The following is a 144,179-nucleotide window of genomic DNA, read 5'->3' as shown; positions in this document are numbered from 1 at the left end:
AATAATAGGAGCCCACGACGTTGTTGTCAAGATTAAATAAGACTCAGGTACACAATAAAAGTCGACTCCCGATCATATCTACATAGCTATCTTCATACGCACACTCTATACACGTGAGCTGCCGCAAGCATCCGTGTCAGAAAGGTTTATGTAAGTCACAATTTCATTGCTATTTCTGAGCGTTGGTTGGCTTGGCTTTTGTTTTCTTTTTTAATGACTAAAGAAAATGTGTCTAGAGCTCACTTCTCAGTGAACAATTACAGCAGAGGCCATTTACGTGCCTCCTCCCTGGTTTCATTTATTTGTGACTTATTTTCCTAACAGCCACTACGTCCCCATAACACAGGAAGTTTTGTTCATGGCTCACTTCTGGGAGACTTGACAGTTGCTGGTTAAATATTTAGATATTTCTCTTTAAATAAAGGAGCAAAAAATGAGGCCTCTTACGCTGCTGAAATGTGGTCCTACCCCTCAAAGTCACATTTAAATGTCAAGGTTGTATTTGGCTTTCAGTGTTTTTAGAAAGGCCATAGTGATTTTATACTCACGTTTTTTTCAAAGTCAGTAGAGAGGGTACTTACCAGTTCATAACTTTCATATACAATTTCACAGCTTTGACCATTCACTGTCAGATTCAAGTAAAACCATTTGGTGTACTATTATGAAAGTAGAAGTTAAATTCTTCACCAACCAGGGAATGTAAATTGGTGCAGCCACTATGGAAAACAGTATGGAGGTTCCTCAAAAAACTGAAAATAGAATTACCATATGATCCAGCAATCCCACTCCTGGGCATATATCTGGACAAAAACTATAATTTAAAAAGATACATGCACCCCTATATTCATAGTAGCACTATTCACAATAGCCAAGACATGGAAACAACCAAATGTCCATCAACAGATGAATGGATGAAGAAGATGTGGTATATATGTATAATGGAATACTACTCAGCCATAAAAAGAATGAAAAAATGCCATTTGCAGGAACATGGATAACCTAGGGATTATCATACTAAGTGAAGTAAGTTAGAAAGAGAAAGACAAATACTATATGATATCACTTACATGTGGAATCTAAAATATGACACAAATGAACTTACCTACAAAACAGAAACAGACTCACAGACATAGAGAACAGACTTGTGGTTGCCAAGGGGGAGGGGGAAGAGGGAGGGCTAGATTGAGAGTTTGGCATTAGCTGATGCAAACTCTTACATATAGGATGGATAAACCACAAAGTCCTACTGTATAGCACAGGGAACAATATTCAGTACCCTGTAATAAACCATAATGGAAAAGAATATGAAAAAGTATATATGTATAACTGAGTCACTTTGCTATACAGCAGAAACTAACACACCATTGTAAATCAACTATACTTAAAATAAATTAAAACAAATAAGTTCTTCACCAACTGAAGGGAACGCAACTAAAATCCAAGCAACCTTCCAGTGGAGAACTGCTTTATCTGAAGAAGCAAAGTGTCAAATCGACAATCGGAAATGCTCAAGAAAGTAAGAGGGCCAACGTTCATAGATCTGACACCAAAGTGGCAACTTGAAAATGGTCACTGGCCCATACTTCTCCGTCAACGAAGGTGGGGTGCTAGGATGATGTGTTACATCCTGAGTATGTCCCTTTTTGAGAAGGAAGACACGTAAAGTCTTTGAAAATTTAGAGAGACTCAGAGCCTACTTTCCCAGTCTCGTTATTTGTCTGCTAGACCCGACAGTCTGAAGCAAGGAAAACAGAATCAGAGAAGGGACCGGGGATCTCAGGCTGGGTTTCTGACACCCCCTTCGTCCCCTGATGCACAGAAGATAACACACGTCAATCCCCAACAGGTAACATTTCATTATCAACAGCACCATTTTGAAAGACTGCGTTATCAAGCTATTTCCACACCTCACTGAAGGCTCAAAGCAACTTTGCTTGTCGATCACTTGACAGTTAATTCCTTACAAAAAGAAAACTCTTTACAACAGCAAGAAACAGCCTGAGACTGACTGGTTTCCCAGTGTGAGCTGTAAGCCACTTCAGGAAGAAGGATGATAAAGCTTCTACTGGCTGTCACTTCTCAAATCTACCTGAATATGGACATTTTCGAAGCTGAAAAGCAGTGCCAGTTTCCTCCTTCATGTTCTTTTATTGCAAGAAATAGATAATCTTAGATATAAAAACACATTGTCATCTTTTTCCACAGGATTTAATACAACCATTTCACTTTGGGGAAAAAAGTCATAGGACACAAATATATTTCTTCACCTGAATTACATTATACTTTAAAAAACTGTTTCTCAGCGCTGCTGCATGGCAAAATGTCTCTGTCTGCTCCTCGTTTGTGAAAGTTATTCTGTGAGCAAAAAGCCTGCCTCAAAACGTGACTTCCTGTGTCTTCTTAAAAGTAGACCAGTTTTCAGCTGGTCCATGGTTACTCATTTTATTCAACAAATATTATTGAGCGTCCCCTATGTGACGGCCCTGTGCCGCGCTTAGAGAAAGGAATGTCACCATCCCTGCCCTCCAAAAGCTGACAGGGCTGTGGAGCTGTGATCGAGGGAAGGGGCAGTGAGGATTTACGGTGCGGAGGCCAGTTCTGCCTGGTAACGTTTTAAGAGAATTCTGCCAATACAGGTGTGAGCTGAGTCCTAACAAATGAGTGACCTCTCTGTTCATTTGTTGATCCATCTCCCCAGGACAGTGTGGTGTTGGAGGAACTGAATAGTGAACCTAGAAACAGACTCACGCAAATACGACCAATTTTTCACAAAGGTGAGAAATGATTCAATGGAAGATGGATGACGTTTTCAACAAATGGTGCTGCCGACTAGACATCCATAGGCCAAAAAGAAAAACAAAAAACCCAGACCTTTAGCACAAACTTCACACCTTCTACAAAAGCTAATTCAAATAGACCATAAACCAAAACGAAAAACAAAACTTTAGACTTTTTAGAAGAAAACATAAGAGAAAATCTTTGTGATCTTGATTTTGGCCAAGAGTTTTCAGGACGTCAGAGAAGATAAGATTGTTAAATTGGACTTCATCGCAGTTAGAAACTTTTGCTCTGTGAAAACGCTGTTCAGAGAATAAAAAGACAAGCTACCTATTTGAAAATCACGTATCTGATAAAGGGGACTTGTATCTAGAATATATCAAGAACTCCCCAAAATCAGCCGTAAGAAAACAAACATCCCAATGTTTTTTAAAGTCCAAAAGCTTAAACAGACACACTTTACCAAAAAGTAGTATAGGTGACAGACAAGCACATGAACAGGTGTTCATCGTTAGTCCTTAGGCAAATGCAAATTAAAATGCCAGTGAGGTACCACTGCCCCCCTATTAGAACAGCTAAAATTAAAAATCTGACAACAGCAAGTGCTGGTGAGGATGCAGAGAAACGAGAACTCCTAAACTTTTCTTATAAAGGTAAACCTAAACTTACCATATGACCACTCAAAGGTTTTTATGCAAATGTTCATTCCAAGTTTTATTCATAATAATCAAAAATTGGAAACAACCCAAATGCCCATCATCGGATGACTAGATAAACCAACTGCAAGTATATCCATACAATGGGTCACCACCAGCAATAAAAAGGAACAAACCCCTGATTCCTGCAATAACATGGAGGATCTCAAAAGCAGTAGGTTAATGAGAAAAGTCAGATACTGAAGACTGCACACTGTCTGATTCCCTTCATATAAAGTTCTAGAAAAGGGAAAACCCTAGTAACAAAAGAAAGAACCGCAGTTACCAGGGGCCAGAGGTAAGAAGGAGATTGACTGCAGAAGGGCACGAAAGAATTTTGTTGGGTGATGGAAATGTTCTATATCATCATTGTAATGGCGGTCACAGGACTGTATCCATTTGTCAAAACTCATCAAATTGTACACTGACTCTATTTTCCACTAATGTTATCATACGTAAATTATACCTCAATAAAGCTGATTTTTAAAAAATCAATGGGAGCTAAAAATCTGTACATGAAGCCAAGAAACTTTGGGAAAAGCATAACAGTGGGAGGATTCTAGGAAATATCAAAATATACCATAAGGTTATCATAGTTTTCGAAGTGTGCTGCGGACACAGCAACAAATGGATCAGTGGACATAAAATAGAGTCCCAAACCAGAGCAACGTACATATTCAGTAAATAATTTAGGCAGCAATTTAAATTAGAGGGGAAAAAATGGACTATTGCACAAGTGGAGCTGAAATCTGGATTCCGTTCAGAAAATCGCATTAGCCCTGTCATTCACACGTTCTCAAAGTTACAGTCTTAATTGGTTAACCGATCATTCACTTCATTACCCTCTTAAATGCTTAGGGGATCATTTAGCCCATTATGGTAGGGTCATAAACTGTAAATGAATTCTCCCGCACACCCAAACTGGTTGTAGTCACTTCTGCCTTCTAATGGAGGGTGGCATTTTTCATCCTCAGTGGAAAAGTAAATATCTAAATTGTTCCCTTCCACCTACACAGGCGAAGGAGAGAGAAACTGCAGAGTCCCTGCTGGCTCTTCTGAGATGATAAAGGGTGTATGCCAAAGTAGATGATAGCAGAGTCACTTAACGTTCCTTAGATGTGGAGGAGATGAACTGCTAAAATGAAGAAGGAGAATTTTGCAGAGTCCCTTCAAGGTACAGAGGATCCTGCAACACAAGAGGAGGACAAGTCTTGGGAAGGAGGAACCCAGGGAGGAGTTCCTGGTGGTGGTCTAGCCGTAGGACTTCCAAAGGCAAGGAGGGCCAGCAGCGCGTACTCCGTGTTAAGCTGCTGGTGTCCTGCTGGTGTCCTATCGAACCTCTCACACCTGAATGTCTTGGGTGCGTGTCTTGGGGAGACAGCAGTATGGAGGAGACGCTTTTCTTCCCTGTTCTTACATTTCCTCTCCTCAGGCAGGACATTTCCTAGCATAACACTCAGCCTCTCACTGGAAAGACCCTCAGTGACTCTTCCGTCATTTGTTGGAAAGAGTCAGCAAACCAGCATCACTCAGCCCCTGGCGTTTAGATCTGGGACACACCGCTTGGTCTGTTCCTTCTTAACCACTGGTTTTACGGGCCTGTGTCTGACTCTATGGCTTCTATTAGGAGACATGACTGTGCCCTGGGGGCTCATCCTCTGTCCCTTTCTTCTGATCATCAGTTATTGCAGGATTCAGGCAAGGAAGGGAGAGTGCGGTGTATTGAGCCCCTTAACCCCAACAAGGGTTTCTGAGTAAAGGAAAAGCCCCAAGTCATTCAAATGAACAGTCAACCGACGGCATGCTCCTTGTGGGAACATTCCAGAACCAGAGCTGAGGAAATATTCCTACTCTTCGATTGTCTGACTCTTGTTCTAACTCCTTCACTTTGTCACCAAGGTCCAGGTTGACCCGTTTCAGAGGCTTCTCTCTCAGTAACTGGACTTCGGAATTTCCAGGGCAGCATCTGGAGCTGCGCAAAGAGATTCCAGCAGAGTTGGCCAGAGCTGGAGCCCGGCAGACAGGGTGACGGCTGAGGGGAGCAAGCAGAAAGTGTCTTTCTCTGAGACTCCCCCCAAAACCTGTGCTGCTTTGGCTCTGAAGGGCAGAAGTTTCTTCGTTTCGGTTTTGTTTGTTTGGGGGGGGGGGCTGGTTTGAGGGTGTTTCTTGTTTCTTGGTTTTGTTTGGCCAGAAGAAAAAGAGATGAGTTACTTTTGACCAAAAAAGTCAGTCAGTCCTGGAGGATGGCTGGCCCCAGCCCAAGCAAAGATTATGGGAAACACTCCATCCGAAGCAGGCGCAAAACCTTTCCCAGTGACTTGAGCCAACACCAATTACTTACCCCTCACTTTGGCACTCTGCCCTTAACTAGCGCACGGCTTGGAATCATGGAATCCTCAGGTCATTGCGCCCACTCACCTCTACCTACCCTCCCCATCTCACACACAAGAAACAGACTTGAAAGGCGACATCTCTGACCCACTTGGTGAGCAGTGGCACAACACAGACCCGAACTCCCAAGTCCCAAGTTTGTGTCCTCCCCAGGGCTCGAGATTTTTTTCATGGCCCCAGGCAGGCAGCATCTCCCCTGAAGAAGGATGAGTGTTTTGCGGTGTTTTGCAGGGAGAAGAGGAGAGGACCCACATTTCAAAAGAGACTCCTACGTTCCCAGCCCTGATCTCAGGCTGTTCTAGAGCAGACAACTGTGGGCTTGTCTTCCCAGCCCATGACAACCCTCTTTGCTGGAGGGCATTGGTCTGGGCTGAACTGTGTGCCACAAAAATTCATATGTGATATTCTAAACCCCAGCACCTCAGAGTGTGACCGCGTTCAGACATAGGGTCCTTAAAGAGGTAATCAAGAATGAGGCCACCAGGGTGGGCCCTAATCCAATGTGATTGGTGCCATTATAAGAAGAGGACATTAGCACACAGATCCTCCACAGGGGAAAGACCACTTGAGGACACGGTGAGAAGACCCCCATGGGCAAGCCAAGGAGAGAGGAGAAACACCTGCCAACACCTTGATCTCAGACTTCCAGCCTCCAGGACTGTGAGGAAATCAACTTCTGTGGTTTAAGCTTCCTGCCCCACCCTTCCTGGTCTGCGGTACTTTGTTATGGCAGCCATGCCCCATCCTCCCCATGCTGCTAGGCCAGGCCCTGCCTCCCTCAGCCACAGAGACGCCCCCTGATGAGAGGCAGAGCAAAGCAAGGCACAGGGAGCGGCAATGGAGCGGAACTTTGTCCTGGAGACTTTGTGGGGAAGACACTCCCGCTGCCGAGACCCCAGCATAGCCCCGGTCCGGCCCTCCCGCTGGCCCCTACACTTAACCTTTCAGTGAATTCCAGGAGAGACCCCAATGCCCTTCCAACACCCAGCTCCCTTTCTTGGTTAAATTTGTCTGAAGTGGGTTTTGTTCCTTGCAACCCAAAGAACTTCAAGACATTTATATATGTTATCTCATGCAGTTTAATTTCTCCTCTAGGTGATCTTCTCCCCATCTGACAGACAAGGGAGCTGAGATTTAATGCCATTAGTAGCTAGCCCAAGGTCCCAGGTGCTGGATTCGTACTCATGCTCTTTCCATTCTCCACACGGCCCTTGTTGGTATATCTCTTCGGTTGTCTGCCTACAATACTCAGCGAGAAGCCAGGTATATAGTAGGTGCTCAATAAAAGCATGTTAAGTCAAATCGAACACATGGACTGGGTCCCATTTGTAGACCAGAACATAGATGAATACACAGCATGTTCAAACCATTGGAGCCAAAGGGAAATAAAACTAGTGTCAGAAATTAACTCATCTTTCTGCCCTTCTTTATTCAGACCTAACGGGGTCAGAGATCTTAACATAGGCTCTCAGTGGAATTCCTTGGTTCACTCAATACCAACAAGACATCGTTCTGGCCCCATGGACTTCATGAGTCCTCTCTAACTTTTGCCATATGTGTGATATTTATTTAACCTATGGACCAGGGGAGTTGCTTCACCAGAAGAACTTCATATTCTCTAGAAAGAAAGATCTGAACCCAGAGTCTCTCTTCCTTCCTCCCCTTCCCCCATCTGTCTTACAGCAAAAGAATATAAACCACCCTTTGTTCGAGACAGTAAACTTGCCTTACTCCAGGCTCAGGAAGTTACAGGAGTCAAGAAGCTAGGAAAAAAAGGTGAAGAAAGGCCTCAGCTGGCAAAAGGTTTCTGGGTATTTTTTTCTTCTTTATATAAATAAAATTACTTTTCCCCTCGAGCTTTGGAAAGCCCCCAAAATAAATCCAAGATCGCTTTCTTAGCTGTCATTAAACTTCCCAGGCTGGGCAAGACTCAAGAGTTTGCTGGCAGAGAGAACGATGGCTGATAGGTCCTCATCATCTTGCATTTCAGCATGGTGTCCTGAAGTCTGGGTGGGGACCCCGGCCTCCTACCACAGCCTCGCAGAGCAATGAAGGGGCATTATTCGCTGACAATTTACAGACCTGAGGTGAGAGGCTGAGCATGGGGGTCTTTTTCACCCTCCATGCAACAGTCTGTGTGTACAGAGCCCTGCAGATATGCTGCATCTCCTTGTCTCCCCAAAACAGGATTACCAGCTGAAGAAAGACACAGCATAAAGGCAATCGAAATGCTAAGCAGACACTCATTGCTGACGTTCGTGTTTCTCTCATACATGAGTGATAGTTGACTCTGTCTTGGAGGTGAAAGCAAAGGGGAGACCCCATGGATCTTCCAGTCTCAGTGGGGAAAAAATCACACAAACTTGTTGGTGAGACCTTACAATGTTTATGGGGAGTTTTCACCTAAGCCTCTCAACCGCTCTGTGAGGTGTCATTTAAGCCTTTCAACCACCCCATTTCACAGAGGAAAACACTGAGGCTCAGAAGATGGCTGCTCCCTGATGGGAAAGAGCAGGACAGAAACAAAAGCGCCACCTTGTGACTTCAGACCCAACATTCTTTCCCTGACGTTAGGCCCAGCCCATGAGCCAACCAGCAGCATGGGGCCCACCAGTCCCTAACACTGAACCTAACTGAGCCCTGATTCATGCCCCAATTTTTTTCCCCCAAAATGAAAATATCTATACTGGGGTTTTTTTCCTAATTATAAAACACACACTAGTTAAAAAAAAATTTTTTTTTGAACAATATAGATGTTCTGTACCAACCAAGCCTCCCTCTCCCCATAACAAATCCCTAAAGACAGCCAGTTATCTTTGTAGAGACACATAGGTGTAACCAGCATGCTGACCATTTCCCATGTTGACTGGCTGGGAGCCAGACCAGGTCACCCTGCTCTGACACCCAGACTGCCAGGACTCCACATGCTGTCTCTCCAGTCCCCCAGGGGGCTCACATGCAGCCACCCACCCCTTCCCTGCCCATAGTCTTTAGTCTCCAGCACTTGGCTCCCCCAGCTGGGGGCCAGCGGAACCCCCAGGGCTTCTGGAAGGAGCCTTGCTGCCCATAGGTTGATGGCACAGGTATAAGATCTAATTCTTCTCTAACCACCCAGACTCCCTGGTGTGGCCATTCTGCTACTACCCTCTCTTCTCCCCTCTTTCTCAGTCCAGAAAGTCTGATAGAATTGTGAGCCCTGGAGGTGGTAAAGAAGGGGAAGGAAGGGTTTCTAACAGATTTCCTCCAACGCTGTCTCTTAAGAGGTAACGAGGTATAAGTGAGTCTTTCTCTCACTTGCGTGAACAGCCTTGAGGAAACAATATTCCAGGATGATTTCTGCGGCTCCTAAAAGTACCAATTCAACTCACAGTGTCTGTCTGTCTGTCTTTGTCTCTTGCTATCTCTTCTTTTCTCCCACACTCCTTCTCTTCAAGTTGTCTAATCCCAAATTCTTAGATCACTAACCATCACTTCTCCTTAAGAAATGATTCTCTCTATGTAAATTGGTGCTGCCACTATGGAGAACAGTATGGAGGTTCCTCAAAACACTAAAAATAGAGTTACCATGTGATCCTGCAATCTCGCTCCTGGGCATATATTCAGAGAAAACGAATTGGAAAAGATACATGCACCACAATGTTCGTAGCAGCACTATTCACAATAGCCAAAACATGGAAACAACCTAAATGTCCATCGACAGATGAATGGATTAAGAATATGTGGTGTGTGTGTGTGTGTGTGTGTGTGTGTGTGTGTACACACACACACACATACATACATACAGTGGAATACTATTCAGCCATAAAAAAGAATGAAATAATACCATTTGCAGTAACACAGATGGACCTAGAGATTATCATACTAAGCGAAGTAAGTCAGACAAAGACAAATATCATATGATATCACTTATATGTGGAAACTAAACAAATGATACAAATGAACTCATTTACAAAACAGAAACCCAGACACAGAAAACAAACTTATGGTTACCAAAGGGGAAGGGGTGGGGAGGGATAAATTAGGAGTTTGCAGATATGAACTACTACATATAAAACGGACAAACAACAAGGTCCTACTGTGTAGCACAGGGAACTATATTCAATATCTTGTAATAAATTATAATGGAAAAAATAGTTAAAAGTATATATATGTGTATATATATCTGAATCACTTTGTTGTACACCAGAAACTAACACAGCATTGTAAATGAAGTATGCTTCAATTAAAAAAAAAAAATGTTTCCCCTTAAACACTTTATGCTGGGGTCTGGGAAGCTCAAAACAGAGACATAACCTTTAACCTCTCAGCCCCCAAGTGGAGCTTTTGAATATCTCTTCGCGAACTTAACATTTAAGAGAATAAACCCATATCAATCTGTCCCTCCCATTATGATTTGCCAGCAATTGAAAAACTGAAGTCGTCAAACAAAAATAGAAACTTGATATTTGAAGGTCACCACAAAAGTTAGCTATTTACTCCAAACGAACGCCTTTTTCCAGCCTCTATTTCCTGCAGGCAGGAGACCGTCTCTATGTGCACATGAGATTAATGACTCTAGGATGCATTCGTGTTTCATTGTTTATGGCCTAAAATAGGACACTGCCTCATATTTTTCAGGTACTACAAGTCTTTCTCTATAAATAGCAAATAAAATAAAGGTCAGTTTTACTAATAGGGCCCCCCATCTTCCACTCCATCATCATACAGCTTAAGAGAGTCGGGGAAATGTGCTGGGATGTTTAATTGGTCAGCATTATATACCATACTTAAGTTAGCTGGGAGAACTTTAAAAAATTGCAACCGAGATACCTACAACAAAGAAAGTTCTTTTCAAAACCTAGCACTTGTCCGTCTCTGCTCTAGTAAAATGAGTGGACTCTTGTTGGTCAGCTCCAGCATGTGGCCAGAACTAGCCTTTGCTTTCTCCCTTACTTAACTCAGATGGACTCCTACCACGCTGAGTTCCAGTTTGGGGACCTCTCCATGGATGGAAACTATGTTAGCTTTACAATGCACATTCCAGATAACTCAGAATTGTTGTCTTTACAATTTTGCATTTACCCCTTTCCTTCTAACCCAAGACCTCTTCCTCCTACGTGGGTGGGAATAAAGTTATTTTCTTTAGGAAGCTGAGAATTACCGTGCAGGTCCTGCAGGCCGCATCGCTGGCAGGCTAGGGGTGCCAAGGTCTCCCGTGGGTGGGTAGGAGGGCCTCAGCTTCCCCTCTCTGTGTCCGGTACTGTTTACTCCTCCATTTGGTGAGCACAAAATGAGCACCTACTATGCGCTCAACATCTCCCCGAGGCAGGGGAGGAGGAAAGAGACAGAGTGTGTGCGGCCCATGGGGCCTCTCCAGCACGAGGGGATGCAGTATCTCGCAGAACACCGTGTGAGTGGTGCCCGCCCACCAGCGTGGGGCATCCTGGGGACAAGGAACAGAGGGCAGGAAGGCTCTAGACCCCTTCATGTTTGGTGGATAGCATTTCGCCCTTTGCTTTTCCCTCTTATGGGTGAGTGACAGGTACGTGGGAGGCATGCAGTTTCCAGCTGTAGGCTTGTCCCTTGTCCTCAGGCCGCAAATTTCCATTCATGCTCCCTACTGGTCCCTTTGGGGCCCTCACCCAACTGGAGCTGGAATGCCCAGGATTCTTCGTTAAAATATTTTCCCCAGACTTCCCTTGTAACAGCTGTTGTTATCTCTGACAGCAGGCTGGCCTCTGTCTCTCTCAGGCTGGACAGGATCAGGCCCAAATCGCTCTCCAGCTTCAGAGTAGCCTCCTGGCTGATGGGAGCCGGAGGGAGGGTGAAGGGGCCAGGGAGCGAACTCCCCGCCCCCCGGGATCACACAGCAAGGGGTGCTGCCTCTGCGAGCCGCGTGCTCCCTCTGCCTTTGGTGTGTGATCATCCAGGAGGTGGCCAGGCTGCCTGATTCGCCTGTAGCTTTCTATTAGCTTCTGCCTGGAAGTGCCCATTCAGGGACCACAACTTCCAAATTACCCAACACTTGTTGATTGGCTCGGAAAAATCCATCTTCTGGAGAATGTCAAAAATTAGAAACCGTTTTAGTTGACGTAATAGAAAAATTTTAAATAGCATTTTGGAAAGAAAAGAATATGTCCCTATACAGTAAATGGCTTTATAACTTACCCCATCTAATCCTTACATTTGTCCAGTTCAAGGGTCAGATTCATTCATCATCTCTATTTTTTTGTAAAGTCATTACAAATAAGAAAACTGAACCATGAAATGGTTAAGTGACATGCTCAGGGTTGTGCATCTGGGTGGGAACCAAAACCCACATCTCCTCTTCCATTCTTATCGTGTGTTCATTCCACAGGTGAATCACAAACGGAGCCCAGAGCTAGCAGATCTCAGCCCTCAGACCTACCGCTGCATCACACACTCCAGGTTCATTCACTATATGTGCACAAAGATTTCACTAGAAGATGTTCAATACCACATTGTTTATAATACAAAACGTCTGGAAACAAACTTCTACCTAATGCCAGGAGTTTGGTTAAATGAACTATTCAATACTGTGAACTATTATACAGTCATTAAAACAATGTTGTAAAAGTATGTTTGTTAACATGGAAAACTTCATAATTAATAATAATAATTACTGCAGCTGTCATTTTCATAATTATACGTATAAATAAATGCACAGGAAATACTGTGGAAGGATCCACACTAAAATACTAATAGTGTTTAGATTTACAGATGGTTTTATTGTCTTTATTTCAGTTACCTGTATTTTCTAATTTTTCTACAATAAAAGTACATTTCTGGATTACTTTTCAATGATCTGAATGCTTGTGTTTTGCCCCCCACCCCAAATTCATATGTTGAAATGTTAACTCCCAGTGTGATATTATTAGGAGGTGAGGCCTATTGGGTCATGAAGGTGGAGCCCTCATAAATGAGATTAGTGCCCTTATAAAAGAGACCCCAGAGAGTTCTCTGACCCTCTCGCCACCACATGAGGAAACAAGAAAACAGCTGTCTGCAACCTGGAAGAGGGTTCTTCCCAGAACCCAGTGGTACTGCCCCCCGGCTCTTAGACTTCCAGCCTCCAGAACTGTGAGAAATAAATTTCTGTTGCTTATAAGCCACTCAGTCTGTGGTATTTTGTTATAGTAGCCCGAAGTAAGACATAATTTTAAACTTTTAAGATTATTCCATCAGGAAAACTCATCTGGCTAAAAAACAAACATGTGCTTACACCTGAGGTAAGTATATTTAACACTATAAAAGGACTGCAGCCTTTTCCATTTATTTTATCTTATCATTAACTTGCAATATATGGCAAACTCAGTTTATTTCTTTGAGGATAACAATAAGTATATTTCATAAGCTTACTGATGTCCACTTTGAGTGAATTTCTTTACAAAAAACAAGATTAATCATAACCACAAACTGTTTTCATGTTTATTGTGTTGGGATTTTTTTTCCCCCAGAAACCTGCTCAAAGGTAAATCATAATTACTCTAGTCTTGACTGGATAAAGTCACAAATCTGCTGACTGGGGCCAACGAAAACTGTGTTCCCTCAGCGACAATCAAGACCTCCAAGCCTTTTCCATTCATTTCTGTTTGATTCCCTGTCAAGTCTCCCTGAATGACTGTTCAAACCCTCCCATGTTTCTCCATTTTTCTATTCCACTCCCACCTGATTAAGTCTCAACAGATGACCCGGAATCTTCATCACTTGAGCCTAGCGGTTTTCAAACTCTTTTAGCCGAGGGGATCTTTGTTCCAAAGCCTTCTTACCATGCAGCGCAAAAGATGGGGTGATGTACACACAGGCTAGCCTGGGAAGGTTTACATCTGTCATCCTGGCCTGACCTTTAATTACTATATCTCCCCCTTTTACCCTCTGATGTGTCTTGGTTTGGACAATAAATGTTATAGTTTCACTAACAATGAGAAAATCTTGAAGATGGAAGCTGTTCTGGTTGGGGACTGTTCTCTGCCCTTTTATCTGCATCTTGGCCCATGCTAACCCTTCATTTAATGGCAAAAATTATTTCTTTTTCCTGTGAGACTTCTGACTCTGTCACTTCTTCATCACTGGAAGATCATCTAGTGATTCTCAGACCCGTAGTGTGTATATATTTTAAATCTGTTTTTAACTGCCCATCCCCAAATAGTTCAATTCAAATCCTCATTTCAGAGCTAGAGAAAATAAATGTGAATAAGATCTATCCTTACAGAGGTAAAACAAACACAGGGCTGGAATCAAAGTCTCCTCATTCACAGATCATTTCACCCCACGCTGGTTCTCTTCGGAGCCACGTCAGGACGAGATTCTCCCAGGTTTCCCTTCAGAGTGAAGATACAGACAACAGCGGTTGCCTTGGAAACTCTGCCTGGTGAGCTGGTATCACGGGATTTCACTCGCCCTACCCTGTGGCTGACATCCAACCCTGACTAATTTAAGTTCTGGTTGGTTATGTCTTTGCTAAGGGGACACAGTGATGGGACCGGGGGAGAGAACAGGGGGACAAGCAAAAGTGAAACGACTACAGAAGGAGGTGTATTTTTTTCACTGAAAGCAACTCAAGTAGTGACAAAAGAAATCACTAATGTATTTTAATAATTAAGATTCTCAATCAAACATTGGTGACCAGAGATGCTGTTAAGTGCTCACACACCCATGTGTGAATCCTATTCAGGATTCTGTGAGCTGATTCAAGAATATCTTCAAGACGCGCCAGCTGCCAGCCACCTACGACTGTCGATGCCCATCAGATTACAGACGCTTGGTAAGATTCTCTACCAGCTATTGATAGAGATAGCTGATAGCTATCAGTTTCCGATTTCAAATCAAGGCTTAATTAAAACAACAAAACTTCTGATTGCTTTTACTGGATTAATTAAAGGAGGAGACATATAGACCATTCTAGTTCAGCCTCCTCATTATACAGTTGAGGAAACCGAGGCTGGGAGATAGGAAGCCGAGGACGCGAATTGCTCTGCTAGTTAGAGCACAGCGGGACCCACACCCTAAGGCACCAGGCTTCCTAGTCTGGTCCGACCTCGCAGCATTGTTTGTTTGCCTCAGCTATATTCTGTTGAGCAAAATAATTTAATAACGAGTATAAAAGAAACAATCTTCTGCTTCGGTGAATAGAAGTCTGATTCAAAATGGAATTGTCTGAATTTATTTAAGATGTTGGGAAATGTTTTAATATGAATAAAATGCTTTTGATGCCTCATCCTATAAAGAAATAATAGTGTCCCTTAATGTTTCCAAATGAATAAATGGTACTGATAGAGGCGAGGATTCCTGGGAAGTCTTGTGAGTCAGACACATGGGCCAGGTGATCAGAAATGTGCTTCCTTGGGAAGGCTGACACCCCTCTTGGCAATTCCAAAGGGAGCTGGCAAACACAGCATTAAGGTCTCAGAAGCACTGGGGGAGGGGACCTAGTAATGAACCTGAGTCATGGAAACATAAGAAATGACTGAAAGAGAAAACATCATTAACTTCCCAGTGTAAAATGTAAATCTCTTGGGGGAAAGCTTGTGGGAGTGTAGGTGTGGACAATTTCAGAATGAATGGGCGTAACCCAAGCCCTTGGCACTGGTCGGGGGCTGGCGGGGAGAAGCCTTGCCCGTTACTTTAATTAAGGAGCTTGGTTACGAGAGCTGAGACGGATGGACTCCAGGTTGAGGCTCAGGGGCCTACTTCTGGGAAGCGGCTTCTGCAGCAACTCCGACTGCCGCTGTGGATGTGATCAGGCTGGACGCGATGAGTATTTATGTGGTGAAATGCGACCCCTTGTGGTCTGATTAAGAAAAAAAAAAACCTCAAAGGCCAGAGAGTAATACTAACCTACTTTACAAGTGTCAAATGAGGCGCTGAAAAAGTGACTATGGTGTTCAGAGACATTAATAATCGTGACCAAACAGATGAGCCTACGAAAGGGGCGTTTATTCCCTGTCCTCTAAGCAGCGCATCTCAAATGTCAACGTGCACGTGGATTACCGGGGGTCTTGTTGAATTCGGGTTCTGGTTCACAGCGGGCCTGGCGGGGTCTGGGAAGCGATGCCCGTGCTGGGAGTGGCCAGGGGCTCGCGGGAAGGCCCCTTCCCTCTGGGTGAGCCAGGGCTGCTCCAACAGGAGCCCTGCACTGTGGACCACAGGCGCCCGGGAGAGCATCCCCAGGGGTTACAACTCTTTCCCACTCCCAGACACTAAGGAACCCAAATAACCACTTTTCTTTTGCCTCTTCAAGCTTAAGGGCCTCTCTCCCCAAGCTCTGAGACATCCTTTACTACCCGCAAAAAAAAGAGTGTCTTGAGAAGGCAAAGCCCCTGACACCTTCCTACCCTATCAAGTACCTTCTCATGAGAGGAAGCAACAATTTCAGGTTACCATAGGGTGGATTTCCACGTTATTAAGAGCTGTGGTTTTCTCTCATGGCTTTCCTGATAGCTAAAAGCAGCAAGATATTTCCAATGCCATTTATTTCCAAACCTCCTCTTGCATATTTGAATGTGGCTTAAATGTCTATCTGCTTAGCTTCTGTCCCACACTGACTGCACACGTGAGGCCCGTTTGCATCTTGCTTCAAGTGGCAGAGTTGCATCCACACCCCACCCCCAATTCCAAGAATTCATTGTATTTGGTTAGGAAAAAAAATGATACAAAGTATTTTTAACTGGATGTGGGAGGAGAAAGATGGAATACATAAGACAGTGGAGTGATCACAGGTGGGTAATTACACACGTAAATGAGTTCAACTTGGTATTTTTCCTTTGAATTCCTATTTACATTGGCTAACAATGAATTTTCTAACCCCACACCACCACTGCATTTTGGGGCAGTTTCGTTTTAGTCTTATATGTCACTTCTGAAATATTAAAAGCAATTCAGAATGCTTGGGTATAAAATTTTTTCTCAGCTTAGACATTTTTCACATTTTTCCGTTTATCATCATAACTGTACAAAGTAGACAAGGGATTAAAATTCTTCTCTTATTTAACAAGTATTAATTATCTCCAGCACACAAGGTCTCGTAACACATTGGGCCATGGGGAAAAAAAAAATCCTAGTCTTGCAGGAAAGTTTCCCACAAAATTATTATATGAAATCATACGAGGCAAGAAGAACATCCTGAAGTGATTCAGGAATGGTGAGGTGGGAGAAGTTACTTCTGACTGAGAAATCAGCAAGGGCTTCCTGGAAGAAGTGGCATTCAAGCAGGACCCCGAAGGACAGTAAGAACTCTCTATATATAGAAAAAGGGCAGGGGTGAGACACAAGCGTGTTCTGGTTGACAAAAGCTTAGAGTGCCAGATAGGAAAAGTGGGCGATACAGCTGGGAAGCCATCTGGGGCCAGATCAGGAGAACTGGAGTCTCAGATTAAGAGAACTGTATTCCGTGTGCTATGATGTAACACCGAACGTGAGAAGATTCATTTGACAATGGTGAGTTCATTGGATCAGGGGGTAGGAATTAAAGCATGAAGACCAACTAAGCAATAATTCAGGCAAGAAATAATGAAGCCTGAATAAGGATAAATGGTAACGGAGAAATGGGCAGGGAGGGGAAGAAGAGGCTTTGGGAAAGAAGAGAGGGCACCTGACAGTTGACTGGAGGTGGGGCAAGGAATGGCGAAGAGGCTGTGTGACTCTAGGGTTTTGCGACCAGGGCACAAGGAGGAGGACAATGTCACTGAGAACTCAGGAGGCATGGGAAGGGGACAGGGGTGTGCAGGGCCTTGAGAAGAAACGGTCAGTTCCCATCAGAGCAAACATGCTGCATGCATCTGGAGGGCATGGGGCTAGGGTGGTGGAGGGATTCGGGTCATTGGGAATTCAGAGCAGGGCCTGGGGAGACAGTTCAGGGCTGTAGGAGTTAGAGACCCAGCACTGGCCACTGAGGTCATGGCAGGGTGGGAAGTATCCAAGAGAGCCTAGAGAGAGAAACAAAGGCAAGGGCAGAAGCAAAAGGAGGCAACAGGAAGGAGAGCGGACGGAAAGGGCAGCAAGGAGGAGGGCAGGTCAGATGCCACTAAGGACGGAGCACGAGAGCATTTGTTTTTTGGTCTGACAAAAACTTTCACACAGGGACTTCCCTGGGGGCTCAGTAGTTAAGAATCCGCCTGCCAATGCAGGGGACAAGGGTTCGAGCCCTGGTCCGGGAAGATCCCACATGCCGCAGAGCAACTAAGCCCGTGCACCACAACTACTGAGCCTGCACTCTAGAGCCCGTGAGCCACAACCACTGAGCCCACGCGCCACAACTACTGAAGCCCGTATGCCTAGAGCCCGTGCTCCGCAACAAGAGAAGCCACCGCAATGAGATGCCTGAACACCACAACGAAGAGTAGCCCCTGCTCGATGCAACTAGAGAAAGCCCGCATGCAGCAACAAAGACCCAATGCAGCCAAAAATAAATAAATAAATAAATTTATTAAAAAAACTTTCACACACACACAACAATAAAGATATAATGAAGCCTGATAGCCATGCAACCATGACCAGTGATCAAGCCATGCCCATGCGATCCCTCCCTCTTGCTGTATAGTTACTTTACTGAAACGTTTTACAGCAAATCCCAGGCCTCATGGCATCTTGCCCCTGCATATTTCGTCATGTGTCACTGACAAATACGGACAACTGAGAAGAGAATTTTAAAGGGGAGGACAATTTTAAATTGTTGGAAGTTTTAGGGCTTTCAGAGACAGTAGCACTTTGAAGGAGCTCCTTGGTGGCTTTCAAAAGAGTGGATTCAGTAATGCCCAGGGTGGAATACCACACGGGGTGGAGTGGGTACAGTTACAAGTAGGATAGCAGGGTCACAGGCAGGATGTTTGTCACCAAGAAGAGACCTGGGCATGCTTGCAGGGTGAGATTCGAGAAACCAGAGTGGACGGAGGCTGACAATGTGAGAAAATAGGTACGTGATGCAGCAATATTCATGCAGTCCATTGAACAATAAATGAGCATTTACCACGTGGCTGCATTCCTCGCAGCACAAGCCAAAAGACAGATAAAATCACTGCCCTCATGGAGATAACACTCCAATAGAGAGACAGACATTAAACACACAAACATAAAATATGATGTTCGGTGTGATAAGTGCAGTAACATCAATGACACACAGAAGGTGGCTGCAAGGGAGACGTAAGATACATGGAAAGGTGAGAGCCTGAAACAGGCCAGCCAGCACCTCTGGGCAGAGCAGGGGAGAGGCCGGGAGATACGACAGCCAGAGAATCTCAACGTAGGGACAAAGGAAGGGAAGGCAACTCACATCAAGGGGGCTCAATCAGCTTCAATTATAAGAAAAAAACAAGGGAGAAGCTCATGACTTCTAAACCCTCTGGACACTAAATTGCTAATACTACAGTAACGGATATAGCTTCCCTTTATGTGTTTTACTGCTAGGAAGCAAGGAAGCACCACAAATGCACCCAGTGTAAAGAAGCAGCAGCATTGCACAGGAGGAAAGCCCAGGCTCCGTTCACCAGCCGAGCAGGACTTCAGGCACTTTATTTAACTTCTCTGAGCCTCAGTTTCTGCATCTATAAAATGGGAATAAGGATTTCTATGAAAGACGGTTTCGTGAGAATGGGGTGAGACAAGCTAGGTGGAGCTCCGAGCACAGCCCTTGGTACACAGTAAATGATCACTAAATGCTGCCTAAGAACAGAAAGGTGACCCCCGGGGGAGGCAACTGTGACAGTGAAAAGCAGCTGTCTGTCCCCTTCAGGGAAAACTCTTTGATGGCTTCATAAGATTTCTCTTCAAAATGGTCACACACTCTTGTATTTGCTTTGGAAAGTGTTACTCAATGGAACATACATCCCACTTTTGTAAAATTTCTATGATTCTCAAGAAGCCTCCGAAATTACAAGCCTGCAGCTGAGACACAAAGGTGACGGCGTTAAGAGAACTAAATTATCCTCAAGTCTTCGAACAGCTCCTGGATTCTCATTTCCTTCCTTTATTTCTGGTTTCCTTTCAGCTTACATGAGTTGTAAGGTCGAAAGGGCCCTTGAGAAATTACCTTGTCCCCCTCTCCGCCTTAAAATTAAATAGAGGATCTAAAAACCACGGTGGTCATTGTTTAGGGGAAAAAAGTTATCGAGTTAATTAAATTTTGTCAAGCGCGCAGAGGTCAAGAGGGGGCTGATTTGAATGAAATGAGGCCAGTTCTCTTTGAAATCACATTTGGGCCAATAAAACTCCAGACTCCAGAACATCCCTTCCTCAGATCCCCTCACTTCACACTCTCTGCCTCTCAGATTATCATCACAAGATTTTTAGGCAAGTGTAAACATTCCAAAGAGACTACAGTTATATAGACTGGCCTTGACTGCACTCGGACCATCGTGATCAGAGGCCTGGATAACAAAACACCCTACAGACGGAACCCAGCTCTCATTAAGCAAAATTAACCATCAGTACCCAGAACATGTCTGGGTTGAAGAGTAAATTATCTTCCCTCAGTTCAAAAGTGATGGCAAACGAACTTTCTTTCCATGTTCCCAGGCAAGCAACTGCCCAGTAATTTATCTTATTCAGGAAGAACAAAAAAATGTGTGCAACATTGACTACATAAAATCTTAAGCCATTTGCTTTCAGGTATCTTACTTTTTCCTCAGAAGAGGTCAAGACGGTGACTACTGAATCACTGAGGTCTAAAGATACAGCATTTCATGTTAGATTTATTTAATAAAAAGATCTTAGGACTTGGTCTTCTGGGTGTTGAATAGAGAAGTCATTTTCTCTTCTCAAGCTTCAAGTCAAACAGTATAGAGGGAGGTTCAAAATATACAGTAATGTGCTGGGAAACCAGCTCTTTGGGGGGAAGAAATCCTGATTTTTTTAGCACTTGCAAAGTTCTCTGGTGTAAATATTCCTAATCGTGGCCAATTTGAAGCTACCAAGGATTGAACAACTGGCTCACAAATTCCTGAAATTTTAACCATTGGCTCTCAGCTCCTGCGCACCCTGGCGTCAGACAAAGAGGCGACTGGTTGAAGATTTCTTTCATGTCTCCTCTCTTATTTGACAAGTAAACTCAATTGTTAAGCCACTAAACAGTGTGAATTTCATACCATAGGATCACTTTTAAACAGGTTTTAAAGTAGATATTTCATCCTAGGTAGTCATTAAAAATCAGGTTATAAAGGAATGTTTAATGATGCAGAAATGTTTAAAGTATTTTTATTAAAAACAATATGATAAGAACAATTCCAAATGTGCAAATAAAACAAGGATATACTCCAAAAAGTGAATAATTATTCTAGTTGTGAGATTGTGTGTGGGTTTTATTTTGTTCTTTGTACTATTGTTCTACTTTTCAAATTTTCTACAATGTTCATGTATTTGTAATTAGAGAAAGAACTAAATCCAGTGTGTGTATATATATATATATATATATATATATACATATATATATATACACACACATATATATATATCTTAATATGGTGTTTCAGATTTTTTTCTTTTACATCCATACAATCTTATGGGTAGACTGGCTAGAAGACTAAACCAGATCCACCCTATTTAAACAAGGCTAAATCTTTGTCACTTGTTTTTGGATGCTTTACAGCTTTCAAAGTACCATCATAAGCATTGTCTAATTTATCTGATGCAAGGGAAGCAGGTTATTATACTTCATTTTACAGAAGAGGAAAGAGGCTCAAAATGACTAAATGATTTGCCCAAGGTCACATGGCTAATAAAGCAATTAAAGGGGGGACTCTAGCCCAGGATTTCTGCTACCCCTGAGATTTCCCTCAAAATCTCATCACGTTGCTCATCAGGGGCTCTTCTCTCAAGAAGTTCCTACTGAACACCCAGACCCATCTCTGCAAGGAGGCACTCTCCTGGTTTTGCCCATTTTAAATTCCGGAAGCCTGACTAGAATCACCAGGGAGGACGCACTCCATTCAGGTATCAATCCTACACAAGCAACCCCCAGAGCAAGCGCTTCAGCTTGGAAGTTTATGAACATAACAGGATAGCTTGCTGAGAACAGCAGAACCCACACTCTGGGATGAAAACCATGTACAATGTTCGACACACATGCATTTACAACGATCTGTAAATGTCATGTAACAGATCCTGATACTAGCCTCCATAGCTTCTCCCTAAAGGACTGGGTGGTACCCTTTCACAGAGATGGCTGAAGAAACAAATTCTGGGTAGATCCTATCTGAAGCCTCTTTGGTGAGTCCTGTGCAATTTGCACTGGAATGTCCATGTCTAGCTTCAGGACGCTTACTCCTGCTCATGGGCAGTGCTTTGCCAGGGCTTAGTAACCAGAAACAACAGCGCACAGCATTATTCAGTGATAAGGCATAGAAACAACTCATTCCTCAGGTCGTAGGTTTTAGTATGTGGCTATATAAGGCAAGTTTAAAAAAAAAAAAATAGCATTCTGATGAGACATCATGCAAAGCCAGAAAAGCCAGGCCACCAGACTTCAGGGAACAGGTGGCCTCAGGAGAGGCTGGCCCGGAGTGTGGGAAAGGCCCGTCTCCTCCTAAGTGCCACAGAGCAGCACACAGGGAGGATGAAGCAGTCTCACGTGGACCCCTCGAGTAAGCAGTGTGGGAGCCTCAGAGCTCTCTCTCCCATGGTGATAGCAAGGCCATCCCTTCAGTGACATCACGGCAGAAGCCAGATACGGACTGTGCCTTACAAGGAGATATATATTTTATAAATATATATTATATATATAAATATATATATTTCCTGGGATTTGCTTTTAGATGCTTCAGCAAAGACCCTGTGATACGAATGTGTGTGAGCTCTCCACCTGCACCCCAGGGACGGGTAGTTAACTTCATCTGAAGGACCCCAACTGGAGATAAAATTCCAGGGGTGGCGAATTTGCAGGGAAACACTAATGAAAGGCCCACACTTGGAGAAGCCACAAAGGCACTTGGGCTGTTTATTTCCCAAACCACCACAGAGGCTTGGTTAGCACTGTGGATATTAGAAATTACTCTTCTTTGGTGAAATGAGTAGTTTTCAAGATGTATGGATTAGCTAGAAATTCTGCCCCAGAATGAACAGGGTAAAAGGAATTAGGGAGCCAAACTGCCTACCTCTTTGGAATGGCCCTGAAAGTGACTGTTGGAGAATTCTGTTACCCGTGCAAGCAGAAAGTTAGCTGAATCTCGCTGTTAAAATACTCTCCCATCTGTTCTAAATGAACATCCATGCAAGTGCCACCGAAGCACCTAAAAGGACAGGCCCCTGGGACTTCCTCAAGCTTACTGAGGCAGGATGACTGTTTTGTTGCCAGCAGGTGTTGAGAAGAGACCTGGACGGCTCCCTAATTTCAAATTATTAGAGGCTGCTGACAGATACATCAAAAAAGAACTCAATAATTGTGAATGATCAATGATCGAGTCAATCTGACTTGGGAACTTTTATATGACAACTTTAAGTCTCCTCAGACATAATCAGGGCAGTTCTCAAACATGCTGAGTACTAACATTATGCGGCCTCGTGTCCACTCGAAAGCAGAGACGGCCTGGGGAAACGTGGGGTTACCTTGACGGTCCTAAGCTGGACCCTCACACTGCCATGCCCAGTATATGTGTAGAGTTCATGACACCAGGATTTCTGAGCTCAGGTAAATAACTGTTTTGGAAAAATCAACTGTAAAGCACTTTGTTTTAATCTTTATTTTCTCCCTCATTATAAAAACAACATGTGCTTACTCGACGTCTTACATTATAGAAAACTGGAAAACTGGAAACTTCCCCAGAACCCCACCCTCAGAAATGATTACTACTCTTTTTGGTAAATATTCTGCCAGGTTTTTTTGGCATATAGTAGTAAATAAACAGGGTCAAGTGGAATTCTACCGCCACTAGAATACGTGCTATTCTGCTCTCGTGCAAGGTTTTGAATAGTTCTGACAAATAACTGACCAGTTTCTCCACAGAGCTGTACGCATTAGTTTTCAGAGGAGATTCAACCACACAATGGGTGGGAAAACTTCTAAGATTTTCTTACCACTCAATATTAAATATTGTTCAAAGTATTAAAGGTGAAATAAAGTTTTTAAAAAATAAGAAATAAAGAATAACGAATTTGGTACTGAGGAGAAAACCGTTCAGAAAATTATGGCGGTTTATCAAAATAAAAACTACTAAATTTCACTTCCAGGAAGTATCACGACTTTAAAATTGGAATTTAGGAAACAATCATCTTTTTACCATCAAATACAGCTGGAAAAGTAATTCTACAATTCTTCTCATTTGATCAGTTGATCAGTTCAAGAGAATGTAAAGTACATGACCATTTTGAATTCTTTCAGTTCTAAGTGAAGTAAGTTATAACGAGAATTGCTACATATGAAACAACTGTCCATCAGCGAAGGACTCCAGAATGGGAGACTTGGAACAGATTTCAGCTTTTGCAGCTGGTAAAGGGCAATTTTGATTCAACCTCCCAAAGCTTTGTTTGCAATGCTGTCAAAACATCTTCCATCTATTGAATTGAAATAAGAATATAAAAAAAAATACATGATTAAAATCATACATGGTTAAATATGATTAAAATATTCATCATTAATACAATTTCTGAATATGTTATGCATTATACACAGATAGTAAGTATTTAACAGAATTCCATTTAAATAAGACATAAGTTTATTAACAGTAGTTCTCAACCTCTAATCTGTAGCTTTTTTATACATTCATCACTATCTTGCCTATCTGTGAGAGGATGTTAACATTCAAAAACAAGGCTATTTTTACCATGAAATAATGATTTAAGAAGATATATTTCTATTTTAATAGTTTTAGAATATATACTACTTTGATTTTAGTATGAAATGTCTTCTTTATTATTTTTTTGATATAGCTTTAGCTTAATTTGTAGTTTGGCTCCCCCCAAAATCAACTTTACTAACAACTGAAATAAATAAGTAAGAATAAAATAAAATAAGCACTCTCTTCCCATGAAAGTGCTAAGGTCAAAACAGAAAACACATTAAGGATTATTCGCGGAGGAGCACTTGATCACTGACTGGAAGTTGTTCATACAAAGATACAAAAAGTGCAGAACAAGATTACCTGCTTCAGAGATTTTTCTATTTCAACTCGGCTTTCAAGATTAAAAAGCTCTTTATCTTCTGACACAATTTGCTTTTCAGAGGACCCTAAAACATAACTGAAGTATAATAACAGTACAGAGTTAAAACGTGAAAAGGGAGTAAATATAAAATTTACATGAATAATATTAAGGGAATTCCCTGGTGGTCCAATGGTTAGGGCTCTGCGCTTCCACTGTAGGGGACACAGGTTCGATCCCTGGTCGGGGAACTATGATCCCACATGCAGGGCAGCGCAGCCATAAGTAAGTAAGTAAATAAATAAATACAAAAAATAATGATATTAAAACTTGAATATGTATATCAAACTATATATTAGTACCAAGTAAACACATAAAACAACTACTTTTGTTAATAGCAACCTACATAGGAAGCTGAACTACATGAAATCATGTTTTTCTCCATAACAGCTTTGTCCGAGAGCCCTACGTATTTCCCAATATTATAAGTATTTTGTTATTGGAAATCAGCTTGCTCTGTAGTAAGTTGGGTGGCAAAACATTACCACTCATGGTTCAAAATTCTATTTTAAAGTTTTACAAGATCCTGAAGAAGCCACTGCTTTATATCACTTTTTTTTTTTTTTTAATGTAACTTCTCAGGAACGTGTGCATTTTCAAGTTTGACTTTTAGTATATAATTTGTGTAGTCAACTCTTGATTACCTAGATTTGGGCAACTTCAACAGTTATCCTGTAACTTATGTTTTGCTCCACTCTCTGGGGTGATGAGATGCTGTGGTTTAGAAAATACAAAGAACAGAAAAATTGGCCTGGTAATGGAAGGAAAAGAGGCCCAGCTTTGGTAACAAATAAATCTAAACAGTAGGGAAGGAGGTGCTGGTATTTCTCAAAGAAAGAAACTTGACTCTTTTGCGTTTCTTTAGTAGAAGTCTTTCCTTACATGTTAACGACTTCAATATGTCCCTTCTTTTGTCAAATAAGAACAGTCTTCTCTTGGAAACCCAAGATTAAATTGATTAAATTTCTGAAAAATGACATGGGAGGCAAAATTGCAGAAGGCAATTAATATCCTGTTTAGAAAAGAAAAATGAGATGGGGGGAAAAAATTAAACGGTATTGAGTAATTTATAACACTGTAAATAAACATTACAGAGGACATCCACTTCTAAAACAAACCAGGTTCCTCGTCATTAAAATTCTGCCCCAAGAGGTATTCAACTGCTCAGGAAAAAACAGCTTCAATACTATGACCCTCTATGGAGAAATCTTCCACACATTTTCTCTTATACAGATATGCATCACTTTTAAAGTTTTGTACCCACCATACTGAAGAGTTCATGTTGTTTATACCTGTACTCTCCCCCACATAATTTTCACAAATCTTAGTAGAGCTCTCATGGAGATTAAGGGAGCAGTTGTTTGGGCCTGGGTCTTCTATTTAAAACCAAAACAGATCGGATCCCTCTCTAGGCAGGCCTGCCTGCTTTACATCAATGAGCAGTGCTTGCTATACTATTCTCTTGTGTAAGGAATATAAAAAGTTTGCAGATTTTATCATTTTGACCTAAACCTGTCTAGTTTCAAAGGAGGTGGCAAAACTGCAGTCATCAAAGAATAATTAAATGAAAAATTATAACTATAAGAAGAAGAATACTGTTTTAAATTCTTTAAAGAGAAACTCTAAGAAATTCAACCGGAGTGACGAAATACCTCGAGTGATGAAAGTGTAGGCATTTTTTTTTTCTTCTTAAATTGTTCTTCTTTCCTGATACTTAAGGTTTCCTAGGCATCTTTAAAATCTTAAGGGTTACATCTTTTCCAGGATAAGTGAAAATACACTGGGGTCAACTGATTAATTGTTTCCTGTTTTAAAAAGGCTAGTGAATTAGAGGGCCATTAAGATATCTGTCATCAGACCCTAATTCACCTGGTCTCCTCACGCTTTTTAGAAGTCTTGAAAAATGAAGGTACTTCCTTGCATCTCTCAAAACAAGCAGACAATTATCTACCACCCTCAAGGAAATAGTTGGACTTTGTATTTCTACTTTTCCAGAACACCAAAGGGACTTTCTTTCCTGACCATTTCTGTCCTATTTCTTTATGATATTCTAGGAGACTAAAAACTAGAGGGAAAAATAAAATGGACAAAATATATTGATCCACACAATGGCTTTTAAAAAAAATCCTATTAAACTAAATTCGATTGTTAAGAAAAACAACATATTTTTACTCTGAAAAATGTTCTCAGTGTTTTCTCCTACAATTTAGAATGACAGATTTTTCCAATAGCAAATAAATCGGGTCCAAACAAAAAATCACTAGCAGGGCTTCCCTGGTGGTGCAGTGGTTGAGAGTCCGCCTGCCGATGCAGGGGACACGGGTTCGTGACCCGGTCCGGGAAGATCCCACATGCCGCGGAGCAGCTGGGCCCGGGAGCCATGGCCGCTGAGCCTGCGCGTCCGGAGCCTGTGCTCCGCAACGGGGGAGGCCACAATAGTGAGAGGCCCGCGTACCGCAAAAAAAAAAAAAAAAAAAAAAATCACTAGCTTTATTGTCAGAAGTTACTTAAAAATATATTTTAACCAGTGTTGATTTAGTTTCGATGTTTTCATACCAATTTCTCTGGAAGCAAGTTTCTGAGAATTCATTTGTGAGCTATTCATTTATACATCAAACTTACCTTTCAATGGCTTCGACACTGAGACAGAACAAGTCCCTCTTGTAGTCTAGATTCTTGGGTGTGCACCTGTATACGTAGCCGAGGTTGAGGGAACACCCTGCGCAGTACAAAGTCTCCAGGATGCTGCAACAAGAAATGCCACTGCTTTAGCAACTGGTTATAACAAAAATCCCACTGTTGAGATCCATAAACACCTAAACATTTAAGTTGCTAAAGTATGTTATTCTGACCCTACTAAGTCATATGTACAGAAGAAGGAAAAAAATGATAGTAAGATGCTTACATCAGAAATGTAGACAGTCGCCTCCAGGCGGCACTGCCTTAAGCATCCAGTGACAAAGGGCATGTACAAAAGTGACGAGAACAGGGTGTACTAAGGTAGTGTTTTCCTAGAATGCAAATGCCTCAATTCAGTATTAAGAAAAATTAACTAAAATTGTGAAATAAGACAAAAAGATTCTACATGTCCTTGTAATGTTATACTGTCCACCAAGGATCACTAACATTCTGGGGAAGGGATAGGCAAATTTTTTTCTGTAACGATCCAGAGAACAAATATTTTAGGCTCTCAGGCCAGATGGTGTCTGCTGCAACTACTTGCCTCTACCACTGTTCGCACAGAAGCCGCCACAGATAACACATAACTGATCTGTGTCCCAATAACAATGTATTTACAAAAACAGGCGCTTGGGACTTCCCTGGCAGTCCAGTGGTTGAGACTTCGCCTTCCAGTGCAGGGGGTGCGGGTTTGATCCCTGGTGGGGGAACTAAGATCCCACATGCCTCGGGGCCAGAAAACCAAAACATAAAACCAAGCAATATTGTAACAAATTCAATAAAGACTTTAAAAATGGTCCACATCAAAAAAAAAAAATTAAAAATAAAAACAAACAAACTGGTGCTTGGCCCATGGGCCATAGTTTGGCATAAAGGATGGGTTCAGGTGATACAAGTAAATAGGACTTAGAAACACTGGTTCAGAGCGAGAGTCAATTCCCTTTTCAATTCTCTAACAATCCTGATTATATATAAAGAGAAGAAAGTCTCAGTCTGGTGCTAGAATGTCTTTAACCTGCATCTCACAGTTGCAAATCTTTTAACAGTAGGAGAACAGACCTCAGGCTCAGCACCAGCCGGGCAATACTATCTCAGCTAGAATTTAATAACATGTGTTTTCAGTGTAATTATCTTCACAGTTACTTTCCAGTTACAGCAAATGACACATTTATGGCAGTAATAGAAAGATTCCTTTTTAAATAAATTTAAATAAAAATTAGGAGTCAGTTTAATGAAAAATATTAAGTACATGATAGCACAGCTGTTACACGGATATGGCAAAAATGGTAAAGCTGACGTCAAAGTGACCAGAGCTGGGAAGTAGAGTACACTCTGCAGGAAACAAAGAGAAATAACAAAGCATCATCCTCGCCCTTACTAATCAGTCCTGCATCCTGAGTGAAGCTGGAACCTCCTCAGGCCTTGCTTTCTTCATCTACAGAATGAGAAGTGATCTAAGGCTGGGTTCTCCAAATTTTAATCACCAGCATGCCAACAGTATAATTTTTGTTATATCCACATACTACCTGTCCTATTATGAATTTAATTCTCCTTAAATAGAGTCATTTTTTAAATTAAAATACACTTCATTTGAATGGGACACTCTAACGTTACTAAAATTAAAAGCCACCATTTTAAAATAAAAAATATATATGATCATTAATTTCTGTTCAACTGCCTGTGTCCCACGTATTCATATACGTCCGTATGACACGTTTCGGGCAACAATACTAGAAGGCAGAGCTTCCCATTCAGTTTGCTGAGGACGCCACTTGCAGCAGATGCGTGGCAGGTATAGCAAGATTCTGACCACTTCAACCATTGGAGTGGCAGCACAGGGCCTGCGAGTGCTGGAGGCCCCATGCTGCTGTTTCTGCAGCCCTGTCTGTTTACCTCAATAGGCCGTATACGTGTGTATGCATGACCTTAGCATTTTCTCTGGGCGCCATGACATGAAAAAGGTAGGGAGCGTTCACCTAAAGCATCCTTGGGCTTGGAGAGTCCATGATACAGATATTTTCCTTTTCTACTTTTATTTTCGATTTTCTTCACGACAAGCGCAAACACCCAAAAAGGGAGTGTCAGAATGTGCCCTGAGAGGTTTAGAAACGCTTCCATCTCATGTCTAAGGGAGACCACCAGCACTCAAGAATTGGTATATTAGAATGACTGCTTTTATACTGATTACCATGAAAAAAGTTTGATCCCAAACCTTACTGCTGATGGTCTCCTTAAAGACTTTTATTTGAAAAATAAACATTTTCGCTAATGTACATATTCACATAGATATAGCCTTACTCACCAACCATTTTCATTTTTACGTTTGGATAGTATCTGTTCCTTATCCACAGAAACATTACAGGAAACACCTAGAAAGAAGAAAGTAACAATAATTTCTTAATGCCGTTTGTTACAATACACACGCAGACATTGAGAGAACTTCTAATTCAACTTTTATTTTAGAACCCAGAAGGCCAGAAAAAAAAAAAGGCTCAAAAGTCCCACACACGGGGTAGTTTAAGACTAAAGGTACAGGGTCTTCTGGAAAAAGAGAGCAGAATAAGAGTTATTTCCTTCCGTTCCCAGAAAACTCTGAAATTAACAAAGTGAATAAAATTAGGAAGAAAAAAATCCAACTGACGGTAAACTTTGGGACAATTAGAACCTCAAATCACAGACTATCAAGAATATCCGCCAGACACAGTAAAACTGGGATCAACCCAAGGAAGAGGCTAAAAGCCTGTGCGTACATCTCCAGATCTCACACGCAGAGCTCGTTTCTCTAGAAGTAACTGAGAGGGTCCTCAGGAGCTCAGCCCAAAACCTTTTAGACCACAGCCTGGACAGGGGTCACAGCTGAACCCTAGAAGCAGCAGGAAACATTCCCGTTTCCCAGGTTCAGAACACACTAAAGGCGGGGGAATCGGGAGCAGAGGGACATGAAGAAAGGACAGCAGACCTACAATGGCCAGAACAGACTCTCGATTTCACCTCCTCTACAGTCTACCTTAACTCAGTAAATTCCACTTCCATCTACCCATCGCTCAAATCAGAAACCGGTTATCACCCGATTCACTGTCTCCTTATACTTCTCCCTGCAGAGACACTCCACAGATAAACCTGTCAATTCTACCTCACAACCCTCACTCCAGCCCCCAAACCACCTCCACCTCCTCTAGCTGGACGGCTGCACTAGCTCCTCACTGACCTGCCCACTTCCATGCTTCTTCTTCTCTTCAGTGCATCCTCCAAAGAAAAGACTGGGTCATATCACTCTCCTGCTTAAACAACAACTCACGCACTAGAATAGATTCTCATTCCATAGAATAGCCTACAAGGCCCTAAATTTTCTGGCCCCTTCCTTCCTCCCTAAATCTTATCTTTAATCTACCATTTGGTCTCACTAGCCTCAAGGCCCTTGCACTAGTTGCTCCCTGTGCCTGGAAAAAGCAAAGAGCATGACACCAGAACTGAACATGAGCCAAGTTGACATTCCTGTATAAAGACAACAGAAAGACATTTTCAAGCACTCAAACTTGACGTTTTCTTGGGGATGGGAAAACCACTGGTGAAGATTAATCAAATAAACAACACAGGAATGAGAAAGCTATTAATAAGCCTTCTCATTATTAATAAGAGTCCTGGACTTCAGAAATAAGTTCATAGAAACATTGTATTAAAGCTAAAGGACGATGCTATGGCTACGGAACAGTATGTAAATGTTATAAACCTTGACAAAGTAAAAACAATTAAACTAACTCCAATTGGAGCGGGGAGGGGAATGGAAATTAATCCAACATTCATTTTCTAATCTTTCACTGGGAGGAAGGGGGGAGGGTGTTAAATCAATTTGTCTAAAGCTGATAAAAAAGGATATTTATATATACTTTTTAAATTTTAAAAACTACTGGTATAGACAAACTAAATAACAGAATAGTGTTTTCATAGATAAAACAAAAGCGCCCACGTGATAAAGGAGAGAAAAGACGTAAAAACAGAAAGGATGGTAAAGATTTAGCACCAAACATATCAATATTATTTCTTAAAAATAACCTAAATGTCAATGACATTTATGTCAATGACATAAACTCACCTACTAAAAGGAAGAGCTTCTCCTACTGTATCAAAATCAACCCAAATACATACATGTTGTTCTAATGGTGGCAACACTGGGAAAAAACCCAGACCTCTGTCAACAGGGGCAGACTGGGAGGATGAATGGCATCTCCATTAAAGATATCACTTACGTGGCGCTTCCTGTGTCTTCTGAGCATATGACACATATCAACTCACTTAATCCTCCTAATCACCCCATTAAGTACTATCCCCATTTTTACAGAGGAGAAAACTGAGGCACAGAGAAACTAAGTAGCTTGCCCAAAAAGACACAGCTAGTAAGTGGCAGGCCAGGATTCAAACCCATGCAGTTGAGGTCCATGATCTATACTGCCTCTCAGCAGGGGTACAACAAGAAGCTATTAAAAACGTGAAGTATATCTATATGCACTAATATGGAAAAATACTCAGAATATATGTGCAGAATAAAAAAGTAAGGATGCTTAACAGTATAAATAATATAATCTCAAGTATGTTTTGAAAAATTTACATCTTTAGGGAATTCCAAAAAATTTACATATTTAAACATGCTCATACATGCACGGAGAGTATCTGGAAGTATAAATGAGAATAAAGCATGTTGAACTCTGGGGACATGAGAGCGTCAGCATTGGGGGATAAATCCTTTTGCATTGATTTTAATAGCTGCAAAGGGTTAATCTCAATGAATTGTATGGGAAATGTATGTTCTTAGGCTTTTGTTTAACAACTGAAAGGGACTATCGTTAATTACATCCTTAAGGAAAAGAGGTTCCAAAAAGTTTCAGGTTAACAGGTGGACACTGCTGTCCTCCTTTCTTCCCAATATATCCCAGGAAGGAAAACATTCCACAAATGTCAACGAATCGGTGGTGAATTTCTGCCATAAAATATTTACAGAATTCAAACAGAGCATAAATTTCATCTTGAAAACCACAAGTCCAAAAAGAACATACATTTTTACACCAACTCAGAAAAAATATGTGAACCACTCCCCTATACAAATACTATGAAAACAACAAAGCCAGGAAACGTTGGGGAAACATAAAGGTTTCAAAAGATACTGGCTCTACCAGTTACCTGTATGTTTACTACATCCTCCTTCCTCTCCAATTTTGATAGGATTGTTGGTGCTTTTATTGCAAGTCTCCTTTAATTTTTTTGATACCATTATGTTCTGTCAACTCTACGGTTGTTAACACTTCAGACGGTAAAGGTGTCCGCTGATACAACTATGAAGACTTGAGAAATCAACCCTGACATCCCCCGAAGGAAGCACGCAGCTGAAAAGCTTAATGTCCTAAACCATTAACAATACTATTTACCGATTAACAGCCCGCTAATTTCTATGAGGCGTAACACAGAATATCTACACCCTAAATGCTTACAACCTAGTTGGTCATTTTTTTCTAAGTAATTCTCACGACGACACTGATTCATCCACTGCTCTTCCGGGATGGGGGAACCTCAGAAAAGAACCTGTCACTCGTGAGTCCAAGGTGCAGGGATGACTCTCCTCCTCCCCTTTTTCTGGGACAGCTCACCGTCTCAGATTTTTCTGCTTTTAAAGACCCTGGGAGGGTCTTCCGTGGTGGCGCAGCGGTTAAGAATCTGCCTGCCAATGCAGGGGACTCGGGTTCGAGCCCTTGTCCGGGAAGATCCCACGTGCCGCGGAGCAACTAAGCCTGTGTGCCACACTACTGAGCCTGCACTCTGGAACCCGCGAGCCACAACTACTGAACCCATATGCCACAACTACTGAAGACCGCGCGCCTAGAGCCCGTGCTCCGCAACGAGAAGCCCCTGCAATGAGAAGCCCGCGCACCGCAACAACGAGTAGCCCCCGCTCGCCCCAACTAGAGAAAGCCCACGTGCAGCAACGAAAAACCCAACGCGGCCAAAAATAAATAAATTTATTAAAAAATAAACAAATAAATATAAATAAAGACCCTGGGAGGCCCCGAAACACCTCCGCCTCCTCCGGGGCCGCCCAGGTGCGGCACACCCGGCAAGAAGGCGGTCCTAAGTCCTAAGCCCCCCGCCCGAACTGACAGCGCAGCAGGATGCAGTTGGTGTCTTCCTGGCTCGTCACCCAGCTCAGCGAGTCGCCCAGCGGCCGCCGGCAACCAGAGCACAGAAACACCAGCGGCCTGTCCTCCTCCTCCGCCGGCTCCGCAGTCTCCTCGCGCCGCGTCCTTTCTGTGCTGGCCACCGACGCGTCCCCGCTCACGCAGCTCCACATGCTCGCCCACTTCTGCAGCAGCTGGTGGCGGCTCGAGTCTTCTGAGAGCCGCTTGCCTAAGAGCGAGGAGTTGCCCCACTTGCCCTTGTCGCCACACGCACAGCTAGTAGAGGAGCATGTTTTGCAACAAGCCTGAGACCAAGAACCCGCCATTAGCTACAAATTGCCTGCGCCGCGGAGGGTCACGGGAAAAACGCCGTTGCGCGTGCGCGAGGCGGGGCGAGGCGGCGCAGGGGGAGGGGGGAGGGGCGGCAGGCAGCCTGGGAGCGCGCTTGCTCGCGGTGGAGCGGGGCCTGGCGGGGGAGTCACTGCGCCTGCGTCGCGCTTTCCAGCTTTAGGAAATTGAGGCTGCTCGAGATCCGCTCGCTAGGCTGCCTGGGGAGAGAGTGCAGCCTCTTACATAGGAGGGGAAGCGTCTTTGAAAAAGTTAGTCCCACCGAACTACATTACCAGCCCCTCACGGAGACCTTGGCAATGGTTACGAAAGAGAGTATGCCGCCTATACACCACTCAGAGATAGAGGAGTTGGGGCGCAGTCCTGCTTTCTCCGGCCTCCTCCCTCTATGTTTCTGTGGCTACAGCCCCTCAAATTTAGCGTGCCTGAGAGTCACCTGGGAGCTGGATGGGACACAGGTTTCTGAGCCCCACTGTGGACTGAAAAAACAATGCACGACTTAAAAGTTGAGAATTATGTTTTATGTGGTGGATTCGCTGAGGACTTCAGCCCAGGAGGCAGCCTGTCAGATAGTTGGGAGGAACTGCTCCAAAGAGGTAAGGAAGGAGCCAGGATACACAGGAGATTTTGGAAAAACAAACAAATCAACAACAACAACAAAAACAGGTAGTTGGAACATCAGATGATGTTGTCTTTTTAAATTTTTTTATTTATTTATTATTTATTTTGGCTCTGCCGGGTCTTAGTTGCGGCACGCGGCACATGGGATCTTTAGTTGTGGCCTGAGACTGACCTTCATGGTTGTGACTTTAGTTGTGGCATACAGACTCTTAAGTTGCGGCATGCGAACACTTAGTTGCGGCATGCATGCGGGATCTGGTTCCCTGACCAGGGATCAAACCCGGGCCCCCTGCACTGGGAGCGTGGAGTCTTACACACTGGACCACGAGGGAAGTCCCAAATGATCACTGTTAATTAAAGAAAACCAGACATCTGAAGTTAATGAATTTAGCGCTTTTTTGTATATGGGAAGATGCAAGAATCTGGGCTCATTGAAATCAGGGCTGCTACAGTGGCTGATGGCTCGATAGCCAAAACATCCTTTGTTTACTCGTATGGCAGGCACCATTCTCCGTCCACACCCCCTTCACAGATTCTCCATCAATAGGTCAGGATGGGCCCCAGAATTTGCTTAACAGGCTCCTGGGTGATGCAGATGCTGTCAGTCGGGGCACCTCCACTTTTGGTTGCCACTGCTTTAGTTTGTCTGCCTAACTTCCTTGAGGTGGAGAAAGCAAGGGTTGTTGGGGAGCCACCCTGTCACATGTTCCTTTTATGCATTGTTATTGCTCTAACGAGACCCCGGAAAGGGCCCCAGATCACTCAGGCTAGCACTGCGAGGACAAGCTGGAAAGGTGGGTGTGGGCAGCAGTGGTGTCGCTGGAAAGCATGGAAGTGCCTCTGCTGTCTGGATCTGCGAGCCCCTCGACCCTTGCACCAAGTGAGCATTCCTTCTGTCTGGTAAGGACAGCCTTCCTCAGCTGCCCCAGAAAGCCGGCCTCTGACTTTAAAGCACCACAGGTTAGGACAGGAAAGGATGGTGGGAAATGGACCGGCTGCATCATGGACAACCTGGCGGCATATCTGGGAAGAAAGGAACCCCCAAGGTCCTATGTCTGTTCTTAGAATCCTTTGGGTGTGTCCTAAGTCACTGCCCACTTTGCTTGGTCAGGTAAACTATCTACCAAAAAATTTGCTTCCAACTTTAGTGCCTCTGGCCACGAGCAACAAGCAAAAACTTTGGAGTCAAAAGCCTTGGGTTGACCTAACCCTTCAGGAGGTATAACCACCGTGTAGGAAACCGGAAAGGCTACTTGCCTTTCCTGAGTCTAATTTTTCATGGTTTACGTGGGTCAGTACTGCAGTGGGGTTGTTATGGGGATCGTGATATAATGCATGAAAATACTTTATCTCTAGCTAACTGTGCCCATGTTCATTAGTCTCCAAGTGGGAGAAAATTCTTCAGATATTTTAGGCTTTTATTTCACCCGTGGAATTGCCTTCCCTCCTCTGCTTCTTTTGTGGAGGCAAGCCTGACCTCGCAGGACTGCTGTTTTCAAGCACAATATCTCTGGTACAAGTAAATGGGTAATAACCTTGGACTTCAAGGGATAATCTCTTTGCCTCAGACTTTGGGTTCCTACTGGCAACATTAAATACTGTGGGATATCCCAGTAAGGAAGGAATGCAGAGCAGGGCTGCCTGATGACTTTCAGCGGTCCTAGGAATTTGTGCCTTGCTGGGCCCATTCCTCCTTTTAAATTTTTAAAACATTGTTTTAAAATAAATCATCATAATAATAATAGTTTACAACAGTATTGCTATAAAGATACATATGCAAATATTATACTTTAAAATATTTTCTTTGACCTAAAAGTTCATTTGTTTCCTGCTGACTTCAAAATTCAAACATTTTCATGGGGCCCTAAAAATATCACAGGCCCTCAGCTTTGTGTCTAATGGAAAAGTCGTCCCCAAGGCAAAATAAACGCCTTTTAAAGTCATGAGTATGTTTGTATTACGAATATAAAATATTTAGATACCCACAAAATCATGTTTTATGTAGGGACAAAAAGAGATGCTTGGGTACGATGACCTTGGACTGGGTGGGTGTAATTTTTTTTTTTTTTTTTTTTTGTGAGGTATGCGGGCCTCTCACTGCTGTGGCCTCTCCCGTTGCGGAGCACAGGCTCCGGATGCGCAAGCTCAGCGGCCATGGCTCACGGGCCCAGCCGCTCCGCGGTATGTGGGATCCTCCTGGACCGGGGCACGAACCCATGTCCCCTGCATCGGCAGGCAGACTCTCAACCACTGCGCCACCAGGGAAGCCCTACTACCCTTCTTCTGAATTACACAACTAGGGGATGTGGGTAAGGCTGAGTCTAAGCCCCATCACCACCACGACCATCACCACCAATTCCAAGAATGTGTCCCCAGAGGTTTAACCCAATGGGGAGAACCCACGTCTCTCCCACAGTTACTGAGCAGGGATGGGTCCTACCCCAGGCTTAAGCCAATTGGCACACGGTGCTCCCCTGGCTTTAGGAATTGACTCGGGATAAGAACTTGACCTACGTTGTCAAATTTTATCCAGTCAGAGTAAATCCCAAGACTCTTGTTTAGTGGTTGAGGGAAGAGATATCCTCTTTGTTCGCTGGAAGCACATACCCATGTTGTATGGCAAACACCTTGTAAACACAGATGGGCGGAACTGAGAGAATTACAGAGAAATGGAGCACGTGATGGCTGGACTTCTTCAATTATGTGAACCAATAAATTCTCTTTATTGTGGAAGCCAGTCTGAACTGTTTTGTATCTTTTTACTACTAACTAAGAGCATGTGTAACAGTCTCTTACAGCCTGTTAAAATTGAGGTTTCGACTGAGAGTCCAAGATGAGGTAAAGATGACTTACCAGAATGTGTGAGACCCATTGCTTCTCCCACCCCACGCCCTGGAGGAATGTTCAGAGCGGATATTGGAGAGCTAATTCACTCCTGCCCTTAAACCTCCTCCCACATTTGGGGAATATTAGAGACTGGAGTAAGTGGTGACAGGGATGACTTCCTGAGCGTTTCTTTGGAGACTGGCTGGGTTGTAAGCCCCAGTCCTCTTCCCCAGATAGGGTGAAGGGTATCTGCCCACTTGCTTCAGTCTGGCTGAGAGGAGACTTCAAGGAACCATTCCCAGAGCCTGTGTGTCCCCAGATGTTTGCACACACAGTGGCCCGCAGGAGAATTCGGCAGTTGAGTTGTTTTGGGGGCGTGGGGGGGGCACACAACAAAGGTGAGCCAGATAGGGACTTCCCTGATGGCACAGTGGTTAGGAATCCGCCTGCCAATGCAGGGGAACGGGTTCGAGCCCTGGTCCGGGAAGATCCCACATGCCACGGAGCAACTAAGCCCGTGCGCCACCACTACTGAGACTGCGTTCTAGAGCCCGCAAGCCACAGCTACTGAGCCTGCGTGCCACAACTACTGAGCCCGCGCGCCTAGAGCCCGTGCTCCGCAACAAGAGAAGCCTCCGCACTGAGAAGCCTGCGCACTGCAGCAAAGAGTAGCGCCCGCTCGCCACAACTAGAGAAAGCCTGCGTGCAGCAACAAAGACCCAACGCGGCCAAAAATAAATTAATTAAATTAATTAAACATTAAACAAAAAAAAAGGTGAGCCAGATAGATTGTCAACTAGATACGAATTTTGCTGGTGGGAAGGTCACCTAGAATTTTAAGTTCTGCCCAAGAAGATTACCTGGAAGGATGAAGATTCTCCAACAGGGAGCATTCACGTGTGAAAGGGCCCCTGGAGAACCAGGGGGGCAGCAGCCCAAGGGGAGACTCCCCGCTCATGGGTGTGCAGCTGGGGGGTGGGGTACAGGGAGTTTCTGAGGGACCAGGAGAGAGAGCTGGTTCTAATCATGCCAGGCCAGAGGGTGCAAAACCAGGTTATGACAGAACCAGTTCAAGGGAAACTGCCCTGTCCCCTTTGTCCCCCACTTCAGTCTAGGAATGGGATCAGCAGGGGCCAGATGTGTAAAAAGGAGCAGAGCCAGCCACGTGCCCTTCCCCCACTAGAGGCAGGAGCCCACTTGCACATCCTACCTGGGGGAGGGGGGTGATTCTTATGCTGGAGTGAGGATTGCAGTGTTGATTAATATCTTGGACTGAATGCTGGCATTTCATCACTGAGATTCTGTTTGCAGCTAAAGTGGCTGCAGAATTGTTTACTCTCTAAGTGGGGGGGGTGGGGGAGTACTCAAATTCCAACAACTTGGGGAGGGTTGCTTTACAAAGTGTCAAATAACAAAGGTGGAGACTGCGTGGCAGGAGAAGACCTCAGGGATAGAAGGAACCTCGGTTAATAGCATTGGAACTGACACCACCCCTCCCTCAACCCACAGGTATGCAGGGAGGGAAACAGAGTTAGGAAGGGCAGACCACCTTGAGAGGCTCACCCTTCCATCAAGGGAGGCAGCCAGCTGGGCTGACCTCCCAGGGAGGGAGACTGGAAATGAAATTCCTTGACCATGTTCTCATCCCTCCCTCCAGTTTCCTGCTGGAGCTCCCCATTGCCCAAATCCAACTGGAACCCAGAGGGCACGAAGCATATTGATGTGATCCGTACACATCAAGGTAGAGAGTGGATCTGGAGGGGCAACTGGAAGGAAACCCACACACAGCCCACCTTTGCTCAGGAGCACGGGAAATCCATCCTCGCCAAATAAGTTCTTAGGGCATAATAGGAAGCAAAATTCAAAATAAGGTCTGTCTTGAAACTATCCTTCAGTCCATCTATTTTTTTTTAATTAATTAATTTATTTATTTATACTGCATTTTTGCTGCGTTGTGTCTTCGTTGCTCCACACGGGCTTTCTCTCTTTGCTGCGAGCGGGGGCTACTCTTTGTTGTGGTGTGTGTGGGCTCCTCATTGCGGTGGCTTCTGTTGTTGCAGAGCATGGGCTCTAGGTGCGCAGGCTCAGTAGTTGTGGCTCGCGGGCTCTAGAGCGCAGGCTCAGTAACTGTGGTGCACAGGCTTAGTTGCTCTGCAACATGTGGGATCTTCCCAGACCAGGGCTCAAACCCATGCCCCCTGCATTGGCAGGCAGATTCTTAACCAATGTGCCACCAGGGAAGTCCCTATCCTTCAGTCCATCTTGCCCAACATACCAGTTACTTGGACTATCTGATTCAACCCTCATTTCTGGCTGGGTTTAAAAGACTTGGTGTAATTAACAGTCAAATGCTAGTCTAATTTAATATCTATGGCTAGCATTAGAGAAAGAGAAAGCGGTGAAGCAAGAAACTATAACTGGGGTAGAGAAGGAGGAACAGGAAAAGTGGGAGAAGAAATGCATGAGACCTTGACAGTTTTGATGGAAAAAATTTGACTTTTTAAAAGTGCTCTGGCAATGGGGAAAATCAGAAATTAATGGCGTCTGATTACGATCAGGGACTAGATGTTAATTGCATGCACTTCCTTACACTTACACATAGAATGACAATGAGGTGTGTATTGTGAGATGATCACAGAAAAAAGAAAAAGAAGAATGACAAAGAGGTGTGATTACAGGTCATCCGAGTCAGCCACTAGCCCCGTTAGTATTTAGGGAACTGGCTGCAGCTGCATTTGAAGAGTGTTTGGTCCAGCTCTTACCAGTAGAGAGGTGTCTGGGAGCCAACTTGTACTGCCCTCCCCGACTAGCTGGCACGAAGAGAAAGCCATGCCACGTAGTCAGCCCCCAGGGACCTTCTGCCACAATCAGAGCCTCCTTAGGGCGATCAAATACACTGTGGGAAAAGGGTGGTTAGATAATTATATCTGTGTTCCAGGGGTGAAACAATAACTACAGGAATATGCTTCACCTTCTGAAAAATTCTCAGAAGCAGGATGTTCTTTAAATAGTTCTGTTTCCCTCTCCTAGTTAATGTGTGGAATCACGATTTTCCGGTCTTTAACAGAGATATTTAATTCTCATGCAAGTTAAAAAGGAATAAGGAGAAGAACTTGTGACTTTTCAGCAAAATCATGTGTTTGAGCTGGAAAAGAATCACAGAGATACTTCATCCTCATGAAGTATCCACAAATAGAAGAGTGAGATCTGGTTTGTCTCAGAAGTCATGGGTCTGGCTGGTGGAAGAGAACGGTAGACATCTGGGCTGTTAGATGTCCAGCGCTCTTCCCCTTTCTCGGGAAAACTGTTTCCCCTTCCCCCCCAACAGCATGGTTGTGGTAGGGCTTCCCATCTTGAGGGTCTTACCCGACTCCTGCCCCATCCCAGAAGTGGGCTCTCACCGGTCTCAGCCACCACCTTCCTGGCCACAGAGATTGGCTCTCGGTGAGCAGATGTGAGAGCTAGAGCCTGTCCAAGTCCATCCCTGGAACTTTTCATGGCAAAGCTTGGAGGGAGAGTCCTCTGCTCACCCTTTCCTCTTGACTCATGATCCCAGAACTGTCATCAGCCATGTCCCCAGCTAGGTGGAACAGCCTGGCATGACACTGACCGTCAGAGAGAAGCAAGGTGTGAGGTGGAGATCAAGAGTAACAGCAGTATCCCGGTTCCCACCACACTCCCCCCCCCCGTTCTGCACGCACCCCTCACAAAGTGTTCCCGTTACAACCCACTGGTGTTTAAGCTAGTTAGAATCAGGTTTCTGTTGCTTACTACCAAGAGTTGTGACTAATACACACTAGTTGTGACTAATACACAATGAGGTTCTAGATTCCAGTCTAGAACCTCATCTTGACCCTAAATACAGCGGTCATACCACTACACCAAATCGTTGAAATTCAACACCATACATTTGATAATGCCTTGTAGTTTTCAAAATATAGTCCCTCAAGGGGGCTAACTCTGGAGAATTACAATATCAGGTAAGGGAAGAATATATTTCCAATATCAAATTCTTAAGTCAGTCCCTGCTTTCTTTCCAAGCACCCCTTTGTTTCCCCCTAGTGCTTTTCATCTTTTTTTTGTGTATAACCGGAGGAAGGTCTCAATTAGGGAATAGTTTATAACACCCATACCAAACACCTAAACTCAACACAGACTGATCCAAAAGTAAAGATTGTAACTCCTGGATCGGGAATAATACTAGAGAGACCTTAAGTATCAAAGATATAAATTATGTATTTCTAAAGAGATTTGAGGCAATGTTGCATCCATGGTAGAAGGACTGGAAGATAACATTGAAGAAAATTCACAGAAAATATAGTAAAATAACTAAGAAATATAAAAAGTGGGGAAAAAAGATGAGAGGCATAAGCTATCAGTCCAAGAGGTCCAACATCTGACTAACAGGTTGTTCAAACAGACAGGAAAGACAAAATAAAGGAGAACAAATAATCAAAGGAATAATACAATATAATTTCTCAGAGCTAAAAGATATCACTCTTCAGACAGAAAGGATATACCAACAGCCCAGCACAAAGAATGAAATAATCTCACACCCGGACTTAGCATTGTAAAATACCAGAACTCCAACCTTCAGAAAAGATTCCAAAGTTTCACAGAAAAGAGAGGTGCAAGAATCAGAATGGTGTTAGACTTCTCATCAGCAACTCAATTTCAGAAGCTAGAAAGTTCAAAGTTCAGAGGTCAAATAATATTTCCATGGGAATTACCCACTTGAATCATGATCCACGTACTGTTGACATTTTCAGACATAACTGGACTTCAAAAATATTTCTTAAACATATCCTTTCTTATTCAAAAACGTGTTGCAACAAGAAATGTGAGAGCAAGGTCGCAGTTAAAGAAAAGCAAATATTTAACATGTGAAGGGATTCTCCACCACCCTGATTTTTAAACTACACTGAAAACCAACAGCTCACCTATCAGTTTGATAAAATCCGCAAGTTTGACAACATAATCCGTTGCCCAGACTATTGTCCGGGAAAACAGGTAGTTTCCTACCTGATGAGAATGCAAGATATTATAACTTCTACAGAAAGGAATTGTCAACGTCTAACACAATTACATATGTATGTATCCCTTGACACAGAATTCTCACTTTCGGGAATCGATTCCAAAAATGCAATGACAAAAATATGATAAAAACATGAACCCAAGGTATCACAGCACTATCAGCAATAACAATGACTGAAAACAACCCAAACAGCCACCAGCTGGAAACTGGATGGGTAAGTTGTCATATAGCTACACAAGGGCAGCATTATGTATCTGTAAAAAAGAAAAAGTATCTTTACGTGCCACGGAGAGATAAATTAAGTGAAAAAAAAGCAAGATAAAAAAAATGTAGTTTGCTACTGCACATCTAAAAAGGGAGAAAGGGAAAGAATGAATATATATACATATTTATTTATTTATTTTTAATTGAAGGATAAACCAAAAACAGTTTTTTCTAAAGTGCTTACTTGGGTGGAAAGTAACAGGAAGAGAGAAGAATAGAAGCTAGAGCTCTGTAGATACACCTTATTTTGTATATTTGATTTTGGAATCAGGTAAAAATTTTATAAATATTACATAATTATAAAACAAAATAAAAATTTTAAAGTGATCTCTAAATATTGCAATATTTAATATGTTTAGTGGTAGCATAACTTCATACAGAAGAACAATTTCAAGTGACTAAAACATGAAGTTGACTATACATATCTTGTAGGAGATACTCCAAGAACAGCAGCAACAGCAAAAAAAACCCTGCCCCGGGCTTCCCTGGTGGCGCAGTGGTTGAGAGTCCGCCTGCCGATGCAGGGGACGCAGATTCGTGCCCCGGTCCAGGAAGATCCCACATGCCGCGGAGTGGCTGGGCGCGTGAGCCATGGCCGCTGAGCCTGCGCGTCCGGAGCCTGTGCTCCGCAACGGGAGAGGCCACGTCAGTGAGAGGCCCGCGTACCACAAAAAAAAAAAAAAAAAAAAAATACAACCCTGCCCCAATCCCCGAAAAGAGATCTAAAACTGTTTTCAGTAATCATGTTGTTGATATTAATATTATTATTCTGAGATTGTATGTGTATTGTATATTGAGTAATTATAATTATTTAGGGGAATAGGATTTTAAATTTTGGAAAAAAGAGATGCAGCTAAGAAAGTTAAAGTTAATTAAACCTCCACGGTGATGATTTTGAATTTAAAAGTATCAGTATGAGAGAAAAGAAAATAATTAAAAACAGGAAAACAAGCACAACAAACAAACAAAATATAAGTATGAACTCATGATATTTTTACCTTAAAAAATAAATGTTTCCTAGCTCTCTACATTGACTCGGCCTGAGCATTGTAACCAGTTCAGTAGCAATAAGCACCCTTAGCACCCAGATTATGATAGCTAAATATTTCCTACTGAAAGAAACCAGGAGTCCTTGCAGAAATGGCTGAATCCATAATCTGGGGTAGGAAATGAGCCTGGAACATCTTGTCATTCCAGAAAGCAAAGAAGCTATAAAAACCAAAACAAAGCAAACTACTAATGTAACCAACATGAAGAGGCTCTCACTGTCCAAATACTGTATGAGGTAATTTGTGCATCAGTAAAGACAATAGCTGTAATGGATTGGAACACACACGTTTAATTGCACGAGTTCACAGTGATTCAGAATAAAAACGAAAACAAACAAACAAACAAAACCTCTCACTGTTCACTGCTAGAAGATGCTAGAAAATCCAACTATTATTTTGAAAACTGGCAAAATGAAAAAAAAGGAAAGAAGGAAACAAACAAGTAAATCAAGTATTTGTCCCACCTTGATATGAACTGTACCTCGAGTAACCAAATAGTTCATAAAGGAAGGGTTTCTTTGTTTGTTTTCTTTTTTGTTGTTGTTTTGTTTTGTTTTGCTCTTTTCAGAAGGATGGTAGCTAATAAGTGAAGAAGGAATAAAGAAATCACCATTTTTACAATACTTAATGCGTTAAAGGATCTCACTGGCTGATCAAATCACACAAAAGACACAACTGGACACTGTGTCTCCTGAGTGTAGGACACCACACCACATATGAGGTATTCTTGCCAAAAAAAAAAAAAAAAAACTGAACGTAAATCTGATCCAGGCTCCAGATCTAACTTCACTTTCCAGGAAATACAGGGAATGGGGAACATGACTAAACCCACATGGGATCCAACTGGCAAACTCTTCAGGGCAAATAACTCATTTCCTCAACAAATAAATTCCAAATTAAATTTTAAAAAGTAGGAGGGAGAGGAAGCCTACAAATTTAGCAAGAGACTTCAGAGTCATTTCAACCAATTGCAACACATGCAACTTATTTGCTCCTGATTTGAGCAAATTAACTATAAAGAAATTATGAGACAAACTGGGAAAATCTTAACATTGACTAGATATTTGATGCAATTAACTACTATTCATTTTTAGTGGGATAACAGTATAATGGTTTTACTTAAAAAAAAATCCTCCTTGGGCTTCCCTGGTGGCGCAGTGGTTGAGAGTCCGCCTGCTGATACAGGGGACACGGGTTCGTGCCCCGGTCCGGGAAGATCCCACATGCCGCGGAGCGGTTGGGCCAGTGAGCCATGGCCGCTGAGCCTGCGCGTCCGGAGCCTGTGCTCCGCAACGGGAGAGGCCACAGCAGTGAGAGGCCCGCATACAGGAAAAAAAAACAAAAAAAAAAAATCCTCCTTCAGAGATACATACTAAAATATTTACAGATGAAATGATGTATTTAGGATTTGCTACACAATAGTCCAGAATCGGGGGAGTGGGTGGAGCTACAGATGAAACTAAATTACCCACGACTTGATGGTTGTTGAAGTTGAGTGATGGTTCCACGGGGTTTTATAATACTATTCTCGCTGCTTTTGCAAAAGTTTGAAATTGTCTATGATAAAAATTTATTTCTTCAAAAAAGTCATGCAAAGTTTGTATTTACTCTGTTATATATCTATGCTTATTTCAATATTAAAATGTAACTTTTTACCAGAAATCTTTGACAGCAATGGATACCCCAGAGAGAAGTGCTGTGTTTACCTTAAGAATTTGTATACCCACAACATGACATTCTCTGCCCCACGTGGCAGGCTGAATAATAGCCCCCCAAAACGTCCACACCTAATGCCTGGAACCATATGAATACTACTCTTTATGGCAAAAGGGACTTTGCAGATGTGACTGAATTAAGGATTTTGAGATGGAGAGATTATCCTGGATTGTCTGGGTGGACGCAATGTCATATGCATCTTCATAAGTAGGAAAAGAGAGATTTGACTACATAAGAAGAAGGTGATGTGACAAAGGAATCAAGAGGAAAAAATGTATGGCGGGAACACAAGCTGAGGAATGAGAACAGCCTCCAGAAGCTGAAAAAAGCAAGGAAACAGATTTCTCCAGAAAGGCCACCAGAAGGAACCAGTCTTGGCAACAGCTTGATTTTAGCCCCAGAACTCATTTTGAATTTCTGACTCCCAGGACTGTAAGATAAATCTGTGTTGTTTTCAGCCACCATGTCTGTGGTAATCTGTCATGGCAGCCGTAGGACATGAATACACCCAGTTTGCAAGTCCAAGGTGTCCTGGGCAGAGCTTGCAGGCTGCCCTACCTGCCTGTATCCCAGAAAATGGGGCTCCCAACACCTGAGTAGTGTATTGTGAGAATCGCAGAAAACACAGAACACAGTGGCCAGCTTAGGTCATTGTCCAGTAAATGTTTGTTCCCTCCTTTCTTCTCTTCCTTTACCTTCTCCCCTGTACTCGATCTGTAATCAATCACAAGATAGTTAACAAGCATGCGCATTTCCTGTAAGAGAAAACATTGAAGGAAAAACAACTTCACCTTCAAGTTTGGGGTTATAAATTAAAGTGAGAAGAAAAACAATACCAAATGTCAAGGTCTTCGAGGTATTTGTTAATATAAACATGTCATTATTATCTGGGAGAGCTGACCTTGATGGGAGTATTAGTTCCTACTTAGGTCAAAGGGGAAAAAAATTTTTTTTAATCTGTTTTTCTACCAGGGCACTTTCATGGGTGTTTAAAGGTCAAGATTATTACCAGACCAATAAATTCATTTTTAACAATCTGAAGTGTGAATTCCAGTAATATACAGATGTGATTCCTTTAGACAGAGGAAATTGACTTAAGTGGGGTTTTTTTGTTGTTGTTGCTGTTGTTTTGAAATGGTCCTTTTACAGACAATTTATTTTATTTACAGGTCAGGTAAAATTTACGTACAGTGAAAAAGCATATATTATATCTTAAGTGCACAATTCAATGTTTTGAAAAATGCATATGCTCATGTAACACATCAGTGTCAACAGAAAACAATTCTATCACACCCAGAAAGTTCCTTTGTGCCTCTTCCCAACCTCTCCCCAACTGCCATCCCCAGAAGCAACTAAAAAAATTTTTGGCATAGTTTTGCCCTTTTTTAGCATTTCACATATATGAAATATACTGGTTTTATTCGCATTTCCCTGATAGCTAATTCTATTAAGCACTTTTTAATGTGCTTATTGGCTATTCGCATATCTTTGTGCAATTCAAGTCTATTGCCAATTTTTTAATTGTTTTTTTTTTATTATTGAGTATATATTCTGTATATAAATTCTTTATCAGATATATAACTTGTAAATGTTTTCTTCCAGTATGTGGCTTGCCTATTCATTTTCTGAATGGTCTTTTTTTTTTTTTTTTTTTTTTGCGGTATGCGGGCCTCTCCCTGTTGTGGCCTCTCCCGTTGCGGAGCACAGGCTCCGGACGCGCAGGCCCAGCGGCCATGGCTCACGGGCCCAGCCGCTCCGCGTCATGTGGGATCCTCCCGGACCGGGGTACGAACCCGTGTCCCCTGCATCGGCAGGCGGACTCTCAAGCACTGCGTCACCAGGGAAGCCCTGAATGGTCTTTTTTGATAAGCAGAATTTTTTAATTTTGGCAAAATACAATTTATCACTATGCCAATTTCTAGTTTTAAAAAAGCTACTGAGATTATGATTGGGATTGCATTGAATATAGAAATCAATTTGGGGTCCATTGACATCTTAACACCAATGGGTGTGGTTTCACCCATAAGCATGGTTTCTGTCTCTAAGTTTTAGGTCTTATTTAATTTCTCTCAGCAATATTTTGCAGTTTTCAGCCTTGCCCACCTTTTGTTAAGTTTATTCCTATGTAGTTATAGGGCTTATTTTTACATAACAGCAGACATTTTTAATAGTATCAGAAAGCATAAATTATACTTGAAAAGATGTGTATTCTGCAACTGGAGGGTATAGTGTTCTGTACAAACAATAAGGTCTAGATGATTGATCATTGTATGAGTTTGCTAGGGCTACCATAACAAAGTACCAAAGACTGGGTGGCTTAAGCAACAGAAATTTATTTTCTCACAATTTCAGAGGCAAGAAATCTGAGATCAAGGTGTCAGTAGTGTTGGTTTCACTCTGGGGCGTCTCTCCTTGGCTGTAGACAACCACCTTCTCGCTGTATCCTCATGTGGTCTTTCCTCTGTGTGTGTCTGTCCTACTCTCCTCTTTTTATGAGGTCACCAGTACATTGGACTAGGGCCCATTTTAACGGCCTCATTTGAACTTAATTACCTCTTTAAAGACCCTAACTTAAATCCCTAAATTTATGCTTTTTACTTGATTTAGGGAATTTTCAGCCATTACATTGTCAATATTATTTTTTTCTGTCCCATTCTCTCATTCTTGCTTTTTGGGGTACCATTTACCCATATGCAAGAATGCTTTATACTATCCCACATATCACAGAGTCTATTTTCTAAATCTCTTTTCTCTTTGTTTTTCAGATAGAAAAAGTTCTGATTATCATTCCTCAAGTTCCCCAGCCATGCCCACTACCATCTCCATTCTGTGTTAAGCCCATCCAGAGAATTTTTCATTACACATGCCGTACTTTTTCAGGTCTGGACTTTCCATCTGTGTTTTGTTTTTGTTTTCAGTTCCCTTTGTTTGCTCAGATTCCCCCATTTGTTCATTCATTTTGGTTATATTTTCTTTTTAGACATTTGGACATATTTGTAATAGTTGCTTTAAGGTCCTTACCTGCTAATTCCAATATCTAGATGATCTCAGTGCTGGTTTCAATTGACTTCCTTTTCTTCAGACTAGAGAGAAGTTACGTCTTTCCTATGTCTTTGTAATTCTAGTGTTTCTATTGTATACTGAACATTGTGGATGACATGTTACAGAGACTCTGGCTTCTATTATCAAACTCTGCAGTGTTGATTTTTTTATCTACAGGCAGTTAACTTTGCTGGATCCAGACTCCAGACTCTGCTTCTCCTGAAATGAGAGGTAGCTGAAATCTCCATTCCGTTCTTTCAGCTTTTCAGCTGTTACTTTCCACCGGGCTCCTTTGACTCTCCCCTTGCACATATACAGCTCAGGAGTGACCCAAGGATTTTTTGTTAATTTATATTTTGAAATAATGTAAGACACACAGAGGTGTTCAAAAATAGTACAAAGAGCTCCCAGCATCAGCAAAACCAAGAAATTAACATTGGTGGAATACTATTAACGAAGCTATCGATTTTATATTGATCTCACCAGATTTCCCACTAATGTCGTTTTTAATTTTTAAAATATTTTTTTCCAGTTTCACTAAGATATATTTGACATACAACATGTGTACGTTTAAGGGGTACAACATAATAATGTCTTTTTTCTGATCCAGGAGCCAATTCAGAATGTTATGTCGCATTACTTGTTACGTCGCATTACTTGTTACGTTTCTTTAGTCTGCACCAATTTGTGATAGTTCCTCAATTTTTCCTTGACCTTCATCACCTTGACCGTTTTGAAGAAGACTCGTCAGTTATTTTGTAGAATGTCCTTCAATGTGGTGTTTCCTGTCGGTTTATCATGATTAGATTGAGCTTATGCATTTTAGCAAGAATACTGCAGAGGTGCTATGCTCTCCTCAGTGGGTACATGATGTCACTGTATCTTATAACTGATGATGGTAACTTGATCACTTGTGTAAGGTGTTATCTGCTGGATTTCTCATTGTAAAGTTATCGTTTTTATCTGTGTAACTAATAAATAATTTGGAGTACATATGTTTTAAACTATGCACCTGTAGTTTTTCTTCCAATACTTTCACCCACTAACTTCAGCATCCATCAGTGCATCTTGCCTGCCAACAGTTACTACCATGGTGCTCTCGTGGTGGTTTTCTATTTCCATCCTTACTTCTCCATTTATTTATTATAATTCTTCTGTTAGGAAGGGCCGTTCTTTCTCTACCATTTATTAAGTCATTTATTTATATCAGTGTGGGTTCATGGATATTTCGTTTATCCTATGGGTTATAATCCAACACTGTTGTTAAATATAGATTTTGCTCAAGTTGTTCCAGATTTGGCTATCATGATCGCTTTCGGGTTGGTTCTGTACCATAGCCAAGGATATGAGCAATGTTTACACACAGATTTGCGGGTTTATTCTTCTGTGACCCTGTACTTTCCAGGACTCCCCTCCTCCCACTTTCTGTAATTTTTTTTTTTACATCTTTATTGGAGTATCATTGCTTCAATGGTGTGTTAGTTTCTGCTTTATAACAAAGTGAATCAGTTATACATCTACATATGTCCCCATATCTCTTCCCTCTTGCATCTCCCTCTCTCCCACCCTCCCTATCCCACCCCTCCAGGCGGTCACAAAGCACCGAGCTGATCTCCCTGTGCTATGCGGCTGCTTCCCACTAGCTATCTACCTTACGTTTGGTAGTGTATATACGTCCATGCCACTCTCTCGCTTTGTCACAGCTTACCCTTTCCAATTACTCAGTCTGTTGCCCCAAGCTCTGTCCTCTGACTCCTCGAGCCAATGAAACTTTTGTTTTCTGTTTGAGTTCAAGCTATTCCATGCTATGAGGAATGAGGAAACATACAAGCAGAGAAACTGCTGTATAAATACAAATGTCACCCAGTGCAGTTCCCTTTTTCAAGAGTTGGCTTCCCTTCAGTTTCTGCCTGCTCTCAGTCACTCTCCAGTGCCTCCAAAGAGTTGCTTTATCATATCTCATCCAGATTTTATAATTGTTATCTGTGGGCTGGTTAGTGTGATACGCACCATGCCACAATTATTGAAAACTATTTGATTGGTTTTTAATTTCATAATTTCCTACTTCAAGAACCTGAATTATCTGACAGCTGTTACATCATTCTTTGCAGCCTTAAGATTTCTGGTTGTTAGGAATAAGTTTTGTTTATCTCATGGAAAGCTTTTAGTATGGTTGATGCTATCAACAAATACTGATATTATAGTTATTGTGTAAAGCATGGTCTTTGTCTTCAAAAACTTTAAAAAGCAGTTAAGCAAGTAAGGGCATGTACGGAAGTGAATTTTAAAATGTGGTAGGTCCTTACCAGAGTATTTAAGCATTTGACACTAACAAAAGTTGGTGAAGATGTGGAGCAACTGGAAATCTCATATTTTATCAGTTACCTTTTTCTGTGTAACAAATCACCCCGAAATTAAAGGCTTAAAAGAACAACGATTCACTTATGGTTACCAAAAGGGGAAGGGGTGGGAGGAGAGGGATAAATTAGAAGTTTGGGATTAACAGATACACACTATCTATATAAAATAGATAAGCTACAAGGACCTACTGTATAGTACAGGGAACTATATTCAATATCTTGTAATAACCTATAATGGAAAAGAACCTGAAAAATATATGTATTTTTTAATATACAGTTATATATATATATATATGTATGTATAACTGAATCACTTTTCTGTACACCTGAAACTACATAACATTGTAAATTAACTATACGTCAATAAAAAATTAAAAACAAACAAACAAAAAAGAACAACCGGGACTTCCCTGGTGGCTCAGTGGTTGGGAATCCGCCTGCCACTGCGGAGGACACGGGTTCGAGCCCTGGTCCGGGAGGATCACACATGCCGTGGAGCGACTGGGCCCGTGTGCCACGGCTACTGAGCCTGCGCTCTAGAGCCCGCGAGCCACAGCTACTGAGTCCGCGCGCCTAGAGCCCGTGCTCTGCAACGGGAGAAGACACCACAAGGAGTGGCCCGCACACCGCGACAAAGTGGCCCCCGCTCGCCGTAACCGGAGAAAGCCCGCGAGCAACAACGAAGACCCGATGCAGCCAAAAATAAATTAATTTAAAAAAAAAAAGAGCAACCATTCAACTAGCTCCAACTCTCATGATTCTATTGATCGTCCATCTAAGTCAGGCTCAGCTGGGGGTTCTTTGGATTTCGGCTGTGCTCACCCAGGGGTCTACAGTCAGCGGCTGGTCAGCTGGAGTGCTCCAGCCCTAGGCATTAGCTGGCTGTTGACTGGGCAACACGTCTCTGATCACCCAACAGGCTGGCTTCTGCTTATTCAGAGTAACTGGGCAGGGGTCCGGGACAGTGGGCACATGGCCTTAAGGCCTAATATGTTGGCCTGAAACTTACAAAACTTAATCGTCCTATTTATTAGTCAAAGCCAAAACAAGTCACAAAATCAAAAAATGGAGAAATGTGCTTCATTTTTTGATGTGAAGAGAATATACAGTCACTGGGTGTATAAGGAAGAGGATCGTAGGCATTTTTGCAATACTCCATATATATACTTGTGAGTGTGTAAACTGGTATTGACACTTTTGAAAAATGTTTAGCTATACCTAGTAAAGCTATCCCCATCAATTCCACTCCTGATATATACCTGATATATAAATTAGTACTTATGTCCACCACATATGTGAAAAAGAATGATGTTAGGGGCCTTCCCTGGTGGTGAAGTGGATAAGACTCCATGCTCCCAATGCAGGGGGCCCAGGTTCGATCCCTGGTCAGGGTACTAGATCCCATGTGCAGGCTGCAACTAAGAGTTCCATTGCCACAAGCAAGGAGACTGCATGCCGCAACTAAGGAGCCGGTGAGCTTCAACTAAGGAGCCCACCTCCTGCAACTAAGACCCGGTGCAATCAAATAAAATAAATAAATAAAATATTTTTTTAGAAAAGGAATGTCCATAGCCCATTTATTCATAATAGCCAAAAAAGCGAAAAGAACTCAAATGTTCATCAAGAGGAGAATGGATAAATAAATTACAGAATATTCATACAATGGAGTACCACAGAGGAAAAAAAAGAACCTGGTGAATAATAGAAGTGAGATACAAAAGAGTACATGTTGTAGTGTGATTAGATTTATATGAGGTTTGAAATGAAGCAAAACTAATCTGTGATGATAGAAATCAGAATAGCAGTTTCCTTGGTGTGTATGAAGAGTGGAGGCTGGTCATCCACCAGGAAGGATCCCGAGGGAACCTGCTGGGGCACAGGAAAGGTTCTGTATCTTGATCTAGAGGATGCTCACGTGTGTGTATGTTTCTGTGTGTAATAGTCATCAAGATATACACATAAGGTGTTTGCATTTAATTATACATCAATTTTAAAATAGTCTTTTAAAGGGTGGTAGTGATGCCAAATACATGTGATTAGCGTTGAGGGGAGGAAAGTCACTGGGGCCCGGCAGGATCAGAGAAGCTGTCTTGGGCCGTGGGGAACTTGCACTTGAAGGAACCGAATAGGAGGAAGATCCAGGGATTGGCCGAGAAAGGGGCAAGCGCTCCCTCTTGACTCAGCTATTCTCACACTCTGCATCAGTCCACCTGCCAATTTTGCAAATCCCCTTGACTCCAACCTTCCAACCTCCTCAGTTTAAAATGAGAAAAGAAAAAATTATAGTGACTTGGACAGGTATGTGTTAAATTGCTTAAAAGTGTAAAAACATGTACGACCCCAATTAAGGTAGAGCTGGTAGCATAATTGTTTGTTTCAACACATCCTTAAAAGTCAGAGATCCTCTTATTTACAAAGCAGAAATAGAGACACAGACATAGAGAACAAACGTATGGATACCAAAGGGGAAAGGTGGGGGTGGGATGAATTGGGAGATTAGGAGTGACATATATACACTATTGATACTATGTATAAAATAGATCACTGGACTTCCCTGGTGGCGCAGTGGTTAAGAATCCGCCTGCCAATGCAGGGCACACGGGTTCGAGCCCTGGTCCGGGAAGATCCCACATGCCGTGGAGCAACTGAGCCCGTGCGCCACAACTACTGAGCCTGCGCTCTAGAGCCCGCAAGCCACGACTACTGGCCCCACGTGCTGCAACTACTGAAGCCCACGTGCCTAGAGCCCAAAAGAAGCAACAAGAGAAGCCGCCGCAATGAGAAGCCCGCGTGCCGCAACAAAGACCCAATGCAGCCATAAATAAATAAACAAACAAACAAATAAATTTACCCAAAAAAATCACTAATGAGAACCTACTGTATAGCACAGGAAACTCTACTCAGTGTTCTGTGGTGGCCTAAATGAGAATGAAATCCAAAAAAGAGGGGATATATGTACACATACAACTGATTCACTTTGCTGCACAGTAGAAACTAGCACAATATTGTAAAGCAACTATACTGCAATAAAAAAGTAATTTTAAAAAAAAGTCAGAGATCCTATATCTTTATCTTTTTATCAACAAGATCTCACTCAGCCTTGAAATTGAACCGCTCTTTGGTCACATTTCTTTGCTGCTAATAGCCTAGGTCACCTCATTTGACCTTCAATTCCCAGCGGAGAAGGAGTCCCTGTCTCTTCTCCCTCCCTGTATCCATGCCTGGGCCTTAAGAGCATGATGTTCTTTGTCAATTGCTTTTCGTAAGTCACGTCCATGAAGACTGCCTAGTGCCAAGGGGCGCTCAGCAGACTGGGAGTTGGGAGACACAGGTTCTTATCTAGACTCAATCACTAATTGGCTGGGTAAGCCTGAACATGTCACTTAAGTTTCTGGAAAATACTATGTGTGTGTGTGGGTGTGCGTGTGTGTGTGTGTGTGTGTGCACGCGCGTGCACATGGGTGCATGCTGGTGGATGATGATGGTAACCTGAGGTTGGGAAACTTTTTACCAGAGGTTCTCCTTAAAGGACAGGCAGAGAGCTGGAGACCGTGACTAGTTAAGGCAAGAAATAGAAGGAGTTCGTCTGTATCCAAGGTTGGTGTTGTACACAGAAAGAGATGGATGGATTACGAGAGAGGGGGGTGAGAGTAGAGATGAAGAGGAGATGGACTCGGTGGAGGATGAGAAATGAGAAAAGAAGCATGGTGGGGTGGGAGGAAAGGCCACATTCGCTGGCAGGTAACAACAGCTTATATTTACGGGCGCCTCCTACCGACAAGGCTGCTGTAAGTCCCATGCCTGGCTGTGCCCATTCATACTTCCCAGCCCCGGCCCCCCCGCCACCGCCCCTTGCCCGGGAGACACATGCTGTGGTCATGCCCATTTCACGGATGAGGAAAGCCAGCTGCAGAGAGGTTAAGTCACTCGTCCAGGGCCACACTGCTGGGAAGAGCTAGAGCTAGGATGCAAAGTGGGCAGCCTGGCTCCAGAATCCATGCTTGTGTCCCCCACACTCTACTGTCCCTTTAAGCAAGGACTCCCAGGAGGCACGTGCACAGCCGCGCGCACAGCAACAGCTGGACGTACGCGCACAGGACGTGCACGCTGTACGGAGTGTCTTTTCAAGTGGATCTTTCATCTCCTCACTCTGGAAACGCAGGAGCTCACTTCTCCCTTTCTAATCGACTGAACCACCGAGGTTCAGCTCAGGAGGAGGGGTCCCCGTGGAACGCCGCAGGCCCCCCAGGTGGGCCTGAAGTTATCCGGGTTCACCGTCTACACCATTAGTGCCCAGCTTTCCTCTGGCAGTGTAGACCTGAGTCAAGAAGACGGGAAAGTTCATACACTGGAGGGCAAGTCCCCATCATTCTGTGCATTTTGATTTTGTAACTAATTCTAGGGATCCTCTCACATTTAGAGCTTCTCATTCCCAGTACTTGGAATGAGAGGAAGAATGTTCCTCTTGACTGCATCTGTGCTCCTAGAAAAGTGAGTGTACAACTTGGAGTCAGGCCCTGACCAGCAGCATCCTTGTCCCGTGTGTCGTCAGCAGAGGGCTGGTGAACCCTGTTCACCCTGGGGCCCTATTTCCCAAGAGCACAGTCCATGTGGGATCTTGACACGAAAAACAGCCTGTCTGAACAGAGGCAACTGACTGATTGTTTCTCGGGGGCTCAGATGAAAGCTGGGAAGTGTGCTCAATTGGAGAGGAGTGTTCTTTTGGTTTAATTAATTGCTGACGTGGACACGAGAGGTTGCAAGTTCAGGGTTGACATCACTCAGGCCCTCGGATAAGGAATCTAAGCCAGTGATTTGCTGGTTGCTTAATAGCACCAAGCACTGCCTTAATGCAAGTCAAGGGCACTGACAGGCTTTTGATTTGCTGATTAACTTTTTAGGTACTTAAGGTAGAAAGTGACTGTCCTTTCCAATCGTAGACCACATCTTGCCTTTCAAGGGGCCCTGGGGGATCTGTTTTCCTGTCCTGACGCTGAGGGCCAACCTGGAACTGCACTGGGACTGCAGGCTCCAGCCTTGTAGCTCTGTTTGTCTTGGAGTTCCGTCAAGCAGGGCAGGATGGAACGCTCTGCTTGAACACTGAAGATGTCAGGCCCACCCCTCTGACCTTCCTCTGAGCCCAACGGCTCTGATAAGTGGGCAGGCCTTGAGCCTGGAGACCCACAGACACACTTGGATGATTTTACAGAAATCAGCCGGGCAACCTCCTGGTAGAGCTCTGAGCAGCTCCGGAGGGGCCATCTGCCAGCGCTGCGGGCATGGCCAACCGGACCAATGCCTCTGCCGCATACGACAGCTACGAATACTACCTGGACTACTTGGACCTCATTCCCGTGGATGAGAAGAAGCTGAAGGCCAGCAAACGTGAGTCCCAAAGTGGGAAAGCTGGCCAGGCAGAGGCTGGGAGTGAGTCCCGAACTGGGAAAGCTGGCCAGGCAGAGGCTGGGGGTGAGTCCCGAACTGGGAAAGCTGGCCGGGCAGAGGCTGGGGGTGAGTCCCGAACTGCGAAAACTGGCCAGGCAGAGACTGGGGGTTGGCCCAAATGACTTTTCTCCATTCACTTAAGAACTACAGCAGATGCCCACCGGGAAGCCAGAACATGACTTGAGCTCGTGGATATAAGGGAATGGCGGGGGGTGGCGGGTGTACCTGTTATCTTCTGTAATAAGTTTGGAACTAACCTCCTGAGAAGCTAAGACACTTTGGGAGCAGAATCTACTGGTAAGATAGATTTCTTGATAGAGTTAGATTTGTCTGGGGTTCCAATAAGCTAGATGAGTTTCTTCAAATTGCAGATTTCACGTTTTCTGTTGTCTCTATACAGATGTGGGAGAGAGTTACTGTGTCCACTCCTAAGATGTGTGACTTACTAATTCTTATTAAAATACCCACCAGTGCTTCATCTTCACAGTCTCAGGAAGGACAACCAGACAAGTAAACATCCTTTTCCTCCTTGCCCCAGCCCAGCCTTTATCTCTTGCGTAACTTGGTACTTTGTCAGCGATCTCCTCTGATTATTCCAGCTAGTCAGTCAAGATAATGAGTTGACTGAGTGAATGAACATGTAAAACAAAACAAAACAAAAACAAAGTCTCAGTTTCAGGAGCCCATCCTCTCTGCCTATTCTGAAGTCCCTTGGGTTCCTTGGGATTTCACTACCATCACACACTATGTCCTTCAAAAAATGAACGGAGTCCTTCAAAGGAACCGGATGCTTCTCATATGAAAAGAAAGATAGTCTGTTACACACCAGCTCGAAACTGAAATTCACTCGGATAGTATCATTTAATAAAAGGAGGCAGATCCCTGGCGGGGCCCTTGGGGGAAGTCCTATAGAATGTCTGGTTAGGAAGTGTTCCTGTTTCCTGTTTCATTTACAACTTGCAGAAGCTGAGGACTTCTGTTTCATGTTTGCTGAGGACTTCCTGTATCCCTGGCACTGTAGCAAAACATTTGGGGGGGAAATGATTTGGCGTGTGTTTTCTGATACAAGGTATATAATCATGACATTAAAATGCAGATTTTTTTTTCACCTACGACTCACAATAAGGAAGACATATAGTAATAGGGAGAAAGTGGCAGATTTGAAATCAAAGCCCACGTAAGTATATTATCAAAAGTTCAGAACTTCGGGATACATATTGATCTGGACAACATGTAGATCTGCATTCAGGAAAGACTTTTTAAAATTAACACGAATTAAATAAAATTCTGGCTCAGCTTCAGACACTCCTGTCCTTTCGTGTGCCAGACACCCCTCTCAGCCGCCACCTGGGCTCCAAAGAGTCTCCCAGCTGCTTTGGGTGGGAGGACAGTTTGCAACTCTAGAATCTTAGAACACATGATCTCAGTCCTCTGCCCTTCCCCCCTTACCCACAAACAACTTCCATTTCTGACGAAAACGGCTGGTGTTCTCTAAATTGTGTATGAGGTTTGAGATGTTCTTTCTTGCACACTTGAACTAGAGTTGGAAGTTTACAACCTGGGGAGCTAGAAATGAGATCAAATAAGAAATTCCTCCTCAAACTCCCAAACCCAGTAAAGATTATCTCAGTGAGGAATCTCACCAGAGAGACAAGTCACCGCCTTACCACCCCCCAGACAAGCTAGATGTTGGGGGCTTTTGACTCCTACAGGGGGAAGCCAGTTGCTGGGTCATCTCTCCCATGAAGAGTAAACATCGATTGGTATTTTCACAGCAAGGATTCAAGTTATGCATCTTAGGGGACTGACAAAATAACTCTCCCATATCTGCATACAGACAATAGAAAACATGATATCTACAATGTGAAGAAACTCACCCAGCTTATTGGAACCCCACACAAATAAATTAAACTCTATCAAGAAATCCATCTTAAGGAAATTCCCTGGCGGTCCAGTGGTTAGGACTCGGTGCTTTCACTGCCGAGGGCGCCAGGTTCAATCCCTGGTCGGGGAACTAAGATCCCACAAGCCATGTGGTGGTGTGGCCAAAAATTATTTAACTAATTAAAAAAATAAAATAAGAAAAATTTTAAATCTCATTTATTTTTTTAAAAATCCACCTTAAAAGAATATTCTGTCTCAAAAGTATCCTAGTGTCTTAGAATGTGAACTCCAGATTTATTACAATGGATATCAGATACCATTTTATACCCAACCCCTAGATATCAGGAATCTTTGACACCCACAGGGAGAGGTGCTCCTTCTGGGATCCTTTATTCCTGTTTGCAGGTGGATTCCCAACCACTGCGCCACCAGGGAAGCCCTGACCACATTTTTTAAATATATTTTTTAAAGGTTGATATGCTCCTTAGTAAATGACTTCACTCTACCAGTCAGAAAAAAATCAGTGTTAACGTTTTGGTGCCTAGCCAATTAGGGTGGTTCTGTGTCCGTATCCTCATGTGCACACAGGCACATACACATGTGCATGCCTGGACATACACACACACCTATACACCCACATACAATTGCACTCCTACTTTGTGTGCTGTTTTGTAATGACTCCTGCCTGGAGCTGCTGAGGGGAAACTGAGGACTCCCTTGGGTGCCCTCTCTCCTCCCTGGGCCTGTCTGTAACTGTATGAGGCTGGGTCCAGTGGGTGCTCAGCAGAGCTCAGGTGGGGAGGACAGGCCACCGGGCTTGTGGGAAGTTGTATTATCAGCTGGTGACAATGACTCCATTTTCTGGTCCCTTTGGAAAACATCAACCTACAAGCTTATCTCCTTCTGCCCCCTGGTTTCAGTCTCTCTCCATCTTCACTTCTATCTCCTCAATCTCTTCTTTCTCTTGCTGCCATACTGAGGGCAACCTGCCTTCTAGAAGGCAACCAACCTTCTAGGTTTGCCCAGGACTGTCCCATGGATGCATATTGAGAAACCCAGGCACATCGGATGGTCACATTAATTCTCCTCTCCTTCCTCAAGCCCCACAAACATAGGAACAGGGCTGCCACTAACCCCCATGGTAGAGAAAAATTAGAAAACAGTCTCCTCCTTTGGGCACACAGCTAATCACAACCCATTCAGGTGGGGTCCCTTGAGCAGTGTGCAGCCTGTGTAACTGTTCACGGCGTCCCTGCATAGGAGGGACTCCAGGCTCAACCATGTGCCCTTTGCTCAGTTCCCTGCCCCTGCCCTCCCCAATAGGTCTAAGCCCCATTTTCCTCCTGGTGGTCCCTCTGAAATTAGGAACTGTCAATTTTGTTTTCAATCATTTCAAAGACATCCACTTCCGCACCAGAAACACTCCATACCTTTTCCCACCTTCTGGCCATTGCTCATGATTAATTCAACAATCAAAATTCTGTACTATCCATTACGCGTCAGACAGTTGCACTGGGAGCTGGAGGTATAAAAGCAAATGGATTAAATCCATGTCCTCGATTTTTTTTTTAACAACTTTTTTTTTTTTTTTTTTTTCCGGTACGCAGGCCTCTCACTGTTGTGGCCTCTCCCATTGCGGAGCATAGGCTCCGGACGCACAGGCTCAGCGGCCATGGCTCACGGGCCCAGCCGCTCTGTGGCATGTGGGATCTTCCCGGACCGGGGCACAAACCCGTGTCCCCTGCGTCGGCAGGCGGACTCTCAACCACTGCACCACCAGGGAAGCCCAACAACTATTTTATTTTATTACCATGTTGATCTATTTTGTGATGATGTATTTCCAAGTAGGTTACAGACCTCATGACACTCCTCCACCAAATTTAGGAAACTATTAAAAGTTAGGACATCACAGTACATCTAAACTCTTCAACAATTATTTCTTAGTATCATCTAATCTCCGGTCTATATTCAAATGTTCCCAGTTCCCCCCAAATGTGCATGAGAGCTATTTTGTCCACTCCATGCTGATGAGCTGCGTCTGGTCCCTGGAGTCTCTCTTAGTCTAGACCAGACCCTTTTTGTAGATGACACTGGCTCGAGGAAGAGGTCAAGCAGGTTACTCTGTTGATCCTCAACTGTCCCGTCAAGTGGGAGATACTGATCAGTAATAAACGTTTATTCAGTTAATGGTGTTAGGCTGGAGATTTGCAAAAGTTGCCCACAGAGCACAGGGAAGGACACCCCTGGGGAGAAGTAAGAGGTGAAGGAAGGCTTCTCAGGGAAGATGTGGCAAAGCTGAGTCCAAAAAATCGATTAGAATTTGCCTGCTACTCAGGGGGCTGGCGCAGGGTAGAGAACAGTTACACTCCTGTAGGTAAAAGATGTGTTTCCGGGACGGTGTTTTGGGAAGGGCGACAAAGGATGAGCTCCGGATCCCCGGGGCCCAGGTTCTTGCAGGCCAGCCTTGGAGGATCCCTGTAAACTGCAGGGAGTCATTTAAAATTGTAAGCAGGGAAGAGACAAGGGCCGATTTGCTTGCTAAGAAAATGGCTCTGGTGAACATATAAATGTGAGGGTCAGTAGGGTAGTGGTGACACGTGGGCAGGAAACAGCCATGTGCTGGGGCTGGAAGCATAAAGTTGAAAAGATCCCTACCCTTAGGAGTTCACAGTATAGGAGGGAGCGGCCGCATAAATGAACGAATGAGCGTGCTCCGGTGTTACAGCCATGGGAATAGAAGTATGTGAGGCTCAGAGAGGCCAAGTGACTTACTTAATGTCACGCAGCTGACTAGTCACAGAGCCACGACCTAAATTCCAGCTCTGATGCCTCAGGACTCTTCCCAGGACACTTTTCATGATCAGGGGGCAAATTCTCACCAGGATGTCAGATCCAGCAGAGCAGGAACCTTTGTCCACCTCTCTCTCTCTCTCTCTCTTTTTCTCCCCCACGAGCTCCTAAATAGTGCCTAGCACACAGTAGGCACACAATAGCTGTTTGCTGAATGAATGAATAAACTAATGTGAAGTAGGCTGCTCTTGCACACATTATTAATTTTTATGATGAATATTTGCACCAATTATCAATTTATTGCCTCTCAGCTCTGAATGCGCCCTTCAAAATAGGCTCTGTGATCAACGATGGAATTTTCTTTAAAGTGAGCACGTGTTAGGCTTTCTCAGGAGAGGGCTCTGGAGGGCACCGCTGGAGCACCGGGGCTCGGGGTTCAGCAGTGAGGGCGTGGGGACGTCTGGGGGAACTAGCCCCGGTCCCTGGCCCAGAACACCGTCTCCCTGAGATCTTGCAGCCTCCGTGTGGCAATAACCTCTCTGCAGCCATGTAGACAAAGAAACCAAAGCCCCCGGGCAACCTGTGGTTGGTGGGGGAGGTGCCACAACTCCTCCGTCTTCCTCTCTTCCCCCTCAACACCCCCACCCACCCACCAGGCCTCCAGAGGGCTCTCCATGGTTTGTCTAGCAGCTCCAGGCAAACTCAGGCCTGGATGAATGACCCAACCCCTCTGCCATCCAGTGGCCAAACCACATCTCCTCCAGGGAGGTCTGAACCCCTTCCAAGTTTGTCCTTCCTGGGTGTTATAGGCTGAATTGTGTCCCCCGGCCCCCCACCAAATTCTTATGTTGAGGTTCTAACTCCCAGTACCCCAGAAGGTGACAGTATTTGGAGATAAGACCTTTACAGAGGTGATTAAGTTAAAATGAGGTCATTAGGCTGGGCCGTAATCCAGAGCGACTGGTGTCCTTGTAAGAAGAGATTAGAACACAGACACACACAGGGGGATGACCATGAGAGGACCCAGTGAAAGACAGGCCAAGGAGAGAGGCCCCAGAAGAAATCGACCCTGCTGACACTTTGGTCTTGGACCTCCAACCTCCGGAACTGTGAGAAAATTAATGTCTGTAGTTTAAGTTACCCCAGACATGGTACTTCGTTACAGCAGCCTGTATTAGTCCTTTCAGTCTGCTATAACAAAGTACTATAGACTGGGTGGATTATAAACAAAATAAATTTATTTCCCACAGATCTGCAGGCTGGAAAGTATGCAACAGACACATAGGGAATGCCCTGGGTTGTCCCCATGGACTCGAGGGCAGGGCACCCTCTCCTACAAGATGAGGGTCTTGGGGGACTCCTAATACTATCTACTGTCTCTAAAGAAAATTCCTCAGAGCTAAACATCACCAAGTCAGATTTTAAGTAGTCAAGCCCTGTCTTGGTCTCCTTGGGCTGCTATAACAAAATATCACAGGCTGGGTGGCTTCAATAACAGATATTTATTTCTCACAGTTCTGGAGGCTGGAAGTCCAAGATCAATGTGGCAGTAGATTCTCTGTCTGGTGAGCACTTGCTTCCTGGCTTGTAGATGGCCACCTTCTCTTTGTCTGCTCACAAGGCTTTTCCTTGGTGCACATGGTGAAAGAGTGTACGTGTGTCTCTTTCTCTTCTTATGAGGTCACTAATCCTAATGAGGGCTTCACCCTCATGACCTCATCTAACTCTAATTACCTCTCAAAGGCCCCACGTCCAAAAATCATCGCACTGGGGATTAGGGCTTCCACATATGAATGGTGGGTAGGAGACACAAACATTTAGTCTACAGTGGCACCTTTGTCTTGGCCATCAGCTGAAGCAGACAGAGAGAATTCACTATGCACATCCTGTCTCCTAGATATATTTCAAATCAGATCTGGCTGTGTATGCTATTTTGAACCCTGCTCTTACTGACCTCACAGTATTTTCTTTTCCCATGTTGTTAAATATTCTTTCACAAAAATTTTGCAAATAGCTGCATGGTGTTCTAGAAATATGTATCTTTGAGCATATAGAATGTTTCCAGAATTTTGCTCTTATAAGCAGTGGCCTTGGGGAGAGAACTTCTTCCACTGTTGTGTGTTAAGTAAAGATGTCTCGCCTATTTCTGTCCTTAGTATTTGAATTCAAAAAAGTTCACTAAAAAAGAAAAAGCCTAAAAAATGCAAAAGCAGCAATGTCCCTCATCCAATCTCTGTGCTCCCGTTATCACTGTGTCACTTTTGTTTTCTGTGATGATCAGCAAAAGGCAGCATTGGGCAGTCTCAGGGATGCTCTGTTACTTGGCTTCGAAGGTACAGTAAGGTAAGCGTGAGTCCAGGTGAGGGTGCAGAGGTCAACCACAGCAAGCAGGTGACCTCCTTTACTGACAAATGTGACTTTCTCTCCCTGCCAGTTCCTCTGGGCTGGATCGCCAACCCAGTCAAACAAATCAGAAGGCATCATATCCCAGGTCTGCGCATCAAAGACAGAAAGATGCTGGGAATGCTTTGGGCAAAGAGGCAAAGCTCTCGCTCAGATCGTCTCACTAGAAGGTCACCTAGGGCAGCTGGTAGACATGGTGAAGTCCAGGCTGGGTTCAACTCCTGTGTCAAGTAGAGAAGACAAAAATAGAAGACAAAATCCCCGAGCTCATGTGTTAACCTAACAAGCAGGAAGGATTTTAAGATTTTTGTGTTCATGCCCAGACAGTGCAATTTATTCCATCATGGTTGGGCAGATAATTGGAAATGTCTAGGGATTTAGATATACTTTTATGAGCATTGAGTGCTGACTTGAAGGCTGTGGGTTGCCCTTTCCCAGGATGGCTTAAAATCTGGTGTGATTCTGTTACAGGGACGTCACAAGGATTGTTACCCTTGTGATTTTTCAGACGTGGCTTCTGTTTCACGGAAAGGTTAAGAATCTTCCCAACACTGTCAGAAAGGTGGAAAATGCAAATCTGTTTCCTGAGACCCTGCCTGAACAGACTGATGACACGTTTGATCTTCTATTTGTTCCCTTTTCAGCGGCTAAGCTTAGGAGAAAAAAACAGTCCCATATTCCAGTCTTATAGCAACCATACAGATTATTTTAATACCATGAGTCTCCAGATACTACTCAAGTACTCCCTTGCAGGGAGGAGTGGGATGAGTTGATTTTCCTTGGGTAGTGTCTGGCTTTATGGCTGTATTATTTACCTCTCAGGTCAATATGTCTTCTTCCTTTAATTAGAGGTTAGGAAGAATTCGTCATGGCCCATATTGACTTCTGCTGATGCACTGCTTCTGGCAGCTTCAATAATAAGGCAGTCTGGTAAGCTGGGATGAAGTGAGAGAGTGGCATGGACATATAGACATCACCAAATGTAAAATAGGTAGCTAGTGGGAAGCAGCCTCATAGCAGAGGGAGATCAGCTCGGAGCTTTGTGACCACCTAGAGGGGTGGGATAGGGAGAGTGGGAGGGGGGAGACGCAAGAAGGTGGAGATATGGGGATATATGAATATGTATAGCTGATTCACTTTGTTATACAGCAGAAACTAACACACCATTGTAAAGCAATTATACTCCAATAAAGGTGTTAAAAAGTAAATAATAATAAGGCAGTCTATTCATCTGCTTCTCTGACAGCTAGGAGAGGAAAAACACACCACTAACTAATCTCTTCTGAACACAATGCATAGACTTCAGGGTAAAGATTGAACAAAGGACCTCTATATAACTCTTCTCTTTTGGTCGGAGGGATGAAGTTCAGGTTACAACTTTAATTATGATGTTTAAGTCTTCAGCAAATGGTCAGTTCCATGGACGTGACGTAAGCAGTGAAAGTGATTTTTAAACAAAGATATGAGTATGTTTACCTTGGAACAAATTTCCCATCTAGCTAGCACCATGTGGAGCTGCCAAACTTGAATGAGTCTGTCATTGCTCAAAAACTGCTTGGAACTCTTACTTTGGAAATGACTTTGGTGGCCATGACACATTCTATGAAATGTCCACAGAGATAAATTATGTATGTCTTTGGAGAGTGGATTTGCTTCTGAGAAATAGTTAAGAATCACCCAGAAACCAATCAGGTGAATGGACTTAAGCTGATTGATACCAGCTGGGTGTCAAAAATAAAATATCTCATAAAGTAGCAAAATTGGTGTGTGTGTGTGTATGTGTCCTTCAAGGTAATTGCAAAAGAAGAATTTATAAATGTTTGATCATCGTATGTATTTTAGGAAAATTTAGATGACTGTGGAAGAGAGCAGATGATTATTTTGAAGGTCCGCATTCATTTGGATTTGTCAGTTTTGATATGTTCATTTAAAAAGTCAATTTTTTTACAGATTCAATAGAGAAAATTGGTTAAATTAACAGAGTTCCAGATAAAACAGATGTTGATTTCTCTTTCATGTACAAGTTTGAAGGATGGGATGGTATGTCAGCTCCATGAAATCTTCAAGAAGTAGCTTTGTTCTAGCTCATATCTCTGCCATCCCTGCCATCCAAGCCTGGCTCTAGCCATCACATCCATGTTCTGGGCAACAAAATGGAGTAAGGGCATAAGAAGGGACATGGGTTTTAGAAATCCAGCCATCTCTGCAGAAGGACTCCTAGAACCGTCTTGTAACAGCTCCACTCACATCTCATTGGCCAGAACCTTGTCTCATGACCCTACTAACTGAAAGGGAGGCTGGGAAATGTAGTCTTCATGCCAGGAAGCCATGTGACCTGCTAAAGGAGGGGTTCTATTACTATGGAAGCATGTGAAAGCAAACATTAGGATTGACAGCCAGCAGTCTATGCTACAATTACCTTCACTCATAGCTTACATTTTAGTGAGCTTGAAGGATACTGTGATATTAGTTGCCACAAAGCCCTCGTAACTGAAATAATATTAGTTCTATTTATACATTGGTTCACGACCATTAAACAAGGAATTGTGCCATGTACATTGCATATACATATTATTTTATTTAATTTGCCTAACAGCCAAAAAACACATACTATTATCCCCATTTAACAGATAAGGAGTTTATCTGTTAATAAATTTAGAGATGTAAAAAAGATTGCCTGAGATCCAACAGCTAGGAAATGACCAAGTCAGAATTTGTTAGCCTCCAGAGCCTAGGCCCTTAACCCCGTCATTATTCCCCAAGAAGGGAAAAACCTTGGGGTTAATTTTATTCTAGGGCCTTGGAGAAGAGGGAAGGGAAGGGGAGTTTTCCGTGGCTGGACCAGTTTCATTGTCAAGCCAGCCTGGTGCTCCTTGTTGTAAAGACAAGCCCATGGATGTTTAAACATTTCCAACACTGGGGAATGACAGCTCTCACCCTTGGTACAAAACGTTCTCTCAAGCACTTAGGCTGAACCTTCAGGAAGAAGAGGAAAAAATCCTATTTTCTTGGTTGTGTTTTTCAACAAAACACGATGAAATAGAATGTAGTACAGGAAACAGCTAGTGGCTACTGTTCGCCTTTTGGTCTGGCGAAATGAAAATTTCACTTCTCTGAAGAGGCTGTGTTCTGGGAGCGGTAACATCTCATTTCCTGCTCAGCGTCTGGAGATAATGACCAAGGGCTGGGACAGACAGCGTGAGCCTGGGGGAGGGGAGCCTGGGAGAGGGGAGGGGGCGTCTCAACTGCTCAGCTTTGGGGGCTGTTTTCTTAGAGGCTCTGACGGAACTTACGTAGGTGCCAAAGACCTCAAATCCTGCATTACTTTTATGAAAGTAAAAGAGCGTTAGCGTCTGCAGAAATCTGAAACTTCCTCATACAATAAAAATCCCAAACCATATTTTCTGAAAACATACATACTCTTATACTTTGAGGGTTATACAATAAATTGGGACTCTTTGGGACAGAGTTGAACCGAAGCAGGTATTGTGGAATAATACACAGTGAGCAGGCAAGGAACACTAAGAAAGTCAGAGGCTTCTTTTTTTTTTTTGCGGTACGCGGGCCTCTCACTGCTGTGGCCTCTCCCGTTGCGGAGCGCAGGCTCCGGACGCGCAGGCTCAGCGGCCATGGCTCATGGGCCCAGCCGCTCCGCGGCATGTGGGATCTTCCCGGACCGGGGCACGAACCCGTGTCCCCTGCATCGGCAGGCGGACTCTCAACCACTGCGCCACCAGGGAAGCCCCAGAGGCTTCTTTTGATTGACGTATACACACTACTGTATATGAAATAGATAACTAATAAGAACCTACCGTACAGCGCAGGAAACTCTCTACTCAATACTCTGTAATGGCCTATATGGGAAAAGAATCTAAAAAAAAGAGTGGATATATGTATACGTATAACTGATTCACTTTGTTGTATACCTGAAACTAACACAACATTGTAAATCAACTATACTCCAATAAAAATTTTTTTAAAAAGTCCTTAAGCTTAAGACGGATGGCAACAACCTCATTTCCTGTTTCCCAGGAGCCCATAGGGCCCCTACAACAGTCTGTTGCTCTAGGGCACCCCCATCGGTTTCTCAGGTCAGGGACAGAAAGCAGAGAGGATGTGAGAGTCAGCCTGGGGGGCTTTGCTGTCCTTGCAAAGCTTTGCTGTCCTTGTCCTCTCTTCAGTGTGAGTGCCGAGTTGCTGATGCATTACTAGGTGGTGGAGGTCCAGGATTCTTTTTGCAGATACTGCATCTGTTCCTTATTACCTGTTTTCGACACTTTTAGGACCTAAAATCGACTCTTTCAAAGTCTCAGTTTCTCCCTCTACCTGTCTTGGATCATAGAGGGCAGTGGTAACGGTCTTTACTAAATTACTATTATTTACCCCACAAATGACTCATAGATCTCTAATCCTCCATTCAGTTATTTGTTCATTTGTTCACCCATTTATAAACATCTTTTCATTTGAATCCATCACAAGAACATCTTTTGTTTGAACAGAACCCAACAGAAGGCAGGGCACGGCTGGCACAGGCAGTGCAGCAGGAGTGCCGAGGATGCTGGGGGAGAGATGCAGCATCCTGAAGGGGGTCCGCGATTTCTGGTGGGCAGGTTGGCCCCCTCTGAATCCTTAACAGCCCCCAGCAAAGCCTGGCTCCTGTACGTGCTTAATACACGCCTGTTGATTACTATCCTTCAGTGGCTTCCTTTGGTCACACATGTAGGTACCTAGCATATCCTGGTCTGGGGCATCTTGTCCTGGGGGCATGAGTGTGTCTGGGAGAAGATACTTGCAGACACTAATTATGAGCCTGGTCCTCTGTGCCCAGAGCCAAAGACAACCCCCAGGAGAAACTATACCCCTGCAGTTCCCTAGCAACTTGCCGAAAGTTCCAGACCCAGAGTCTCAGAGAAAGGAACCTCCTGACCTGCCAGGATCTACCCAGGGCCCAGAAGAGACTAAGCATCTTTCCCATTTTCCCTGCGTCCTTTCACCTCCGGCCACAGATACAGCCAGAGTAGTGGCTGCAGTAGTGCTCTTTCCTCCTGCCACTGCCCCGCAGCTGGGCCTGTCCCTCGGAAAGAAAGGGACCGGCTCTTTCCACCTCTAGCAGGCTGGCCGTGGCAGGCCTCGGGTGACAACTCCACAGCAGGAAGGGCTTGGCCCTTCCTGCGGCAGGCTGGCACAGTTGCCTAGCGCACATCTTTTTTTCTAAGTCTCTGATCTTGGGGTCTTTGAAGCTGTCCCTAACCAGGCTGGTAGGGGCTGCAGCCCTCACAGGGGAGGGGAGGCCGTCTTGCCACGAGAAGTTGCTCACAGCTCTTTCTTCTCCCTCCCGAGAGGAAGGGAGGAGGGGAAATCCATTCTCTGATCATCAGTAGCAGCTGAAAAAGCAAACCCATGAGGTGTCACCCAACTTCATTTACTGTTTTTTCCCCTCAATAAGCCCCCTAAACTCACCCAGAGGCCCGTGGCCCTGGGAAAAGCGCCAGGTCCCTGCTGCTGCCCGTTTCCTTCCCAAGGTTATCATTAATGGAAAAATCTGCCCCCGTACCTCCACCCCCCATCACAGCCGAGAAGACTTAGCCCCAGAGCCCCATCCCCACAGCACATGGGGACCCTCGCTTCCCAGCCGTGGGCCCTGTGACATCACACTGACGTGGAGACACGTGTCTGCCTCCCACAGATTCGATCGTCATCGCCTTCTGGGTGAGCCTGGCAGCTTTCGTGGTCTTCCTGTTCCTGCTGCTTCTGTCCATGTCCTGGCCAGCCTCCCCGCAGACGAGGAAAGTAAGGACAGGCGGAGGTATGTGGTAAGTGGCCACGTGCGGGGCTAAATAGGGGGTACCCGTATGTCCCCGGTGGAATATTACTTGGCCATAAAAAGGAATAAAGCCCTGATTTATGGGCTTTACGTGGATGACCCCTAGAAACACTGTGCTACGTGAAAGAGGTGAGGCACTGAAGACCACACGTGGTGTGATTCCCTGGACGTGAAATGTCTAGAAGAGGCAAACCCACAGACAGGAAGCAGATTAGCGGTTGCCCAGGGCTGGGAGAAGGCAGAGTAAGCGGGGCTGACTGCTAAGGGGCACAGGGTTTCTCTGGGGCACGAGGTAACTATTCCAACATAGATTGTGGTGATGGTCGCACAACTCAGGGAACGTACTAAAGACCATTGAATTATAAACTTTAAACGGGTGAACTTTGTGGTGTGTAGACCATAACTCAGTTAGGCTGTTGCAGACCATGAAGCGGAAGTTAAATTGGAGGCACAGTCCGTGCGCTCCAAGTAGCAACTAGAGCCGAGCTCGTTGTATGTTAATTCTCCTGTGCTACGCAATTGGCCTCCCGCATCCAACTTTCCCTTCCAGCTGAATCCGCCCAACACAGCCACCGCCATCCCAAGGACAATGCTTACAAGGGGCCCTATACCCCCTCTCTCCCTGCCACAGCTCATGGGACCAGGGGTGGGCAACCAACCCGGAGAGGGCTGGTCCAGGGCTGGCCACTGCCCCTAGAAACATATGGCCTGGCGGGGGAGCTGGGGCCACGAGGCACTGAGGGGGCCAGAGGAAGACGGTGGCTGGGTACCATGATGGACCAAGAACTCCTGGGATGTGGGAACCGTGAGTCAGCACAGGCAGCTGGGAGCAGGGAGAGGTGGGCAGAGCTGCTCTGAGAGGAGGGGAAGAGGAGCCTCCAAGCCCCTGAAAGAATCAGAGGGCAGCCCCCCTGCCTGATGGGGTCCCCCTGCCAGTTCCCCGAGGGCCTGCAGATCTGCGGATTCACAGACCTGCCTGGGGGGCCTCTGTCTCTCCTACCCCCTCGTCCACCCGCCCTGTCCATAGTGTCTCATGCACCGGGTCTACACACACCAGGTCATTCTGGTTCCCTTGGTCACATGTGGGAGGCGGGGACCAGCTTTCGAGCAATGAAGAAATCCATTCTTTCAGTTTTCAGAACTCACGTTGAAGCTAAGCAGATTTTTACCCCCAAGAGATCCCCGAGGGACAAACTAATGAAATTGACTTTCTTTTCTACTCTTCTGCGGTGACTTGGAGCAAGCCCTGTGCTAGGGACAGTTTGCGAGGATACTCAGCTACCTCCCAGCGGAAGCTTCCGCAGCCTGGTGGGCACAGGGGTTTTGCGCATCTTCTGGGCTACAGTTTTACCACAGGGCAAAATAATGACGCTCTTTGTCCTGACTGGCCGCATACCTTACTACAGAAAATGCTCTCCAGGAACTTTGTGACAAGGAATGCTCAGGACTGCCAAATAGATCCTTAGTTAGACTTAGGAAAGAGAATGCTGAGCTGCTTCCCAAAGAGTCGTTCTTTCCATGATGGAAAAAAAAAAAAAGACTGTGCTAGCATCATTTGAGTCATCTGGAAGGAGGGCTTAGCTCCCTCGTGCTCCCTTCCTGGCCTTCTTCATTCACGTTCCAATTATAACCACATTTGAACTAGTTCTCTAGCTTAGACAGCTATCGGTACATGGCCTCATCTCATCCTGATACCCACAAGGCAGTTATCATCCCACTTCACTAATGAAACTAAAGGCAGGCGGGATGTGTCCTGTGCCCCCAGCACCTCGAGTGCAGGAGGGTCCATCCAGGGAGGATGGATTTCTGGCTCAGATACAAGTTGGCATGAGGTACGGACACGAGATGAGCTACACTCAAACACGTGGATGGACGGAAGGTCAACCTCCCCCCCTCCCATCCCCCCACCCCTGCCTCCACCAGCTGTGAATCTGTGACATGAGGTCAGAGGGAAAGCCCCAAGGTCAGGGTCACCATCGAGCACTTCCTCTTCTCTTCCATTTCTCCACTGTGGTAGCCTTGGTGAGCCAGGCTGAGCCCCCCACCCCAGCCCTGGGCCTGCTTCCCCGGCAGAGGGGCTCTCGCCCTGTGACTCTCCCCTGCAGGCTTTGGCCAGGCAGGAGGGTGCAGCAGGGAGTCCCCTCCCCAACCCGGGGAAGGACAGTTCTCTGGGCAGCTTGGACACTTCCTTCCCTCTGCTCTGTCCGCAGGAACAATGCCCAGCACCACCCAACGTGCCCCTGGAGTCTCGGCCTCAACCTCCCCTTCTGTGTCTGGAAGCAACCCCAGCACCACGGGGCCCGCCAGGGGACTCCGCTGCCTCTACCGAGCTCAGTCGAGGAACCAGGTGGCAGAGCATCGGGCCCCGTCCAGCAGCTGCAGCAGGAGAGTCCCTCCACCTCGGCCCCCTTCCACCCCCCCCAGGGCCACCCTGCTCGCCTCTGGGAGCTGGCCCTCGATGGGGACCCGCACGGCACCAGCTGATGTCAGGAACTTCAAGCCCAGTGAGCCTCCCCTGCAGACAGAACCTCCCGATGGTAGAACCAACAACCCAAACCAGGGCCATTGCTGAGTGAGCCGGGGAACTCAAACCAACCTGGACACACACGTGCCCTCTGAAAGCCTGGTTACAGGTAGCACGGTGTGCAACTAGGTCAAGAATGACTGTACAAGGGGGCGCATGTATGCATTTACCCAAGGCTGGCAACAGCCCATCTGGCCGAGGGAGGAGGCCCCAAATATTGCTCGTTTCCTTTAGTGCACTTAACCTGCCTATTTACTGCTCATGCTGCTTTGGGAAGGATAGAAAAGTAAAATATGTGTGAATTAAGATTAAAAACTATTCACTGATCTCTACCATGTCACTTCATAGTTTCCGCTATTACTTCTGCAATGTTTTTTTTATCAACTCTGAGTTCGCTGGCTGATCTGCACCTTCTTTAGGACGCCCAGGGAGTGCCTGCCAGGTCCCCCTCCATCCCCCGCTGACACCCACTGTCACTAAGACGGGGCAGTGTGTGCCCGGCCAGACTCGCTGACTGTGGTCAGGGGACCTGAGCCACACCTCCGACCTCCCCAAGGCCTTTCACAGACAGAGCCCAGGGCGGCGTCTCCCCGGACAGGGCAGTCGGGCGCAGCAGGCAAGGCTTAAGCCCGAGTGGCAGGAGGATCCCGTGCTGTGTGACTTCGTGTGACGTCTGATCCGAGACCCCCGATGGACCTAGTTCTCTAGTGCCCGACAGCCTGCCCCTGGCAGGGTGCCAGCACCATACCACAAAGCCCATACACCTCACCCCCCCTCCATCCCAGGTGACTGAAAAATAATCCTGTAAGGTGAGGGCCAGGCCTGGCCTCGCCAGCACGGGGGACAGCGGGTTAGAAGGGAAGATGGGGGAAGGGAGACTGATGGGCTCCAGAGATGCAGAAAGAGGGCAGAAAGGACCACATGGGCTTTCCAACTTGAATCTAAACGTAGGATTCTGGCTTCACGACATTCTAAGAATACTGTTGTGGGTGTTTTGCAGGCGAGGGAATAGGGGAGGTAAATGCTCCTTGTCTTCTAGACGATGAGCCCCACTGTGGGAAGGGGACAAATGCCCAGAAGCATTACTCTTGTCTTGGTAAAAATCTTAAGTCATTAAAAAAACCAGAAAAGGGCTTCCCTGGTGGCGCAGTGGTTGACAGTCCGCCTGCCGATGCAGGGGACACGGGTTCGTGCCCCAGTCCGGGAAGATCCCACATGCCACGGAGCGGCTGGGCCCGTGAGCCATGGCCGCTGAGCCTGCGCGTCCGGAGCCTGTGCTCCGCAGCGGGAGAGGCCACAACAGTGAGAGGCCCACGTACCGCAAAAAAAAACAAACAAACCTGAAAAGAGTCTAAACAACACTGGAAGGAGACAAAAGTGTAAATGTTTAAGCTGAAACCAAGCCATTGCCAGTGCAATAAACATCATATGGGCAAATAAACGGCCACCTCCCAGGCGGCAGACAGGGAATGCATGTGCTGACGCGGCACGAGGGCCCAGCAGACCCCTGGGCACCTACCTGGGTGTGCAGGAGGGTACATGCAGAGCTTTAAATGATCAGGACCAAGTTTTATCTGGGAAACCATGAAACTTCATAGTCAACGTTCGTCAGCTACAGTATCAGTTAATGTAGGAATGTTACAAGTCAAATCCTGACCTCTGAAATGCAGGTCTCTGTAGAATAAAAATAGCCTGTGATCAAATCAATTAAACAAAACACAAAAACCTAACAAAAATAGACGTTTATTAACAAGTTATAAAATTCTAAATTCCCCTTTGAAACAGAAGTTTTAAAAATATAGGCTGTCTTTCCAAAGCAGAAGTCAAAACAATTCCATACTTTAAGGATTTAGTGTAACATCCTTTTTATTTACTAAAATAACTTAACACAACACTGGCAGGGCTTATTTATTCAGAAAGTTCCACAAAGCTTTGTGTTAAAGCCTTAAGGCAAACTTTACACGTCTCTCTCCTTGCTCTTCTGCCTGATATATCTCTGGACACTGCGGCTTTAAAGTCCATGAATCCCTTACGCACTCAGAAGCGCCACCTCGATTTGTGGTATTTCTTTGAGGAACAATGAGTCCCTAAGAGGAAGGGTCTTCGCTGACTGGGGCTCACGGCCCAAAGGTCCCCAAGCCCACTGTAACCCTGACCGCTTCGCACACGTGGTCCCTTGAGCTTATTATTTATCAGTCAGTTAAATGAAGCCAACTTTTCCTGTCAGGACACCTGGTCAACATTCAGAGCTTGTCATCTCGCAGGCCTTCCATGGAAACCCTTGACTCAACCTGACTCCTAGAGCCTGGAGCCGGAAGCGCCAGCCGCAGGGGGTTAAGTGTCAGGGATCGCGGCCGCGATGTCCTTGCAGAGCCTGACGACGGCCTCCTCGTCACCACCTTCCACGTCCTCCGAGGCGTCGAGGACCATCCGGACGTGGGTCAAGAGGGTGTCTGGCCGCTGGGCCCCCAGCCAGACGTCCTTAATGTACAGAGACACCAGGAACGCAGCAGTGGCTGAGGAAAGGGACAAGCCCATTAGAACGCAATCCGGTCAGTCGGAAAACAAGTCACCCGCCCACACGCACAGGGGCCCGGGGCTGTGCGAAGCCCCAGGCGGCAGTGAGCGCGCACTGCCATAAATTAATTCCACCTTTGCTTGACTAAGTCAACCTTTCTTGTTCATTTTAAAATTATCTTTCCATGCGATGAATGAATGTGTGTGAAACGTAAAAAAAAGTTACTACAAGTCAAGCCTCTTCCTTGGTGCTGACCACCCAGGCCAAGAACCACAACCGAAGTTGGGGAGGAGCGGCCCGGAGTCACTTCCCATCATCCCCTCAGTGGCACAGGCGAGAAGGTTTACAGGCCCAGATTCAATTCCCCGACTGTGGCCACAGGAGAGGGCAGGGCACCCCGGCCACCAGGTGAGCTCACCTGCTGCGCTGTGGGCCCGCCCCCTTCCCTGCTCCCCGTCGTGTCCCTCATCCCCCAGTGAAGAGTCCACCCTCCCGGATGGAGGAGTCACCTGCACATGGTCACAGCCTCCCTCCTGTCCTCCTACAGCCTCTGCTGTGCCCTCGTCTGTGCAGTCACACCTTTATTAAGAACCTGCTAAGCGCCAAGCACATAAATTGTGTGACTTGTGTGTTTGTGTGTGCATGTGTGTGCTCTTGTGCACATGTGTGCTCGAATGTACACACACACACACACATACACACACACACACACACACACCTGGCCGTGACATGAAACGTAACTCTTCACGTGGGTAATAAGGATAGAAACTTAGGGAAGCCGCTGTTCCGCAATAGCGCGTCCCGGTGGGACACAAGGCTGTGATGTGAGCACCTTTCTCCACTGTAAGCAAAACCATCACTAAAGGTTTCTTTCACCTGAAGGCAAAGGCAGAGATTTCCTCTCCCCCTACACTCAGGGCCCCGTGGCCCTCTCCGCGATCCTCAGAACCGTGGAGAGGGGCCCCCAAAGGCTTACGACAGGCTCTAAGGAACAGGAGAGGCTCCCCACCCCAGGCCCACTCCCGCGTTTCTTCAGCCTCCGACCCGAGCACCAGGCTTACCTCGCGTGGCTGCATCCTCCGCGTTCAGAGAAGAGAGGTGGACGGCCTCGAGTATCGGCCGGTAGGGGCTCCCGGCGGGGCCGCGGGCCGCCCCCAGCTGCAGCATGACGGCGTTGAAGAGGCTGGCCACGCTCTGCTCGGGCCCCGCCAGCCCCTCGGCGCCGCAGAACCTGCTATACAGCCTGAACATGCCACTCGCCACGGCGCTGTCCTGAAGGAGGCCGGCCGCTACCGCTGGCCGCGGCAAGATGCGGTTCCTGAGCCAGCCCAGGAGGCCCGCCGTCTCCACCCGGCCGAGCGGGCTCGCGGCCGCGGAGCGCAGCACCCAGCCGGCCACCAGGACAGTGACGGCGCCCACGGGGCCTAGGCCTTCGCTCTCAGGTTCGGGGTCAGGAAACGCGGGCCCCCAGTGGGTCAGGATGGACCTCAGGAGGCCCCTGCACGCCTCCAAGGTGGACGCCGGCAGCTCGGGGTCCACCGCCTCCTCGGCCTCCCCAGGCCTCCGCTTCCGGCCCCGGAGGCCTTTGGCTCGGGCTGGCCCAGCTGGCTTGTTCTTATCCTTGAGCATTTCTGTCACACACACACACACACACACACACACACACACACACATACACACCACACATCACACACATACACGCACACACACACCACACACACAGGCACACACACAACACACCACACACACATACACGTACACACATACGTGCGCACACACGGACACATACACGCACACACATACAACACACACACATACACACACACAGGAAAGAGAAAAGGCGGTGAGACTGGTGTTCCGCCCACCCCCTAACACACACACAGATGCAGATGGTGGGGCGGCCCACGGGCTGTGCCCTCCCGGGACGCGTCCCCACGCTTGGAGCACAGCGAGTGCTCAGTGCTTCCCTGTGACCCGTCGTTACTGCTATCGTAGCAGCTGAGCGCTGGTTAGCGGCAGAGCTGGGACTCAAAGCCGGCCCCCCGCTCCCTCTCGGGCTATGAAGACGGACAGGCCCTGTCTCTAAGCTGCAGACATGCCGCTCAGGGACGGTAAGACGCCAGCTGCTCCGCGGGGCAGCGAGCACAGCTTGGGGAGCGGGTCCGACACTCACTCAGCAGCTCCCTGACTTGGCATCTCTCCGCGGCTGCTCTCAGGTCCTCCTGGAGCCTGATGTCTCTCTCGACGAGGCTCCACTGGTGCAGGAGGACGAGGGCATCCCTGGTGGACAGCACAGTCTCGTTCACGGTGAAGCGGTTCATGTCCCTGAAGGCCTGCAGCACGGTGGCCCGGTACCTCAGCACGGAGTCGAGTGCCCCGAAGAAGCTGGTGAGCTGGGTGGAGGCCAAGGCGGGCCTGCGGGAGCCAACGCCACGGACTGAGCCAGGGCCACCTCCTTGTCTGGCAGCCCAGGACCTCGTCCTGCAGCTCAGCACACCGTCCACTCACAGCCCGGGCGACCCTTCACAACAGACAAGAGCGTGGAGCCCAGCGCACAGTGCAGGAAATGGGGAGCCCCTCCAGGGGAGGCAGAATGGGGCCCAGAGTCTGAGCTCCACCCTGGAGGCACAGAAAGCGCTCTGGAAACCGGGAGAGCTGGGCAGAGCCTGCGGTGAGGGTGCCCGCTGCCACGCTAAACAGCTCCAGGACCGCCAGTTCCTCTCCGACTCAGGAACTCTCAGCCTCGAGGGAAAAGGCTCGGCAAAGCCCGGGGACGGCACACCCACGGCCAAACCTGACGGTGGGCGCTTCGGGGACGCACGTCCCTCCGAGTTCTAAGGAATTTAAAGTTCAAAACCATCTGCCTTCCACAATTTTAACATTTACGATCAGTATTCTGAATAACAATCGGTTCTCAGAGACCAGCGTGTCTCGGGACAACCTCAAAATAAGAAACGGGGTGCTCTGGCATGAATCCAACAATTGAATTCCGAACAACAGAAAACCAAATGCCCGGTTCTTTATCAAGAAAGTTTCATTCTGAGATGACAGTCCATTGGCTATCGATCCTCTGGTTTCAATCAGCATACCCCTGTTCCCAAGTCAGAAATCTGAGGGCACACAGTGTATATTCTCTAACACAGTAGAATCTGAGAAGAACTGAGCTCTCCTGAGGAAACCAAGAGTGTAATTCCAAGGGGAAAATACTGAAATTTTCAAGGAATTCATGGATAAGGGAGCCCATAGGCTAATGAAAGCGGAGGTGAGTTTGGGAGCAGCTTAACTTTCCTAGGCTTAGATCATGGGAAATATGTTCTTTCTATAAAACATTTTGAGTGCTTGGATCCAAAAGTCCACTAGATGGTTTGCTGCTAAAAATGATCTGGAATGACAGGATTTTCGAGTGTGCTAAGTTCTCAGGGCCTTGAAAGGAACCTCCTGAAGTTGACGTGGAAAGAAGAGCAGCTGAAGTAGGTTTCCTGACGTCACCGAAGGGATGGCAGCCCCCGCCCAGAGCCTACCTGTGGACCCGTGACCTCCAAGGGGTCATGGCCAGTGGGGAGGGGCTTACCTCAGGTGCTTCGTGAGCACAAGGAGAACGTAGAGGAACTCGTCGACCAAGTGCAGGGCGAGCAGCTTCGGGGGCTCCTGGGACCCAGGCTTGCAAGGAGGCTGCTCCCCTGCCTCCACGCCTCTGTCCCCCAGGGTGGTCACCCACAGCGTGTGCAGCAGGGAGATGAGGTTGGAGAGCAGCTGAGTCTCCAGGAACCTGAAATCAAATGTGGGAAAGTCCACTGTCTGTCACATCCTCTCCTCCCAGTGACATCTCCTGGAGGGAGTGGGCGGCAACCATGGAAGACACTGTGACGGTGGTGACCATCCCAAGTGGCAGACTCCTCCCCTCTCCCCCAGCCATCTATCCTCGTACCTCCCGCTGCAGCCCCCAAAGAGGGGGACACAGCATCTAAGTGAACACAGGATGTCTGCTATAGAAACGCAGCTCCACCCCAGGGCGAGGCCCCAACCCTCCTTTCTAGACAGCCAACCACCTCAGTCCCCACTGAGGGACATTCTGGAGCTGCTGCGGCACCGTAAGAAGAGGCTTCCCGCCCACGAGAACAACTCAACCCTAAAGCATAAAGGTAACAGCCAGGAACAGGTAATCAGCCAATGCTGCCTTCAGATATAAGACATCACTTTCTTTCAGAGAAAAATCTTTTAATTCTTTTTAAAAAATGCACAAAAGGAAAAAAAAATGCAAGAAAGAGCCTGGATATCCCCAGGCTTATCATCATAGGTAGCTGTTGGAAAGATCCCTGTCACCAAGGGCTGTCTGCTGAGACAAGGTCTTCATCTTTTCACACAGCCTCAAAGTTAGGAGAGTGTTAGGAATCAAAACATCACACTATGGACTGAAGCGTGTCCCCCGCCCCATTCAGATGCTGAAGCCCTAACCCCAGTGGGACTATATTTGGAGGTGGGGCCTTTGGGAAGCCATTAGGCTTAGAAGTCATGAGGATGGAGCCCCCATGATGGGATTAATGTCCTGTAAGAAGAGAAAGAGACCAGAGCTCTCTCATTCTCTCTCCCTGGTCATGTGAGGACACAGTCGGCAGTGTGTTTGCCAGGAAACGAGCTCCCACCGAACCCAACCATGCTGGCCCCCTGATCTCAGACTTCCAGCCTCCAGAAGGCGAGAAAATGAAACTGTGTCGTTTGAGCCACCCGGTGACAGCAGCCCCAGTAACAAGACAAACACCCACTCCAGCCCTCAATGCTGCTCCGGCACCGGCTCTTCGCCGAGCACCTTGACCCTGGGCGGGAGTGGAGTGCGAACCCACATCACCGCATGAGCGTTCCTGAAACAGGAGCTCCCTGTTTCTGCCTCAGGAAGGGCAGAGATCTTGAAACCTCAGATGGGGGACCCCACTCCAGGGGAGGAGCCTGGACCTGGCACAAGAGACGGAAAGGTGGTGTAGAGGATGCTGTTTCGGGAACACAGATTCTCCGGGACACTTCCAGCGGACACGAGAGATGGCAGGAGGTGGCACGGTGTGTGCACAGCACACACACTCTCTCGCTCTCACACACACACACACAGACACAGACACACACACAGACACAGTCACACACACACACAGACACACACACACAGACACACACACATACAGACACACACACACAGACACAGTTACACAGACAGACACAGATACACACACACAGACACACACACACACACACACACACACACAAACACACACGGTGCTTACTTGCTCTCCAGGATGTGTAGGACCCACGTTAAGAGGCTGTAATCCCGCAGGATCTCATAGGCAGATTTGGCATCCCGGGCAGCATTCTGCAGAATTTCCAAAACCCAATTCTGCAAACCCAGAACAGAAAGTTACTCTTCAGTGGGAAAACCTGACTTACATGATCCAGGGAACACTTTAAAAAACAGAATGCTATGTTCCAGTTACAGGCGGGGGCTGCACATACCATCTGCTAAGTCCGCAAGGGTGGTGGCCACATGGGACCACCCTTCCCCACAGTGACGGCCAGAGCACACAGACGGCCACAGCGAGCTCGGGCCCAGGGCCGCCCACCCGCTAGTCCACCACAAGCAGAGACACAGCACGGAAGCCACACGGCCCGCATCTGGGGCAGCCTGAGGGGGGAGGAGGGCGGACCCGTTTCTAGCCCAGCCATGAACTGCGGGCGGCCCATTCATTGCCTTGATTTTGCCACCTGGAGGGGACGGAACGGTGGGACTCCCGCTGGAGCTGTTAACTGGGTGCCTTAGAGTCCTCACATGCTGTAAGAAATAGAAATCTACCGCACTCGAATTCGGGTTATTCAAACTCACTCCTATTTACCCACATTTTACACGATACCACAAGCAGAAGCTGACCCGGCTAGAAATCAATCAAAACACTGACGAATTCTCCCAGTTACGTCTCACACGACATGAGCTCTGGCTCCAGGGGCAGAGCTAACGTGCAGACTCCCTCGTCAGCTGTGAGGCAGGCAGGCTCGACTCCCGACTCATTTTCCCAGCCGGGTTTTGAGAACCTGCAGCTTCTGTGCATCGTGAGACATCCTGGTGGCTCGGGGGTGTCTCCAAGCACCTCAGTCATTTATGGGGTGATGAGTTTCTAGAGCTTTCAGCCGTTCCAGAGCCACCTGGGTACTCATCACCCCCCTCCCTCTCCACAGGCCCTGCCCCCAGGCCAGGGCACTGGAAGCTAACGTAGAATCGGGAGGCCAGGCTGGGTGAGACTCCACGGGGACTAGGCTGGCAGATGGCACCCCGTGCAAGGGCCCAGGCCTCAGCCCCCCAGGAGCGCTGGCCGCCTACCTGGGCCACGTCGTCGCAGAGCGGGCTGCTGAAGAAGGACAGGATGACGTGGAGGACGCCCCGCCTGGCGCAGAGCTCGTAGCAGTACTTGTCCCGCATCCCCTGGCGCAGAAGCCCAAACATCCACTCCCGCTCCGTCTTCTGCTGTAACCCAAGCAACCAAGAAACTATTGTTAAATAAGTGAAGGCCTTTTCCCCTGAAAACTCTTCCAACGCCAGTTCTTTCAACTGGGGGCAAAGGCTGCAGCACAGCCGCCCCCACCCTCCGTTTCTGGGTATGTTATTAAAAACCCTCCATCTCCTCTCTGCTTCCATTTCTCCAGGTCAGGAATAAGGGACCAAGTCAAGTTTACACAGTGAACTGTGCTTACTCACAGGGGGTGTTCTGTAAAAGCACTTTAGTATTCAACCCAGGGCTTCGCCAAGAAAATACAACGAGGAGGCCATGACTCGAGGCCTCTGGAGCAGTCTGTGAGGTCTGAGAAGACACCCAAGAATCAAGGTGTGGAATGGGAGGCGTTTCCACACACAGGCCCGCCTGGCCCCGAGCTCCACCCCAGCCTGTGCTCTGCAGCTGACAGTCTCCTCGGGGAAACGTCAGCGCAGTGGCTGAGCACCCCATTTAGGAGTCTTTCCAGGACCCCGAGACCTCAGGGCCTTACCTCGAAGTCCGAGCTGTAGAAGAACTGGTAGAAGCCTGGAACTTTGTTCATGTTCAGGTACTCGTGGGACAGCAGGAACTTGTTGACCTTCAAATACATGTGCTCCTCTGTGAACACAAGCAGACAGTCACTCACCATAGTGCCAACAGGACACCCCGTGGCCGGCTGGAGTAGGGGAGCAGGGCCCTGGGGGGCGGTCAGACATAAATCCCTGCCCCCTCGGGGCTTTCCAATCCTTATCCAGGTTATTAGTTCTCAAGAATTAAAACGCAGTTAAGACACCTTAGTTCTACACAGCACACGGGCTTCTCTTGTGGCCCAGGAACCACGTGAGGATGTCCAGTCCTTCGGAGACGTCACCCCTCCCCAGGCATCAGCCCACTGCCTAAACTCTAATCAGCTGGTGGGGAGAGTGGGGCCTGGCCACACTTCAGACAGCACAGGGCTAACACCCAGCCCATCGGCCTCCCACTGAGGAAACCGCCACAGCAAAGGGGGCTCACACGCGCCCTGGGTCACTTGGCCCTTGAATGCAACGGGGCCGACACCTCCTCCCCCGGTCCCAACCCTGGACCACTGTTGCTGCCCTGTGCTCCAACACCGACAGGAGGTCTGATGTGGGACAGCTTGCCTGGGGGGCACAGACTGGATGGGAGGCCAAGGCCATCCACCGTGACCTCTGCTGGGGTATTTTCACAGAAGTTTGTTCCTTTGGAGTCTAAATGGCTAATTACCTTCTTTCCTCCCGTAATTTCTAAGGTAAAGAAAAAAACATGTAATAAAAATGATACGGGGGGACTTCCCTGGTGGCACAGTGGTTAAGAATCCGCCTGCCAACACAGGGGACACAGGCTCAAACCCTGGTCCGGGAAGATCCCACATGTCGCAGAGCAACTAAGCCCGTGCGCCACAACTACTGAGCCTGCGCTCTGGAGCCCGCAAGCCACAACTACTGAAGCCTGAGTGCCTAGAGCCCGTCCTCTGAAACAGGAGAAGCCACCACAATGAGAAGCCCGCGCACCGCAATGAAGAGCAGCCCCCGCTCGCCACAACTAGAGAAAGCCCACGCGCAGCAACAAAGACCCAACGCAGCCAAAAATAAAGATACGGAGGACGTGAAAATCAAATCTGAATTCTAACAGCAACTTGACTACAGGTTGATTGTGGGGCCTTGAACAAGCTATTTAACCTTGGGGGCCCCAGCTGGGAAGCTGTCTCCTCATCTAAAAACAACCATGTTACCTCCAAAGAACCCTGTGGTCCCTAACGTTATCAACATTCTACGACTTTTCACTAATTACAAAAAAAAAAAAAGGTCCTATGATAGACTGACTTGTGCTCACACTACCTCAGCGCTGCCCTGCTGTGAGGAAAAAAGTGGAGTGTTTCGTGCTCCATGCCCTGGGTGACACCTGCACGGGACCCACAGGCCGCTTGTCCTCTGGCTGGTGAGCTACACTGACGCTGACCCCCGAGCTCAGAGCGGCAGCTGCCAACACGGACGGGCCTCCGTGTCAGGTCCCTCTAAGCGCTCGCGTACGGATCCGTGAGGCCCCCGAGCAGCCCTTTGGTGGGAGCTGTGATTTGCTTTACCACAGCTTTACACCCCTACAGGCAAACAGGAACACATCATCTCCCCCATCATACACACTCTTCTGCGCCGTGCACGTGTGACCCTGATCCGTCTCCCTCACCTGTGTGGGGGACTGGTTACGCCTGTAGGATGAACGCCTCCAAGTGGCCTTGCTCAGCCTCAAACTTTCCACCTCACCCCAACCTGATTCTGTCAGTGGTACCTGGTTTCAAAATTTGCAAGGCTGCTTTGGCGATGAAGAGAGTCAAGGTGAAGGTGAGTCTCATGTTCTTAGTTCGGATCCCGTTCCGGACTACGTCCAACAGGTACAGTACCTTCAAGCCAGGAAAAAGGGGCGGAAAAAAAAAGAGAATTTGCAGAACGTCTGTGATCAGCCTTATCTTGTACAGCCTAAACCACGGCTTTGCAGAGTGGCCTGCTCCTCGCACCCCAGGGACCACCCAAGGTGACGCCTGTCCCCACCACCTCAGGGCGCAGCTTCTGAGGCTCTGTGTGTCCTGGGTGACAGCTGCCGTCACCCCTGAGTTCAACAGAAATTAGAACTGCTCTGCCCACCGCGACACAAGAAGACCACTTGTAAGGGGAGACCTGTCTCCATCTCCCAGGGCTGAGGACCCGAGACAGCCTCAGGCATCACCCCCCCCTCCCCCAGCAGGGGACAGACTTTGTCCTGTATCAGTCTCCCGGCAACACCTCTGATCTCCTTAGGAAATCCTTCCACCAGGCCGGGCGGAGAGCCATCCCCGCAGCCCCGCTCACCTGGGGCTGCTCCCGGAAGCGTGCCCCTTCCAGCTGTGAGTAGTAGGCTGCCAGCACGGAGGAGGCCGCGGCTCGCATCAGGGGGTCGTAGCTGCTGAGGGCCGTGACAGTTAGGCCCAGAGCATTTGAATCCACAAATTTCCGACAATCCACCACAAATTCTGAGGGAAATAAAATACAGCCTTAACTACACACACACATACACACACACACGCTATGATTCTGTGACACTCGTGCAACACAGAGAATTCCATTTGCTCTCGCGTCTTACCACCGTCAGCTATGGGTGCGTGCTAGGTACAAGAAATGCAAGCCTGCCTCCTGCACTCCTTAACGTCTGCTGAAGCCGGGTAGAAGACTCTCTCCCCTTCCGTGGCAATAATCACATGCCTTCAGTTTCTAAGATGCTTGTAATCCCAAGAATCCCAGGAATCTTTCATTACTTCTCACAAATACCCAGTGAACCAGAGATCAGAGGTGACATTCGGACCCGCCACTGAGATCCCAGCATGCGGAGGCCTGGGGGACACAACCGGAGGGTCAGCAGAGAAAGCCGGCTCTCGGGTCTACTGTGTTCAGCCCTCGGCCTCTGAGTTCCCACCTACAAACACAGCCAAGGAAAATACGTAAGGTGGCAATGCTGGGAGATACAGCCAATGCGAACTGGTCTGAGCTGGACTATCGATGTTACGAAGGATTAACTTATATCCACTCTGCAACCCTAGCTCTTTCTTCAAACAAATGACAGAAATCTCACAGAAGAGTGGCTCACCAAGCCTGAACAAAAGCTACAGCCCAGAGCTGGCTGGCTGATATTCTCTCACCACCTGTGAGGCCCTGAAAAACGCACGTTACTCCAGGAGAGGATGTGACGGGAGAGAAGGTCGGATACATGAGGGGACCCACTTGATCACACCTGCAATTCAGGACACTTCAAATCCTCCTTAACAAAAACCCAGGCCTTTTTACAATATAAACATTGTCAAGAAAAACCTCAGAACAGGGACAGGTCACCTGGGGAGGGTGAGATGAACTGGGAGATTAGGTTTGACATAAGTACACTGTAAATCAACTATACTTCAATAAAACAAACTGTAAATCAACCATACTTCAATAAAACAAACAAAAGACCAAACAAACAAAAAAGAAAAATGCACCAGATGGGCTGATCAGCAGATTAGACATTGAAGAAAAAAAGAACAGTGAACCTGAAGACAGCAACAGAATCTAACCAAACTGAAACACAGAGAGAAAGAAGAATTTTAAAAGCATGAGCATCACTGAGCTGTGGGACAATTTCAAGCAGGCTAATGCATGTATAACTGGAGTCCCTAAAAATGAAGAAATAATGGCCAAAACTTTTCCAAATTTGACAAAACCACAGACCTACAGGCCCAAGAAGCTCAATGAACACCCCAAACACAAAAAACATAAAGAAAATTACACCCAGCCTTATCATAATCGAATTGCTTGAAACTGGTGATTAAAAAAATCTTAAAAGTGGTCACAAAACATAGAGCGGAACAAAGATAAGAACACTGTTTCTTGTTAGAAACAATGCAATCCAGAATCAAGGTGACAACGTCTTTAAAGTACAATGAGAAAAAAACCTGTCAACTGAGAATTTCCTACCCCATGAAAATCTTTCAAAAGTTAAGACTGAAAAGCTGAAAGAACTGATCACCAACAGCCTTGAACTATAAGAATTCTTAAAAGTATTTTGATGAGAAGGAAAATGATAGAAGATGGAAATCTGAATCTCCACAAAGGAATGAAGAGAACAAGGAATGATAACTATGGGGTAAACAAAATATTTAAATCCCTTGAAAAGGTAATTGACAGTCTGAAGCAAAAACAACCACATATTGTAGGCTTTGTAACATTTATCAACAGATGGAAAAAGTATGATAATTATAGCGCAAAGCCAGGAAGGGAGAGATATATATTATTGTAAGGTGCTTCTACTATCCATGAAGTGGTATAATCTCACTTGAAAGTAAACCACAATAAATTGAAGATGTATACCATAAACCCTAAAGCAACCAACACACACATGCACACAAAAACACATGTACACACACACCCACGTACATATGCTGACAAGCACACACACACAAATTATAGCTAAAAGCCAAAAAAGCAGATAAAGTGGAATCAGATTGATAATCACATTAAATGTAAATGGTATATACATTCCAATTAAAAGGCAGAGACGGTCAGATTGGATATAAAAACAAAACCCAAGTATACGCTGTCTACAGGAAACCACTTTTAACCTCAAGATGCAGATTTTAAGTAAAAGGATAGAGTGGTGATTATTTTGAAATGTACAGAAATAGGTAATCACTATGTTACGCACCAGGAACTAACAGTGTTGTAGGTCAACTATACTTGAAAACAACAAACAAACAAACCCACAGGAAAAGAGATCAGATTTGTGGTCACCAGAGGCAGGAGGTAGGAGGAGGGAAAATGGATGAAGGCGGTCAAAAGGCACAAACTTCCAGTTATAAGATAAATAAGTACGAGGGATGCAATGTACAACATGGTAAATATAATCAACACTGCCATATGTTATATATGAAAGTTGTTAAGAGAGGAAATGCTGAGTTCTCATCACAAGGAAAAAAATTTTTTATATTTCTTTAATTTTATATGTATATGAGATGACGGATGTTCACTAAACTTACTGTCGTAATCGCTGCATGATGTATGTTAAGTCAAGTCACTATGTTGTACACCTTAAACTTATACAGTGCTGTATGCCAATTATATCTCAATAAAACTGGAAGGAAAGAAACAGTAAAAGGATGGAAAAAGAATAATCAGAAGACTCTTGGGCTCTAACAGCTTATGGACTAAATTTTCTCATTTCTAACAAGTGACTACTTTTGATGGGAAGGGGAAAAAATGCCAAATGCTTTACAAAGCATCAAACTGAGGGATAAAATTATATTGTTTTGGAAAAGATGAGATATGTTTAAGATACCTCCATACCTTCATAACAAACACACATAAATGGAATAAATCTGGAAAAGAGAACACTCTAAACATTTAATATTACACTCACTAAAAATAGCTAGTACTCAGCAGGGATATTTTTAGTAATCATTGACACTCTCTAAGACAAAAGGATTTTCCACGTGTCCGTGAGGAAAAGTCAATTTCATGTTCTGTGGTCATCTCTGTTATTCTCCGGAAGTCTTGGCTTTGTAACATGTATGGAAAAGAGCTTCCCTTGAGTGTTGAAAACATAATAGGCTATCAAAAAATAGTTATAAATACCATTCTCTTTGTTTTAAGAACTTCATAAATAGAGATTCGGCCTTGTGATAACAGATTTTCAAACCAAAATGGCTTAACCAGGACAATTATCAAGGATTAAAAGAAAAAGCACCCCACGTTTTACGGGCTTTGGTGGCAGTGCAGCTGTGCTGTCGGAGCATAAAGAGCTGTTCATCACGCCTCCTCCCACACCACCTCCTAGAGGCGGCCTGGCCAGGAAGGCTCGTCACAGGGAGCGGTCCATGGAGCCTGTGTCCAGTGGTCTGGTGAGAACCGCACGTGGGCCTCCCTGTTCTGTGAATTAGGAGCCAAAGAGTTCAGCCCGGTTCTCTTGAGGACAAGAATTTGCTGTGGAAAAAGCATTTGTCACTGCCATTGCTAACAGCCTTGGCTGGCCCTGCTTTCCAGCCAAGGACTCACAGAAAAGCAGCAGTGAGGTTAAGAAAACAGGTTCCATCTTCAGCAAAGGCAGCGAGACAAGTTCCTCTGAAGCCTGGCCACCACGCACACAAACTAATCAGATTTGTGGTCACCAGAGGCGGGAGGCAGGAGGAGGTGACCCAATTGAGGACTGCAGAATGTTGAGCAACACTTGGACCCGGGTGCCACTGCAGGAAGTAAAAACACGCTGTGGAGAACCTGTGCTACACACAGCATGGATGAATCCCACAAATATAACGTAGATAAACGAAGCTCATACAAAAGAATAGAAAGTGTTTAATGCCATTTACATAAAGTTCCAATACAGGACACCGGTCCCTACTGGGGAGGAAGGGGCCCTGGCCAGGAAGGGGCCCGAGGAGGAGCTGCCGATTCTGTTCTGTTCCTATCTGGCCAGTGGTTTCACCAAAACTTGAGCCACACATATATGATTTGCACTGGTGTCTATACATCACACTTCAATAAAAGTTTACTTAAAACATTGTTCATGTTTAGTGATCCACCAGGGCAACAGTAAATGGAAGAGTAACTTTTTAAAAAGTAATAAAATGAAAAAACGGATTCGTGACAATTCAACCACAGTAAACCTTTGGCCATTATCCTGTTCACAGATTTCTGTTCTGTTCAACTTATCATTTTACTGCTAGGAATTTTCCTCTCCTGTTGAACTGGTATTACTTCCTTTTATCAGATGATGAAATTTGTTTAAAATATTATGCTTCCATTTTTTTTGTTGTTCTGGATTATAAGTAGCCCAGAGCAAAATTCAATGAACCTAGTTTTTCTTGGTTTGCTTATTTGTTTTGCATAACTATTTCCCTATCCACTGATATGCTTTTTAAAATGTTCTACTTCAACATGAATGATTTCGGTATAAGCAGTATTTTAAGCTACTGCAAGTCCTTTCTGGGTAGACATGCTCTGCAAATTTTTCTACCTATATTATACCAATAGAATGTAAAAGCGGCTGTATTTGGAGATTTCCCTAACTTGAAAGAGCATTTACTAGTTACCTCTCTTCACAAAAGGCCTTCCAGACCCTGTCCTTCCCCCTTCCCCCCACTATCCAAGATTCTGGGAAAAACACTGCCCTGATTTTTACTATTTCTCTACTGTTTTCCAAGCCTTTGCCTTCTGTCTCCTAAAAGCTCTCCTGAAAGAGCAACAGACTAAATGATTTGTTATAATTCACTCAAGTTGCATCATATTTTTAGACTGTGGAAAATCTATTTTCATGTTTGATGAGAAACAGACTTAGGCAGCACTGCCAAGACCTGGGGGGAATCAAGAGCGCAGTAGATGTGCCTCACTTGGCCGCTGCTAAAAGCCACCAGGGCAGTTCAGATACCTGCTGGCCATCATCACCATCTGCCATGTGCATGAAAGGAAATGCCCCTGCTCTCTTGCAAAGAAACTCTAGCTCAGCCACAGAACCCAGTGCTCATGGAGAGGCTAGTCTCTGAGAACACAGCCCTCTCATCTTTCTGTTAGGAACTAAGGGCAGTGGTAGAGGATCAGCAAATCCATAAGGAAGAGCATTTGAGTATAAAAAGACCATCAAGTTTAAAAGGGGAGAAAACAGGGCAATCAGTGAGGCATGGTTTCCTGGTGCACCTAATCTACACGGCCATTACAACCAGGAGGGAGGAGTGAGGGAGCCCCTCAGGCTTCATGCTGGCTGGTCCCCACTGGGCATCGGAGGGACCCTAATACAGAGGAAGGACGAGGCTCCCGCTTGGTGCCAGTGGAGGCCACGTGAAGAGCAGTAATGGCCACTCCTGCCCTCCCAGCCAGGAAGTGTCAATGCAGGGGCACCGGGACTCCCCAGCCCGGCAGTAACCAGGAGGAAGGGCGAGGAGGACAGATGGAGGACCGACAAGTGGGGACGGGATTGGAACACCCACAGGCGAAAAAACAAAGCTGGACCTAAACTTCACACCTTATACAAAAATTAACTCAAAATAGGCCACAGACTTAAATGTAAAACCTACAACTATAAAACTTTCAGAAATAAACATGGGAGAAATTCTTTAGGATGGAGCGGTGGGCAAAGAGTTCTTAAGACTTGACACCAAAGCATGACCCATAAAAGGAAGAACTGATAAACTGGACTTCATCAAAATTGAAAACTGCTGCTCTTTGAAAAACTCTGTTAAGAAGGTGAAAAGATAAGCTACACAGTGAGAGAAAATATTTGCAAATCACATATCAAACAAAGGACTAATAGGTACAATATATAAAGAACCCTCAAAGCTCAACAGTAAAAACAAACAAACAAAACCCATTAGAATAAAAGGGCAAAAGACGTGAACTGATGCTTTACCAAAGAGGATTACAGATGGTGCGTAAGCCACAAGATGTTCATCATCATTAGCCATTAAGAAAACGCAAATTCAGGGCTTCCCCGGTCGCGCAGTGGTTGAGAGTCCGCCTGCCGATGCAGGGGACACGGGTTCATGCCCTGGTCCGGGAAGATCCCACATGCCGCGGAGCGGCTGGACCCGTGAGCCATGGCTGCTGAGCCTGCACGTCCGGAGCCTGTGCTCCGCAACGGGAGAGGCCACAGCAGTGAGAGGCCCGGGTACCGCAAAAAAAATACACACCAATCACCAACAAAATGCCCCAAACCAACAGACCTGACCGGCCTGGGAATCAGACGCTGGCCTTTACCAGCATGTACTGATACACATTTCTGTTCTTTCTGTCTCTCCGAAGCATTCACCCACAAAGATTCCCACCCTCAGGGTAGTAGACACAAAATACAATTTCAAAAATATACTTAAACCAAGAAAAAGCCAACCTTAGCAGGCTCTCACTCATTGTCAAAGACAAAGTCTCTCATTTCTGCTGGTATGTGACCACTATTCAGTGAAAATTCAGAAAATGCTCTTGTCATTAAAATTAGGAAAACATCAAAGACAAAGGGACACTCCCAGATTTTAAAATTATAGTTAAAAAAAATCACTGTGTATTCAAAACATTAACTGTTACTTTGCTGAAAATCACTGGAATGGAAAGGCGAGAAGGCAGCTGAAGATCCTTCAAGAATTATTTTCAAGATTAAGGTCCTAATTTGGTAATTACGGTAATAATCATGCCCCCTCAACCCACCCGGAAGGCTGCAATTACCTGGCCTGGTCAATTCACTGAAGAGATGAAGGAGGAAACAGGGGTCATAAAGGTCACTGAGATCCATCGTGCTCCTGTCTTTAAATATCGGTTCCTGTGTGTCCTGAAATAGCCCGAGACAAACAGAAACGTGTGGTGCAACTGCCTAAGCGTAACACCATGTGAATGTTTACCCACTACTACCTAGAGTTCAAATTACTATGAATATCCGAGCCCATTAAAAAATGGTTCTATTAAAAAAAAACACAACAGTGCTTGTACACGAAATTATACCTTTGATATTTGCTTTGGTGGAAAGAAGTTATAAGAGAAACAAGTATGGTCTGTGCTGATAAGTTCTGAAGCTGGGTGGTGGGGACATGGGTCCTGTCTCTGTACCTTTGCATATGGATGGAATTTTACTTATAAAAAGTTAACAAATCACAAGAAAAGCAGTGCTTGTATTTTATAGCAGCTAAAACCTGACGGCTCCCCCCTGGGCCCCCCGCACCTCGGGGGGCAGCAGTCTCCGGTTCTGGGGGAAGTGGAGGACAGTCTTCATCATGCGGTCCGGATCCAGCAGGCGGAGGATGTCCCCGACGCTCGGCTGCTGCCACAGGGACTTGCCCAGGCTCTGGCACGTCTTCTGATGCTCCACGGCCGCTGGGCCCCAGGTTAGCAGCCTAGAGCCGGATGGGAGAGCAGACTGGTCACAGGGCCCCATCGGGAACAGGAGTGACGATGGTGATGACGGCACTGCAGGCAGCTTTGTCGAGCAGCTAGCACGCCAGGCACTGAGTACATGTCCTGTGTTGTATCATTTAATCCCCAGCATAACTTAGGGGGAAGGTGGGAGTGATGGAGAGGTTGACAATGATGAGGGTGGTGTGACAGTGTCGGGGATGATGGAGGCCAACACTTACAGAGAGCTTATGATGTGCCAGGCACTACTGTAAGCCTTTCATGTGTATTCATTTCACTTAATCTGCACGGCTATCCCATAAGGTACGTACTAGTGTCATCCTTATTTTGCAAATGCGGGAAGAGAGACACAGAGAGGATCTGGAACGCTGCTCAGCTGGTCCCCTGCCCAGCTGGTAAGTGGAAGAATAGGAATTCACATTTGGGGAGTCTGGCTCCAGTGTGTGCTGGGCACAGCGGCAGAACCCTGGCAGCTCAATGATGCTCTACTGATAAAACCTTTCCTCGTTGCCACGGGGCCGTGAGCGGACCAGGTCCACCGCACAGCCTTGGCGCCGTCCCCAGCTCTACCTTTCGCACCACCAGTCCCCATGGCAGCCGCCCAGAGAGGTCACCTTGCCTTCCTCCTGGAAAGCGACTGAACCCGTCCGCGCCCAGGGTGCCCTCGTGTGACTTGCATTAACCGGAGAGGGGGTTCTGAGGCTGCAGGGGTTGGGGGGGTTCTGAGGCTGCGGGGATTGGGGGGGTTCTGAGGCTGGGGGGTTGGGTAGGACGGCTCGCTCTTCACTGTGAGCGAGACTGCTTCTGTTTTCTCTCCTCTCCCTCGTGTACACAGGGGCTGTTTATTCCAGAAAGAATACAACTGACGCAGCACCACCTCCAAGGCAGTAAGTGGGTGAGGCCACGAGGGGAAGGGAGAGACAATGTTTATTCATGACCTGGACTCTTTTAAGAGGCAGAAAATGGTTCTCTTTACTGTTTTTTTTTGGGGGGGGGGGGCAGAGGGCTTCTAGGCTAATACATCTTTAATCTTTAAAAAAAAAAAAAAGAATTCTACAAGGGAAATATATTTTTCCCTTCCCTGCAGAGTTCTCCTGAACTATTTTTCTTGGCCCAGTAAGCTTACTTCCTGTCTCAGCACACAAAGCTCTTCTTATGTACTGGGCAGATGCTGGGGTGCTGGTCCCAAATTAAGGAGAAAAGAAACTAGGGCAGCAAAGAGAATCTCAGATGTTGTCTATGAATAGCTTAACCCCAGCCCTTGCAGAGCTCAGGCAGGGCCCAAAGGGAGAGGCATCAGCCCAGCCCCTCAGGGCCCAAAGCCGTGCTGGCCAAGGAGCAAGCGGCCCCTGGGAACCCAGGAGAGACAGACAGACAGACACAGAGACAGACAGACAGGAAAGAGACAAATCCAGGGACAGACACTGCGCGCGCGTGCACATGCACGCACGCACGCACAGACAAGGAAGAGGGCGGAATTAACATCTAGCCAGCGCGCCTCAGTCTTTTCCCAGATCCCCACCTAAGTCACTCCCACCTAAAGGAAGGCACCAAGAGAAAGGTTTTCAGAAGAATCAACTAAATGACCCCCAGGTCAGGAGTGACAGACACACACTGCCAACCAGTGAGGTGGCCCGGCCCAGACAGGCCCGGCCATCGGGGACCATCCTCACAGTGAGAGGCCAGAGCAGCCCACGCTGGCAATGGTGTGTGAGCCGAGGGGTCCACCCAGCCCCCCTTTTCCCTGGGGGAGCTCACTGGGTGGGGCCTTCAAGACCTGCCGTTCTCACCTCCAGGCCCAGCGCTCACCTGAAGTTGACCAGGCTATGGCTGTTCTGTTCGTAGGCCCGCAGGAGAAGTAAGATCTTCTGGTCTAAAGTCAGTTGAGGGTCAGTTTAGAAAGCTTCCTGGTGACCCCCGAGACCTCATACGCTCTGATCACACCGCCCGGTCCCCGCACCCTCACCCAGGACGCTGAGAGAGGCTCCGTAGGCCCCGAGGAGCACCGCGAAGTGGCTGCTCTCGCAGACAGAGGGGCACAGCCTCACTGCCACCGACATCAGGTCCACCAGCGCTTCTGGAAGAAAAGGACACTGAGATAGATGCCTGGCAATGCAGGGGGATGGGCACGTGCAGAGTAAAAGCGGAGAAGGAAGCACTGCAGGTAACACAAACACTTGAGATATCCTTCTCTAGACAACACTGGTCTGAGGACTGCACCTGGTCCCTTCCCTGCTTTTTCCTTTTTTAAAATAAACACAACTTTGACGAGGCTGCCATCAGCCTCTCCAAGCCCCCTCCCAAACTTTAAGGCAACAAAGATTTTTAAACCTAAGCATTTCTCTCCATGATTATGTTACCAAAATCTCTAATATTTCTACTCCTGCCTGAAAGCGGGGAGCCTTTCTACTTTTTCTACTGCCTGTACCAGGAACTTGGGTAAGGGTTCTCTCCAGCTCAGCAGTTTATTACAGACCAGCTCTACAGTGATTCCTAACAGTTTGGGGATGTCAATTTTGTCTCTAAACAGGGTATGGCTTCGGGAGGGCAGGACCCCTCAGACCTCTGCCATCTCCCACAGTCTTCGCCATGCTAACGTAAACGCTCACCGAACCGACCAGGGAAGAAGCCTGGGCTGTACGAGTCCCTAGCAGGGACCCACCGACAGGGACCTTCGAACGCTTCGCCCTTGATAAAAGTTTCAATCACCCCATTAAGACATTTAACGCAACTGAACAATTTCTCCCAGGTGGGAACCCCCCTCCTAACTCCCCCTAACTAACTCCCAGGTTTTAACGCTCGCCCACGATACAGCAGAAAAGCTTAAATCTGGCTTCTGCAGAGAGGTCTGCGTTTGCTGTGTGACCCCAAGTCAGAGGAAACATTTCTTGAGCTTGGATTTGACAGACATGAAATATTCGGATACCGTTTGGGTAATGCTTCCTTAGCTCTGAGAACACGTGAAATCCAGGAATAAGCTCTGCGTCTGAAGTGGGAGGTGGGGTAAGGAATCACCTCTGACGGGACTGCCTGGGGTTTCCTCCTCTCCAGCCGTCAGCAAAGTGGGCAGGAACAGGGAGTGCTGGGTCAGCATCGCGTGGACCACCGAGAGCTGAGTGAGCTGCGAGCGTGAGGCGCTTTCCGGGAGATACAGGAGCTGGACGGCAGCACAAAGGGCCTTTAGAAATGCATGGTCCTGATACCGAAATCTAGGAGGCAAGAATCAAAGGGAAAACTAGCTTCATAAACAATAGAAAACCTTTTTTCTCGACATTTTATCAAGGACAACTTCCAACATGCCACACAGGTGAGAATCCTAGAGTGCACAGTCATACACCCATCACCCAAACTACCCATGCTGCTGCAGCACACCTGCAGCATCACATACCTAGTCGCCCACCCATCACAGGGAGCACTTCTGACCTGGCCTACCTGCCAGGTCAGCTTCCCTCCTTCCTTCCTTTCAGCTACTCAAAACGCCCCTCTAACGGTTCAGAAGCCTTCTCATCTTAAATCCCTTTAGAACCCACTAAAGAAATGAAAACATCATGCTCTGGTGAAAAAAGTTTTTAGTCATATGTGAATATTGTTAAGAATCACTTAGCACACAGGGAACATTCCAGAAACGCAAATTAACCAAAGACTCAAAGAAATGTCGTCATGTCACGAAGGTAATCCTCGGTTGCCATTTATCTCTGACTCATCTTCACTTATTTCTCTCTCTTGGGTATTTTTCTCAGTTTCAAACTGATGAATAATCAGGGAAATGAAAATTACAGGTGCAATGAAATACCGTTTCATGACTACCTGACTGCCAAAAAGAAAGAGTCTGACCACATCAACTGCCGGTGAGGAAGCGAGGACAAAACGAACTTCCACACCATGTTACGTGAGCTTGGAGAACAAATCAAAAAATCTAGTAAAACTGGAGCTGTGCCCACATTAAGAGCCAGCAAGTGACCCCTTCCCCAGAAAATCTGGCACCTGGGCACAAAGAGACATGCAACGTTCACTGCAGGGTCGGGAGGGAGGAAGGAAGGAAAGAAGGGAGGTCCTGTCCACCAGGAGGACACTGGCTACGTGAACTGGGGCACGGTCGGAAGACAGAATGCCCTACAGCAGTAAAAAGCAATGACTTGGATCGCCATGTATCAACATGGGTAACTCAAAAACTTCTGAGTGCAAAAGAGGGACAATAAAGTGATACATCGGTATACAATGTCAAACTCAATAAACACTGTGGTTTATTATTTAGAGACATACTGACATGCAACCAAAGTGTTAAACACACAGGGCCATGACAAAACTCAACCTCAGAAGAGTGACACTTTGGGACAAGGGAAGGAAAGGACGCAATTAGGGCAAATAGAGAAAACTGTCAGCATTTATTAAATCTGGGTGCTCCTGTATTGTTCTCTGCACATTTCTGGCTTTTAAAAAATATTTCAGTAAAAAAATTTATTTATTATTATTTTTTTTGGCCGTGCTGCGTGGCTTGTGGGATCTTAGTTCCCTGACCAGGGATCGAACCCGGGTCCTTGGCAGTGGGAGCGCAGAGTCCTAACCACTGGACCACCAGGGAATTCCCCAAAAATATTTCATTTTTTAAAGGCTGCTTCTCTCATCGCTGTTAGAAGTACACACATGTCAACAGGCAAATCATTTTCCCTCCCCAACACTGCTGTCTCGTCTCGTCTGCTCAAAATGGGAGCAGCATCTTCTCCACCACGTCCTTTACACTAATAACAAGCTACACCACTGGCCCTGCACCAGCAAAGACACTCGCCGCCTTACTGAACAGCACCAAGAAAATAAATTCAACTTACTTGAGTCCAGTCTTCACAAATTTCTGCCAGTCACCAGGATCAACTTCATTAAGTGAATTCTAGGAATAAAGAAAGCAAGAAATATATGTGGAATATCCAAATTAATTTAAAATCGAGGACACAGAATTTAAATTACAGCCCTACAGTAAATATGGAATATAGTTATCTAAGCAATTCGCAAAAGCTTGTAGTTGCTTCTTACTTTGATTTTTTTTAATTGTTTTGTTATTTCCACTAGTAGCTCTGTCTTAGCATACCTATGATCACCAAATGACCAAAAGAAAATTCCCAAGTAGTTGTGTAACTTTCCCCTTTGTCCACCATTCTGAATAGCACTGACTGATCTGCGACACACAGAGGTGCAGCCACATGTGACTGTCATGAGAGAACATCTACCCAGAGCAAGACCACTGCGCCCTAACAGGGCCAACGTAGGTCCACAGTCCCTGACGTGGAGAAAAATCTCCAAACGTGGTGCATTATGTTACATCGGAAGAGTGGCTGCTCTGGGGGGAAGGGGACCAACTGGGAGAAAGCACAAGAGAGCTTTCTGGAATGATGAGAATCTTGGATAGCACTGTGGGCACAGGGGTACGTGTATCTGTCAGCACTAAACGACACACTTAAGACCTCATATTCCACGAGATGAAAACCACACCTCAATTACAAGGAAAGGGCTGCTGGAGATGCTGACGGTGAGGAAGCTGTGCACGTGTGGGAGAAGGGGGCATGTGGAAACTCTGAGTTTCCGCCCAACTTTGCTGTGAACCTAAAACTGCTCTAAAAAGTTAAGTCTGTTAAAAGGGGCGGGGGGAGCAAGAGCGAGAGAGAGAGAAAGAAAACAGCCAAGTGGGGTAAGGAGGGAGGCCTGTCCCAAGAACACAAATCCCCAGAAGAGCAGAGCCCAGCACCCCCGGCTCCACAGCTCGACTCCCTGACACCCCAGGAATGCTTCTCCTCCTCTTCCCTAGCTCTACTGGGTCAGGTTCCTACAGGCCTTAAGTTCACAACCCTGTAACACAACACATTAAGTTCTTCAGGAAGCTAATGAACTCTGTGCAAAAATGTAACATCAAAAACAAAAGAAAATAAAGGCCCAAAACAGCTAAATATTTCCAAATTTTACGAAAGCTCTAAACTCGCAGAGCCAGGAAGCTCGCTGAACCCAAAGCACAGAAAACCTGAAGAAACGACGCTCAGGCATATCGCAATCATGCTGTTTAAGCAACGTAAAGAAAAAAATCCTCAGAGCAGCTGGAGAAAAAAGGCATCATGGAAAGAGAAATACAGATAAGAATGAGAGATTTCTTATCAGAAACAATGCACACCGCAAGACAGTAAAGCAACATCTTTAAAATGCCTGAAGAAAATAAAAACTGTTAGCCTGGAATTTTGTACCCAGTGAAACTCTTCCTAACTCAGCCTGAGGCCAGTATTACCTGATCCTAAAGCCAGACACGGACACTGCAAGAAAATGCAATTATAAGCTAATACCCCTCAGGCACACAGATACAAAATTTCTTGGTAAAATGTCAGCAAATCAAATCCAACACTATATAAAAATGAGAACATATCACGACCAAGTAGGTTTATTCTAGGAATGCAAGGCTGGTTTAACGTTCAAAAATCAGTTAATATAATTCACCCCATTAACAGTCAAAACAAAAAACAATACCATATAACCATCTCAGGAGATGCAACCAAAAAGCACTCTGACAAATTCCTGCAACCATTCCTGATAAAAGATGGCTCATCCTTTCAAAGTTTGCCCTCCACCTCCCCGTCGCCTCCTAGACATGGCTCCTCTCATCCCTCACCAGGTCGAATTCACGCCACCTGGCTTGAATGTATCTGCAAACCTGGGTTTGTCTATCTCACTCTTTCCCTTAAAACTTTAACCAGGGGCTCTAATAAGAGACACCTACCAACAGTTCGTTTAATCTTAGCAGCATCTGCTTCTCTCGATCCTGGGTACCATCATCTTGCTGGCCGCTGCTAAAGGACGCGATCAACCACTGTACACAGGCCTCCAGCAGAGTCTTTTTCCAAGCACGCAGCTCTTCTGCCGACCCTTCCAGGACAGCCAGGACAGAGTCAGCCACGACCCAACTGCGGCAGAAGACAAAACTCAGAGTTACAGGCATGGCCCAAATCCCTCTAGCTTTAAGTATATATAATCCAACATCACAATGGGCCGTATGAGGCAGATGCCCTGAGCCCTGGTCCCTACACTAACTACCCAAGCACGGAGATCACAGGCTTTCCCTGCCCCTTACGCAAACTTCAGAGACGCACCAGAACTTTTACGACTAGGGGAAACACTGTTAGCACACCAGAAAAAGGATACATTGTCCAGACTCTGTCTAAATCAGGCTATCTCAGCCTCAGCACTCCTGACATTTTGGGCCAGATAATTCTCTCTTCGGGGGGAGGGGAGGGGGCCTGTCCTATGCATTACAGGATATCTAGCAGCACCCTTGGCCTCCACCCTCTAGCAGCCAGAAGCAACAAGCCCCCCATGCCCATATCGTGACAGTAAAAGGTGTCAGGCGTTGCCAACTGTTCCCTGGAGCGGGCAAAATCGCCCCTGGTTGATAACCACGGCTCTGAGGGAATCAGAACCACCCACTTATGGAGATGAACTTGCTCCAGCCAGGATGAAGCAGAGTTCTCGGAGGAACTGCCTTCTCCCCAGCTGCACAACAGCAGTGCAGCGATTTCCACTGCTTTATAACCACTACAGGGAAAAGGGAAGCTGAGACAGGGAGAGCCATTAAACAACCCGAGCCTTCATACCTCTTGTGACTGCCTGGAGTCTGAAGCAAGCGGGGCAATCGGTCCATGAGGACACGGAGGTCCTTGGCTCTTGCAAATGGGACCAGCTGGGCCAGGATCTCCTGATGCAGCCCAGACTCTAGGGGCCCATCAGCACTGAGAAGCCCGGTCTGCAGCGGCCTCCACAGGGCCTTCCTCAAGACAGGAATGACAGCAGAGGATACTGGGGCAGAGACAAGCAGGAGAGAGAGGTGAGCGCCGTGGGGCATGACAACCGGCTCACAAGGGCTGGTGGCTCTGTTTCAGGAAACCTGTGACCTGGGTGATGTCACACTGGTAGCACGAGACTGACCACAGCAGGAGCTGTGACGCCACGGAAATCGGCAAATGCTACGAATCAGTCTCCCCCAAGAGCCAGTGGTTAAAACATTTACCAGCACGCCACCGGTCACCTCTCATCACTCAACCCTAACAGTCCCGCAGGCCCTGGGCATAGCCCCGGCTCGAGGGTCATGACGAGTCGGTGAGCACCCAGGTCCTGAACTCACTGGGGAACGAGAAGAGCACTGAGAACCACTGACCGGAGGACACCCTCCTGCAGGGGTGCTGTTACTTTTTAAAAACATCTGTTATTGATGATATGAAGCTATGCAGCACAGAGGCAAAGCAGTGAGTGAAAAATCATTCATACACACGATAAAAATTAAATTGAATTGGAGGTGATCAGGAAGTGCCTTGGTCCTGAAACCCAATGGGTGGAGAGAGAAGAGAGAGCGGGGCCCAGCCGAGTGCCTCGGCTCAGCACGGACCCACCAATGCTCCCAATGGTGGGGAGAGGGGGACGGGGCAAAGGACCATCACCCGCGCTACTCCCTCAACCTAACAAGACCCAGCTGGGGCCGCTCCTTCCTTGGCCCCCAACGGCCATAGCTACCGCCCACCGCCGGCCCCAGCTTCCCGTGGGTAACTCGAGGTCGATGGGAGCTCCATCCTCAGAGCTGGGTCAGACATCGGAGGAGAAACAGAACTAAATGATACCTCCAGAACGTGAAGTCCCAGGGCTTAAGGGTGGACACACAGTTCTCAGCCCTCCTGGCTGCCCAAACCCACCCTTCCTGTACCTGCTGCGGGGCGCGTGAAGTGTTCCCGGGTCCTGCACTGGAGGTACACGCGGACGACAGGGAGGAAGTCGTCCAGGGCCTCCTGCAGGCAGAGCCCCAGGCTGGCCCGCCTGCACCACCGCTCAAAGCGCAGCAGGTGGGGACGGCTGTGCTGCAGGAGCAGGGCCGCGGTGCCCAGGGCCACCGGCGTCTGCCGGGCCAGGCAGTAGTCGAGCAGAGCGACCCCGACTGCGGGGGCCAGAGCCGGCTCTCTCTGCAGAGCCTGGAGGAGCACGGCGTCCAGCTCGTCCACGGCCAGCGCGGGCAGCAAAGCCCCCAGGCCTCTCACGTACTCGGAGGCCCGGAGGAGCTCGCCGCTCTGCAGCTGCTCCTGGGGGCGGCTGGTCAGCAGCTGGACCAGGGTCTCCCCGAGAGCGTTCAGATGTCTCTCCTTCTGGCGGGACTCAGTGGATCGCTGGGCCACCAGGTGGGCCTCGGGCAGGCTCAGCAGGGCTAGGGTGACCTCCCGGAGCTGGGAGCCCTCCATGTACGGGTGCAGCCCCCGCAGGGCTTCAAGCTGAGGAAGGGCCTTCGGCATCAGCGTGGCTGCGCGGGCCCTCCGCTTCCGCAGCTCCTTCAGGACACTCTGGGTGATGGCCTCTGAGTACCTGGCCAGGAGCCCCAGCTGACCAAGGCTCTGGAGGACGGGGGCACTCGCCACCAGCAGTGGAAGGACCCCCGCGCTGAGGTGGGCCGCCAGGAGCTTCACGAGGACGGGACTGAGGGTGTGCGGGGGCAGCGCCTGCTGCTCCAGGGCCAGGTACCAGCCCTCCAGCGTGGGATGCTTGAGGATGGCCACGAGCACCTCCTCCAGCGTCTGAAACACAGTGACAGGGCACAGGCCTCACCCACGGCCCAGCCAGCAGCTGCCACTGAGGAGGACGGAGAGCAGAAAGCAGCTTTCCTAAGCCCCAGTGCCCCTCTCAGGGGTGCCCGCAGCACCCCAACCCAAGCCCAAAGCTCTTCCCCCATCATAACGCACCTCCTCCCCTGTACAACGACGGGGCCTGGACTGTGACCCGGTCAGTGACCCCCAGACCAGCAGGAAGCTGACGGATGCAGCCTGAATGAATTTACCGTGCAGTAAAACTGCTCTCCACAGTCACTCAGGCAGGGCCGGGCCACGCAGAAATGCCAAAATGGGATGACGATCAACTGTCTCCTGGTTTCTCCCTAGCAGCCCTGCCCTCCTAAATAAATCTGGTTGAGGGACATGGGTACCACCCGGCCACCAGGGCAGGGCTACCCTGGCTTCGGAGAGGCTCTGTGGCTGGGGAAGATGGGTAGGGGTTAAACGATCCAGAACTGAAGGTGAAACTGCGCCCACTTCCAGAAGGAGGCTGGGCCTCGAGTGACCCCCTGAGGAACTAGCTCTGACCCCAAGACTAGTTTAAACCACTGAGCAGAGAGCAGCTGAGTGTGCTTTGCTGGATTAGATGATGACTTGATACAGCCTCGCTGAACACGATTCCTAGTCAATGAAGTCACCCAGTCCCCGGGGACAGAAATAAATTTTTTTCCTTATTTACTCTTCAGGAAGGAAAGAGGAGCCTATCACACTTTCCAACTGAGCTTTCCCAAACAGAAAGAAAAACAGAAAAGCACACATCAGGAGTGCTTTGCCCAACGACTGGCTAACAGGTGGTCTTGCACCAACAAATGCCCCCCCAAGAAAGCCCCCTTGGAGATCAAAGGAAGGGAGCCATGCGTTCGACTGTGAACTGAGGAACATGCCTGCACCCAAACCCAGTACAACAGGTCAAATGGCAAATGGTGAGAAAGATTCGGCCTGGCCCCAGTTCAAGAGCTGACTCACGAGACTGCCGGCAGGAGAGGAAGGCTCACTCCTCCCCAGGCAGTGTGGTCGCTGTGTGTGTTCACGAGGAAGGGCCCCGCCCACTGCCCAGCCTTCGCTCAACATGGGCTGCAACGCTTTAAGAGGAAAATACGCAGTCCGAGTTCTCAGGACGCTCACGGCACAGTGGGAGGGAAAGTGCTCGCAGCAGGGCAAGTGTGAGCAGAGAAGTGACTGGAAAGATGAACGCCCCAAGTAAACTGTGCTTCTCTCGGGGTGGGCGGGGGATGGTGCTCAGGGCCTCCTTTGGAGTTCTCTGCATCTCCCTACTTCCCTGCAATGAACACGTACTTGCTTTTAACCAGAATGGAGGGAAAGCCAGTGGCTGTGACCTCACAGGAAAAGGCGAACCAGAAGGAGACCCAGGGAGGAAGGGCGGCGGTACCTTGTCATCGGCCAACTCCAGCGAGGCCATGGACTCCACGTCCAAAAAGAGGTCGGACTCAGCCTGGGCGGCCTGGCGCTTCTGCTGGTTCTGGGCATCCAGCTGCTGACAGCGGAGGACCAGGTGCCTGAGGAGGTCCAGGAGGAACTGCAGCAGGGGAGGCCCCGTCCTCCTGCCCAGCTGTGAGGACCAGACACACACGACCCTCAGGCCCAGGAAGGGCTGACAGTCACCAGAACACTGACTGCCGCGTCCCCCCAGGGCCAGAAGGGGAGAGTTGCCAGAAACAAGAATCAAGGAGGGAAGCAGGCTAAAATGGCAACTCCCGGTAAACTGCCAACAACCTCAAAGTCATTTCTTTTTCTTTTTTTCTTATAAAAGTTTTTAAAATTTATTTATTTATTTTTGGCTGCGTTCGGCCTTCGTTGCTGCGCGTGGGCTTTCTCTAGTTGCGGCAAGCAAGGGCTACTCTTTGTTGCAGTGCGTGGGCTTCTCTTTGCGCGGGCTTCTCTTGTTGCGGAGCACGGGCTCTAGGCGCGTGGGCTCAGCAGTTGTGGCACATGGGTTCAGTAGTTGTGGCACGTGGGCTCAGTAGTTGTGGCTTGCAGGCTCTAGAGCGCAGGCTCAGTAGTTGTGGCGCACGGGCTTAGTTGCTCTGCGGCACGTGGGATCTTCCCGGAACAGGGCTCGAACCCGTGTCCCCTGCATTGGCAGGCGGACGCTTAACCACTGCGCCACCAGGGAAGCCCTCAAAGTCATTTCTTAATAAGACTTGTCCTCCTAAATCTTGATGAAACACACTGATTTATTTTGACCAAGATGAGGGGGAAAAGCCCACCTCAGAACCTAAACCAAGGGACTTCCCTGGTGGTCCAGTAGCTAAGACTGCGCTCCCAATGCAGGGGTCCCGGGTACAATCCCTGGTCAGGGAACTAGATCCCACATGCCGCACCTAAGAGTTCGCCTGCCGCAACTAAAAAGATCCCGCACGCGGCAACTAAGACCCGGAGCAGCCAAATAAATAAATACTAAAACAACAACAACAACAACCCTAAACTAAAAATCCGTAAACCACCTCAGGGACAGAAGGCCCAACAACGAGCCGCCAAGTTAAAACTTATAAAGGCAGCGGGGATGCCTGGTCGTGCCGCGGACCCGCTCAGCCGGGGGAAGGGTCCCACCCGGCCTCAGCTGCCCCAGCGACCACGTTCAGCTGCGCGTGGCTCCCGGTCTGAGATCTGCGCCTCTGCCCCAGGGAGAGGGCACAGCACCCGGAGCCGAGGCTCCCAAACCGCGGCCCACTCGGGGCCCTGCACACTGGTCACCGCCCTCCCCGTGTGCGGACAAACGGGGCGACAGTGGGGCTCCAGGCCTTCATCCACACCGTCACTCAGCGTGGACCCGACCGGCAGAAGGCCACACTCTCTGCAGGTGGCGAAGCCAGGGAGCGGGGGCAGCGCTGACCTGGCCGAAGTTCTCCACGGTGCTCTTGAGGTACAGCAGCAGGTGTCTGGCGGAGCGCAGGGCCCGGTGCGTCGGGAGGTGCAGGAGGGCAGCCCGCAGCCGCCCCTGGACCCCCTCGTCCAGGAGCGGGAATGTGCCCGGGCCCTGGACCTGACCTTGGCCCTGGCCCGTGTAGGCCATCTGCAGCAGGGCACTGAAAGAGGAGGCTGGGGGGTCCGGCGGAGCAGGGCTGCCCGACGTCTGCAGCGCCTGGGAGACAGCAGGGGAGGAAAGAGAAAAGACAGATCGGTACCAGGGGCAAAGGGCACAGGGTGCTAAAACAGGGACAGGGCGACACGCACACAGAGGGACGTTTCACAAAAATCACCTACTGATGCTACATCTAGGTGACCCTGTGGCATTTGATTCAAGTAAAGTCCCAATACGCTCAGTTACACGTACTTTCCTAGCGTGTGTCCACGTGAGGGCACTGAGCCGGGGAGGTATTTACACGCTCTGGAGAACAGGAGTCACGCGGCACAGAGACAGGATTCTACTCACAGGAGTCACTGTGATTAATCCCTGGAAACTGGGAAATGCCACCCTGGGAAGGAGCCGGCTGGGGGAGCTGCATGCCTTTCAAAGGCCTCCCCCGGGAGGCCGGGAGGACGAGAGGACGTGGCCGGACGGAAGATACGTTCCTGAAGTCATTCCGTCTCCAAGTGGGTCATTTCTTCTAACTTAGTTCCCAAACTGCCTTCTTTATTCACCCCACATGGCTTTTCTTGTTATAACTCCAAACACTGTTTCCTAAGGCCAGTACAACTAGGCTGCATGGTGCCCTGAAACTCAGTGGGGCTCGACCCTGGACCAGTAACAGCATGACCCGGGAACTTGCTAGAAATGCAAATTCCCGGGCCCGCCCCAGACCTGCTGAATCACACGCCCAGCGACCACGTCTGAATGAGCGTCTGGGGGATCCTGACGCGCCCTCATGGGTGAGAACCACCGAGTGCCTGACTCCACGGAGTGGACGCCTACACTTGGAGCACCGTGCAGCACAGCACGGACTGCTAACACCCACGGAAGCTGCTGTGTGGCTCTGACCACCTCCTGACCACGGCCTGTCAGGTGGGGAAGGCAGCGATAGCTGTGATGGGCCTGGGCTCTGGAGCCCAGAGGCCTGCCTGGATCCTGAGTCTACCACTGCCTGGGGGCGGAACTGCTCTGAACCTCAGTTTCCCCACGTGTACAAGGAGGATAGTTAAGTCCAGACCCCTCTCTGAGTTGTGAGGATTAAATGGCGTAAAATACGTGTGATGCACTTAGGGATGAGGCCCTAACAGACCGTGAACGTGCAATCGACACAGGCTCCTGCTACCAAGTTCATAAGAGGAAGAGGTCCTCCCTAGCTGCCTGCTTTCTCAAGCGCGGCCACAACTGAGCGAACACACAAAAGCGCACAACGCAAAGTGAATTTCTTGCTCCACCAGCAATCCTAAGCACGCTGCATCAGAGCCAGACCTGCAGCACCCCTTTTAAGAATGCCGCCCCCACCAGGAGAAAACCATTTCTTTCTTTCTTTTTTCACTTTCCCGTCTAGCAGAGCGTAGCCTGCTAGCGGCCTTCGGGTCTAACCGCTGAGCATGCCAAGTCTAGGGGCCGCTGAGGTGTGCAGACGAGGGCCGTGAGGCGAGCGCGCACAGACCACTCTGGAAGGGAGGAGAAGGAGGCCCCGCCCCCAACCCCAGCCTCAAAGCCCAAACGTGCAGCCAGCGGCGAATTCGGTTCTGCTGCATCGCGGAGCCCCTCGGGGTCTCGTCACACTAGCTGAGCAGCAGAGACACCACGTGCCTTCCTCTCCTACTCTGGGGAAACGAGAAGGTGATGAGCGTTCACCCTGTTAAGCTGTGAAAGCTACACAGCTGGGGTACAGCCCGCTGCGGCCCACAGGGAGGAACCTCTGGGGGTTTCTAGGTTTCCGCAGGAGTGGTGGTCGCCGCAGCTCACCAAGGCCTCTCGGGCTGGCTCCGGGATCCAGAGGCTGTAGTATCCGTTGAACCTGGACAGCTGACGGCAGCAAGGTGGGAGCGGAGGCTCCAACTTGTCGTAAGACTGAAGCAGAAGACACAGAGCCAGAGGGTCTCTCTGGGTGTGGAGGAGGTCCGTCAACACCCCTGTCAGATACGCCACGATGCTTTCTCCTGCAAAGGAGGGAGACACGGCAGGGAGACGCTTGCTGGGACCGCCCTTCTGTGACCCATCAATAACACCAACTCCCACCCATATTCAAGACCCGGAAAGAGTCATAACCATTCTGCAAGCGATCACACGACCACGCTGGAAGGCAGATGCTACCACTGCAGACCATGCCAGACTTCTATTAAACATACAGCACACAGTCAGACTTCGGGTGCTGAGGCCCAGAAGTGGAGACCCAGGCGCTGAAGAGGTGAGGCCAAGGCCACCCGGGACAGGGACTTGCTTGGCGCAAACCAATCCATTTCCACTTCCTTGGCACACAAGCCTCCCCTGCAGTTAGGCTGGGACCGCGCGACTCGCTCAGCCACTTCCAGGCCTGGCCAGAACACCCCTGTTTGACTGTCCACTCTCTCTTCCTCTTCCACAGTGACCTTGGAAGCCATATGTTGAGATGGCACAGCTACAGGATGGGAGCAGCCGGGATCCCTGAGCTACCTCCTGGACAACAGCCACCCAGGAGAGCATCTGACCTGTCCTGGACCAGGACACGGTCGAGAGAGAGACCTTTGTTCCTTAAGCCACTGACGCATTGGGGCGTATGTGTTACTGCAGCAAAGCCTGAGCAATGCTGACTAATTACACCACTGCGATCTGTGAGTGCTTTCTTGGGTCTGTGTTGCCTGGATACCCAGTAAGGATGAAGGACTTGTACCTTAGCATCAAGATATCAAGAATAAACACTGAAGAGAAAATACCGGTGTTACAGCAGGTGTCTGTGCAGCCATGCAAACACATTATTTCAGACTCGTCCGTCAAACGCCCCATTTCCCAACAGCCTAGCCAGCCTCTAGATTCCTACCCCTGTACACTTACTTCTACCAGCTGTGCAGCTATCACTTTGGTGGGTCTGAACCCCTGCTGCCTTGGGTTTTCAGCAATTATTTCCAAAGCCCTTGGAATCCCACCTCCTACCCCACAGAGACCCAGCTGGCCTGATGCAGCCACAACATTCTCACTACACACAGGTACCTGCTTCACTTTCTGTTCCAAGGAGCAACTTATTCCTGGCTTCCAGGGCAGCGGGGACCACAGCACTGAACGGGAACGTGAGCACGATCATGTCTTCATTCAGTAAGAATCCAACCTCCTCATCCAAGCCTTCGCTGCCCTCCACCAGGACATCCACCATGTCGAGAACATCTGAGGCAGAAAGCTGGGAATCAGGGCCAGGCAAGAGGTGGCAAAGGAGTCTACTGCAAGAATCCCACAGGCAGGGCAAGCAAGAGGACGTTTGCAAAAAGAGGAAAAAATAAGAGCTAAACTTCTCTTGGGGGAAAATGCTTAGTGTAATGTTTCATTCTAAACAAATAAGGCATTATCTATAAAATCTTAAGACCTCTGCCAGACAAAATGCAGGACTATCCAGCTCAGGTAGTAACAGGTTGAAGTTTCCTCGCGTGACACTGAGAAGCCCAGAAACTTTAACCTGGATAGTCATGGAAATAAGCCAAAATCTGAGAAGCTGCAGAGCATAAGGGTTGACACACAGACTAGGGCCAGAGTGTCTGAAGTCAAATCCTGACTTTGCTACATCCTCGCTGTGTGAGGCTGAGCAGATTGCTTAACCTCTCTGTGCCTCAGCTGCCTTGTCAATACATAAAATGAGGATGACCCCCCCCAACTTGGGGTTGTTTATGAGGTTACATGAGTTAGGATTTATTAAGAGCTCAGAGCATCACCTGGCACAAAGTAAACACTGCACAAATAACAACAACGCAGCAAATAAGCCCTGCACCTATTTCCTGTTACATAAACAAGTAAGGGGATTTCCAATTCCAGAGGCGGCTGATCTCTGATGCAAAGAAATGGGACGTCTGCCCTCCGCACAAGGCTTCGGTGCAATTCTGTTTTGCCTCTAATATGCCACCGTGGCTGGCTCTTCAGAAGCCCGAGGAGCGCAGGGAGCGGCACCCACCGTCAATGTGGGAGATGGGAATGCTGACATCATCGGCGTCCTGCCGCGTCATGGAGGCCTGCAGGGCGCTGGCTTCCTGGACAAAGTCAGACGCTTTGTCCGTGTATGAATAGGGATTCGCCACCAATGTCAGGAGAACCTGAGCATTAAAGAGTCAAGTGGGAAATATTTAGATGGTCACACGTGAAATGAAAAATGCCCCCAAATGTCGCAGGTAAAATAAAGGGAAGAGCGAAAATCTTAACAGGCCTTCAAAGAAAAATAGTTTTTCTGCAAAGTTTTTTAAAAAAGAACTTTTTGTTGTAGATTTTTTAAAAATATCTCCTTTTCACATCAGGCTATTGCTTTTAATACCGCTCTTAGTGTACCACTAATCCCTCCTACAAAAACAAACGCCCAAAAGGAAGTTAACAGCACACAGTGATACAGTCCCATTTTACAGATTCTAAAACTAAATCGTTCTGACATCTCAGCAAGAATTAGGCAGTGAGTCAGGAGGAGAGGCCTCTGGGCTCTGGCACATCAGAAATGCCTTAACCATACTGAGGGTCACTTAGGACGCCGTCCTGAACGTGCTTCTGTACGTGGGAAATACGTGCTCACGCGTTCCAAAAACTGAATCACGGCCTCCTTGTTCTCCTGCTCGGTGTCATCCAGGTGTTCCAGCCACAGCTCCAGCTCCTGCCAGGTGTGCTCAAACACCCCTGTGTCCCGCAGGATCTGAAACATCAGGGAAGAACCCGCTTTCCGTGGGTCCTCTGAGACCACGGAGCACAGAGGGGGTAAAAGTTCCGTCCAGTTTTATCCTAAAAGCTGCGCTTCAGAACAACCCCCACTGTCGAGAGAAACGAGGAAAAGAGGTCGCTCTGGGCTCGATCAAGGAGAACACAGTCCCTCGTCTCACTGCTGCTTATTCCTCTCCTTCAACTCCTAAATAATAAAAAGGGAAAATATCCCACTGCTACTTGAAAGTCTGCTTTCCAACCTGGGACTTGACTCCTCCCAGCCACTCAGCCCTCAGCCTGCATGAAATTCTCCAGGACAGTGGCCCAGTCAGGCCGAATCTTCTCAACGTGGCTTCTCGAGACCCAGGCCTGGGCCAGAAGCACCACCTTACTTCTGTTCTAAGGGAGCAGAACGTGTTACGAGGCAGGACTTGGTTAAATGACATCCCCAAATGGCCTGACGACAGAACTCAGGGTCGCAGCAGCCCCTCGGCATGAGCCCTGCACAGAGTGCTCCGAGGGAGAGCCTGACGTGCCATTCCACCCACATGCAGGGAGTGATCATGAAATCACACCTGCCCAAACTTGCAGAGGTCACGACCTAGACTTTCGCGTCCTCCACGCAGCTCAGGCGAGGTTGAAGGGTGGCAAGACTACTGGCACTTCAAAGGTGAAATCTCTGTGCCCTGAATACAATGAATGTGATTCTTCTAGCAACCCGCCCGGCCCCGGCCCTGACCAGGATGTCTGCTGCCCAGTGGAACCAAGGAACCAGATTTCCTAGAGCTGCAGCAAGACCTGACGTAGCCCTGGAAAATGAGTTCAAGTGTAAGAAAGAAGAGACGCCAACAAACTCCTCATTCCCTTCCGCTGACTCTGGCGACACCTGTGCTGTGGGTGACGGCTGCGGTCAATCGCCAGGGCCCTGGAGGAGGCTGAGTCTGGAGCTGAGGGAAGAGGCATCGCCCATTAAATTGTTCCCCAGAGGGCCGAAACCTAATGTTTACTGAGTCTAGAATGTGCCAGGCATGGCCTACTATTTGATCACACGTAACCTCCCTTGCAATCCTACAGCTTTGTTATTCCCGTTCACCACGAAAAAACTAAGTTCAGAGAGGTTAAGCAATTTGTCCAGTGCCACCCAGGAACAGCAGAACCAGGACTCAAATCTTGGAACAGGACTTCAAAGTGCCCGCTTTTCCCATTTCACCAGGTTGCCTCTTGGGAACACAGCCAGGTTACGACAGAATACATTAAAACTGCCATAAAACCTTCTGTTTTTAAATTGTAACAGTCTGAATACATCCTTAATTCAACAACTGTTGACTAAGCATCTACTATAAGCAAGATTGTACAAAACGCTTCTAGAACTAGGAACTGGTAGAAAAGGCTCACCTTCACGATCAGAAGTTTGGTTGATGACTTGAGATGCGAATGGCTACTGGTCACAAACATCTTCATCAGTAAGTAAAACACGGATCGCTTTCCTCCAATAATTTCTGCATCTGGGCCTTCCTGGAGTTTGAACAATAGAATATTATAAACGTAACAAAGGCCACTGCTTGCTGAGCGAACAGGTACTGCATGCCCAGTGTTCTTCCCGGCCTCTCATCTCATCTCATTTTAACCACCAGTCGGCAAGCCTGCCGGGATGCTATACACGAGGAACCTCAGGAGTTAGGAGCTCCTCCCACACCCCCGAACGCAGCTGTAGTTAACAGCAGTCACCGCAGGAAGCACGGGGGCCCTTCAGGTGCTTCACATACACTGACACTTTGTCCTCCCAACAAGCCTGCGGTGGGGACAACCGTCACCCCCATTTCACATGTGCAGACGCTGAGGCACAAGGAGGTGATGGCCGTTTAATGACCGACGTGGGGTTCAAGCCCAGGAGTCCTGGCGCAGACACAGCACTGGCTGGCGGCGGGTGGCAGGCGGGAAAACACACCACCCAGGGCTGCCTGACCCCGTCCAACGCCAGGCTTGCTGCATTTCAGCAAGATGCCGGCACGGATATAATCGGTTCCTTACACGTAAGCAGGCCTCTTAACAAAGGCTTCTGGGCTCTGAACACATGGCGCTCCAGATTCCCAGCCCAGACCCCGATGCATCTGTGTCTCCCTGGAGCGTCCCCGCAGCCCTGATCTGAGCACATGAGGGCTATGGTTCCCAAAGCCCAGCAGACCCATCTTATGAGCAAAAAATGAAGCATGGGATATAAACTAATACGTTAATACCAGTTCTTTCAAGGTAAGAGGCCTCTGTTCCCTTTCCAACTAAATCCTCAAGACCCCAACGGCCCAGTTCAGCTGGGGTAAAAAACTAAACACCCCAGACTCATCCGTCATCTCACTGGGGTCCTGGCAGCGACCTCACGGGGGTTGTCAAGTTGAGAGCAGGGTCTGGGCAACGCTGCCTGGGTCCAATCCTGGATCCCCTACTTGCGGCCGGGACCCCACGGAAGCCTCCTAACCACTCTGCGCTCCAGCTATCTCGTCTGTAAGTGGTGATAAATGAGACGATACATGGCACACTCATGCCGAGCCTGGCATTCGGTAAGTTCTCAGTGAGGACCGTCCTCAACCATGAGGCAGGCAAGCCTCGGAAAGAGGACTGAGGGGAACACAGAGGTCCCAGGGCCATGGTGTTCTTCCACCCTTCTGGAATAGCACCTCTGAAAGTGCCAGGGTACGTTTCCGCACTACTGGCTCCATACAAGGACTCAAAGAAGACGTCAAGCCATTAAAACAAGTCATCTGAGCTACTCAGAGACACACTCAGACAAGGCTTAATTTGGCCTGGTCACTTTCCCTCTTTGGATAGAAGTGACATGGCGTCCTGCGTTTAAATACAGAGGGAAATATCTGTTACATTTTGAGTGCCCTTTATGATTCAACATTATGTTCTCCAGAAATCCTAGAAGACGTTAGCAAAGACACAGAAAACAACGCCAGCAATCTTTACTGATTTTTCCACCAGCCTCAACCCTCTCGTGGCTTGGTGTCTATTCCCATCTCTGTCTTAAGTCCTTCCAGGATGAGGACAAAGGAGAAGGAAACGTATTTTGTTTATTTCCAAAAGGGTTTTTAAAGGACAAGAAGAATGTAAAAGAGTCAAGAGAAAAAAGGAAAAAAACTCCCAACACCCAGCAATAATATCTTTTCAGTAAGGATAGCTAAGCACCTTACTTTGCAAAGCAAAGAGATTCCTGGTTCACAAATCAGGACCTGGCCTCCGCTCTAGAGGCTTCTCTCTAAAAGGAGAACCGTCAACGTCTTCCTTCGCAACCAGCAGTCAGGGTTCTGATGCAGCTAGAGATTCCCAGGCCAGAAAGCCGAGGAGCCTGCAGGTGAGCTAACAACACAGGCGGGGTCACGACCTCCTACCTGGGCCTTTAACCACAGAAACTTGCTGGCGGGCAGTGCCAGGGCCACCTTGAGAACAAGGTGCTGCAGGGTGACAGGCACCTCCTCACGCAGGCCCTCCTCTGAGATGACGCCTGTGGGTGGGAAAGACAAAGACAGATGAGACATCGGGGGTGGGGGGCGGGTGCGGGGGCCCAGCTACTGCCGCCCTGGCCACGAGGATGGGACAGGGAACTGTCCAGGGAACTACGCAGAAGACGTGGGGGTTCCGCTCGTCCTTGTCCTGCAGTCACCCTCACACAGGCTGTGCCCAGTCTCCTGCCTACACACCTCACTGACACATCGCCCCCGTCCCAAGGTCTATCCAAATCTTTCACCAAAGAGTGGGGGTGCTGCATGCCCTTCCCTGCACTCGGCCCACATTGACCTCTTCCTACAGCTCAGAGCCCCCAGTGCACACTGCCCTCCAGGTACAGTCTCTCGTGAGTGTGACCCCTGGTGCGGGGCACAGGCCTTGCTCCCTAGACGGCAAGCATCTTGCGCACAGCCTGCGGCCGCCTGGGTCTGAGACAGGGTCCTCAGCCTCTGGCCTGATTTCTGGGTTAATCCTTTGCTCGGGAAGGACGTGGTACCAGATGTTAAATGGCCACTTTATAGTAAATCTCATATTCTCACAGCAAGAGAACTTTTTGCCTTTAAACCATCAAGAAGTTAACTACAGCTTTTTGAATAGGATTATTTCAGTCGCTTATATAAATTCCAAGAATGATATTTCCGCAAGTCTTCCTCCGTAGGCCCAATTACAAAGTCAGTTCTATTAGACAAACTTTTCCATCAAGGAAACGTGGCCAGACAAGCATAATGTTCCTTTTACAAGATGCGGTTTGAACTTCACTGGGTAAAATACGAGTAACCATGTCAGAAGTGCCTGTGCACGAACGGGACCTCCTTCTCAGGGGCTTCATTTCTGCACCCCTCTTCCTCTGCAAAGAGGCTTTAGAATTAACATCACATAATCTCATCTGTCTATCACCCACGGCAGGCAACTCAGCTGGCTGGCTTCTCCCTTCTCTCTTGAGGCTGCCAAGCGTTCATCTGATATCTCCTTAAGGAAGACCAGCTATTTAAAACCCATTGGTCCAGATGAAAACAGCCAGGCTGCTGGATCACACACGCCGGCCACAGTGCCCAGCAGCCTTCCCGGTCCTCGGCGCCGGAGCCTCTGCTCCAGGTTATCCACTTCCTTCCTTCACCCCCACTGGCAGGACCAGCGGAGGGGCGCCCACCGTCCCTCGAGACGCACCTTTCAGGAGCTTGCTGAAGTCAAAGTTGTACTGCATGACCACGTGCGGGACCACCTTCTGGTAGAGGCAGATGACCTGGAGCAGGGCGGCTTTCAGAAGAATGGTTTCTGCATCATCTGAATCAGAATTAAACAGCTTGAATCAGGAAACACGCTTGTTCTCTGTCCTCAATCAGTGAGCGATCGAACCACCCGTGACCCATCACGGTCAACTGTATGTGGAACACTGAGGCTGCAGACAGATCCCCATGGAGCGAGGTTTAAGGAGCCAACGTGGTAAAAGTCAAAGCTGTTCAAACAGGCTGGGTCTAAATCCCGATTTCACAGCTGTGAACTCGGACAGGGTAAAGCTACTCTGTCTCTCTGCTTCAGCATCCTCGTCTGAAAAATGGGGACACGCAGCAGTGCCTACCCCTACGGGGCGGCGCAAGGATGAAACAGGACAGAGATATAAGACGTGAAGCCCACCGCTTCACCAGGGACAAGGTCTGAGTCAACACATCTTATTTCCAGGGGGACCATGTAGCCCACCGCTATCCGCAGAACAAAAGAGAGGCCTCCTCCCTCACGGAAAGGCCAGAGCACATCGCACTCATCATACAAGTTTTTAGAGAGACACAGTGCTTGCATAAATCTTGGGCACATTTCTAACAGATGTTAAAACTCAATGTACAAAAACAAAACACAAAAAACTCAATGTACAATGCCATGCTCATTCTTCTCCCTAAGCAAAGAAGGACACAGGATTCATTCAGAGCCAGAGAGGCCTTCACAAGTCCCTCTAGATCAGCCCCTCTGGACAGGAGGCTCCCAGGCTGCCTGTGTCAGTGGTATCTGCAAACAGAAGAGGCCCCTCACCGCTCTGGGGAGCCACGCAGGTAGCAGGGGTCTTGTTGCCCCTTTTCTTTGCTTTCTCGTCATCCTGTTCTGTCTCCTGCTTCCTAAGTGACTGCCAGACCCACACGATGGCATTCAGATCTGGTAAAATCTAAAAGGGAAAACAAAGAAACAAAAAGCCAGTCACCTTTAAAAGGAAGAGAAACAAATGAACTGAACCCACTAACAAGGAGAAGCAAAGAACAGAGGAGAGGGGCCAGCACGTGCAAGTGTGTGTGTGTGACCGAAAGAGGTCCCAGCCTCTGGGAGCTCTGGTTTGGGGTATAATTCCCAGAACTGAACACTGTAAGAATTTGGTGAAAACACAGCACCAATCATTAAAACAAACCCCTGAGGACTTGTTCACTGGAGCCAGACACTGGGAACCAAGAAACTCATCCTTACATCCGGCTGGGGGTACCCAGCCCAGCAAGCCCCTGGCTCTTCCGGGCAGCCACCCGGTCTGCGGACGCCTGGGCTCCCTGCTCACCAGACCGAGCCCCAGGGAGGAAGGAGCAGGCCTCCCATCACTGCAGCCCCAGTCCTTATGGGACCTGAGTCCCAGGAGCGCCCCAACCCCTCCCCTTCACTTCGCACCCGCCCTCTGGGCCCCCAAGCTTGCCTTTTCCCTCTGGTGTGCTCGCCTGTGACCCTGTAAGCAAAGCCCAAGCCTGGCTCCCGGGCCTACCTTGCTCAGGGCTTCTCTGAAGAGCCGCACGAAGTCCTCCATCATCGCGGCCGTATACACGCCCGACTCCTGCCAGGCCCCTGTATTCAGGCAGTAGTCAATGGTCTTTAAGGCTCTCTCCAAAATGACGGAAATAAGGGACAAAGCTGTGTGTTTCACTGATTTGCTGTCCAGCTGGGAAGAAAAAGAGGTAAATCCGCAAGTGTCTTCAGGCCGCGCTGGTGGACACGGAGCGCCCAGGCCCTGGCCCTCCCCAGGAGCCCGCCGGACCTCTGCGCTGTGCAGAGGTGGCCCGGGGACCCTGCCCACTTCACCTCCTGCAAATGTGACCTCAGCAGGTGCCGGGAGCACAGTTACTAAAGGTGGCGTCCGATGGTTATTCTTAACTGCTGTTCTGTTTTTGGTAACGTCTTCCCTGACCACCACTCGGCTCCACAGATTACCTGCCTCGACAACAGCCGAGATCCCACCGGGACCACCGGCCTCTCCACTTATCGTCAGGTGGAGAGATGATGGGCAAGGGCACCAGGCACCTGAGTCCGGCCAGCCACCTCTAGGCGCACAGCCTCCACCCCAGGCCCCCCACATCCAGACTCTCTACCTGGATTCAGACAGCCAGGAGGGCCTTCAAAATCCTCACTCGCTGAAGAGGTTCAAGAACCTGTGCTATTACCACAAAGGGGGAAAGGCTAGTCCCCGGCCGGTGGCAGTATGTCCCTGGGCCAGCAGCAGCGAGGATGGGCACTTGGGAGACACGTTCGATCTCAGGCCCAGCCAGCCCAATGCCATCAGCCCCAGGTGACTCCCATGTACAGAGAAGTCCAGGGAGCACAAGCTGGGATGCTGCAGCTTTACAGTCTGGTAGAAACAAGGTTTTCTGACGGGCCTTCAGTGTAATAACACCCCAGGCCCCCAGCACTCCAGCTGGCTGGCGTCTCATTTTACATGGACGTTGTACGCTAAAGCAGCCCTACGTTAAATGTCTTAAACCAACAACCACACCCACCCCATCATCACTTCAAAGGCAGGACCCAAACGAGTGTTACACCCACCAGCTTGGAGGGCAAAGCTCGGTCAACAGCCTGAGACCCTGTCTCCAAACACGTTCTTGTTTCCTGTTTCTAAAACAAGCTCACTCTTTTCTTTCTGATCTAAAATATACGCCATTAAAATTCTGCAGATAACACCGTGAAGAATACAAGAAAAACGTCATTAAAAAACCCCACGCACTCCTAAGTCCACCCCCCAGACACACCTGTCTCTGGTGTCACTTGTACGAACACACTGTCACAGCTCAGAAAGCGCCAGTGGCGAGAAGGCGAAGCCGTGGCTTCCCCTCCGCTGGCCCTGGGCCTGCACAGGACGGCAGCCTCGGCAGGAGAGGAGGCCACGTGCTCTCCCCGCCCCATGGCCACCCCGTCCGGCAGATGCAACACCTCCTAGGGGCACAACCCCTCTCTCCTGAAACAGCGTGACAGGGAGCGAGACAGCCTTTTATATCCCAGACCGGGGTATGTAGCGGGGTCAGCTCGAGGGGGGGTGTAAATGCAGCCGGCCGGATTGAAACTGTCTTCTACCCGTGAGGAGGCAGCATCACGACACCTTCCTTTCAACTCTACTTTGCAAGTCCCTGGAATAAGATACCTTGTGCCTCTCACAAAACAGATGGGCAAGCTGGCTGGGGCCTCACCTTGATTCTAGGATTTGGCAACCACAGCAAAAGGCCTTCCTGGCTGGTCCCACCCAGGCCTCTTCCTCTTTACTCCAGCGCCTCCCCACGGCCCCCTGGCCACTCTCAGCACAACCCCTGGATGGGTATCAAGAAATGCTCAGTCCCACCGCACAGTCCAGTGAGTCTTCGCCAATTTACGGTAACTGCCCCCCCCCCCACCGGAGCCGACCCACCACGGCAGACCCTGGTCCAGCCTGCCTGAAGGATGGGGACTCCACCCACACCGAGGAAAGCCCAGGCCCTGCACTCCTCTGAGCACCTGGTCTCCCCCAGGCGGGTCTCGAGGCAACCTGGGTTTAGGAGGGGCTGGCTGGCCTAGGACCCGCGTATGCCCACCATTCATGGCCGTTCACCTAAGGCCATGATTTATGGTGAAAAATGCAAGGGTCCCTCACAGTGTGGTTTCTGATGGGACTCGGGAACCTTTATGATAAATAATGACATGGACTTGAAGTATCAATTTTTTCCTTGAACATGTCCTCCCCAAACTCCTGCAACAGCTGGTCCTCAAAGTAAATGTTCCCCAGAAAACTTAACACTATTCATTTAACCCACAAAAGAAAGGATTTGCTGGGCAAATTTCAGTCCTGCCCTAACCAGAGCCCCTAAATTGTGAGACTTTAACATATGACATTAGGCTGTAGCTGAGCACGCTTCCCCTCCCACCCTTGGGAAGGCCCAGAGCCATGGAGGGGTCCTGCCGTCCCGGCTCTGTGCTGGAGCAGGGCAGGCACGTGCCTCGGGCCCCAGGGCACCGTCCGCGGGCGAGTGGACCCATGGAAAGCCTCAGAGGCTCCGACAAAGCACGAACCAGTGCATGCAGGCCGGTATTCTCGGCACAGTCCCCAGCACGGCCGGTGGGGCAAGCGGGAGAGAGTCTGGAGGCAGGGTCCCCACTCACGTTCAGTGCTTGGGTGAACATGATCTTATTGCACACCAGGGGCACGGTGGTCACCATCACCATGGCCAGGAGCCGGGGAAGCGGGATGAACTCTCTGGTCTGAAACGCCCGGGAGATGTCTGGCTGGGCGGCGTAGATCTAGGGAAGGGAGAACAGAGAATGAGCTGGTGGCGGAGGTTAGCTTTCAAGCCTGAGTCTGTCTAATTGTAGGCACCCAACAGTAAAGCCACTGCAGTGAAACAACTACAGTAATAAAGGTCCAAGGCTCGCCACAAGGTCTGGAATATTAACCCCAAAATCCACTTGTTAGAGACAAGTCGGGTCATGAGACTGTTACTGGGGACAGCGACCTTCAAAGGAGAGCCTGGTCTGTGGTCTGGGGAGCCTCTTAAAACCTCTGTTGGCAAACAAGTCACTGCTAGAACTCACAACCGGATTATCTACTCACCAGTTACTGCACTTGGCAGGCACCTAACAAAGTATGTCATCTTTTCAACACTTTATGACAACACTTTGGGGTAGGGATATTTTCTATCAAGATAAAACATGTTTACAGATGACAAAACTGGACCTCGATGAGTCTAAGTAATTTCTCTAGGGCCATGAGGCTAGAAGACAGAGAAGTAAGGACTCCCATCCTGCCCTGCGACGGCCGTGCACCTGCCCCTGCCCCTCCGGAGAGCAGCGGCAGGGCAGCTCCCGACAGGGGTGGTGGCCACAGGGATACCGTCACCAAAGTGGGGGGCAGAGTGCCTCCTTCTTGTCCCAAATACACACTGGGAGGGAATTCCCTGGTGGTCCAATGGTTAGGACTCAGCGCTTTCACTGCCAAGGGTGCAGGTTCGATCCCTGGTAGGGAACTAAGATCCCGCAAGCCACGTGGTGTGGCCATAAAAAGAAAAAAAAAGCGAACACCCAAGTACACGCTGGGACCACCGCACACACAGGCATTCAAGGAAAATGAGGGACTATGTGAATAAAAGTTTGTTTTACAGGTAACCCCATGCCCAGGTCAAAGCACAAGAAAATAATCCCAGGTGTGTCACCATTAGGCAGTCCATAAATCAGAGAGAGAGAGAGAGAGAGAGACAGAGACAGAGACAGAGACAGAGAGAGAGACACAGAGAGAGAGAGAGAGGAGAGAGACAGAGAGAGAGACAGAGAGAGAGACAGAGAGAGGTGAAGCGAGTGGGGCAGTGCTGCCTAAGAATCTGTAGCAGGCACTCCCTCTGGTAGGTGAGGGGAGGTTGACACCTATGATCAGATGGAAATGAATTCATATCCACTTGAACAGACCACAAATTCACAGCTTATTTCAAGTTGTTCTAAGTACCTGAAATGGCAATCTTTAAAAACTATTGTACAGTTCAGACACTTCACTAATTCCAGCCCAACTGTGCCGAAACTCATCAAGATCTCACTCTGAGCAAAATCTGGTTGAAGAAGATGAAACTGGCTCAACCGATTCAAAAGCATAAACCTCAAAATTCAGCTCAGTGAAAAGTCAAACGTCCTTAGAGGATAAAGACACCAAATTAGCATCATCTAAAATACGCCCCGAAGAACGGCTGAAAGAAGTTCCTCACCCTGCAGAGCTTATCAGAATGTCACTCACCCCTCACCGCTACCAACTCCTCACACCCACCCGCCCACGACCCCATCTTGCAGACTTCGAAATGCCCATAGCCTTCACCTTGTTTAGCAGTTTGATGTTACTGGACCAAGTGGACTGCACCCTTGGGAGAAAGGAAAACGTCACTTCCTTGAAGTACTTGTTCAGTAAGTCCGGGCACACTTTCAGGATGTTCACCACAAGTTCAGCGACCAGCTCATCGTCTGCTGCAGTTTTCAAACCCAGCAGGAAGTGCAGGAGAGTCAGGTTTCCTCCTCTGCCAGGGAGAGAGAGAAGAGAGAGGGGGGAGCAGGGAGTCTTCACAAAGCACTGAGAGCTCAGGATGACAGGGGTAGCTCCGCTCAGTAAACACGGCTGTGACACAGTGATGGGCAAATTTCATTTCTGGTGAATTTCCCTCCCAGCAGAAAGTGAGGTGTTTTCATGGTCTGTAGGGCTCCCACTCTCCACCAGGGGGCCTGAACTTCACCCCTCTACTTCTGAGTGGCTGAAAAAGTCTCTACCTTGTTCTGTTCCCCACCTCTCCTTCCCTCCCTTGAGTTCCAGCTGACTTTTAAAGAAGAGGAAATTTGAAAATTTTCTTTTGTGATTTTACTGACCACTTCCCTCCAACCACACACAAAAAAGCACATATGTAAAGATGTACGTGTGCGTTAAGTATAAAAATACAGAGAACGCATTTTTCTTTCAAAAGGATTATGGTTGGGCTTCCCTGGTGGCGCAGTGGTTGAGAGTCCGCCTGCCGATGCAGGGGACACGGGTTTGTGCTCTGGTCCGGGAAGATCCCACATGCCACGGAGCGGCTGGGCCCGTGAGCCATGGCCGCTGAGCCTGCGTGTCCAGAGCCTGTGCTCTGCAATGGGAGAGGCCACAACAGTGAGAGGCCTGCATACCACAAAAAAAAAAAAAAAAAAAAGATTACGTTTTTTTCCCCATGAAGTGCTCACAAATTGCCACGGTCCAGAGTGCCACGAAATTATTTCTAAAACTCAACCACGTGGCACAGAGTCCTTCCATGGGTTTCTGCTTCCTCTGTTTCTAGCTAGTTTCAAACTCCTACGCTTCCACTTCACAGCCAAAAGAAGCTAATATAGGGGGAATAATCTACTGTATGAAAAGAGTCAAAACTTGTCCCAAAGTAGTTTTCAAAAATATAAGAAGATGATAAAAACAGGAAAACCTAGACATTAAAACTTGGAGAAAGGGAGCACCTGGCCTAGGATCTACATGGCCAAGTAGGTTTTACCCCCAGATACCTTTTAAGAAAAGATGCCTTTTCATATCTGCTTGTCCCTGGGAAGTCATAACATCCAGAAAAAAATCAAAATTTGCCTCATCGGCGTGTCATGTTGATGGCTTCTGGGATCACCACTGTTTTGCAGCCCCTTATAAACTGACCAAAACTAAGATGCAATATGACACTTTACAGACAATAAAAATTTTTCAAAAATTGAATTAGAGGGCTTCCCTGGTGGCGCAGTGGTTGAGAGTCCGCCTGCCGATGCAGGGGACATGGGTTTGTGCCCCAGTCCGGGAGGATCCCACATGCTGCGGAGCTGCTGGGCCCGTGAGCCATGGCCGCTGGGCCTGCGCGTCCGGAGCCTGTGCTCCGCAACGGGAGAGGCCACAACAGTGAGAGGCCTGCATACCGCAAAAAAAAAAAAAACAAAAAAAAACAACTGAATTTAGAGTATAATTTTGATCAGAAAGCTATCCTTTAAAAAGCTTACAATTCTTAATAGGAAAATATCATGAGCAAAACATAGTTTGTGCTTTCAAATGCATGGAATGTTAAATTTGCAAAGAGTGGGACTTCCCTGGGGGTCCAGTGGTAAAGGATCCACCTTACAGTGCAGTGGACATGGGTTCGATCCCTGGTCAGAGAACTTAGATCCCACATGCCACGGGGCAACTAAGCCCATGTGCCACAACTACTGAGCTCGCATGCCTCAACTAGAGAGCTCACGTGCCGCAAACTACAGAGCCCACGTGCCCTGGAGCCTGCGCCACAACTAGAGAAGAGAAAACCCAGACGCCGCAACTAGAGAAAAGCCCGCGTGCCGCAATGAAAGATCCTGCGTGCCGCAACTAAGACCTGACGCAGCCAAAAATAAATTAAAAAAAAAAAAGGTTTACCTAGAAACTTAAAAAAAAAAATTTGCGGAGAGTGCCAAAAATACTAGACACGCACACAATTTTAATGAACGATGTAATAAAATGAATAGCATTTAATTCAGCGTTTGCAACACGTGCCAGGCACTGCTCGAGGCAGTTACCACACACTGCCTCTCTCTGAGGTGGGCACTAATTGTATTCCCTTTTTACAGATGAGGCAACATTGGCAGAGAGGAGCAGTAACCCGCTGAGGTCTCAGAGGCACTCCAGAAACTGTTCTCTGAACCTCCACAGTAAGGCTCAGCAAGCTCTGGCCCACCACCTGCCTTTGTCAATAAAGCTTTATTGGAACACAGTTACACCCATTTGTTTATTTACAGTATGGCTGCTTGGGTACCACAATGGCACGGCTGAGTGGCCACACTAGGGGCTGTATGGCACACTAACCCTAAAATACTTACTATCTGGACCTTTAGAGAAAGTTTGCCAACCCTTGCCTACACTGCGATGCCTCGCTTTCAATGCCTACTGTGTGCCAGGCAGGCACACAGGGACTCAAAACAGACTAGTCGTAGGCTCTGGGGATTCAAAACAGACTAGTCTCTGTTCTCACCAATTCTTGCCTATTGGGTAATGAACAAGCAAATAAATAAATATGCAAGATGGTGATAAGTCACCATCAGAAGCAAGGGCCAGGCGAAAGGACAGTGACAGTGGAAGGACTGTCTCAGAAGAGGCTGCCAGGGAAGGCCTCTCTGACGTGGTGACATCTGCACAGAGACCTGCAGGAAACGCGGGAGCTTTACGACCACTGGGAAAGGAGGCATTTCAATTTTCTCAAAGCTTTCCATTAACACCCCACAAACAAAACTCCCTTCCTCTCTCCTAAGCACAAACATTTGTCTTTTGCCCGTGGCTGAAAAAATTTTACATAAACCATAGCTTATTTAAACACACCCACAACCACTAGTTGATTCAATATGCTCATTAAATGATCATCTATTTTATGGGTCTCCTTAATAGGGAAAAAGAGCCTTTTTAGCATGGTGTTATATTACATTAAGACTCAAAAAGTCTGCGCTTACATTTCAGCAGAAAACAAGCTTACTCTCACTGATGAGAGAAAAGCTACAACATCACCAAAACAAAATTAAAAGAAAAAGGAATGACGGCAAGTTAACTCATAATAATCACAGAATCAAAACAAGTTCAAAGCCACAAGCAGGGAAAAAAATCCCCACCAAATTAATCCCATTATGAGGGATCAGTCATCTTCTGACTGGTTGAAACCGAATCAAACCATCTCTATCCTTATAATAAAATGTCAAGGGGGTAAAACTAAGGGTCATTCATAATGACCAGAAAATATGTCCCATGTTCTTAATTGTCAAATGGGAAAAAAGCAGGTTAATGAACAATATATCTAACAGTAGGTCGTTCTGGTTTAAATATTAATAACGTGGATATGTATTATAGGTCTAGGACTCTAAAGAGAAAGTCCAAAAGAACGTAATCTAAATCATTAGCTGTGGACTTTGTTTCCTTACTGATGAAATGTTATCATAATGGTGAAATATGAAATAAAACGTAAAAACAAAACTGTGAAATCCCAATTCATCAGCAGCTGGCCCCGAGGAGACGAGGGCTGTGTAGCTGTCACGAGTGTGGGCTGGGAACCAGATCTCCTAGGTTCCAGTCTGAGCTCTGCCACTTTCAGGGTGAGCGGCCTGCCCTCTGTGGGCCCATCCTCCTCATCTGCAAAACTGGGGTAGCAATGGTACCCAGCTAGGACTGCAGGGAGGCATGAGAGGGCACCCCATCTCTGGGAAGGAGGAGGTAACAGAATTATTCTCAGATCCAGCTGACACACAGTTGCCGGGTGAACACGCACAGCACCTTCCCGGGTGAGACACCTCACACCGTGTGTCTGCGTCAACTGCTACCCTGAGACTCTGCCCCGAGGGCACACAACGAACAGGAGCGCTCTGGGTCCTATTCTGAGTTCATCCCTAAAGTGAGTCAGATAACGCCTACAATGCTAGTTCTAACCCACTACAGTTCCGTTATTTAACAGATTTCCACTGTAAGCCACGTATGTGATGACCTCTGAGAACTCACACTCGGGATTCACACGGGCGTTGCACTTTACCTGCCGAAGGTACCAAGAGACGCGTCATAAAAATTAATCCCATGCTTGAGTGAACAGCAGAGATCCATCAGGAAGTTATGAACAAGCTCCCTCACCATGGTTTTCCCTGCGTCTTCAGCAGAAGTCTATGAGGGTTTCAAAGAAATTCAGTGAAAATCCCAAGTTCATAAGTCTTACGAACAACTACAGGGTAAAAACTGGACACTATCACATGCCTAATGGCAACTTAGAAAACATTTTGTGTAATTCAAAAACAAAAAACCCCACCGAAAAACAGAAACACCAATCAAAATTTAAAAATACTCTTATATGTGGAATCTAAACAAAATAAATAAATAAAACAATAACAATTTTTTAAAAAAGCTCACAGATACAGAGAGCAGATTAGTGGCTGCCAGAAGTGGGGGTCAAGGGGGTGGGAAAAACGGGTCAACTGCGGTTTTCTGTTTGTTTGTTTTTTACTTTAAATAAATTGAACTTAAAATGTTCTTTTTAAAGTTGAACAAACAGGGAGTTGCTGGAACAACAAGAAACTACAGATAACTTGAGATTTTCTGTCATTTGTTACTGTTTCCAAGCACTTCACAATAATCCTTACAGCAGCCCCGTGAGGCTGGCAGGGCAAACATGATGACACCCATCTCACGAATGAGCAAACTGTGGGTGAGACAGCTGAAGTCATCACTGAGTTAGGAAGTACACAGCACATCAGTATTAGGATCCCCAGCACTAAAGATTCTCTGTTTACAGCATATGCTTTAAATAGAACATTTTTTCTAAGCTTTTTCTTGCTTCTGCATTGTGATACTGCGACAGAAGAAATAAATATTTGGTCATCGTCTCCAGTTCCTGGCACAGAGCTCCTAAATCCCTCAGAATCTCCTAGGTGATAGGGGCATCTTTCATTCTAATGAGGCAACTCTTAATGGGCCCCAGGAGAGCTTCAGGATGGGGTCTGGATGCCAGAGTGGAACCCGTAATGAGAGCATCACTTAATTCCCTGATTCTGAATGTCCTCACCTATAAAATAGAACCATTAAAAAAAAAAAAACTCGGGACTTCCCTGGCGCTCCAGTGGTTAGGACTCCGCGCTTTCACTGCCTTGGGCCCGGCTTCCGTCCCGGGTCGGGGAACTAAGATCCCACAAGCCACGTGGCATGGCCAAAAAAAAACAAAACAAAAACTCTTAAGAGGAGCAAGTTTAAACCTGTATTTTTAAACAAGCTTATGAATGACTTAATTTCTCTTGCTCTTTTGAATAAAATTCCACATTTGGGAGTGTTTTTATTAAGCCCCTGAGGCTTCCTGGTTATAGAACGTACAAAACGTGTCCAAAACAAGAGGACATAGGCAAGTCGTGGAGATAAAAGGAAGCAAAACAGTGGGCTCTTGAGAGGTAAAGTATCATAGAGTTAACAGGAAGCCTGAGCCTTCATGACTCTGGCCAAGTCCATGTTCAGAAACACCCTGAGGAAACTCAAAATGAGGAGAATTAAAAAGTTCACTGGCTTTGGGTCCATGCGAGAGCAACTGTTCTAATTTAGCACTTGTTACAAAGTCAACTCCACATGTCAGTAGGTGAGGAAACTGAGGCTCCCTAGGTACTTAGGATCCTGAAGTAGAAGCAACAGGCCTTGAAACTCCAACTGCTGGAAAAGTGTGAAAAGAATGGATGGGAGAGGAGAGGTAAGTGAGGCGGGAGAGGTAGCAGGGATCAACCCTGTACGTCTACTCTGCAAGCTGTAGGGAAAATTCAGATGCCACACAGCTAAAGGGAATGATGGTTTTCACATTTAAAAAAAAAGTCTAATATCATGATACCTCAGAGATTAGAAAAAAATCTTATTGTAAAAAAAAAAATTTTTTTTTAAATCATATTGCATCTGAGTTGGGAATTAACATAACCACAAGCCAAAAGAAACATCAAATGGGGGAGTTTCTTGAAGGCAGGCGTTATGTGTAGATTCTTCAGTGTCCCGGCTCTGGGTATCACACACTAACAGTGAGGCCAAGCGAGAGCCAAAAACGACTGTACCTCAACGTTCTCCAGGCTCACGTCGACAATCCCCTTCCAGCTGTACAGAGACGCGATGTGGTTCAGTACTTGCCCGGTAAAGAAACGCACCTTCTGGGTTTTTGTGATATTTTTATTGTGAACTACCTAAAAACAAAAAAACAAATGAATTTCAAGGAAGTTGATTTTTAAAATCGTGTTTATTGGATTTCGTCATTATAAAAATAATGTAGGCCTGTGGCAAAATATTTAGCCAGAAAAAGAAAGAACGTAAAGAGAAAATTTCACCAGTATTGTCACCACCCTAGGATACTCACAGCCCACATTTGGGTACATTTCCCTTCCGCCTCCCTGTCCCCATCAACCACACAAAACATACGTGCGTATGTGTTAGGTTCTTGTTGGGGTGGGGTTTTTTTGGCTTCTTTGAGAATATACTTAATTATAGTTTTGTGCTTGCTTCTACTTAATGCAGCATGGGCTGTCTCCACATCATTAAAAATTCCTTTAGAACATCACTTTGGGGGCTGAACATCATTCTATCCTATGAGCGACTATAACTTATTTAACCATTTCCCAGGTGTGTATAATTAGGTTGCTTCCAAACTCTGGCTATGACTAGCAGCATCCTTGTACAAAGCCTGCCCTGCATCCCTGACTCTGGACTTGGAATTGCGGCATCAGTTTTCAGCTCCACACAAACCCACCCCCCCAGCTCATATCTCTGAGGGTTTATGTATTTCAAATACGTTCCCCGGGTGATTCTGTGGCAATCCCATCCCTCACTCCAGGTGTACAAACACGTTTAAAACCTCTGACACATACTGCTAGACCTGCTGTCTTCCAGAGGGGTTGCAACACTTCCTCCAGGAAAGTACCTGACTCAAAGCATCTTTGCTGACACTGAATATCATTGTTTTGAAAAGTCACTGCCAATTTGGTAGGTGCAAAGACCTGTACCTCATTACTTGCACTGCTTTGAATCAGGGTTTCTCAACCTCAGCACTACTGACATTTTGGGCCAAATAACTGTCGTGAGGGGCTGTCTTGCGCACTGTAGGTTGTTGAGCAGTATCCCTGGTCTCTACTCACCAGATGTCAGTTGCATTTCTCCAGTTATGGCAACCAAAAATTGCCAAATGGCCCATGGAGGGCAGAACCGCGCCCGGCTGAGAAGCCCTAAATGCTATGCTGATTAGCCATTTTTACGTGGGCTGCCAGTTCACGGCCTTTTGACAACTATTTATGTTGGGAGGATCATTGAGTTTTTCTAACTGATCATTTAAGGGGCTTCTGTATCAAAGACAGTTATCCTTTCAGCAAGTTTTAAAATTTCTGTAAGATACATGTGAAAGGCAGAACATGCAAGATGACACAAAATAACATTTTGCCAGGTGAGTAAACGAAGAAGAGTTGTATTTACAGCTCAGTTACCCCAGTGGCTTCCTGTGAAATAGCGGGGAGCAGGGAGCAGCTTTTCTCCTGTTGCGATGAAACAGCAGCCTCGCCTGAACTGAAGTGGTGGCTTCAGTGCCTGCACCCTTCAGGACTGGCTCATCACCACCAAGTTTCTGCTTAAGAAACGGCTTCCCATTCAACCTATACAACAACCCATATAACCTACGATGTCATAGCTCTAAAGTCCTGTAAAACACTGGAGCAAACAAATGATAGGAACATTGATCACCAAAAACGTACCTTCGTTTTCAGTGTGGATAACAAAATATTGATGGTAGAGATCCTATCTTCCTTCATGCCCGAGCTAAAGATGCAAGGAATAAATTCTGAAAGTAAAAGTTTCAAAGCATTAGACTCAAAAATACTTTGAATGAGAACCGATGAGAGACCATTACTGCTTAAAATGTTTGTTTGCTGTACCATTCTTAAAATGGTACAGCAAACAATGCCATTTACTTGCCTTTTTTTTTGTTTTTTAAGTTTTGTCTTTTTTAATTATACAAGTTCACAGTAGGAAAAACTATTTTTGTGTCATAGGAAATAAATATCTGAAGGCAAAACAATGACTGAACCATTAAAGTTCAATAGTTCCTTTAGTTCTGTTTTACTTTCCTTTTCTCATTAACTTTGGTAAAGTTAATTTAATACTGACGGTTTGAAAGAGAACGTATTGTACGATTACAGTTTTCCAAAGTTTCTCTCTTCGCTTACACTTGCTCAGAGATGTACTTAAAGTGACGGTCGTCACTTTACTGATTGGTGGTAGAACTTGCTTTCTCTTCATACTTTTGGGATCACCAAGGACTCAGCCTCCACGGCTTGAAGCTGTATCATTACTAACATACTGGTGAAAAGCAGCAAAGCAATTACAATTTCTCTTCCTCCATACATGCTTAATGGGCACACATAATTTCTACAAAAGCAAATTCATTATTCTTAGAAAAAAAAAAATTCAGAAAATACCAGACAGAAATTTAAGATCAACCATAACTCCACTACCCAAAAGTTAACACTGTTGATGTCTGGGTTACCAGTTAACTGTTAACCTTCTGACATATCCATATTCTGTTAAACTTAACTTTTAGTAAAATGGGATCACACTTTACCAGTTTTATAACTGAGTTTACACCCAATCCTATATCCTTAAAAAATCTGACATCTATATATATATTTCTACATCACTGTTAATAGCTGCATTCCTCCTTGTGACCAGCCCTCAATTTGCTCAATCCCTTGCTGGTGGGTAGTTAGGAGGAGTCCAATTTTCAGCTAATAAGAAAAAATGTCCCCTAACAAAACCTCTGCTCACATCCTTAACTATTTCCTTAGTATAAATGACTAGATGCGGAATGGCTGGACCAGCCCAACTGCCCTGCAGGAACTTTAACAGAAGTGCATCCCTGCCCCTTTAGCAGCATGGATGGATAAGCCCAAATCAGTGTCCTTTATTTAATAAATGGCCAGACGCCAAGAAGACCCAGAAGGATTCTGAAGAAACGCCCGGCCCTGGTTGCAGAGGGCATCCCACACGGGCCCGGCAACGAGCAGGACGTGTCCACTGCACCACGCGAAGGAAGCATCGCCTCCAAGGGGCCGCTACCCAGACCAGGGCGACGACACCCCGGGAGCAGGACCCGCACCTGCTCGTAAATGGTCTCTGCAGCTCGTTCCGGAGGGGGCTCTGGGCTCCCTCGCTGGGGGAGGTGGGGGAAGGGCTGGCGGCCCCACGCTGTCCCTCCCCCGACAAGTGCCTGGGTCCCAGCCGGGACACCGGCTCCTCATCCCAGACAGGGCGTGATCCCGGGGGATCTTACTGGACAACTGTCCTCTCCGCGCTGCCATTCACAGTCTTGATAAAACACAAGTAGCCCTAATAGATTAAACTACGCCAAGCCTCGCTCTAGAGACACTGGCATCAGAAGGTGGTACTGTTGGAATTCTCTGAAGCTCTACTACTAATATTCTGGTAACACGAGGCATTTTTTAAAAACACAATTACTAAGAAAAGCAGGGTAGCCACGGCTATGAATCCATGTACTTTCTGGAACCATAAAGCCTCCTTTGTCTGCATGAGTCTCTGAAGTGTGCACGTCTCCTTTGTTAGGCCCGCTCAGCAGCCAGCTAGCGAAACAGGGATATCTCTGTCCGCACTGACCAGCGGTATCAGAACCGCGCTGACCAAAGTCTTGCGCCACACACACCCTTTACCCTAGTGTACACGGCAGCTGCAGAGGCTGCAGACTTTTATTAACCTGCAAAATGCTCTGTGGTAGGTTTTTCAAAACAATCACAGGCAGGCTGTGCCCCGAGACAAAGAGACACACCTACCTTTCAACTCCAGCACTTGTGCGACTGTGCTATCGTCGCCTGCGATCAGGAAGGAAAGAGCGAACTGAATGTAGGCCAGCCGGACGTCGTGCACTCCCTGGGGGCAAAGGAGACCCGCAGGTCACGTGCATATCCACACACACACACACACACACACACCCCCCAGGGAAGTAGGGACACGCAGCAGGCACGCCCCGCCCGTCCCAGTATCACAGAGGCCTCCCGGGCTTGTGCCATTAGCGGGTCTAAGTCTAAAACCACTGGTCATCTCTTTATGTAAACAAAGGGTTTTTTTCTTTGCTCTCTCCCCTCTATTTCTCCTTCTCTTTCAAACTCTCTCTAAATACAGAAGTACAGGTCTCCCCTTCCCCGACTGTAATATATACACACTTTTAGTTCCTGGATCACTTTGGTATAGAGCAGAAGACTCTCAGCCTGTCTGGATATGACCTACTCTCGTGTAATGAAACAATACATCTATGTTTCTGAAAATCCAGAGATGATGGAAAGGCTAGTGCTGATTCTGATGAGACATCAATGAGGTGACGTCTGGCTTTTATATTATAAATTTATATTATAAATTACAGATGCTGTCTCATTACAAACCCACCATGGCCTTCCCAGGACTGCAATCTGCACTGTCCCGCAGGCATCAGCCACTACCCAGGAGAGCATCCTCAGTGAGGGCCCAAAGGCCATGACCAACAGACAACACCTCAGGGGAAACCACTAGGGCCACCTGATCAGTTTTCCCTCCCAGTAACTTTAAGACAAACCTGTGTCTCACATTCGTTTTTTACACCCAAAGAACCCACAGCATATGATCATGCAGGTCTCGTCAGCTGGACCAGAACTAGCACATATGCTCAGATCCTCCACTGCTTACACCGAAAACTTTTCCCTATTTCAGTTATTCCAAAGGTACTTTAATTTGATGACAAGAAGTAAGTGAACATCACGGAGAATCACTGCCCCGAATGCCTGAAAAAACTAAGGAGTCTCCGCCTTCCAAGAGTCCCATTCCACTTAGTAGTGGCAGCAGAGGTGGGGGCAGTAGTGATGATGATGATGATGATGGTGATGATGGTGATGGTGGTGATGATGGTGATGATAGTGATGATGATGGTGATGATATCAATAACGTTCACTGAGCACTTACTATGTGCCAGATACTATGTCAGACGCTACACATCTGTTATCTCATTTACTCCTTATAACGATCTGAGGTACAGATGCCCACAATACCCATTTTACAGATGGGAAAACTGAGGTTTTAAAAACTTCATCTAAGGTTACATAACTACTAAGTGAGTAAGTACTGGAACTGGAATGATGCGAAATACCTGTACAAACACACTGCTTCATGCCCAACTTCACATCTGCCTACAGAGAAGTTCCTTCTTCTCGGGGGTCCCATGGCATTTTTGTTCCACTTTTTCTCAAGGTGCAAGGACCGTAGTTGGCACCATTTAGGCCTCTATGTATTTAATTAATTCTGTCTTGTTTTATTGGATATGTTTCTTCTGGAGAAAAGAACGAGCACCCGACCCCTGGTCTGTAACATCCGGGTGGAGGCCTTGCTCGTTCCTCGTACTGATGGAGTTTATCTCCAACCACGCCACAGAACACACGTCAGCAAGACCTTACAAGATCAATGCTGCTTTATTCCAAATACACTAAGAGCCCCAAACTACCCTCCTGCTCTGGGGACCAGCCTGTGGGCCTCTTCACAATATGGACTTTGGGTACAACGATGGCTGAAGTCTTGAAAGTGAGCTGCACTCCTCAGATTGTCAGCAACGCTCCAGGGCTTCACTCACCAACTCGATGTTAATAAAACACCAGTTACACTCAAGACGCCATAACTCAGGCTGAGAGGATGCAAAGGTGACTCAGGCACTGCCCCTGTCCTCAGGAAGCTTAAAGTAACAACTGCTCCCAAGCCATCCAGACGTCTCACCGTTCAAACAAACGTGTCACCTAATTCAAGCACAGTTAACTTGTTATCCTGGTCTACGTACACCTTACATTTCAAAAGAATTCTGGCAAAATGCTAAAACTTGCCTTATAAAATTAAATTAGGTTTTACCCTTTCCCAGAGAGTAGGAAAGGTTCCACAAGTTTTAAGGTTTTTTTCCTCCACTGAAGTACTGGGAGTCAGGGCCCTGGAATGTTGGCCCCAACCTGCCCTTGCAGGTCTTTCTATCCTGCGCAAACACAGCAGAGTTGGACCAGATCCTCTCAGGGGGGCCTCCAGCGATGGATTCTGAACTGAAACAGAGGTTAGTTCTCACCTGCTGGCATCCATCTCGTATATCCCAGAGAACCCCAAATTTCAGATTCCTGACATTGTGGAGGACAAAACCCCCGAGACATAGCCCCTGCCCCTCTCCAGCAGCCACCACCAGGCCTCTCCACCTGACCACAGCCCCTCACTGCCCCGGAGCCTCCACCTTCCACCTCCAGCAAACTCCATCAAAGGCAAGAAGGCCACACGCCCACTCTTCATTCCTACCCTGTGAATTCACAGGGTGATTATCCCAGGAAGGAAACATCCTGAACTCTATGGCTTGTTCTGCAAAACACTGTCTAAAATAGACCAAAACATATTTGGTAAAACTGTTCTTGGCACAGGACTTTTAACAATGCTTTCTTTGGATGAAAAAATATTCCTAATCCTCTTTCTTCATGAAGCTTTACTAAGTCCCTCCGAAATGTTAAAAACACTCAAAAAAATTTATCTCCCAGCTTCTTTAATAACTAAATGGCATTAAAAAAAAAAAAAAGGTGGGGAAGAGGCAGAAAACTCAAAGAAATGAAGAGATTTAAGAAGGATATCAACCAACACAATGTGCGGCTCTTGTTTGGACCCTGATTGGAACCACGAAGTGTAAAGACGTTTCTGAGATAGTCGGGGGAAGCTGAGGCCAGCCTGGGCGCTAGATGATGTTGAGAAATTATTAATGGTGTTAGGTACAATGATGGCACCGTGGTTTTGTTGTCTAAAATGTTCTTTCTGTTAGAGACACACACTGAAATATTGACGGTGAAATATATGTGGGATGTGCTGTAATAGACTGCCCCCAAACAACCCAAAAGGTGGGAGGGGTGACAGGGTCCGAAGCTGGATGACAGGTACGTGGGAATTCATTGCGCCCCGTTCTCTATTTTTGAATGTCCCTGATATTTCTCATACTAGAAAAATTTTTTAATGTCTAGAAACCATTTCCTACAATATACAGAGTATCAAAGATACTTGATATAAATGATTAAAGGAAGTAAAAACACTTTCATTTCAACAACAACTCCCGTTTCACAGATCAAGAGAGATGTAGAATAACTTGCGAGGCCCTGAGATGAAGCAGCACATGTGCCGTCCTGCAGCTGGATCCAGGCCGGGAAGCCCAGCTTGGGCTCTCCCACACTGTGTCCTGGCGACTGGCCTGTCCACTGACATGTACTTTACTTAGATGGCTGGGCTGGCTGAGGTCAAGACACGGGGTGGGAAAGGGAAGGGATTCTGACAGGTAATTACTGCCAGGCTGATTGCCAGGGAAGACCAAAGAGCCATGATATCTGCCCTAGCGTGCAAACAGCACACACATTCCTTTTATTAGATACGCACTTGGACGCCAGGAGCCATCACTCATTAAATGGAACTTTTGACACATTAATCGTAGTATCCATGAAACCTGGAATTTTTTCCTCAGAGAAAACCTTATTCATAACCGAGGAAAACCCTCAGCACTGTTGTTACCATGATTAACCTTCAGTCCACTACCTGGCAACGCAGAAACTCTTAACCCCCGGGAAGCGCTGGAGAACAAGGTGACGCCTGGCCGCAGGTCACTTATTCTAACGTGGCTCCTCCACCTGGGCAGACCGGGGTGGGCCCCTGTGGCCTGGTCCTGGTGCTCAGGAAGGGGGCGTGCAGCACGGAGCCCGGGCGGCTGTGGGGCACTGCCACCGGGGCACCAGCAGGGAGAGTGGACGCACAGACAGAAGAGGCGCTTCGGCAGCCTACAGCTGGCACACGTCGGGCGGATGCCCTTGCACCAGCCTACGAGTCCTGAAACGCGTACTTTTTCCTCAAGAACCTTTCCAAACCCCAGTGAAACTTCTGGAGCCACCAGGGAACTTTTTTTTTAACAGCTCTCCTGAAAACCAAGCATTCTCTCCGGCACAAGCCAGCCCCTACTCATTATAAGACTTATAATTGGGAGACGCAAGAAACATAGTAAAAAGCCATAAACGTCGTCTTTGATGAGGTCACTGCCTTGGCCTCCCAAGGCTTTTCTACAAAGTGGATGGAACCCGCATGGGAGGACCAGGCCACCACCAGGGCCTCACCACGAGGCGCATGGAGACCGTTTCCACTGCTCTGTGAAGATGCTCACAAGCTACATCACCCTCACAGGCCAGGAAGGCACTGCGATGCTGAGCCCCCAGAGAAGCTGGTGTCGGACGTCCCTGTCACTCGGGCTCTGCAGGCGACCGGACCCTCACCGCCAGCCGGGAGGGAGGCCTCCCGCCCCATCCACGCGAGGACCAAGGCCAGAGAGAGGAGGACACGTGAAACACTTTGGCCCCCTCAAAGGGAAAGGACGCTTGGCACTCCTCACCTTTGAATCCCTCTTGGTCACCAGCGTGTACAAGGTCTTTTTATTCAAATCGAAATGGCTGCAGACGTCCCTGGCAGCCTCTGGACCCTGGGTCACCATGGCGGCCATCAGGTTCAGGCAGGCTCGAGCCATCCTGTTCAGAGACAAGAAGGAAAGCAGGAGTGTCAGGACAGCAGAAACACAAAGCCACCCTCCGAGAAGCAGCTGCACACTTGGCTGTGTGGTCTGCTACCCCCAAACCAGAAAACGGAAGGAAGGAGACATGCAGACACACTCTTTCTTTAAAAAAAACCCTCAGGAAATCTTCAAAGGAAGCTAAAAATCTGAGTTTGAGTAGGATCTAAGAACACAAAAGGCAAGGTCAGAAGAAGATGGCCGCGTCTGTGTCCAGTCAACGGTCATGTATCTGGACCCACATCACCCCTGCCTTTGCAGGGCACGGCGAACACTTCTGCACAGTGGGCATCCCCAAATGCGAGCTCCTGGCTGCCTTCCCATCCTGCAGTTACCCCAAATTCACGGTTACTGAGCACCTACTACATGCTAGGCACCGTTTAGGTGCTGGGAGGATGGCGTTTTACAGGACGGGCAAGGCCTCCACCCGCAGGTACCCAGAATTCTAGGGGAGGGAGACAGCGAGTCAAGACGTCGATTACGGCACACGTATAGCTGTGGATGCGGCGGCCACAGAGGGCCTCCCTGAGACGACACCTCTGCAAAGCCCTGAAGGCGGACAGGGAGGGTGCCCGTGAGGACCTCGGGGAAGAGCTGTCGGGACAAAAGAACAGGCAGCTTGAAGGAGGTCTCCCAAGACAGCAGGGAGAGCAGCAGGGCAGGAGGAGAGGGCCCGGTCAACAGAAGGAGGGGCAGAGCCACAGTCTTGATGGCCCCGGAAGCTGCTCCGCTCTGTTTGTGAGTGGAGGAAAGGTCAAGGGCACTTGTGGGGCGCGGAAGGCAGACCAAGCCCAGGGCTAGTCCTGCCACGGAAAGGCGGGCAGCTCACCTGTAACCCGAGGCATACAGGGACTCACAGATGAGCTTCATGTGGTTATTCATTAGCTTTTTCACGATGTTGGTCCCCACCACGTGAAAATGGGAAAGGTCACTGGCTGTCCGCAATAATATGGCCTCGAAAACTTGAAATATTAAAAGCATCTGCAAAGACAGAACCGAAATGCTTACGAACCATCTCCTTTCTTTTCCTCTTCTACATATGTTTTCCTCTAGTCTTAGCCACAGCCACCTGCAGGTTTAAAACCTTCAACTTGCAGGATGACGCCTACCCAGATCCCAAGGCAAACACAGGGATCTGCCAGGCCCCAGGCTCTGGAATCAGTCTTGTTCCAATAGTCTAGCTAAATAGAGAGAGGCTTGCTTACAATTAAACCAAATGAAATCAAAAGAGAAATTTCTGCTACTGATTCAGCCTCCCTGCTTTGAGGATATTCAGGTCTACAGCCATATAGCAATAATCCCGAGATTTCAACAGGTTCATAAATATCCCAAGTTTTGAACCTCTTTGGAACCAGAAAACAACAGCTCAATATATGTCTGTACCTGTGACACACAGTCTTTACCTATTTCCCTTTTGTTAAAGCAAACCACGGTGAGACTAAGTGGATCTAGATTAAGAATCTATGATCTTTCCTTCTGGTATTATTCACCACTAACAAGTTACTATTTTCCACTAAAATGCTTTCAAAGGTTATAATGCAAAAATGAATGTATCCCTACAGCACAGGCACAGAGCATCATTTTCTGTAGAAAGCTGGTAATGTCTTGGAAATTTATATCACATTTCTCTTCATCAAGCTTAACACAACAGTAGCATTAACTTTTTCTTCTCTCCATCAGGCCAGGTCAGAAATAGCATACTTCACTTTCAGGGCGCTTCTCCCCACTCAGGAGCTGGAAAATCTCTGCACACTCAACAGAAATCTTTATGTACCCCTCCACGACATCATACACATCTTCTCGTGGCAGCTTCTTGGCCGCAGAAACAAAGGCTTCCAAGGCTGAAATGAGAGTTAGGATCAAATGTGAACGAGGACAGTCTAGAAACAATCTCAGCCGCTACTGCAACAGAGGGAGATTTCAGCAGGAACATCCAGGTGACTGGAAGTGCCGCTTACTGAGATGGAGAACAGAGGAGCAGGGAGGAGACGGGGACATCAAGAGTTAGGACACGGTCTTTCCTCCATCACCACTAAGTCATAGGCAACATCTTTCAAGGGCACTGGTTTAGAGCAGAACACTTCCTGATGCAGGCATCCTCCCCGATGTTGATACTCATCCACTCCTGAGCACCCTCTGGGCCTTTGGCAATCTAACCCTGCTCTCCCCTCCTACCCACCCCTCCCCCACCACCATGAAGGGACTATATAATGGATAGAGAAAATGTGGGATATCTATACCTATATACAGAAATATATACAATGGAATATTATGCAGCCTTTAAAAAAGAAGGAGACTCTGCCTTTTGAGACAACATGTATGGACCCTGAGGGCATTAAGTGAAGGTTGCCAGGGACTGGGGGATGGGTAAAATGAGGAGATGTTGGTCACAGGGTATAAACTTATAGCTGTAAGACGCATAAGGTCCAACGAATCTAATGTACAGCATTGTGACTATAGTTAACAACACCGTATCATATACTTCAAAGTTATTAAGAGAGTAGATCTTAAATGCTATCACCACAAAAAAGGTGGTAATTATATGAGGGGATGGAAGTGTCGACTAACCTTATTTGGGTAATGATTTCACGCTATACATGTGTATCAACTCACCACATTGTACACCTGACACTTACATATGCTATATGTTAATAATATCTCAATAAAGCTGGAAAAAACAAAACAAAACACAACAGGAAGAAAACCTTCCCTAACACCTGGATGAAAACAAAACCCTCTAACATTGATCAAATCCACTTCTCTGATGGTCCAGTGAGGTGATCCTACCACAGAAAGTTACGAGAACATATCAAAAGGGAGGGAGAATCCGAGACCAGATTCAAACACAAATCCAACAGAGCCTCACACAAGGGATTCACACTTTCACCCACTGCCTTCAGCCCTGCCACACCTCCCAACTCCTTCATCTGCACCCAGCACCTGTCAACCCTGGTTTCCTTCTGAAACCAGTTCAAATGCAGTGCCCCAAAGTACAGAGCTCTGGGCAAAACCACGAACGTGTCTAAGGTTACAATCCCTCAAATAATTAAACATGCTCTTTCTTCCACCAGAAAGTCTCCTATCCCTGTCCTTTAGAGGACTTGTGCTGGAACAGTCTGTACATGATTTTACGGATTGACATCTGCCTTTCCACTTGATCGTTCATAAGCTTCACGGTGGCAGGGCCCACGTGATTCTTACTCACCATTTTATCTCTACCCTACCAAATAACAACCCCTTGTAAATAATGAACAAATGAATGTATGAAATGTATAATTCTGTGCTACAGCAGGTATCATCTTCCTAGGACTGGCTAGCAGTTGCAGGTATCAAACGTTTAAAAACAAAATCTGTGGGGCTTCTGTGGTGGTGCAGTGGTTGAAGAGTCCACCTGCCGATGCAGGGGACACGGGTTCGTGCCCCGGTCCGGGAAGATCCCATATGCCGCGGAGTGGCTGGGCCCGTGAGCCATGGCCGCTGAGCCTGTGCGTCCGGAGCCTGTGCTCCGCAACGGGAGAGGCCACAACAGCGAGAGGTCCGTGTACCGCAAAAAAAAAAAAATAAAAATCTGTGGACGACAAACTGGAAACTGAGGGTATTCTGGCCATTAACTTAATAATTTTTCAGTTGAGAAAAACACTGTCACTGTTTCATTTTGACACAGTGCCAGTGTTCCACATACTAGCATATTCAATTGTGTTTTGTCCTTGTAAATTAAATACTTTCTAACGGATTACAAGGAGTTGTGATGGGTGGTCACACTTTTCAAAAAATGAAATTATAGAGTCTGCTTTATATCAGTCACTAGTCTAATCCGGGTCAACTGACAAGTCCTGTGGTGGCTTCATGTGATAGCTTATTACCTGTTATCGGGTCAGTGTGAGCGTTGGAGAATCAGAGCTACGGAAAACAGAGCTGACAGCCATGGTAGTAGCAAACCTGCTCACTGAACAGCCCCGAGATGACTCACCGGCAGGACTCCACAAATAATCTGCTGTGTGAATGAGTAGTACAGTTATTCACTTTCCTAGCAGTTGCAGTAAAGAATTTTAGAGCTTGCTGAGGGATGCTGTCCAGGAAAGGGAAGCATACAGTCGCAGGGAACTGTCACAATCAAGCAAGTCGGCGCCCTGGACTCGAAAGCACCCGGGTCTCGGTTTCCCGACTGCAAATCGGGAGACTGGTCTCTGCAGAAAGGAGCGGCTGTGTCTGCACACGGAGGCCCCACCCAGACCGAAGCCGGGAGGCAGCCTCGCACGCTCGCACTCTCTTCCCCGAGCCCCACACTCACCCGGCCCAGCGCCCTGCGGGTCCCTCAGCTGAGCCTTGAAGCGCACGCCCGTGAGTTCTTCGGTGCGGGCCCGCTTGGCTGAGCCCGCTGGGGGAGCCGCGCCGTCCTGGCCGCCCGGGGCCTTCCTCTTGGGGCGCCCCATGGCCGAGAAGGCGGGGGCGCACCGGGATCCACACACCCGGGGTCCTGACAACAGGACACACGCGGACAACCAACGCGTGTCTCGGGCCAACACGTGGGCTGAAAGGGGCGGGGCTGGCGGAAGAGGCAGGACCTCCGGAGGGAGGTCGGCGGAAGGGGCGGGACCTCTGAGAAGGGCTGTCCGACGGGAAGCAGGTAGTGAAGGTGCGGGAACCCGGCGTCCTGGGTTCCTCCTTGGTGCTAATGATCCAGCTGGCTTGCTGGCTGCCCGGGGCAAGCCGACACTCCACGACACCCCCGCTCGGCCGCGGCGGGGAGAGGCCCATCGGCGGCCTTCTCGAGCGTTCTTGGAAGGAAGAACCCCCAGGTCCTTCACTCCCGGAGGGTCCGAGCCCAGACGCGTGGTAGCAGCACAGTCAGATCAGTTCTTGACCTGAGGGCGCTCTGATGAAGCCTCTTGAACCTGATTGACATGCAGCGGGATTCGATGCTTTGCCTATTCGAGGCCCTGCGGGTTGGCCGGGAGGGTGGATGCCCCTGGCTAAATGCCAGGCGGGCTTCTGCGGGGAGGTCCTTGGTCAGACACCCGGTCCGAAGTCGTGTGGATTCCCCTAACCCTGACCCCTAGCGTATCTCACATCTCGGACCAAGACCAGCTTGTTTGGTGGGATGTCGCCCCAGACTGACCTCCACTTCCCCCAAACTAATGGGAGGACGGGCACCCTTCCGGCCATGCAGGGTGGGAGGAAAGGATCAAATGAAGTAACGTCTGTGAAAACCCTTCGTGGACAGCACGGCAGCCTGGACATCTAAGCCACCATCATTAAAATGGAGACAGCAAAGCCAGCTGTCCTGAGCAGAGAAAATGATGCAATGCATGAAAAACTGCTCTGATGGGAAAAAAAGTACTGTGTGTTTTTGTAAGATGTTATTAATTGGCTTGAGAGTCACATTAAATGTTCTGAAATAAAATGGAGGCATAAATAAATAAGTAAAAACAGGCTGGTGCATTTTTTAATACAACTTCATCAATACTTGGTTATGTGTTCAAATAAATCATGATCCATTAGATGAGTAATTTGGTGATTGCAGGAATTGTCTGTCAGCTTGTCCTTTAGTTTCAGGAAGTACCCTCCTGTGTTCCGTAAGCAGATCTGTAGTGAGCATCTGAGAACGTGGTTTTTTTGTGGCCTGTTGGAGTTTCGGAGTCTCTTATAGAAAAAGTCTATGGGGTTGACCCTGAGTCCCTCACCTGACAAGACTACTGTGCCTGTGGAAATGTCTACCTTGTAGGCAAGTCAGAAGGAGTGGCCTGAAAAGGTCTGAGCTCTTGCAGTGGTACTAAGAGAAAGGGATATGCCCAAAATTCAGGCTGTAAAGGGCAATACTCCTGTTAGCAAAGACAGACTTAATTCTGACTAATTGTCCACATGGGTTCTCTTCTGTGGTTAATTGCCAACCACCAAGTTTGTTTTCAACCAGGGTGGACCTGACCAAAGAGACAGCAGGGAGAGGTAGGAAACACTCAAAAACTATTCAGTTTCTGCCTGTGTGGGCTTGGGCAAACAAAGACAGAGAGAGTGGGAGAACTTGGCAGTACTACCCAGCTGATAAGTAGTGGACCACTCACCCCGTGTGTCCTAACCCCAATTTAAAAACCAAGAAACAAGGGACTTCCCCGGTGGCAAAGTGGTTAAGAATCTGCCTGCCAATGCAGGGGACACGGGTTTGAGCCCGGGAAGATCCCACATGGCGTGGAGCAACTAAGCCTGTGCACCACAACTACTGAACCCGTGCGCCTAGAGCCCGTGCTCCACCAGAGAAGCCACCACAATGAGAAGCCTGTGCGCTACAATGAAGAGTGGCCCCCGCTTGCCGCAACTAGAGAAAGCCCACGTGCAGCAACGAAGACCCAACGCAGTCAAAAAAAAATAAGTGTCTATATAAATGAATACAGAGACCTGGGCCTTGAGCTTGGTTAATGTCAATCTATCCTAAAAGGCAAGTTGACTAAGTACGCTGTCAAAAAGCCTCAGGATGCAGGTTTTCAAATCTACAAGCTTATGAACTGGTCCTTGGACTGTGGTGAATTAGCCAAGGGAAGAGTCCAGCCTCTAATAGACAACCAGTTCATCTCCACTGGCCATATTTCTCATTCACATCTGTTAAGTGAGTGTTTATTGATTCCCATTTCAATCTTACAAGGTTAAGTTCAAGTTTTGGAAATGGATAAAAGGAGAAGCTTAATCAAAGACTGTACCAAGTTCATATTAAAGCATGTTTATCACGGACTCTCAGGATGTGAGAATGATGTATTGCTGTACACAAGCTGAGAGTTTACCCTGCATTATTTCATCTGGTTAAACGCTTGTTAATGCAATCACATTATAGAGAGGAGAGGTATGGAATTCCTTTCTCTATTCTGATACAAGTTTTAGTCTCTTTAGTGACGAATGTTTTAATATGACACTTACCTGCGATCAAAACTGTTCCATTATCTGCTTGTTTAGCAGTGGGAAGAATGAAGCATTCTTTCAAAAACAGTCACTATGAACTCCAGTGAAAGATAGTGTCCATAGGCTAGAAGAGATAAGTAAACCTATAGCAATATTTGCTATGTGCGTTGCATTATACAACCAGCCATAATAGATTCCAAAAAGTATTACATGGTAGACTTACCCTCGAGAGATTTACAGTATCACTGGGATGATAAGTATCATTGTGATAACCTGATAAGTTCAATCACAGTAAAGAATTTAACCAAGAACCCAAGATGATATGAGATGCTACAAGGCCATGTAATAATTATCGAATGAATTATTTGAGCAATAGATACATCACATTAGTATGATCCAGGCTAGGTTGTTGTGAGTTTCTTACCGAAATGAGAGTAAAGCAGAGAAGGAAACGGAAGCATCGTATTTGTCTATTTTTCTCCTCTGAGACAAAGTTGAAGAAAAGCAGAAAATGTTCCCCTCTTGTCCAATATGGAACTAACCAAAGTGTGAGGCCAGTCGATAAAAATCATGACATAGATGATGCTTGTCTTCTTAAATTTCCCCAAGTCCACTCTCTGCTCACCTCCCCACACGTGCACACACAGCACCTTCTTGCTGCCCCCATCTTCCCAAAGCCCCAGTTGTTGCAGCTTTCCCAGAACTTATATCCCAGGACAATGCTTCCTCCAGAATTGTTCATTTTTCTCCTCCCTCCCTAGGCTAAGTCCCCCTTCTTCCCCACACTTTCTCCTTAACCTGTTTCCTTACGAAAGCTGTTTTTAGCTAGCTGTCAGAAGATAGAGAAATTTGGTGAATTTACCATAAGGTGTTGGAGAATAATATCAACTTGCAGCCAACCCATGAATATTTTTACACTTTAAAAGAGGGCATTTGGAGATCACAACTCCCCCAGTGAATTTCTAGTAGTTGCATTTTAGTCACTGTGACATTGAATGGGGGCTGGAGCTGGGGTACGAACAGGCAGGTCATGGGCCAGGAGGCTAAGAGCTTCTGAACATTCTGCGTGAATCTGCCTGTGTATTCCAGCCATTATCCCGTATTTTATAGTTGGGGGGGTATGCCCCCGTGTTTAAAAATATACTTTCAAATCCATTCAGGAAGTACGCACTCATCCTACTAGGACAATTCCCATAAGAGTCATAGCCACAATAAATACGTATTGTGTTGATGACCAGGGTTTCAGATCAGACTGCTCAAAAATACTAGGTTATTGAGTTGATGGCCCTAATCTTTGAACAGTGAAATGTAGCAAAATCCATACCCAATTAAGAGATTAAAATATCAACGATAAATTTCAAAGCTATTGTGAAAACTGGTCTAACATCTTAGTCATTGGACAGAAATACGAGAAAATATAGAACATTTAAATAACAATGTATTCAAACTAATACCTGGTATGAGAACTTTATACACACAAACAGAATACATGTTCTTAAATAACAGGGAACAGTCATAAAAATTGACTACCTCCTAGGCCACAAAGGAGGCCCTAATAAATTTCAAAAAAAAAAAATCAACATCGTACAGACCACGTTCTCTGACCATCAGGCAATAAAATTTGACTTGATAATAAGAGGATAGGTTTTTAGAAATCCCATAAGGGGCTTCCCTGGTGGTGCAGTGGTCAAGAATCCACCTGCCAATGCGGGGGACACAGTTTCAAGCCCTGGTCTGGGAAGATCCCACATGCTGCAGAGCAACTAAGCCCATGCACCACAACTACTGAGCCTGCACTCTAGAGCCCACGAGCCACAACTACTGAACCCACGTGCCACAACTACTGAAGCCCTTGCACCTAGAGCCTGTGCTCCACATCAAGAGAAGCCACCGCAATGAGACGCTCGCGCACCACAACAAAGAGTAACCCCTGGGCTCGCCACAACTAGAGAAAGCCCACGTGCAGCAGTGAAAATACAACACAGCCAAAAAAAAAAAGTCATGTAATTAAAAAAAAAAAAATCCCATAAGCCTGGGAGAGGGAAAACAAAAACAAAAACAAAACTTCTAAGTAATCCTTGGGAAGCATTAGGGAAATTATGAAAGACTTGGAATGCAATAAAACGAACACTTTACATTGCTTAGTCTGTGGGACACAGGTCTTAAAGGAAAATTTACAGCTTTAAGTACATTTATCAGAAAGCAAGAAAGGTTGAAAACAAATTAACTGATAATACATATTCAAATCAAGAAATTAGAAAAGGTACAATAGAATCAACCCAAAGAAGTAAGAAGAAAAAAGTAGCAAAGATAAGGAGAGAAACCAGTTATAAAGAAATTGAGAAAAACAATAAAGAATATTCACAAACCAAAAGCTGATTGTTTTTTAGATTAAGTAAACAAACCTGTGGCAAGATAAATGAGGAAGGAAAAAGAAAAACTGCAGAACAACAAGACACAGGAGTAAAGGGGGAAAACAGGATACAAACATAGGTTTCTAATAGTAAATATTTAAATGTATTTAGAAACAACTATTCACAAAAACTTTCAAAACTCCAAGAAGTTAACAAATTATCCTTCTGGAAAAGGATAAGAATCCCAAAACTGACAAAAAAAACACTAGAAAATTTGGATAGACCAATAATTGTTAAATAAAATGATATGATAACCAAACCTTTCCCAAGGTACAGGTGATTTTCGGGTAAGTTCTTGCAATCTTTTAAGAAACAGATAATCTCTACCTTATTCAGTTTGCTTCATAAAACAAAAAAGAAGGAAAGATTCCCAACATCTTTTATGAGGCTAATCTAACCTTAAACAGAAAACTAACCATAGATAATACAAAGTAAGAAAATGATGGGCTTATTTCACTTATGGACATAGATGTGTGTAAAGAAAATATTAACTAACCTAATCCAACACTGCACTTAAAAAAAAAAGACACAAAATACAAGGATGGTTTGATGTCATGTCTATGTAATACACCACATTAACGGATTAAAGGAGAAAAATAAATTATCTCAATAGATGGAAAAACGCATTTGAAAAAATACCTAGTCATGATTTTTTAAATTCATATAAAACTAGGAATAGAAGGAACTTCTTTAACTTAATAAAGATTATATGTACCTAAAACCTACAGTCACCATTTTACATAATGGAAAGATTTTAGATGCATTTGAATTATGACTGGGAACAATAGG

The 144,179-nt window shown here is 46.9% G+C and overlaps 3 protein-coding genes across 4 annotated transcripts; 1 reads left to right on the top strand and 2 right to left on the bottom strand.

Annotated features, from left to right (window-relative positions):
* Positions 1-23,333: 23,333 nt before the first annotated feature.
* On the bottom strand, positions 23,334-34,166 carry MIS18A (MIS18 kinetochore protein A). Of its 2 annotated transcripts, none has more exons than XM_060009818.1 (5): positions 33,813-34,166; positions 29,968-30,034; positions 27,609-27,731; positions 24,929-25,025; positions 23,334-24,341 (listed from the first exon to the last, which is right to left on the bottom strand). In XM_060009818.1, exons 1-5 carry the CDS (start codon positions 34,153-34,155, stop codon positions 24,261-24,263), a joined length of 711 nt encoding a protein of 236 aa, XP_059865801.1. In that variant the 5' UTR covers positions 34,156-34,166; the 3' UTR covers positions 23,334-24,260. The 2 variants fall into 2 exon arrangements, with proteins under 2 accessions (XP_059865801.1, XP_059865802.1); XM_060009819.1 differs by lacking the exon at positions 23,334-24,341 and adding an exon at positions 25,869-25,998 and having other exon boundaries at positions 24,949-25,025.
* A 22,203-nt stretch (positions 34,167-56,369) lies between these two features.
* MRAP (melanocortin 2 receptor accessory protein) lies at positions 56,370-72,272 on the top strand. Its single transcript, XM_060009817.1, is given in 4 exon segments — positions 56,370-56,475; positions 69,299-69,425; positions 71,647-71,749; positions 71,751-72,272. Coding segments are annotated over 4 exon segments (594 nt in total). The 3' UTR covers positions 72,009-72,272.
* Positions 72,273-73,697: 1,425 nt separating this feature from the next.
* On the bottom strand, positions 73,698-138,613 carry URB1 (URB1 ribosome biogenesis homolog). The gene is made up of 39 exons (XM_060010390.1): positions 138,380-138,613; positions 135,790-135,929; positions 134,918-135,069; positions 133,915-134,047; positions 129,293-129,389; positions 127,205-127,290; positions 125,528-125,653; positions 123,493-123,617; positions 119,289-119,484; positions 117,596-117,733; positions 114,963-115,136; positions 114,257-114,386; positions 113,399-113,515; positions 112,117-112,229; positions 110,126-110,245; positions 108,609-108,725; positions 108,006-108,144; positions 107,060-107,230; positions 105,839-106,032; positions 103,850-104,098; positions 102,386-102,565; positions 100,107-100,962; positions 99,007-99,208; positions 98,136-98,319; positions 96,211-96,269; positions 94,400-94,593; positions 93,351-93,461; positions 93,194-93,257; positions 91,194-91,365; positions 90,704-90,806; positions 83,849-84,009; positions 83,292-83,403; positions 81,496-81,602; positions 80,834-80,977; positions 79,749-79,858; positions 78,050-78,247; positions 76,652-76,893; positions 75,540-76,109; positions 73,698-74,476 (listed from the first exon to the last, which is right to left on the bottom strand). The coding sequence occupies exons 1-39, from the start codon at positions 138,519-138,521 to the stop codon at positions 74,295-74,297; spliced, it is 6,810 nt and encodes a 2,269-aa protein (XP_059866373.1). The 5' UTR covers positions 138,522-138,613; the 3' UTR covers positions 73,698-74,294.
* Between the last annotated feature and the right edge of the window lie 5,566 nt (positions 138,614-144,179).

This window comes from Delphinus delphis, chromosome 4 (genome assembly GCF_949987515.2).
Source record: "Delphinus delphis chromosome 4, mDelDel1.2, whole genome shotgun sequence".
NCBI classification, from domain to species: Eukaryota; Metazoa; Chordata; class Mammalia; order Artiodactyla; family Delphinidae; genus Delphinus; species Delphinus delphis.
The sequence above is the reverse complement of the archived record's forward strand: the minus strand, read 5'-3'. Positions and strand labels throughout refer to the sequence as shown.

Bases quoted from the DNA above. Each gene is read 5' to 3' on its own strand.
- MIS18A (XM_060009818.1), bottom strand. From the start codon at position 34,155: ATGGCGGGTTCTTGGTCTCAGGCTTGTTGCAAAACATGCTCCTCTACT. The intron at 30,035-33,812 runs GTCAGTTCGGGC...TCTTCTTTCTAG, and splicing joins CAACTGCATCCTGCTGCGCT to GTGTTTCCTGTAATGTTTCT. The intron at 25,026-27,608 runs GTAAGTTTGATG...ATTATACTTCAG, and splicing joins AGTGTCGAAGCCATTGAAAG to TTATGTTTTAGGGTCCTCTG.
- URB1 (XM_060010390.1), bottom strand. From the start codon at position 138,521: ATGGGGCGCCCCAAGAGGAAGGCCCCGGGCGGCCAGGACGGCGCGGCT. The intron at 108,145-108,608 runs GTGAGCACGTAT...TTTAATGCTCAG, and splicing joins TGATTCAGTTTTTGGAACGC to GTTCTCCTGACATTGGTGGC. The intron at 84,010-90,703 runs GTAATTGCAGCC...TATTTCCCTCAG, and splicing joins CAGTGAATTGACCAGGCCAG to AATTTGTGGTGGATTGTCGG.